We start from the raw sequence: 143,459 nt of genomic DNA on the forward strand, positions 1-143,459 counted from the left end.
CTAGAATCAACATGTGAAACCCCGGACAAGCTGCCCCTGTAAAAAAAAAATACCTGCCTCTGTACCCCGCCCCTAAATGCAAACTATTTTGCTTTGAGAAACCGATAATTTCTTCTTTCCTGGATCTCATTTTTGTTTCTTCCTCTTAAGGCGGCCCCCACTCGAAATGGAACCCCCGAATTATCCTCCCCTTATCCTGCTTTCTCGCTTCTTCAAAACCTTTCATAGCTTTTTCACACACACCCCTCCCCCCAATGCTTTCTTTCCATTTTTAATTCTGTTCCGGGGAAAAAAAGAGGGGGAAAAGCCCCAATGTTTAGTTGTGGCTTGAATGGAAGCCAAGAAGCCCAAAGATTCCACCCCCTCCCCTTTTCCTGGATTCACTTTCGTTTTCCTGCGGTCGCGAGTAGGGAATCGAAAGTCCCTCCCCCACGCCTCTTCCATAAAAGGAGGGGAAGGAGGCGCCGCTTCTCCGTTCGCTACTCGCTTGTTCCAAGCGCTGGTAAGTTCTTGCGGCAGCTCCAAGTGGGAGCAAACTGAACCAGGGCTGCTTTAACGAGTGAGGAAGGGTCTCCCAGCGTTCTTTCTGCCTTGGCTAAACCCGAGGAGATTCTGCGTGAGGGGACAGGTGCAAGGAGGGGAGGGGGTTTGTGGTGGTGGGAAGCAGAGCTGTGAACACGTCATCCCTTCCCTGGGGCTTCCCCCTACCTGGGAAGATGGGAGAGGGCGGGGGCTCTTGAATGCCGGCGTTTGGGTCAGAAACCAGCTGGCCAGGGCTGGTTTAACGGGTGAGGAAGGGTCTCCTAGCGCTCTTTCTGCTTTAGCTAAGCCCAAGGAGTCTGTTGGGGGACACGTGCAAGGCGGGGGGGGGGGGTTGCGGTAGTGGGAAAGGGGGCTGCAAACACCTTCCCTGGGGCTTCTCCCCACCCCCGGTGCCCCACCAACACCTGGGAAGATGAGGGTTGGAGGGGCTCTTTTAAAAAAATTATTTTTTCCATTTATATTCACAAATATACATTCTTGTAGACACTATTAACATTTATCCATTGACTTTTAATATTGAAAGAAATGTCCTTCTGGGTTCAGCTCCAAGTGGGGAAGAAGACACTGGAGACATGGAGGCTGCTTGGAAAGATGGTTTATTGTTGGACAGGGCCACATGGCTTGAGCCCTGACCAGAAAAGGTGATCACATGTTTCAATGTTGATGGAGAAGAAGAGAAGGGCTGAGGAAGGAGTTTGCTAGGCTTTTATACCCTGTTCAGTCCCACCTCTCTGTTTCCTGTTCCTGTGTAAGAAATGTATTCTGACTGGTTGTCAGACTCCCCTGGTGCCATGCAGGGGGCTACTCTAGGCTGCGATGAGTTCTCAGTTGCCTTGTGGTCAGTTGAGTAATATCCCTTCCCCCTACAGCTGCAGTGAGGAGAAGTCTTTATTATGTAAAGTGGGCTGGCCTGGCCATCTTAATGGCCCATTAGCTGGGGATGGGCAGAAAGCTGTAGGCAACTATTCTGTCTTTTGAAACATGTTTCTTTTCACATCCAGAGAAATATTCTGCCTTTTCAATATTTCCTAGGATATTTCATTTTTCTGGGAGAGGGCTGGATGATAACTTCCCACAGATCACAACCTTCTTAAAAATATAAAAACCATAGTTGCCTTTTGTCTCTCTGCAGGTTTTTTCTCCGCATCAGCCCGGAAGGAAGACCAAGAGTTACCCATGGGTGAGTTTGTTCTTTTGGGTGCCTCCCACGTGCTAGCAAGGCAGTTTCCTTCCACTCCGTCCTGAAAGCAGATGCTTTTCCCTCAGGCCTTCCCCTCTCCCCCCCCCCCCGCCCCTTAATTTTCCCTTTTCCCAATTGGTTTAGTTTGGAAATAGTATTTCTCATTGTTTTTATTACCCTGAAATGAACCAACCTAGGTAAATCACTCTACAGCAGGGGTGTCAAACTCTCTCATTGAGGGCAGCATCAGGATTTTGTTGGACTTCAGAGGGTGGGGGTGGGGCCATGGCTGCTTTGGCCAGTGACATCACTCATGTCAGGGCACCTCTGGTGGTCAAATGCTAAGGCAGGACTTCCCTGAGACCCTCCCTCCCTCATTATAATCTCCCTCCCTAACTCCCCCACTTCCTTCCTTCCTTTTCTTTTTTCTTCCCTCTCCATTCTCCTTTCTTCCTTCCCCTCTTTCCTTATTTTTCCTTCCTTGCTCTCTTCCTTTCTTTTTCTTTGTCGTTCCTCTTTCTCCTTTCCTGTCCCTTCTTCCATGCTCAAATGCAAAAGAGGAAACATTTCTCCTTTGGTTTTGTTTTTAGGTTTTTTTAGAGTTCTCTGCCAGTGAAAACGAAGCCCGGGGGGGGCCATATGCCCCTGCCCCGAGCTCCGTTTTTGTTGGCAGAGGGCTACGGGAGGCCCTTGCAGCCATAAAATGGGTCCCCCCCTTTTAACTGGCAGAGGCACCTCCTTAGATCCTAAACTGTATTAAATGAAGCTAGAGTTAATAACAAAACTGGCAGGTAGGAAACTGCTGTGTAGAATTTAACTGTGTTCCTGATTATTTGTGCCTGAATGCTTTTCATTTAGCTTTTAGCACTTTGTGCACCAGATTTGAGGAGTGGGCTCCAACCACCTTCCATTTGTTGTCGTGTGATCTCTCTAAGTATCATGACACACTCTGGGAAATATGGCTTGGCAGCTTTCCAGCAGTCTCTTAAGGGTCACAGGAGGGTGCTATCACCCAAGGGTAGATGACCAGTGTTTTGGACCCATTTATGATGGAGGTTGGAAAACGTGGTTGGATGAATATAGTCAAGAAACTAGAATTCAGCAAGCGGTTGTCCAATTTTGTCTTGATTGCGATTGCACTACTTTTGTTTGGGTTGTGTTTTTATTTTATTTTAATTCCTGTGCACTATAATCTTCATTTTGTTAACCTAAGTCTCTTTATCCCCAGAGTCTATACTTGGTGCTGCAATTGGCCTGGGTAAGTTCCTAGTTTCTTCCTCCACCAGTATGTAAGTGCAGTTCCTTGTGGGGAACTGGAGGGTTTGAGATTTCTCTCTTGGTCCTTGCCTTTTACCGGGGGGGGGGGGGGGGGGGGGGGGGGGGGCTGAGGGCTGAGGGCTGGAAGAGAGAAGTCAATTAGCTGATGTTCTCTAGTAGTTTGGACTCTATCCCCCAAAAGCCTTGAACAGTGGACGGGGATTCTGGGCTTCCTATTCAAAAGGAAAAGCTCCTAGACTGGCAACAGGAAAAGAGTTAACCTTGCTGGTCATGAATCCTGGGATTATAGTATTTGTATAGTTAGTCCTTGACTTACAACTGCTTAGGGTTATGTCAGCCTTGGGATGAAAGTTTTACAGCCTATAAAACATTTCCAGCTATGGTAGAATGTTGCTTCTACTCCCCCAATATGGTCAGAAGAACAGAGTTGGAAGGACCTTGGAGGTCTTCTAGTCCAACCCCCTACACAAGCAGGGGACCCTATACTAGTGATGGTGAACCTTTTCGGCACTGAGGCCCCAAACTGGAACATGTGTGCATGTGTGCACGCCGGAGCGCTGGAAACCTGAAGTCCAACTGGCTGGTGCACGCATGCTTGGTTTTTGGCCGTTTTCTAGCTGTTTTACAGGCCTCCAAAACCAACCCCAAAGCAGCCCGGAAAAAGCCCCCCAAACAGCCTGGAAAACAGCTGCTTGGGTGCTGTTTCAGGCCATGAAGACCAGCTGGCCAGCGTGTATGAAGAGCCACTGGCAATGGCATGTGTCCACACAGAGGACACCATTCCAGACAAATGGCTGTCCACTCTGTTCTTAAAAACCTCCAGTTTGGCAATAGGCTGGCCTTCATAACCGGTTACAGTGTCCTGCAGTCACGGGGACTGATTTGCAATGTTTTTTTCTCAGGTTCAGAAGAGGGGGGTTGTTTAATGACCGGCCCATTGGTTTAACAACCATGTTATTTGCTTAACGGCCTCAAAAAAAATGTAAACTTCCCCTGGAGTCTGATCACATGGGTGCCTTGCCTTATGTCTGGATTTCTAGTCCTAATGGTTATAATTCAAGGACTACCTGTACCTGGAGGAAACCAGGATGGGGAATCTAAATTATTCTCAAGGAGGGGGACTCACTGCGGGATTAGGGAGCGCAATTCAACTTTGTGCCATCTTCTGGAGGAACACCAAAAGCCCTATGTTGGCATTGCTGGAAGTGCATGGCTCTTTTCCATCCTCGGTAGGAGAGGGGTTAGCTCAAGTACTCCAATTCCCATGCTGGCTGGCGTGTATGAAGAGCCACTGGCAATGGCGTGTGCCCACAGAGAGGATTCTTTGTGCCACCTCTGCTCCGCATGCCATAGGTTTGCCATCAAAGCAGCGAGGCCTGGCGATGTCATCCAGTGGTGTCAGAGGGCAACCAATGGTTTCTTGTGCCGAATTGATCACTCTCTGTAGGGCCTTCCTGTCCGCAGCAGTTAAACCAGATATCATTCTGTGATATCTGAAAGTTTGAGAACTCTTCCTGCCCACACAGGGACCTCACTCATTTCCATTTGCTTTCTTGCTCTACAGGGGTGGCAGCGGTGGGCGTCCCGGCCATAGTTGGCGCTGCGGGTTTCACTGGCGCAGGAATTACAATTGGTTCACTTGGCGCCAAAATGATGTCTGCTTCTGCCATTGCAAACGGAGGCGGAGTGATTACTGGGGGTGTGGTTGCCACCCTGCAGTCCATTGGTAAGTGTTCTGCCCTGGCCCTGCACAAGGATTGGTTTGGTCAATGAGGACTGGCACCTTATTGTTTGTCTTCCTCTGTCTAGGGGCTGCCGGGATGCCGACTGCTGTGTCAGCAGCAGCAGCAGCCACAGGAGCAGTGCTGGGAGCCATAACAGGCATTTTCGGTTGAGGGGGCCAGAGAACACCCCCCCCACCCCTTCTCCATAATATTAGCTGTCAAAGGCCTCCAAAAAGAAACCTTGTTGAAGGGGAAACGGCTGTATCTTCAGAAGACTCCTTGAATTATTTACGTTTAGCTCGCTTTCTCATGGACTTGTGCCTTTTATTGTAATAAAAATACCTTGTAATTTTTGTGTGCTTCAGTTTATATGAAATGTAACGGGACGTCCATCTCGGTGGGTTTCCATTAATAGAATTCGCAATCGCCGCCTCTTTTCTGGTCCCTAAGAGGCAAACCCCCAAGGCTCTTTTCTGAACTTCAAAGCAGTACAGATGTGCAAGGCAAAAAGTAAACTTTTTTCCTATCTCATGGGATCCATTGATGGGGTTTTCTCCCTTGTTGCTGCTGGACAAAAGCAAAATAAAACTCTGTTCTAAACTGTCCCAGTCCATCTGGGAGGCTCACCTTTTTGGGGAAGGGGTAAATCAGAGGCTGTTCTTCCTTAGAAATGCTATATTCTGTTTAATTCTTTGTAATCTTAAGGATTAGGAAACTGGACTGGAAATAGCTAACAAAAACCCGTCAGATATCATTCTGGGGAAAGATGCGATCACATGACTGGGAATATTAAAATAGCCATAAACACAAGGACTGGTTACAAGTATTTTTTTCCATGCTGCAACGTCAAAGGAATGGATATAAATTGAGGATCACTTGAGCTCCCAATAATTCAGTTCCCTTTACTGCTCTATTGCACCTTTACATAATGGTAAAGGTTCCCCTGGCACATATGTGCGTTCTCGACTCTAGGGGGCGGGGCTCACCTCTGTTTTAAAGCTGAAGAGACAGCGCCGTCTGAAGAGTTCTCTGGTCATGTGGCTGGCATGACCAAACTCGGAAGGCACCCAAAAAGCTGTTCCCTTCCCACCAAAGGTGGTGCCTATTTTTCTACTTGCATTTTTACCTGCTTTCAAACTGCTAGGTTGGCAGAAGCTGGGACAAGTAACAAGACCTCACTCCATTACGCAGCGCTAGGGATTCGAACTGCCGACCTTTCTGATTGACAAGCTCAGCATCTTAGCCACTGCACCCCTTTTACATAATGGAGAGTTTAGCAAAAAAAATGAACCCCGTTTTCCTGCTTCAGTAATGGGGGCTAATCCAGCATCTCTGCTTCTGCTTGACTGGCGGCTTCAGTTTTGCGAAAGAGCACCCTTTCACCCCAGGAAGTATGGGGTTCATTTCCCAAACCCCAAGACTGCTGTGCAGAACCCTCCTGCTTTTCTTCATACAAAGCTCTCGGAGAGACCCCATCTTTCCCTACTCCAAACAAGAATTCCTCCGGGATGTTTGGAAGGGTAGAACACCATCCTATAGGACAGTGATGGCGAACCTATGACACGCGTGTCAGTGCTGACACGCGTAGCCATTTCGGGTGACACGCACATGCTCCCCAAACTTGTTTCAGTGGCAGCTCTCAGCCTGGGCGGCAGCGTCACGCAGGCTGTGGAAGGAGGAGGAGGAGGAGGAGGAGGAGGAGGGAACCAACCAAAGAGAGGCTTTTACCGGGTCTGCGCCCCACAGCCAGGATCGTCCTTGCGCCTCAAGCCGCGTTTCTTCCTGCAAAGCCCTTCGGGCAACCCGAGAGTTCCGCTTGACGCCAGAAGGGCTTTGCAGGAAGAAACGCGGCTTGAGGCGCCAGGACGGTCCTGGCTGTGGGGCGCAGACTCGGTAAAAGCTCTCTTTGGTTCCCTCCTCCTCCCCCTCCTTCCACAGCCTGCGTGACGCTGCCGCCCAGGCTGAGAGCTGCCGCTGCCGCTGCTGCACAACTGAGGGAGGGAGAGGGAAAGCAGAGGTAGCCTCAAATTCCACCGTTGGGACAGGGGAAAGGGCTTGTCCCTCAAGAGTGGGGGGGATAGAGGTGGGAAGAAGGGGCCCGGCCTGTCCCCAGCGCCCCCCACAGACGGATTACGGATCGAACGCTTCTCTCTCTGCAGCCTTTTTCTGCAAGTCCCAGCTACTCAGCGGGGCGTCATCATTTCCGGGGGGTTGCAGTTTTCCAGCTCAGATATCAGGATCCGCCGGGATTAAGTGGGAGAAAATGCCGCTGGCCAAGCGGAACAAACACATCCAAAGGTTAATCTTATTTTACAAAAACACAACTTCCAAAAGTCGATCGTGGCCTCCGTCAAGAAGCTCTTCCCCCACCCCCCACCCATTCTGGGGTCTTGGTGTCCCTCGGCTAAGATCCACCCCGGAAAGCAGAACGGGGGCAGCCCTCCTGTAATTCTGGCTGGGTTAAAGAGCAGGGATTGAGGAGCCATATCACACCTTCATTCAAAGGGTGGGGAGGGGGAGGCCCGATAAAGTCCCTCCCTTGGGGTGTCTGAAGTCAAAGCTGAAGCAGCCGAAGGAAAAAGGATAAGCATCCGTCGCTGCCCAATGGCGCTTGGGGTAACCCCGCTGGGCAGAGCCAGTCGAGGCTCATCCTGCAAATGAGGGTTTCCTTTGGGGAGGGCCAGGTGGTTTCAAGCACCCCAAACAGCCAATCTCTCTCTCTCCGTCCCCCTTCCTTTGCTCCTGGGGCTGCAGAACTTTCCATGGGCTCAACAGTAATTGAGTAAAATTCTAAGCCACTGCAGTAGCTGCTTTTTGGTTTTATTTTTTTTAATATTTATCAGTCTCTCTTTTAGTTGAAGAGTTGAAGTCCACAAGGCTTAAAGCTGTCAGGTTTGAAGACCCCTGGGTTTTTTTTCCTAAAGGGTTAGGGGTGCAAGGTTCTTGTAACTTGACAGCTTTAAGACTTGCACGCTTCAATGCCAGAGTTTCTGAGCCAACATTTTGGTTGCTAAGCAGGACCGTTGGTAAGTGATACTGATAATAATATCAAGGGCAACATACGAAATCGACTGATGAACAAAGAAGTTACTAAGCAGCTATGTTAAATAATTTGTTTTTGGTTTATTAAATACAATTATATTGCAATTATATATTTTTGTAGTTTAAACTATAAATTGCGCAAAATTATGTTTTTGTCGAAGTGACACACAACGCGAGTTATGCTCGATTTTTTGCCGATTTTTGACACACCACGCCAAAAAGGTTGCCCATCACTGCTATAGGAGATGGTCTAAGTAATTCCCTTCCTGTTGGATTCTGAAAGCAAACAAAGGAGTTTCCTAAAGGGAAAGATAAAGAATGCATGTAGTACTCGATCACAACCGAGCCTAAAATTTCTGTCACTATGTGACAGTTAAGTGCCCCATTTTACCACCTTTCTTGCCACAATTGTAAGTAAATTGGTTGTTAAACTATTAACTTCTCTGCTGACTTTCCTGGGTCACAAAAGGTGATTGTGTGTCCTGGGGACACTGCTCATCAAACGTGAACCAGTTGCCAAGTATCTGAATTTTGTTTGTGTGACTTTGGGGATGCGGCAACAGACATGTGAAAAACGGTCATAAGTCACTTTTTCCAGTGCGGTTGTAACTTTGGTCATTAAATAAATGGCCTTATGTCGACCTGACACTGCTAGAGACAGTCACAATTATGATGGCTTCCCCTGATGTGTGCTTAGGAGACCTCTGCGCACATTTCTGTGCAATTGACACCAATTAGGTGTTTGCTTTTTGCACACACCACACACGAAACGGCCTAGAACAAGGTTGTCCTCCTGTCTCAACTTTTCATTTATTATTTTTTAGTGTTGGGGACTTTCTTTTGGCAAATGCCAGAAAGCCACGTTTGCTGATGAAACGGTTGCCTTGAGCCGCAAGGTGGGCAGGATATAAAGGTAATAAATAAAATATACACGTGCATATTTTAAAAACACCTAAAAAAATCGATGCAATTCAAATTGGGAAATTTATTGGAAAAGTCACAGCTCTGCCACATCTCTTCATCCATTCGAGCTTGTAATTATTTGCCTTAATATATAAAATGTGGGCTATCTGTTTAAAAATGAAGGACGTGGAGAGTGAAGGGAAGTTAAAGATTACAGAAATATGACAGGAGGTCCAGTACTTCGAAAAGACTGATTTGCTTCTACAGTTTTCTGCATTTTCCAAAATACACCAGTGGTTTCGTCACAGGAGGCAGGAGACGGAACGATCAAGTACACAACAGCAAAAAGAGAAGACTACTTTCTGATTTTATTGTTAACCTTTGTTACTGTTAAAAAGAATACCCCAAACACACACGCGCACACACACACACATACATACACAAAAGGCTTTGTTCAATGCTGGAGAGACCAACAGGGTTGTTTCTTTTGCTTTTTTTTTTTTTTAAAGAACTCTTTAGAAATTTGGTGAATGGACAAAACCGCTAATAAAAATGTACACTTTTTTTCCTGGATTTTTTTTTCTTTTAAAAAATAGTTTCAATTTTCAAAGTGATCTTTTGGAGACGGAGGGGGGGAAAAACATCTTCGGCTTGAGGAAGGTGGTGAAAAAATGGACTTGGCTAAGCCTACGCACCCCGCCTTTTGATAAAGGGGATTTTTTTTCCTACCCAGAGGAAGGGAGCGGGGAAGAGGCAAAGCCAAGCCACCCAAATTCTCTTTCACATTTGGAATCTGATTTCTATGCCTTTTTTTTTTTTAAATGAAAAGTGACGGTACACAAATCATGCTGAGGATTAACAATACCTTGTTTAAATCAACCAGTGAGTGGGATAATGCAAAGAACAAAACATCTGGAAGGCCCCCGGCATTCCAACTCGACTGGATTTTGTAAAAGTAATTTATAAATGCGTGAATAGTGACTGCCTAGGCCAGTTAAAGAAGAAGGAAAAAACCCAGGGAGGTGGGATACAATTTCTCAGGGACCACTTTTGCATATCTTGCTCTTAAGAAAGCAGTCAAGTGGTTTTGGAGGGCTGAAGACCAAATCCTATTTGTCTGCATGGGGCGGCTGAGTATGTGTGCGCGAGTTCATTCAGAAATGAGTCGTTTCCTCATAAAACCATGGCTGAGGTGGCCTGGCTAAACTTGATTTGCTCCTGCAGCCAGCGTTTTTCAAAAGTCAGAAAACATGATGGCAGCCCACCAAGTTTCCCCTTCTTTGCCTCAGCTTCTGGCCAAGTCTTTTTGAACAACCCAACATTTTTTTCCTAAAAAGCCCCCCCACCCCCTTTGAAAATTATAAAAGGGGAGAGGGCAAGGAAGGGACCTGGCGTGTATGTTACAGATGGCATTCCCATAGGCGTCCGTCTCACTACGTTCTGCTTGGTGTCCTATAGCAAGTGTTAGGCAATTCCCACCCACCCCATGCATGGGTGGGTGGCAGCTACACTGCAAAATCACCCTGGGGTGTGCGTCTAAATCTAGCTTCCTTTGCTTTCATGGTTAGGAGGGAAGGATGTACACCACTGCTTTCCTTTTTCAAGAAAACACATCCATAATTGTTTTTTTTATTCCACTAACAAGCACCACTTGGGAGGCAGGGAGAGGGGAAGAGACAGGTCTCCAGTTCATCTTTTCTTCGAGCATTTTCACGAGCATTTGCAGCCACTGAAAGTTCTCCAGTGTTCCTGCGTCGTCTGCCGTTTTCCATCCTTCGAGTCTCATTTTGCAACCTTTTGCAGCTTCCGCTGTGCCTTCGGAGGGTTTGTTTTGTGTTTGTGTGTGTCTATGTGTGTGTGTGTGTGTGTGTGTGTGTGAGACATGAGTGATTTTTCTGAAGGCCAGGTGCAATCTCAGTTCGGTGCTTTTTTGCAAGATACCATGGAAAGGGAAGGAAACAAAACCAAAACAAACAAACAAACAAAAGAGGGAACCTCCCCTTCGCCCAAGTTTAGTCCGAAAGCTCCGGATCCGAGTCCTCCGGTTTAACTTTGGCAAGTTCTTCGTGCACTTCCCTTACCATGAGGATGCGCGTTAGCATGATGTCCAAAGTCCCAGGATCTATTGGCATAGTGGAATACCACATTGGGCTATTGGGAACGCATGAACGTTCTGGCTGGAGGTAAAAGACGTCACTCCTCTGCTTCACGCTTTCAGAACTGGGTGGGGAAAGAAAAGGGCCAGGATTGGAGGAGAGGTTGGGAACTCTCCTTTGAGGAAAAACAAGCCCAAAGATGTAGCATCACTCACCACTTTGACAAGTAGAATTCATAGAGCCGAACTGGGCACCTCAAAGGATTGTCCGTGTTCTCAACCATCTCTACGGTTTCTTCGCCGTCATGACGTTTCCTTTTGCCCACTATTTTATCTACAGGTGGAAAAGGAAGATCAGAGACGGAAAATGGGGCGCAAAGGCCAAATAACCCCCCAACCCAACAGCAGCAAGACAACCAGCGGAAAACTCTGATTTTCTAGCCCAGCGTTCTTTGTGGAATGCTACACAAAGAGCTGCAAATGAAATGGCAATGCTGGACCTGGATGGCTCTAAAGTACTAAGCAGGGCCTAACCCGGTTAGTGCTTGAATGGGTGACTGGGAAGAAATCCCAAGATTGGAGGCTAATCAACCACACTCCCTGAGAAGATGCAAGCAGGATAGGTTTACCCACCTGGTTCTCCGTCCTGCTTTTGGAAAGGTGGGAAGAAGCGTAAGTAAGTCAGCTTTGTGTTATATTTCAGAGTCCGGGTGCGTCGCATGACGTGGGCAAAGGACAACTTCATGTGCTCGGTGACATTCTTGAGCTGGAAGTATTTGGTGTTAAAAAAAAGCAGCGTGTTCAACAGCACAATGGGGGAATAGGCACCCAGCTGCTTACACTCCCATAAGTGCTCCTCTTCGATCCTTGAAAACATGTAACCTGCAGGTTTGAGCAAGAAAGAAAATAACAACAAGAAAAGTCACTTCAGCTGGATCAAATCAAAGGCGCACATCTGGAATTAAGCCCCCATCCTCTTTCAAAGCTATTTGCTCCCTTTTCAAAAGGGGCCACCACCAACAGCCTTTACTAACCAAACAAATTTGCCAAGCTTACCGTTTGGAAGTATTGTAGGCTCCCAGATTTTCAACAGTTTTGTAAGTTCAATCATAAATCTGGAGTAGGGCTCAGTAAAAATGTTATCTATTCTACCGTTCTCAAATAAGTACTGCAAAGGAGAAGAAAAAAAAAAGAAAGAAAAAATGACTATGTAGAAATGTAGAGACTGAGCCTCTGGCCTAGCAACAGATTCAGTTCTGTCATCCCATCTTAATACAACCGGCTTCGATACTTTGTGAAGGGCTTGGAAAGTAGCCAGAAAATACAGGTCCTCATAGGATCAAGATGCTCCCACTAGCCCTATTTTCAAGCAGGACCTCAAGTATTCCTTCAGGTACAATGTTCAATTGATAAGCCAGGTCCATATGAGAATACATAGGGGATTTCTTGGTGTATGCCACCTATTTTAAAATCAAGTCATCCTCAAACTGAGATTTTGAAATTTGACTATCGACCTCTTTGGCAAGGGATATCATTCAAACTGACTTTCTTAGGTAGGGAGGGGGTAAGAGAACAAGCCATTTTCTGAGTTCTTGGACATCTGATTTAAGTAAATCGGTAACAATAACTCTAAATGTGGAATATAGACACCTCACCTCCACAAAATAAAAGTTGTTCCTCCTTTAATCATCTTTGGGAAAGTGATAGAAACAATGGCATTTCATAGATGTGATGTAGACTTATATCTATATTTTCTTTCCTACCCAATCAGCAGTGAATAAATGAATCTTGATTCCCCACTGATCTTGTTTGTTGGAAGGTTGCAAAAACCAGGGATACTGAAACCATCATAAATATGAATCAGTTGCTAAGCATCTGAATTTTGATCATGTGACTGTGGGGATGGTGTAATGGTCACAAGTCAGTTTTTTCCATGCCCTGTTAACTCTGAACAGTGACTTAATGAATGGTTGTACGCTGAGAACTACCTGTAAATGCCTATTCCTCAAACTTTGAACTATTACAGCTCCTTTTCCCAAGAAAGCCAGATCAAGGGGAGTTTTTCTTTGAAAGTAGATTGAATCGCCTTAAAGGGCTCCATCCCACCGCTTGAGTACTCCTGCCCCACAGTAACCGTGCCCATGTTTTAAGGTAAAGATAAAACTGTGCAAACCTTTCCTTGACTAAAGGGCAGCCTTGATTTTTTCTGGCATACCAAAAATAGTGGGAAGGACCAGGATAAAAGTCTGATTTAATTGGATTTGACTTACATTTAAGGTTAATTACCATATTTTTCAGAGTATAAGACACACCAAGATTTGAAGAGGCAAATTTAAAAAAAAAGGTTTTGCACTCTGCAGAACTCCCCAAAATTGCCCATTTTTTTGTGAAAACAGGCGCGTTTTTTGTCAAAAAATGGGCATGCTTAAGTCTTTAGGAGGCTTGTAGAGTGCTCCTGGGGGCTATGCAAAACTGAGCAAAAAAACGGTCCGTTTCCCCCTCATTTTTGCCCTCCCCAGCCCCCAGGAACACCCTGGAAGGTTCCTAAAGGCTGTGTACGGCCATTTTTGCAAAGGGGGGGGGGGTGTCGGGAGGCCAACATGTAAACAGGGAGCAAACCCCACACTTAATCCCAACAGTGATATTACAAAGTCAGGTCATGAAAACATCTGCAAGAAAGCAACCAAGCTCGGAGAACACCAAGGACTCCACAGCTCGATTCTGAACAACAAATGTTCTTTTCTACATTCAGAATTAGGGACCAGCAATATGGAGGGGAGAGCTGTTTTTGCATACAAAAGCTAGGACCTAAAAACAGAGTGATAACAAGGGAGGTTCATAAAAGCCCAGTCTAATTAATAAGCCCATCTGCCATTTCTATATACTTCTTTCTGCTACTCCTGCAAGGTCAAACATGCAACTCCAGAAAATGGATGTAAAGAAGAAAAATAACCTGCTGAATTCCAAGGCACAGGTATAAGATGCTGTCGGGGTCATACTTTTCGCCATTTGGTCGCCGCACCTCCTGGATGAACTGGCACAAGCCGAAACTCAACTCCGAAAAGGAACACGAGAGGATGTCCTCTTTGAGCTTCACAGATCGAACTGTAGGAGGGAGAAGGACCATCAGAAGGAGATGGTTCTCAGCTCAGCCCTTTAAGGTGATTTCTAGAGTTAATTATCAAAAGCGGCAGGAGAGTCCACAGAGACGGGGCCCATCAGAAAAAGGAATCAGCATGGCAGCCACAATCACACAATCAAAGCCACACCTCAAAAAAAAAGGGGGGGGCAGGGCTTTGGTCAGATGATTGTGGCTGCCACCTTGACTTTCTTTCAACAGCATCCCCGAATAAGAGAGAAGTCAAGGAACATATAATTTGTATAAAGGAACCCAAAGAACCGCAAGTAGAACAACGAACCTAAGCCAAAAACTGTCTTAGATGGGCTTTCCTGCTGCAGAATTAAGAATCAGGGTCTTAAAACCCGTTTCTAAGGTAAAGTTTCCCCTCACACATATGTGCTAGTCGTTCCCACCTCTAGGGGGCGGTGCTCATCTCTGTTTCAAAGTCAATGAGCCAACGCTGTCCGAAAAGGTCATGGTGGCCGGCATGACTAAAGGTCTTCGTGGTCATGTTGCCGGCATGACTAAACGCCCGAGGCACAAGGAACCCTGTTACCTTCCCACCAAAGGTGGTCCCTATTTTTCTACTTGCAATTTTTATGTGCTTTCGAACTGATAGGTTGGCAGAAGCTGGATCAAGTAACAGGAGCTCCTGTGAGCTCTGTTACACGGAGCTAAGGATTTGAACCAATCTTTCTGATCAACAAGCTCAGCGTCTTAGCCAATGAGCCCTATGAACCCGCTTCTAGTATTCCTAAATGATACATTTCAAAGTATTATGATCCAATTTTCCTCCAGATACTAGCCTACTACTTGGTTATTTTAACATGATTCTGTCCAAAGGCTGAGCTTTTTTATTTCCACCACTGAACCCAAACCTAAAACGAAGATAACTAAACAAAACAAAAAGGCATTACCTCCAAATTTCACGTCTCCTTGATCTTCCTGCGTGTTCTTCCACTGGACCCAGTTCTTCCAGGCATTCACCCCATACATGTATTTGAGACTCATCCCGGAAACAGAACAGCCTGGATAGGAACTCTGAACCAGGATTCGAGGCTCCACAGCAACAATGGACTTCTTTCTGCCCTGAAGGAAGGAAAGTAAAAAAAAATGGTTTGTGCATTATAAAGAGTTGCGCTTTGTTTGACTATTAGAGGTAGTCCTCAACTTACAACCACAGTAGGGATCGAAAAAATTGTCATTAAGGGTTGCAGTTGTTAAGCAAATCAGTGGTTAAGCAATACATCACATGACAGTAGCTTGCAACCTTCTCGGCTGCCTTCCCCATTGACGTTTGCTCATCGGAAGCTGGCTGGGAAGGTCGCAAATGGTGGTGACTGCAGGATGCTGCAATTATTATAAATCACTGTTGCTGACAATAGGCTGAAATCCATCTAAGACAGGGGTCTCCAACCTTGGCAACTTTAAAACTTGTGGACTTCAGCTCCCAGAGTTCCTCAGCCACCAAAGTTGATCCTCTAGCAAAGCTGGCTGAGGAACTCTGGGAGTTGACGTCCACAAATCTTAAAGTTGCCAAGGTTGGAGACCCCTGATCTAAGACATGCCAGCCTCACTGCAGCGCTTTCTCGGGGAAAATGAAAGAAAACCTCCCCTGTGGATATCCTATGTCACTGGAGACTGCTGAAGCTGGAAGATAGGAGGACTCCAATTCCCAGAATTCTAAATTCATGAATGAACCCAGAATTTCTGGGAGTTGAAGTCCACACGTCTTCAAATGACCAAGAATAAGAAACGTTGGCTTAGACGGAAAAATAGGACTTGGTTCATCAGCACCCTGACCTGCCCATTGACCCATTTGCAAATCATCTTTTGACCTTCTGGTTTTAGCCATAAACCAGGAATCCAACCATGTTTCTTACCCGTCTTTTTGGTTGTGGGAAACCATCTCTATGTCTCCGCCTTGCTCGTGCCCGTGAATGGAGACCTAGCCCTTTGCTGATTGGGTCAAAGGAATCTAATTTTGAAACAAAGGCACAGATTTAGTGGCAAAGCAGTAGCAGTTAGGCAGATCTTCAATAATGAGGCAAATCAAAAATTACCTTATTTTTCGGAGTATAAGATGCACCAAGATTTTGAAGAGGTACATTTTTTAAAAAAGAGTTTGCACTCTGCAGGCGTCCCAACCCCTCTGCACTCCTCATTTTTATTGTGAAAAATGTGGCATGCAGAGAGTTTGAGAGGCTGCAAAGTGCTCCCGGGGGCTCGAGGGGGGGGGGGCAGCAAAAAAACAGCCCTGATTTTTGCCAGAAAAAGGGCATACATAGCCTTTAGGCGGCTTGTAGAGTGCTTCTGGGGGCTGGAGGGGGGAGGCAAAAACGAGCAAAAAACGCCCAGTTTTTTGCTTGGTTTTGCTCTCCCCAGCCCCCAGGAGCACTTTGCAGGTCTCCAAAACTCTCTGCACATCCATTTTTGTGAAGAGGGCAAGGTTTCGGGAGGCCAAAAATGCTGTATTCAGTGTATAAGATACACCCAGATTTTCACCCTCTTTTTTGGCAGAAAAAGGTGCATCTTATACTCTGAAAAATACAGTACTCTGCGAGTGGTGCAGATATTTAAAGGTTGCGGCCTAGGAGGGGATGCACCACACCTTCATATGCATGGAGCATTTTCTTCAAAAGTTGACCTACCTGATGGGAAGTCAGCCTCCAGGTCCTGCTCCAATTCGCCTTTGGGGAACTGTTTTGGTTCGGGCTCAGGCTCAGGCACCGCATTGGAGCGTAATGCATAGTGATTCAGCTCTTCCTCCCAGCTATGGGGAGTTGACACTGCTTCCGATTCCAGGTCCCCGCTGTATGTGCTGCCCTGGTCTGAAATTGCAAAGGAAGGAAGGTGAATGCAGAAAGGAGTTGGGAAAGGCTATGAAGCAGGCCCAACAAAAGCCCAGTAGAAAACAGGGCCTTAAAAAAAACCATGTGTTTGCTATGGACCAGGAATGTCCAAGCCTTGGCAACTTTTAACAGATTAACAGAGTTGGGAGGGACCTTATAGCTCATCTAGTCCAACACCCACCCCGCCCAAGAAGATCCTACATCATTTCTGACAAATGGCAGTCCAGTCTCTTCTTGAAAGACTCAGGTGATGAAGCTCTGAGAACTTCCGAAGGCAACTTCTGTTCCATTGGTTGATTGTTCTATCAGAAAGTTCCTTCTTATTTCTAGGTTGAATCTCTCCTTGGTCTGTTTACATACATTATTCCTTTTCTGACTTTCAAGTGCTTTGGAAAAGAGCTTGACCCCCTCCCCCCCTCTCTGTGGCAGCCTCTCAAATATTGGGACACTGCTATTATCTCTCCCCTGGTCCTTCTCTTCACTAGACTAGCCATGCCCAGTTCCTGCAACCGTTCTTCATACGTTTTAGCCTCCAGTCCCATAACCATCCTGGTTGCTCTTCTCTGCACTTTTTCTAGAATCTCAACTTCTTTTTTATAGTATGGTGACCAAAACTGGATGCAGTACTCTAGGTGTGGTCTTACTAGGGCTTTATAGAGTGGTATTAGTGCCTCACTTGATCTTGACTCTACCCCTCTGTTAATGCAATTTAGGATTGCATTGGCTTTTTTGACTGGTGCTGCACTGCTGGCTCATATTTAGCTGGTTGTCCATTAAGACTCCAAGATCCCTCTCACAGTCACTGCTATTAAGCTTGGTTTCACCCAGTTTATACATGTACTTTTGGTTTTTCTTACCCAAGTGTAGGACTTTTCTCTACATTGAAATTCATTTTATTAGATAGGGCCCAGGGCATCTTGAGCCTATTGGATCTTGAGCCTATCTTCTAGTGTCTAGAATAGTGATAGTATCTTCTATCTTCTTGTGGACTTCAACTCCCAAAATTTCCCAAATAGCAAAGCTGGCTGGGGAACTCTGGGAGTTGAAGTCCACAGGTCTTAAAGTCACCACGGTTGGACATCTCTACTGATGATCAAGGTTATTACTCTACACAACTTTCAAAGTGTGTATGCAGATGTTTGTATGCATGTGTGTGTTCTAATCTAGATAACTATTTTGCTAAGAAAAGTTTCTTCTCATGTTCAATTGAAATTTGCCTTTTCATTGATCTGACTTATGGGCTCACCTTTTTCAAATATTTTGGGGTCCAGAAACAGCTCATGCTCAGATGTTTGAGAGCCTAAAATAAGATGGAAAGACCAAGATAAACCAATACAGCTAAAACAAATTAATACTCAGCGAAATTCCAAAACCTAGTTAATGCTATATGAAACAGATTTATTCTAAAGGGACTCACAATGTGTCTAAGTCACTATGCGGGGAAGAGCCCAAAGCACAGATTACAGTAGAGAGCAGTTCCCCGAGGATGAAACGCCATCACGAGTCCAAAAGGCCAGAAGCCTAAATCTTGAATCCTGGTGACCGACCCAGATTGACTCCTGCAATATTATCCTGGGACACATATATTTGCATTCCTTTGTTCTCTAAAATCCACCTACCTCCTTGAGAGTGTTCCTTATCTTTATCTTCGGCAACCATTTCTGCCATCTGGAGAAGATCGGCCTCAAAAGGACTAGCCGAGTTCTTTTTGACGTCTGGAATGGCTTCTCTTGTTTTCTCAGTGCTCTCTGGGGCAGGGGGCACAAACATAGGAACCGGGACCTGGAGAGAAATGCCAGCAACTTATTTCTCAGAAGCTGTGAAGAATCATTTGTAATGAAGAGACAGCTTCCCTTCTTCAGCCTGACCATCCTGAAGAGAGAGTCCATCCCTTAAGAAAAGCCAAGCGTTTCCATAATAGTTAAGGCTGTAATGTAAGTGCAACCCATCCTATGAGTCATTGGCATCAGCCTTACCAAACATCTTAGGCTTCTCAAGATATGGAGAATGGGGGAGGGGCTACAATTCGCCAGAAGATCAATTGCAAATTCCCAGAAGATCATCTAGTCCAAGGGTGATCCATGTGTCAGGCTCAAACCCAGAGATGAGACAGTGAGATTCAATCAAGTCCGTTCTTTTATTTGCTTATACCTTATGGACAGAATCTTGCCAAACTAAAGGTATTAAATGGCTCCTGAGAGATTCTAGGGTGTTGTTATCCTCAATCTCTTCCCACCTCCCTCATCAAGATCGGGACTGTGCAATCTCTTGATCCAGTTCTTTCATGGAAGTATCTACAATGGTCAAATCTCTCCTCTTTACCCCCTCCTCCCACTACAGACAGACATTTCATCATGCCATGTGAGAGGGATAAGGGCCACAAACGTCTAATCACAGAAAGACATCTAATCATGAGACATCAACTGAAGGGATGGGGCTGTTTCAATCTACAGGGGCTGGAGAGTGAGGGGTGAGTCACTTGACTGCAGGACACTACAAATGACCACAAATGAAGCCATACTGCAAAGTGGTCATGTCAAGACACTGCACCTTGGCCAGGAAGCCCACTAGTGCAATCCTTCACTAGCACATCTTGGAAACCTGGCTGGAAGAAAGAGGCACTCCACACATCACTCACCGGAACTGGCATTCCCAGAGGGACTGGTGTGTACTGGGAGAAGAGATGAAGTGGGATTGGCACAAACACTGGTACAGGAACAGGCACCATAATGATTTTGGGTGGAGCTTCCTTTTCTTCTTCTTTCCATTGCCATGTTAAAAAGAAAAGGTGTGATTCTCGGAGAAAAACAGCTGTCCATTCATCTCTCTTAGCATGTTACATTATTGTTTGGCTGTCCCCAACTCACCATCCTGTTTGGTATACCTATTTGTTCATTGGCCTTTTACCCTCCCAGCCCACCCCCCCAATATTGCCATTCTTTGAAGATAAATCCCTGGCCAGCAAATAAATCAGATGACTCACTCTTAGGCCAATGTAGGTTTATTGTCTTTATCTATGGCAGTAGTTCCCAACGCCCCACAGGGGAGCAATTTGATTTTTAATGGGGTCAATTTGAACCTTGTTTAAACCAAGTTAATGGCTTTTAGGCTTCCTTCGCATGAGTAGAGTTCACTTTTTGAGGAAAGTAAGAATTATACATTGGGGGGGGGGGTATCAGGATTTTAGAAATACTTAGGTGGGGCATGGCCAAAAAAAGATTGGGAACTACTGTTCTATGGCAACAGGACTCAGTCACTGCTGGGTTTCCTTTCTTAAAATCAGAACAACTTTAGTATTCTTAGGGCAGGAGTGTGCAAACTTGGGAACTTTTTAAGACTTATGGACTTCAACTCCCAGAGCTGGCTGGGGAATTCTGGGAGTTGAAGTCCACAAGTCTTAAAGTTCCCAAGTTTGGACACCCCTGTCTTAGGGACATTGTGCAATGTGGCTGTATTCCCCACCCAGGAATTTCTAAAACTATTTACAATGGAGTTTTTACATCCCAGCCTCCTGTTTGCTGTTGAACCTAAACAAGAATTGTGCTCAATTGCACATTCTGCCAATATTATTTTAGTACAGTGTTTCTCAACTTCAGCAATGCATGGACTTTAACTCCCAAGATTCCCTCTGCCAGCATGCTTTAGGTTACCCCAATGCGCTGAAAGGTGATGTGCATTGCTGCTGAACCTTCCCCCCACCCCCCACCCCTTGCAAGCCTAAGCAGCAATCAATCCTTGTTTGTTACTTACCGGTTTGGCATTCCTTATGCTGCGTATGAGGCTTGCAAGAAGTGGCCTTGGTCTGGGTTATAGGCTTGCACAGCAAGGCTTTGTTCTTGAGGAGCCGGGGTGGCTGTGAGGGCGGGAGCTTCAAAGCATCTGTCTGGGTACTTGCCTAGTTTCAAGTCAGAAAACAAGATTTTGTTTGTTACACATCCTTAAAAGGGGGATATCTAGACAAGAGGAAGCACGGCCAGTAAGCCTCAGTTACTAGTTTGCTCTGCCTCCTCCTCTTCCCCTCCGTTCTGGGTCATGTCCATTCATGTCCATTCTAAAGATGCTTCCTGATAGAATTATGCCTATGATTTTGTCTCTTGCTTTACTTTTGGTAAAACACTTTAGTGTTTAAGATTGCATATTTCCCTGGGTATGAGGCAGGGGTGAAATACTACCGGTTCGCGCAAACTGGTAGGGACAATTATCGTTGGTTCTGCGAACTGATAGTAAAAAAAAAAAAAGCTTTTGAGGATCACGCGGCTCAGCTGTGAGCTGCGTGATCGTTGGAAGCTTCCCCCCCCCCCCCGCTTTTTAAAGCATTTTTTTCCTGCCTATTTGCCCGAACCAGCAGGAAAAAACTGCTTTAAAAAGTGGAAAAAAGAGGTTCCATGACAATCATCTGTGCTGTGTGATCATGGGAACCTTTTTCTCCACTTTTTAAAGCATTTTACTACTGTTTAAAAAATGCTTTAAAAATTAAAATAGTTGGCCACGCCCACCCAGTCACATGACTTCCCCTCCCCAACCACCACCACCAAGCCACATCTACTAAGCCATGCCCAGAGAACCAGTGGCAATTTTTTTTACGTTTCAGCACTGATATGAGGGCCAGGATATGAGGTTTCACTATTAATGGGATTCCCTGTTTATATGGTGTAAGCTAGATTAAACTTGGGTACTATTAAGTCTTTAGTATGTTATGAAGTGATTGTGATTTTATGCTCTTCCTGCTGTTGTTTAATCCTATTTTCACTGCTTAGTCTGAGAGGTGGGCAGCTATATAATTTGAAATCTTAAACCAACATGCAAAGTCACTTTCCAGGGAAGCTTGAGAATCGAAACTAGCAAAGGAGTTTTTCCTTCCAGGTTATGACAAGTATCTACAAAGTACCGTATTTTTCGGAGTATAAGACGCACCAAGATTTTGAAGAGGTAAATTCAAAAAAAAGTTTTTGACTTCTGCAGACCTCCCAAACCCTCAGCACACCTCTTTTTTTGTGAAAAAACGGGGCATGCAGAGAGTTTGAGAGGCCTGCAAAGGGCTCCTGGGGGCTGGGGGGCAAAAAATGGCCTGTTTTTCACTCGTTTTTGCCCTCCCCAGCCCCCAGGAGCACTTTACAGGCCTCCCAAACCCTCTGCATGTCCATTTTTGTGAGGGGGTGGGTGGGTTTGGGAAGCCAAAATGCTGTATTCAGTGTATAAGACGCACCCAGTTTTTCACCCTCTTTTTATATACATTAATATGGTAGCTTAATTTTGTGAATGCAAAAAGCACTAGTCATTATAACATCACTATGTATATAACACAAGTACAGGCAATCACAAGCCCAACATTTTTTTTCTGTTAGCAATATTGGTCAGGGATGAGTTGAAATCGAAGACATTTGAGGGACACTCATCCCATGAATTAAACTATGCTGAAGTTGCCATAAGGAAAAGAAGGAGGGAGGGAGGGAGGGAGGCAGGGAAGGAGGACGGGCGCAAGAAGGGAGGGAGGGGAGGAAGGGGGGAGGAAGAAAGGAAGGATTTTAAAAGTACTTATCAAAAATTAAAAGAAAATGAGGGAAAAATCAATGTACAACACAGTGATGAAGTCAGAACATAAGTAGAAGTTGGGAGGTATTATTTTCAGGAAAACTTACATCACCAATTATTTTTGCTGTTACAGTAGGAACTGCACCTGTTTGGAGGAAACAAAAACAGGAAAAAATGTCTTCCTTCCTTTTTAACATTGAAAGTAATTCTGGGCTTCAGTTCACAAAAGCACACTTATATGCTTATTTGCTCATTCAAACATTCTCATTGCACCGCAGCATTTCTCAACCATGGGAACTTTAACCTTCCACTCCCAGAAGTCCAGACAGCTTAAAGTTTCCATGGTTGAGAGACACAACTCCACACTGGCGCAATAACATGTCAACGTGCATCCGTGCAAGCAACGGAACACAAGGTGTGGTTTAACAGGTAGAGGAGAAAGGATACATCCACTGCCTACCTTGCAAGACGTTATTGGAATTGGCTGTAGGCTGAGCAGCTGGCGTGCTGGCAAGAGACACCACGTTTGCAATCACAGGGGTGGAGTCCTTCCTGAGAGATAAAGGGGGCCCTGCTGAAGATGTTGGTGTCATAGAGACATTTGCTGGGTGGAAAAGGAAAGAAAGTTAGAACTGTTGGAAGAAATGTCCTTCTGGGTTCAGTTCCAAGTGGGGGAAAAAACATTGGAAACATTGTGGCTGTTTGGAAAGGTGGTTTAATGGTGGACAGGATCACATGCCTTGGAGCTCCTGGGTGCAAAAAGGCAGAGATGCTGCGAGTCCCTGGGCTTTGAACTTCCTGGGGCACAGGAAGAGTAGCCTGATTGGTTGTTGTCAGAGGTCATAGCTTTGTAGGTTGCTTGTGTGCTAGGTTTGAAACTGGTGGGTGGTGCAATGAAATGATAGATCTTTGTTATGTAGAATAGACTGGCTCAGGCCTTAATGGCCCAGTGACAAAGGTGGGTGGCGACTATTAAGAGTGAGTCCGTTTCCTGCCTAAAAACATGTTTCTCCATTTCTCATCCAGGGAAATATAATATTTTGCCTTTTTAATATTTCCTAGGATATTCCATTTTTCTAGGAGAGGGGTGGGTGCTAACTTCCTACAGAACATAGTTAATGACAGCAAGATTCTAGTTTTTAAATACAGACATTTAAAAAAGGCATACCTACATCCAACATACAGATGAAATGTGTTTAGGGCATTCTATCTGAGTGTGTGCAGAGGCAAGGGGAAGATAGATCTGTGGCATTCTTTCAAATTAGTGATGTCTGTCTTTGTGTGAATTGCATCTGAGATCCAATCCGTTGAGCATACAGCTGAGAGATGTGGTGCTACTGCAACAGGCAGATGTGGCTACCATCCTCTCAGCTGAATCCCTATAGGCTTGAGCATCACACATCATCAAGGTCCGTCTTAATTTTTATATTTTATTAAGATTTTTGAGTCAATACCACACCTAGAGTACATGGTAACATTAGGGAAGTTTGCTGGTCAATGAATCAAAATCAAGTGCAAAATGTGATACAGTATAATTGCAATGGATGCTATTCAAAATATGCTGTCTATTCTGTAGGGTGGTGTTTCTCAGACACGACAATTTAAAACACATGGACTTCAATTCCCACAATTCCCCCGAGTATGGCCTAGACAACAGCATGGGTGTCAAACTTAAGGCCTGGGGCCCAAATCGGGAGTGATTAGATCTGGTCCGTGGGGCCGCCCTGGAAACAGCAAAGGTCTGGTGGTCCACAGTGCCTCTGCCAGCGAAAACAGAGCTCGGGATGGCCATGTGCTGCCTTCCCAAGCTCTGTTTTCACTGGCAGAGAGTTGCAGGAGGTTGTCGCAGCTGAAAACGGACCTCGGTAGCCCGTTTTTGCTGGCAGTGTGCTCGGGGCTCCCAATATAATGTTGAGCTGGCCATGCCCACCCTGATCATGCCCCCTCCCTGAGGTCAAACACAACCCTGATGCAGCCCTCAATGAAATAGAGTTTGACATCCCTAGAGTATGATTGAGTAAAAGGAGGAACAGACAAAGAACTCCACCCCTCCCCCATTCCTTTGAAACATACCATCAGACCATTATACCCTTTGGAATATCTATACCTCATCATAGTTACTATCAAGAAAACATACCAAATCTGTTCCAATATGAAATAATGTATATCATTGGAAGCTTCAGTAATCACAGGGTATGCTCATAGATATCTAATACCCTGCCTCCATGTGGACCAGATTCATTATAACGGAATAACATAGTTGGAAAGGACCTTGGAGGTCTTCTAGTCCAACCTCCTGCTCAAGCAGAAGACCCTATACCATTTAGGACAAATGGTTGTCCAATCTCTTCTTAAAAACCTCCAGTATTGGAGCCTGCTCTACAGAAGCTGTTCTAATGCCAGCCCACACCTTTCTTTTACCTGCATTATTTGGAGGGGGTGGTGGAGGCGGAGGAGGCGGTGGTGGTGGAGGATCTGATGCACACTGCTGGTTGCAAAACATCAAAATGCAAAGCAAGTTGCAAAAATGTTTGATTTCACCCCGCCACTTCAGGGACTCGCTGAGTTTTCCCTGCCTTTTGCACCCATCACATTTGGACATCTACAGAGAAAGGGGAAGAGGTAAAAGACAACTTTTAATAAATTTGATTCCATTGTATGGTTTTCTGTTTTAAACAATTTTGTTTAAAAAGATACATTCTAAGGCTTAACGACAATGCTTAAGGATGCCGTCCTTTCTATCCTAATTAATTCACTGGTGATAAAAGATACTCTGTCGTGCTGAAGCACTGTTTTTTCCAAGAGGAAGGATCGATAGAAGATAGATTTGAAGAGTGCCAGGATAACTTACTTGATAAAACAAAACTGTGAACTTTGACATGCAATCTTCCGAGCAGAATTCCTCCACTTTGCCTCCAAAGTGATTCTGCACCAGTTTTGGAGAGGTTTGCAAACAGTAGCTGCACATTTTACAGTGATTTCCCCAACGTTTGGCTAAGTCATGCTTGTAAAGCAACTTGCAGCCTAAAAAAAGAGCCAAGAATAACAAATGACAATGACTTAGAATTCTCCAACCATCTTCCCCCAATGTGTAACAATTTCAGAAGCAAACATTTTTACAATTCAAAAGTTAAAGCTTTTTATTTTACACACGAGCATATACGGAAGAAACGATGATTAAAATGGCCATTTCCCCCACTGCCTATCTGGGGAGCTGAATGCCAATGAAGCCCATGCTTTCTTACCTTCACTACAGAATGTTTTATCAATGCCTGAAAATCGCACTGTTTCTTTAACGATCTTGTCAATTTTGCAGTATTCACACATTGACATGACACAGTTTATCTTTTTGTATTCGTCACAACAGGTCTTGCCGCAAAACTGGAACATTTTGCCCTGCAATCAAGCAAAAAATAAAATAAAAATGAAACCCAATTCAGTAAAGAACATGCCATCGGGTGCTTCTCTCAAAGAAATGCAAGTTCACCCATTACCATTTAAAAGACGAAAAAAAAAAAAAAACCAAAAAAAAAAAAAACCCCACACCAAGAACCTGCCAAAATCTGTCATTAATCAAGACTACCGGCTGCCATTTGCAGAGCTGCCAGTTTGTAGTCTGCTCGGGAATGAAAATGCACAGCTGTCATTAAAAATCCATAGCCAAGGCCTTAAGAGCTGTACGGGAGTAGTTAAAAAAGCAGGTGAGCAATGCCTGCTAAATATCAGAAGATAGAATAGTGGTAAAAGAAGATTTCCAGGAGCTGGGGGGGGGGGGGGGAGTGTCACTTGCCACTTTTATGAGCTGCAAAAACCTCCAGGAAATGGAATGGGACAACTCACTGCGCCTATGTTGCCGGAGCCAACTTGTTGCAAGACAATTCTATGTGGGATAACTCAATGCGATGTTATCCCTCACTGTGTCTTCTATTGGCAAAAGTGGAAATAATGTTGAAGAGACAGTGGAGGATAGCATTTATTGGATTAGGTATGGAGATTCTCAGTCATCCAGGTCCTGGTTATCCCAAAGGCGATATTTCAAGATGCAACTGGACTTTTTGGTTTTTCTTTGAAGATGTTTCACTTCTCATCCAAGAAGCTTCTTCAGCTCTCACTGGATGGTGACTGAATCCTTCCATTATCCTACCATTATCCAAGTTTCTTGGATGAGAAGTGAAATGTCTTCAAAGAAAAAACAGTCCAGTTGCCTCCTGAAAAAGCACCTTTGGGACGACAGGATTAGGTTAATTCCATTTGGAATTGTCTCACGATGAGTTGGCTGTAGCAATATGGCCACGGTGAGTTGGTGACGGCAAACTGTCCTATATCCCACCCCACCAAGGAATTAATTACCTTACGGGTAAGAGGTTTGCAGAATAATTTCTTAATATAGTTATTTAGCATAAGGACTTAGCAAAAGGAGACATTATGCAATCTGCATTATTCACACAAGTCTCAAGCTTCACTTTTTGCTGGTGCAAACAATTTTATGGTTTATGGGGGGGTGTGGGGGGGGAACTAAGCATGGAATACACACGACCTTGCCTGTCACTAGGCTTCTTGTCCACAATTACAGCCCTCATGTGTCCGACGTCAAGGCATCTGTGAAAAACAACAATGGCAGGTGCCAATTACCCTGTAGTCGAGCACTTCGGGCTTCGTTGCAAAGAGACGATTACAGTGTTGACACCTGAGCTTGGCGACGGTGCGGGAGACTTGCTGGGACTGGGCAGCCAGCCTCTGGAGGCCGGCAGCGGCTGAGCTGCTGACCGAGCTGGGAGAGACTGTTGAGGTAGTATTGCCCGCCGCAGAAACCGTCGCTCCTGAGGGAATGCTGACAATCACTTGGCCCTGCGACAAGGGCACCACGGAGGAATTCATTCCCGAGGGCTTATTGAACAAATTCTGGGAGGGAGAGAGAGAGGAGCCAATGTAGATTTGCACAATGAAGCCCTATCCTTGTCCAATTCACCTCCAGTATTACCCAACTAAGACTAAACAGCCTAACCATAAGCCATCAAAACTGGGGCTACTGTATCTAGCTGCAAACATCTATAGGACTACTAGATGGCAGCAAAGACATTCAGAAAATTTACCTCATTGCTGCCATCTAGTGGCTGCTTTGTAGGCCCCATACGGTAACCTTCTGACAGACTTCTATGGAGCAATCTTGTACATTATATGGCATTCTTACTGCAGGTCTACAAAGAGAAGATGGCTGGACTTGCTATCTTGCAGAGGGAGGCCAGATCCAAACCCACCTGTTTGTGGCAGTGGAAGGGACAGAGAGTCCATGCTGCAACAGCTTAAAGAGAGAGATTTTTTTTTTGCTAGTTTTCTGTTTACCAGAACAGCTTGGCCTCTTCCAAACATTCCAAAGACCATCAGCCCTCTAACAGAAAGGCTTCTGATATACAAATTTAACAAAACTGCCTAAAAATTGTAACAAGGGCAGTTCCAGCAGCTTCCTAGAGAATTAAAGCCAGGTGTGCTTTCTTTACATTGAAGAGTATATAGCCATGATGGCGAACCTATGGCATATGTGCCAAAGGTGGCATGCAGAGCTCTCTCTGTGGGCACGCACACTGATTCATCTGCATTCAGAGTGGTGCAATCAAAAGTTAGGAGACAGACAGAGGCTTAAGATGTACCTGAAAAGCCACCACACAGCTGTAGCTGCAAAAATTACGTATGCTTCCATCTGACATTGCAAGATGATACTGAGGGATGGCAGAGGTTTTGCAGCTATTACACTGGACCTGGACACCTGGCAGGAAAAATGAATTAAGTAACATGTGCCACGAAAAGAGAGTGAATTTAATACATGCTTCCCCTGTTGCTTTCTGAACATACATGGAATTATGGGGAAAGTAAGTGAATTACCTGACGATGTGACCACTTTGACTCTGTGTGCCGACAAGCAATTCACGGAACAAAAGAGCTCTGTTTTCCCCACGTTATTTGTGCTTTCAATCATCTCCGCAGAAGATCTCAGAGATTTGCACATTGCGCAGGGGGTAATTTTTGCAGACTTCTGGAAAAAAAGGAATTGTATATAAAACAAGGAGAAAAGGCTCATTTAACTTGAAACATACACTCTCTCAATTTGGCAGACCATAGAAAGTTACTCCCGGTTGTTTATATCATGTGAAAGGCAGGAACTATGTATCTTGATAGAGAGCTCAGTCTTAATCGAAAAATGATAGATGGAAAGTCCGCGACTTACAACTATTCATTTAGTGACCGTTTGAAGTTACGACGACACTGAAATAGTGACCTATGGCCATTTTTCATATTTGCGACCATTGCGACCCTATGGGCCACAGGATCAAAATTCAGAAGCTTGGCAATTGGCATCTATTTAAGAGGGTTGTAGTGTCCCGGGGTCATGTGATCAGCTTTTGAGACCTTCTGACAATCAAAGTTAATTAGGGAAGCCAGATTCATTTTTACTAACTTAGCAACTGCAGTGATTCACTTAACAACTATGGCCAGAAAGGGTGTAAAATGGAGCAAAACTGACTGAATAGTCATCTTGTTAACAGCAGAAATGTTGGGTTCAATTGTGATTATATGTCGAGGGCTACTTGTACACAATTTCTTCTTGATTCAATACATTCCCCAGAAGCCCAGGTATTTTTCCCCCTGAAAATTGTAAAGTGGGGAATACCAGGAATGCTGTTTGGGGGGGGGCTTGATTTCCCTTTTCCAATCATTCTCATCAGGTGTTTTTCAGGTGTCCTCCCCCTCTCTGTGTGTGTATGTATATTCATATTCAGAATCTCTATACCAATGAGATTCCTGACAAATTGGGGTCCTCATATGGAAAGCATTCAAAGACACTGTGGAAAATATTGAGAGGTTTCCACTCCCCCTAAAATTGGTAAGATTTTGAAAAGATTTGAAAAATACTGGAAATGGGTGGCTGCTGCTTGCTGTCTGTTATCTCAACTTTTTACTTTGCAGGGGTTTGTCTGATATGGAAGAAGACCTCTCAAGCCAATACAGGTAGTCTTCGATTTACAGACATTCCTTTAAGAACTGCTCGAAGTTATAATGGCAACGGAAGGAAATGACCTGTGATTGGTCATCGTACTTACAACTGTTGTAGCATTCCCATGGACACATGATCAAAATTTGGGCCCTTAGCAACCAACATGTATTTATGATGGCTGCAGTTTTGCAGAGTAATGTGACCTCCATTTGCAACCTTCCCAGCCAGCTTCCGATAAGCAATGTCAATGGGAGAAGCCGGATTCGCTTAATGACTGCATGATTCATTTAAGAACTACAGTGATTTGCTTAAGAAAGTTGGCAAAAAATGTCATGAAATCATGCGTGACTCACTTAACAATCGACTTGCTTAGTCATGGAAATTCTGGTGCCAACTGTGGTCATAAGTCAAGGACTATATCTGATATGCACCCCTGAAGGGCAGTGCCTCCTCCCACATGCAGCTTCAAGAGACCTTCTTACACTGAAGTGCCCTCCCCAGTCCTTAGAGCCTTCCCTAGACCTTAGTAAACTTCATACACGAAGTCCTATTTGCAGAGATAAGTGCTCTACAAAAGTTAAAAGGTGGGAGAAAACCCAGACCTGCTTGTAGGCAGTGACGCATGTTGAGCTGCAAAACTTTTTGGACTGCCCCTCTATCTGAAGCATGTGACACTGTCCCGAAGCACTGTAGCAGTAGCCCCCACAGTTTTCACAGCAGTTCATGGTCAGGTTGTTTGCGGAACGAAACTTGGAGAAGCAGGCATCGCTGCAAAGCTTGTGTACAACATTCTGGTAATTCACTTCATGCCGAATCTGTAGGTAGGAAAAGCAAGACAGTCACTGCCAGAAGAATGACCTCAGACTTTTCCTTCTATCAAAGGAACTTCTCTCTCTCTCTCTCCCCCACCCCTCACACACACCAAACATTATCTAATTTTGTTTTGAAATCTCCTTTTCTTTTTTCCCCACTTTACAGGGCTAATCCTGTAAGGAAGGCAGGAAGAAAACATTCTGGCATTGTTTCTAGCCTAATCTTTATCGCCCTACTTACAGAAACTGCCTCTCCAGTTAACCCTTGTTACACTGTAACAGCTAAGGCAAAGTGCCCATCGACCTGAGTGACGTTGAGTTGGCCACGCCCACCAACTTGCATGACCACCAAGCCCCACTTACTCAGCTTGTCATCAGGGCAGAGAACCTGTTGTTAAATTATTTGAATCCCCATCACTGATTAAAGCCCCATTTATGATATGCAAAGACATGTCAATGAGCTTATTTGATCCTCCAGTTTGTAGTGCTTTCCATCTAATTTGGTTTAGTCCAAACAGAAAAACCTTCTCAGACTTCCTGGGAAGTGGCACTTCCCAGGAAGTCTGACTAACAACTTTAGCAAGCCCAATACAACAGCATTTCCCAATAATAGCAATTATTAGATTTGTAGACTTGCTAGTGGGAAGAATTCTGGGTGTTGGAACTCTACATAATCAGGAGGGCTGCCAGATTGGGAAACTGTAGAATTGGGAAACAGCTTTTGATTGGGAAAAGAACTGTAGCCATGCTGGAGAAAAGTTAAGTGCAATACATCTATCAGGCACCAGATTGGGGAAATTTAGTTTAAACTAGCAAAATACTACAACAGCGGCAGCTATTCTGATGCCCAAATGAGACTGCTTCTTGCAGACAGGTCATCCTTCTTGAACAACCATTTGTTCAGCAGCCAGTGTAACTTGTGACACACTTATAGGAGAGGAACTTAAAATAGATCTTCGCAATTGTGGCCCTCCCAGCATCCCTGCAGTCATGATTCAGGCTCTTAGAAACTGACTCGCAATCGTTGGGAAAGCTGATTTGGGAGGGGGGGGGTCACAAATGGTGAATATATGACTATGGGATGCTGCGACTAAATGTGATTCAACTAACAACGGCAACTAGGACTGCCACAATGCTGCCATAAGTCAATGCAGTCACACATTTTATGACTGCACCGCCCAGCAGTGGACTAAACTGCTGGTTTTAATTAATTTAATTTTGATTGCTGGTAATTAACAATTACTATAGTTAAGTGAGGAGCACATCTACTTATAATCTTTTACTGCTGCTGCCGGAGCTCAGTCTAGAATTACCATTACATTTATATATATTTTTTGTCATCTGACATTAGAAATGTTGAGCATAAGCATATTCCAGACACCATTTAAGAGTTTTAAATTGACTTTATCTTTAGCCAGTGTATAATACCGATTTTATGTTGGGCTGGTCTTGGGGATAGCCAGATTGGAATTTCTATGCAGCTACATAAAACCCCCTGGGTGATTTAAGACCAGTCTAACTCTCAGCCTAACCAAAAGGTTGTGACGGGGTTTAAATGGGAGGGAAAGGGAACACTGCCTTGTCCTTTGCATGAAGGATACACACAAAGTTAAAAAATAAAATAAGGGCATCGAACTAAAAAGCTGAACAAACGGGAAGGCTGCTCTTTAATGTTTATGGGACAGATTAGAACATAATCGACACTTCCCATCTATTGTGTTATCACACAATAGTATAGAACAGAGATCTCCAACCTTGGCAACTTTAACACTTGTGGACTTCAACTTCCAGAGTTCCTCACCCAACTTTGCAAGTGTTAAAGTTGCCAAGGTTGGAGACCCCTGGTATAGAACGCATGAGTATAGAACAGGACCCAGTGAAAAGTACCTAAAAATTGAAAAAAGGTGGAGAGTCAATTCAATCCCATTTGCACTTCATCATGGAAAAATGCAATATTAGGAGCGGGACTTCTGATTGGATGCCTCCTTGAATTATAACAGCATGCAAAATGTTTCAAACTCAAAATGCTTCAAGCCCAAAACCCCACGATTCGAGTTCAAAGCAGCTAATTCTTACTGGAAGCAATCCTGATACTTTTTGACCATTCTGTAGCTGCTCTAAAATTCATCACGTAAGGCCAAAACAGCCATCTCAAGCGTAAAAGTTTCAAGCTTGAAGCTTTTTGGATTCAAAATAATTTACACAGCTCCGTTGTAATGTTTATAGTAACTCCACTGAAAATGAAATCCCTCTTGCTGATTACAATGTTCAAAGTACAACTAAATCTGAATCTAATTCAAATGAATTGCATACACTGAAGTTAATTATGCCCGCTTTTGTGCTATAGGTGCTTATTCCCAAATATACCCAAGGCTAAATGTTTAATATAGAAATATGTTGCTAAGAACAGACATAATGTTTAAAAATAATTATTGGGGGCTTATGAATGTGTTAACAAACTCTGACAGGCCATGTAAATAAATGCTTTATTGCCAAATTGGATTTTTTGTCATTAACAGCAAACTGTCTGCTTCTTACTGAATGAGTGGATCATTTCAGTTGTCAGAGAGACAGTTGGGGGAAGATTAATTGGGGTGTCTAAATGAGGTGCAATTAAGACTCCCTTGAGAACTGGTTAGTTTCTTTTTTAAAGATAATTCATCTTACACAGATTTTTTTTCAACAAAAATTCTTCAAATCTATGGGATGAACATCAGATTAAAAGAACCTATTTAAATATTGATTTTCATTACTTCTGATAATTTTCTGTTATAAACACAGAACAATTTGGAACGAACTATTCTTGTCTAAACATGGTTTGTGCCCATCAGCTGAAACTGGGTAAAGGTTTCCTCTCATGTGTTGCATCTGAGACGAAAAACTGCCCTAATCCAAGGAGCACCCTTGACTGTGTATTTTATTTTTGGAGGGAGTTGTTACCTTATTTATAATAATATGATGCCCCATCATTGGATCGGTCAGCCTACTGATTTTGAGTACTTTACCTGGTTGAGTCTGGATTAAGAATCACTTTTTTTTACTGAATCCAGACAGTGGTTCAACTAATTCAATACTTCTATTTTTCTCTTTGTTCGAGGCAGATTAAAAGAGTAAGAACTGAATATAATTTGCATATTGGTGAGTACGAACTTTAAAATAATAGCAATAGATTTATATATTGCTCCATAGTGATTTACAGAGCTGTAGATGGATCCTTGTTATCTTTTGGCTTTTGTTTCGTTCAGGCGCACATGCAATACGCTTTTACCATTTGTACCTCAAAAATTCACTCATAAAGTTCAATAGATTTAATGGCTTCATGAAAACAACCTGAGGAGCTTTGTTGCTGAATATGCGCTGAACGTGATGGCTCTAACCCCCAAAGGCAGCCAACTCAGAATATAGCAATCCCAAACATTCAGAACAAGGGAAGACTAGCAAAGATGGTTACCACTGCATTCTTCTGGCACATGCTGCATTTGGTGGAGATACTGTTTGTATGGATGGTGACCACAGGCTTCCTTTTCAACTCATACACGGAAAGACAGGACTGGCTACAGAAATCCTTGCTGGAATTTGTATTGTCAAACTGAGCTGTAATCACATCTTTTGGATGCAGGATGTCCCTAAACAGTTAAAGAGAAAGAAGGAGAGTTAACTTTTTCAGACCCAGAAATAACAATCCACACAGGACAAAAGCAGTGGCTGTATCTGTAATGTCTCTGGCACTCTCCCAACTCCAGTGAATTGGATCTGCAACTTGCAGGTTTCTCAAACAGCATGGAAGTTGTAATCCTAACACGATTGAGGATGCCAAGCAATGGAATCGCTGGCTTGGCAATTCACTTTAATTCAGCAGATACGGTACCATTGGTGCCAAGAATGCCGCTTGCTCAATGCCACCCACCAGCTGAATTGGAATCCTGCCAGGTCCCCTAATTCCCTGGAGGAGGCCATGCAGAGACATTTGAGATAGTATGCGTATTTCTAGGATTTTGCAGAGATGCACCCTTAATGCTTTTTAAACTGAGAAAATAATATGGGAAAAGTATCAAAGACAGATAACACAAATATTATTACCGTATTTTTCAGAGTATAGGACGCACTGGAGTATAAGACGCACCCAGGTTTTGAAGAGGCAATTTTTTTTTAAAAGTAGGTAGGTAGATAGAGGGATAGAGAGAGAGAGAGAGAGAGAGAGAAAGAGAGAAAAATACAGTAGGTAGGGAGAAAGAGAAGAGTAGTTAGGTAGGTAGGTAAAGGGATAGAGAGAGAAATACAGTAGATAGGTAGGTAGGTAGAGGGATAGAGAGAGAGAAAAGAGAGAGTAGGTAGGTAGGTATATAGGTAGATAGAGGGGGGGGAGAGAAATACAATAGGTAGGTAGGGAGAGTAGGTAGGTAGGTAGATGTTTCCAGGTGTATTTATCCATGTGCTGGAGAAGGAAATAGCTGACAACCTGTAGCACCTAAAACTTTGTTTTTGCTGGCACAGCACTTGATCAATGTAATTCTCATCAATCCCTCTAACTAAACAGCTTTCTGAAAGGGAAAAAAAGTTTTTGCACTTTGCAAACCTCCCCCAAACGGCCCGTTTTTCACGAAAACAGGCCCATTTTTTTTTTTAAAAAAAGGCATGAATAGCCTTGGGGGGGTACAGAGTGCTCCTGGGAGGTGGGGCCCCCCAAAAGAAGCAAAAGAATTGCATGTATAGCCTTATGGCGGCTTATAGAGTGCTGCTGGAGGCTGGGGGGGAGGGGCAAAAATGGCCCGTTTTTTGCTCATTTCTGCCCTCCCCAGCCCTAGGAGCTCTCTGAAAGCCTCCATAAGGCTATGCACGGCCATTTTGGTGAAGGGGCGGGGCTTCAGGAGGCAAGGCAAAAAAATGCTGTATTCGGTGTGTAAGACGCACCCAGATTTTCAGCCTCTTTTTAGAGGAAAAAAGGTGTGTCTTATACTCCGAAAAATACGGTATATGACGCTGAAATACCAATATTTAATTATATCCCCAGGATAACAGAATCCAGCCACCATTCTACACTAGGCTGAGAAAGTTTATCAAAATGAGACCATCAATTGTTGCTTTAATTAATCAAATTGTATTTACCCAGAAACTCCTGGATTTATTACACAATCTAAAGAGAATGGGCATAGGAGTGGGACACAACAAGGTCAACATACAAATGAAGAACAAAAGTATACAAAATTAAATGGTATCATAAAACAGGAAGTAGCAAATACAACACCTTTCCATAAAGCTAAACAAACTAAACCAGGGGTCAAATGCATCTTGGAGTAAAACTGCTTTGGTCTGCTTACAAAATACTAGGGAAGGGCTTTCCATAAAACAAGATCCACCACTAAGACCACCTATGGCCTGGTCTCCACCCCATGAACCATGCAATAGACACTGGGAGAGTGGACTTAATTCTGGCAAAGCACTGCCTCATTTATCCAACATTGTCTTATATATCCCAGAGGTGTAAAGGATTTTAACAAGCTCTGCTTTATTATAAGAAAATTAAAGCACTACAAAATGTAACTGCCACCCCTTTGGGTTAAAGCCCTGTGGAAGGCAGGCCATGAGGCTTTAACTCTGACTATGCTGTAAGTCCAGAGGAAGAGAGTAAAATGTATAAGGAATCTAAAGGTTGGATTCCAGCTGATCTTACGCTTGTACTGATATTCTCCCCTGCTGTTTTTACCAAGACCTTTAGGACCAGGTGGGCATTGAGTGAGTCCCTTATCTGCCCTTACTTTGAGCAGCTGGAACAGGTTTTCTTGGTGAAAGGTTGCGGTCGGGCAGCTGGTACAGTGTATCCCGTGAGGCACAGTGTGGAACAGAAGAGCTGAGTCGAGCCCTTTCTTTGATACGCCGTCTGCCCCTTCTGCAGGATCTTCTTGCATCCCGAACAGGAAACCCGAACGGCCGTACTTGGGACCGAAGGAAGTAGCTTGTTCATGCCAGAGGATGGCGTGTTAGGTGGGAAACCTGAGGTCAGCTGCGGAGCTTGCCAAAAAGAGAACACACACACGCAATGCTACTGAGGTTGTCTTCTCATCTGTGGAATCCCATTTTAAGATTTACTTTACCCTGCCGGCAAATGCATTCCCCACCCTCTTCAATCCTGACAGATGAAAAAGAAAAATTCAACAACCCTATTTAATACATCTTACATAATTTCTCCAGGCCAACTTTTCTTGATCAAAACAATTCAACCTATTTCACAAAGCTGTGGGGAGAAGATAAAGGGAGGCATCCACAGATGCAGCCTTGAACTCCTGCAGGCCAGGCAGGATATAAACTAAGTGAGTAAGCACACACCAATACACCTCTAGAAGATGCCAGGTTGTGGAGAGCTAGTCTTGTCTATGTAAAACATGTGAAATTGTTTCTCCAAACAACTGATGGACACAAAATGTCTGTTAATTCCCACCCAGCCCAAATCTTGATCCTTACCGAGAGGGCTGCCACTGACAGAAAACACAGCACTGATTTTCAGTTCCCCTTCCTGAGTTTTTGGCTGCTGGCCATAATCCTGAAACAAAATGGCCACAGATGAAATTCCAGCTGCTGTAACCAGAAGCACCCAAGCCCCTATCTAGAATACACATCACTTAACCCCAGTGCAATCAGCGACATATGAGGGTCCCGTTGTAAATATCCCAATCTGTGAAATGCCTTTTCCTGTCTTTAATGCATTTAAAATTCCTATGTTGCATAGGAGTGGCTGATTATTTTGGGGTCTTCTATGCACCATTTAACCATTGCCTATTTACAAGGGCCTATAATTATTGAGCGAATTGCAAAACTCTCAATGCACCCTCAAAACAACACGTGCCCGAAACCAGAGATGGATCTTACCTCAGTACTGTCTGGTTCATCCTTAATTTTATTGAGTAGCCCCGGCTGAGGTGCCATAGCTTTATCGTAGTCATTATCCAAAGGCTCTTCTTTGATTCTAATATTGGACGCATAGGAGTTCCCGTGCTCTTGGCCAACAGAGTCCTTATTAGCAAACAGGTAGTTAGATTCCTAGAATGTAGATGTGGGAAATATGCTTTAGCGTTCGCATCAGGGCTATGCAGTGCCTCAAGCTTTATTCAGAAAAAGTGCTTTGACATAAACAGGGTGAGGGGTCCTTGGTGCTCTCTGAGCTTGCTTGTTTTCTTGCAGATGTTTCATTAGCCAAACTAGGTAACATTATCAGATGTTATGATGTTAACGATGTTACCTAGTTTGAGTAATGAAAGGTTCTGCCAGTGGGCCTGGGAAACCCAGAGCGGGATGGAGACCATTAAATGACTCATGTGATCTGCTGTCACCTGGGCGGAGGGTGATTTTATTATATCATACTATATTAATCTGATTCTTTTTATTAGTTTTATTGTTTTAAATGTGGTTTTATATTCTGTAAGCCACCTTGAGTCGCCATGGGCAAATAGGCGGCAATATAAATACAATAAATAAATAAGTCAATAAATGAAATAAATAAATAAAATAACAACAGAGAGCACCAAGGACCCCTCAATTCAACTCTGAGCTACAAATATTCTCCTCTATTAGCATATACAGTGTACATGAAGGCAGACCATATTTGCCTGCCTATCTTCAGAGCTGCCGCTCCTTTACTTAGTATCACCCAGCTCTTCTTTGCAACTACCAAGTGAAGGCATGAAAAGATGCAGCATCTTTAGAAGAACTGCAGGCAGGCTACTGTTGGTTCCATTTTCTATCCCAGCAATATATTCACTCTTCTCCTGGCCTTTCAGTTGCATCCTATTCTTTTGTAATTTCAGAGCGAAGCACCCTATGGTTACCGTCTAATCACCCCACTCTTCTGGGACATTAGAACAGTTTGAACAATCACTAGCTGAAGGTACAACAGCACAACCAAATTCTTACAATAATCCTAGTCTCCAGAATGTGTTTTATGGCACAAAATGCTATTTTTATTAAACATATATGCCATCCATCTTAATCTGCAAAATGACTCCTAATAAAAGGAAAAACTTCACAAGAGCTGCTACTTACCCTGAAGTTAGTTTCTGGTGTTTGCGGTGCTAAATGTGTCCGCAACGTTTCATCTACTTGATTCACAACTGAGGAATACAGAAAGTGCAATTAGTAACATTTTTAAAAAAAATCCTTGATTGACTGTGGAAACCCAAACCATTTATATCAACATCTTCCAAATAGTGAGTGAGTGAGTGAGTGAGTGAGTGAGTGAGTGTGTGTGTGTGTGTGTGTGTGTGTGTGACTAAATCGAGTACATTTCACATACTTCAATGCGTTGGGGGAAAAGACAACTTATTCAACAGTGCTTCAGTTTCTTAAACTTGTGGAACTAAGAAACTTCCAATGTTTAAAATAAAATTGAATCAAGTGGGTCAAGAAAAGGCATACTGATCCAGATGGCAGCAAGGAAACCACAGAAGTCTGAACAGCAGACCACAAGTTGGAAATATGGGCTAGACTTTTGCTGCACAATCCAGGCAGCCCTAGACAACTAGTAATGTGGCCCCACAAGATAATAAAAACATAAAAAATAGAAGAAGCTTGTTACTTATATACATTAACTACATTACATATTTTATATGCGGACCCAGACAATTCCTCTTCACTCAATGTGGCCCAAGCAAGCCAAAACATTGAACAACCATCATTTACAGAGAAAATCCTTGTAGGTGTCTCACTGATCTGGTTCTCATAATGTGCTAGGCTAACTAGGATTTGTTGCAAACGAGACCCCACAATGGCTGAAGTCCATGCTAGCTGAAAAAGAATCCATGTTATCTTGAGTGTGAAGTATGAGTCAGTTCCTGAAAAAAACAGGAGCGCTGAACTTTCCTAGGAAAACGGAGTGAATATTATTACCTGATTTATCAAGCAAACTGCTTTTCAATCTGGAATCCAGCTCTTTCGGCATTTTTTCCAAACGTTTGTCACGTTCTTGGAAAGATCCTTCTCTGGTTTTCTCCTTTGTCAAAAAAGTGTCTTTGCTATCATCTCTTGCGATGCTAAAGTCTTTCCTCAGGGATTTAAAGACAGAGGGTCCCTTGTCAAAAGGGGGAGAGAGATCCTTCTGGATCATGTTTTGCATTTGGGTATCTTTTTCATTGTCCACCACATGATCCCGGGCCCTCCTCCCATCTCCCCGGCTATCTTCAGAGCGAAGGGCAGAAGAGAGACCATCCTTTGGAGCAAAAGTCTGCTCTTCTTCGTTGTCACTCCCAACCACAGGGATTCCTGCAAGGTCTCCTGAGTTCAGGAAATAATCACTGTCATCCAGCAAAGAGTTTGTGGATCCTGTCCGGCTCTGCATTCTGTAAGGGATGCTGTCAAAAGCAGGACTGAGGTTGTGGACTGTCTTCTCAGACATCTCAGAATCTATAATGTTTGTACCTAAAGAGGGGAAGACAACAGGATGTCTTTTTAAAAAAAAGTACTCTAAATTTAGAGTCAGCTATAACATATAGCTGAACTTACTCATAATTTTTTTAACGTGACTTGTTTGACATAAACATATTACCAATTAAGACTATGATATTTTTGAGAGGAAGTTATTGATAATGTGCACTTTTTAAATTATGGGTACAACTTTTATTAAATTCTTTCCAGTCATCAGTCCCACATTTTCAATTAGACTTTTCTCACACTTTGTGAAAAATAACTATGGTAATAGTAAAAAACATTTTTGTGTCTTTTCCAAATCTGCAACATTCCTTTTGAGCCAGTATGACACAAAATGAAAATACCATATTAAAAAATAGCTTCACTACAGATTTAAAGTATGTCAGAAGCTATCGCTCTCTCACTATTAATTCCTGTGGGCTATATTCCCCCAGGCAAAAGAAACTTTGTGCCCATTGGCCTAATCCAGCTGACCAAGCAGGAGAGGTTTTGATCAAGATCTCATTCTCATCTTTACCAGCATATGTAGCATTTACAGGTGCCTGGACTTTTGGATTATCTTAACAGAAACATTTGTAATTCATACATGCATACACACAAACAAAATGGGGTGAAGGAAATATTTCATGAGCAAATGATTGCACTCACGTTCTTTTTCTGTGTTACTAAACACTGTATCCGTTTTGTCTTCAAACTGCAGAGGTGGGAAAAAAATTGCATTGTGATTCCGGCTGCTAACTGTCTAAGGAGATTCTCAGTCATCCAGGTCATGGTTGTCCCAAATATGCTTTTTTCAAGAGGCAAGTAGACTTTTAGGTTTTCCCAAGAAGCTTCTTGGATGCAAAACGTCTTCAAAGAAAAACCAGAAAGTCCAGTTGCCTCTTGAAAAAAGCAGCTGTGGGTGATTCTGGTTGGTTTAATTAAGAACAGAACATTTTCTCCTTCTTTATTATCCAATTCTCAGTACAAATACTAGAGTTTGGGGTTATCTGGTGAATAATCCTGCTATATAAATAAAAGAAGCAGACGTATTTTCTAAAGTTTTGCATATAAAATATGGAACCACCTGCTATGTAAGCACTAAGGCTACTTTAAGCTCCAACAGATGTGTCTTAAGATGCTACTCTACATCAACTACTCTTGCTTGTAACTTACCATCTAGGCATGCAATTTTCTTTGATTTTTCCAGCCCAAAGCAAAATGGAATATAATGAAATAGACTCATCTTGTGCTTATATTGCTTTAAGATGCATTTCAAATGAGGAATTGCTCACCATATGGGTTTGTGGTTTTTTAAAAATCATTTGTCACTGTAGGCAAGCCATTCTTTGGATTTCAGTCACACTGAGCATTGAAAATTAAATCATGTTTTGTGGTGAAATACCACAGCATGAACAACAGTGAAACTGAGCGATGTTCAATTTTTTCTTTCTAGTACAATTCATAACAAGATAGTGAAATGAAGAAATCTACAGAAGACTTGCTGAAAAGGGTGGATTAAGCACAGAAAACAACAGTGCTCAAACCAGCCTCCTCTCAAATCTATGCAGCTGTGGGAAAGATAAAATTAGAACCAAGTATTCCGTGAATAAATCTGAAATCCCCCGCCAAGCCCTGTTTTCTGCAAACTAAGGATGCAATCAATATAAAATTCCCTGAATTGTCAACTTTTTACTCTTTTAATTGTGTGACATTCAAAGTACCCAAGTTGAATTGAACAACAAACTGGATTCAAAACTATTTGGGACTGTGTGTAAATCAAAGCTGAAGGATCCTTGGTACTCTACAAGCTTGGTTGTTTTCTGCAAATTTCATTACTCAAACATCATCAATACACAAGCTCAGAGAGCACCCATGACCCCACATTTCAACTCTGAGCTATAAATATTCTCCTTTTTTTAACAAATCAGAGACTTTGGCATTCTGTAAATGTGATTTTGACTGAAATCAAATTATTAAATTCTGCTTGTGATTTTCTAATTCTGTTCTTAGTTTTTTCAAAATAGTGCATTTCATTCAACTGCTCTTAAGGAAACCTGTTGTAAAGTATCTACATTCCTGAGACCACCTGAATTTATTTGTTGGCCTAATTTTCTCAATTATGACCCACAATATTTATTATCTTCCATGAGAATGGAGGGGAAGAAATGGTATACTCTATTGTATCTACATAGACATGGTGCATAACACTTTTTCTAAATGTTCTCATTAAACAAGAGAAAAATCTTATGTAAATCAATCTTATCCTGCCTTCTGGAGTAATTCTCTTTATCCTCATATTATTTTACAGTTTAGTATATTTTAAATTCAACCCATCAGAGACTTGTGGATAATTTTTCATACCTGAAGACATTCCACAGATTGAAGCACCCTATGCTGCCACTTGGAACAGGCCTTGCTTCTCCACCTGTTAATGTATATAAAGATTATTGTTTTAGGAAGAAGTTTGAGATCTGTCTCTGAACACAAAACATTTTTGTTCAAATAAAACATCATAACCCTTGATTGCCATTTCTTATAATTATAAGTTGATATGAAGAAATGATTCTAGATACCATATATTAATCTCCTGTAAGATAAGCAGTAGTAGCAGTTTGATCAGCTTGTTTGTAAGTGCAATAGCCACACCATTCAGCTTTGGATATTCCATTTTCTTCATAATGTCAGCCTCTGCTTTGCTGCTGCTTCGGCTGCCATGAAACGGGGAGGGAGGGCATGGTATTTGGGAGGGGTTACTAATTGTGCTGGAGGAAGATTCTGGAGCTCAGCTGCCTGTCGGACTACGCATGTGTAGGAGGTTCCCGCCAGGACTAACGGCACCGACATTCCATCTTAGTGATGCCTTTTGAAGTTATCTCACACCTGACACTTGGGAGAATTATGATTGGACTGTAACTGTGATGCCAAGGGGTGGGGAATGGGTTATTCTATATATCAATCGCTTTCCGCCTAAATAATCAGTCTTCGCTTCGCTATGCCTTTAATCATTTATAATTAGTAAAAGTACACTTGATTTCTACCTACGGAGTCTCGTGGTCTTCTTTCCTAATTACCTAATGGGGAGGTACTGACACATACATTCTAGAAGTAGAAGCAATTAAAAACCAGACATGCCACCATCATTGCCTGTTGTCAACCCAGTAAGAGCAGCAAGTGACACAAGTCGGTACAACCTGTCCATTCTCTCTGGCCACCCCTGCCCTCGGGAGCAGCATTCCTCATGGCTATCTATATAGCCATATTCCTGCTAGCTTTTAGGAAACCTCTGAAGATCTGGCTCTTTCAGCAGATCCCAAAGCAGCATAATTTGGGGTCTGGTATCTGAGTTTGATTGAAGCTTATATTAGTATTTATGGTTTCCCCAATGTGAGTTGTTAACAGTTGCTATGATTAACCTCCTTTTGTTTTGGTTTTAAGGACATATTTACTACATGATTATATATTGTCTAGAGCTGTCACAGAAACAGAGGTGGTTGATAAACCAATAAAATAAATACCGGTACATCATATATGACATACTTTGCCAGGTCTCTATTTCTTAATTTCAAGATGCATAGATACTCTATTACAAATATCCTTCCATCTTCTCAGTGATTGCATGACCTCTGTAGATGCCATACACCAAACAAACAAATAAATATCCTTCTAAAAATCTTTAACTGGAACACAACACTCAAAATCTTTCCATAAAGATTTTTCCTATAACGGACAAGAGATGATCTTTTCTGATATTTACTCTCCCACGCTTCTGGCATGCAAGATCAAGGTCTACAGATGGCAGTAGAGAACAGTAAGTTAAGAGACAGACAAGCAAAATTTAGAACTTTGAAGCATAGGATTAAAAAAACATAGGTGTAAAAAAAAAAAACAGTACTAAAGAACTGACTTTATATTCAGTGAAAAATCTGCACTCAGGAGGAATCCAGTTAATCTATCAGAAGAGAAAAGGAGAATCTTGAGAGCTGCTTTCAAAAGATCTTGGCAACTGCCAAAAACAACTTTGATGTCTTCCTGATAGATTTTGTAAGAACATGAATGGTTGGGTTATTGCTGCATCTTCTTTTAGTTCCATTCAGTTCCCTTCCAAGAGCTTCTGGATTCTCCCCTACCTCTGGTTCTAGACCAGGGATGAAAATAATTTAAGTTTGGACCCCAGCAGACTACCTACAGTAGTCACCAATACAGGTGGGCTGGAAGGACTTTTTTCTTCTCCTTAACTTTGAGCAAGATCTTTTAGGGACTTCCCCCAAAATATGACACCCTCAAAGGTTGAAGGCGTCATCTAGCATCTGCACTCTTTTTAAGTTTTGAAACACAGGTATTTCCGCTAGTAACCTGCAGCCATGGCTAAGAGCTTCAGTCAGTTCCAGGTAGTATTAATTTGGTCTGGGCAATTGTTTAACTATTTGGGAGACTGCCAGTAGTGCTTTAGGAATCATTTGTAGAAACTGTTTGGACCAGGCAGTAGCACATCAGTTTATAGATTTGTAATGGAAAATCATTTCTTTTGGCTGTAAGCTTATCCAGAATTGGTTTTTTAAAAAAAAGATTTGATTGTATTTATTAAACAGATTTATACAGCTGCCCAACTCACAGACACTGATTCTGTGCTGGATAGCTTACAACATTAAAATCCACAACATAAAACCGCACTTTCAGAGCAGCAACAAACACTCCCACCAACTTCCTTGTCCTATCTATATCAGACTTCTCCCTAACTTTATGTCCTGCAGATATGCAGGATTATGACTCCCATCATTCAATCAAGACAACTATGGCTCCCCAGGAGCAATCAATTAACACAACTGAAAGGCACAAGATTAGGAAAGAGTGGCCAACATAACACTTTTTTTAGATGAAACAGGTTTTTTTTTTAAAGGCAAGCTGGAAAACCTGTTGTTTTCCCTGAGTTGTCCTTTTTGGTGTTCTATAAAAGTGGATTTTTAGCCCATACTTAATTGTTTCATTTTAGAACAGGTTTTATCCATTTAGACAGTTTTATTTTAATTAGCATATTTTAGAAGGGTTATGTTTTGATGAGAAAGCAAATAGTAAAGACCCTTTTCTATTTTTGAGAGGGATTTTAGCTTCTCTTGTTTTTGCTTCAACAAGATTTCTTATACAGCTTTGATTCCAGAATGTTAAAAGAATAAAACTAAAGTCTAGTAAAATCATTTAGATTTGATTCTAAGATGTCCTAAAAATTATATATTCTATTATTACTGCTTTAGAAATATAAAATTTGAATTCCAGTACAATATGTTTGCAAAATGTAACAATGCATGCAATTGAAAATGGAAATAATTTGCTTGTAAAATAAATACATTTGTTATTGTTTGGCCACATAGTTTACATGAGAAAGGATACTATAACATCTTAACAACTTGGTGCTGAAAATACAAAGTTCACAGTATCTCAGCTGAACTCAAATTGCTCTAGTCTAGTAACACATGAAATTCACAGATGTTGTTACTATGTATAACAAACCAAAACCAATGAGTGTGCTCATGTTCCCAACTTATACGTTTGTTGTGCATGTTAACTGCCAAAAAGAATGACCCCCAACAACATTTGAAAGAAATGAACAAATCTTTTCAGACTATGCGAATCTGGATAATTTTAGGGTCTTTTAAACATAAAAGTAGTTATTTCTAAATATTTAAAAAAATAAACTGTTTATTGTTACAGTAAAAGAAAAGCATTCCATAGGAGTTTTTCAATAAAACTTGTGGTTTTCACTTACACATGCATTTATATCCAAATGGAACACTGACCTAAGTGAAAGCTATATACTTCTATAGGAAATTTTATGCTTACACACTTCCAAAAGATGGGACTGGTTAAAAAAAAAGTTTGGTTTAGATTGCAACAATCAAACCAAGGTTAGGTTAGTACATTACATGGAGCATTTCATTTCTTGAAATAAAGCAAAAATAAAGCTGGCATTAAAATATTACTATATTTTGTGCAAGAGCAGACAAACCTGTTCCCTAGTAGGAATCAGCTCCAAAATTTAAGAGACCAGGATTGTCACCAAGTCAAAGTGCCAGCTGCAAATGCAAAATCAACTCACCATTCAGGTGATTCCAAAATCTTGTTCTTTAATAAAGTTTACTTCTGAGTTCCTGAATAAGTTATAGCAATTCAATTCCAACTTCTCAAACTTTTCCATCCCCCTCCTTCAAGTGACATAAATTACTTCTGAGTGAAATGTAATAAAAAAAAGTTTGATTCTTTCTCACTTCATCCACGGTTCTGGCAGTCAACAGGAGTCCTTTGGCCTGTTTTCAATATTAATCCAAGTTTTACAGAACTGCTTTTTTGTACCTCATTAAAGGAAAATGTAATTCTTGTGCTAAAAGTTCAATTTATATATCTAGAGGACAACCAGTTAGGAATGGTTGCTCCAGGCCAAATTCTCCTTTGCTTCTCACTATATCAAAATCTTTTCGCCCACCTTTGGTTTCCTGTTATACTTTTTGTGTTAAGAAATGCTTTTGGGCCCCAAATTGTGCAAAACAGATTGTCACACACACGCACACACACATATACATACACACGCGCACACACACAAACACACACACAAAAGCTGGATACGACACTATGTGATCGGGCTTGATAAATTGACACTTAAAGCTTGATCTGATTTGTAATATCTTTTCATTGTATTTAGCTGTAGCTGCCTGATTAACGTTGGGGTTATTGGATGCGTACCGCTTTACAGCCCCTCTAGTGACTTTGGGATGACTTTGACGATACTTTTTTCCAGCTTCCCTTAATTGTCTTCTCCTAATCGCATCTGTAAATCTTTTCCTGCGTTTTTTCCCTCTCTTCCCTTTAACTGGTGTTACAGTAGAAGGAACAGATTCGTCTGAACTGAGGAAGTCAGGGTAAGAAGTGAGTTGGGGCTGGGACTCAATGCAGGAGAAATTCAGTTCACAATCCATTGGCTCAGGGGTGGCCTGTGATTGAAACTCATGAGGGAATCTCTCTCTTGCCACCTTGAGTCCGGAAGCAGTTCCATAGGTGGAAGGCATAGACATTTTGGTGAGGTACCGACATTTAATACTGTAAGGAGCCCCAGACCGCTCCTGAGTGAAGGAGTGGAACGTCTGCCAGTTTGAACTGAGGTAACGGAATGTGAGGCAACTGGCAGTTGGAACAGATTTGTTTTCAGGTGGGGAGGGGGAATAGAATGTCTAACTCCTTAGCATCAGAAGGTGTTAATTATTGTATAAGAAATACTAATGATCTGATGGCCATAGAAAAATCCTTTCTTAGCGAGCGCCTAAAAGCCAAGAGGAACATACGTGCCAAATTTCACGTTTGTAGACTTTAAAGTTCTGGAGATTTCATGATGAGTGAGTAGTACTTGGCTTTTATATATATTTGTATTTGTGTGTGTGTGTGTGTGTGTGTGTGTGTGTGTGTGTATACATACATACATATATATATATATACACACACATACATATGTATAGATATATACATACATACATATGTATATCACAGAACTGAGTACACCCCCTCACTGTACTAACTTTTGTTGCCAGCTGTTTACACATTAATGACTGTGTGTGGGCGTTATTTTGAGGGGACAGCATATTTACACAGTTATACAAGCTGTATACTCACTACTTTACAAGTGTCATTTATTCAGGTCACATGAAAAGATGTACTTAAATATTTACAAAATATGAGGGGTGTACTCACTTTTGTGATATACTCTGTGTGTGTACACACACACATACACACACTGTTGAATTAAGTGAAATCTTACAGATCCATGAACAAAATAAAAAAAATTGTTTTAAATTTATTTTAAATATACCATATGCCAACACCAACACCAAAATCATTCAGGAGATCCTGGATCATATCTTCCAACTTATTTGCAGCCATGGGGTTGGGCGGAGTTGAAAGCAGAACTAATCCTTTCTGCACAAGAAAGGAATTGCATGTTAAATGGTCTGATAACTTTACAAATAACCTTTTTAAAGGCACAATTGTTATCTTGCCCTTTTTGCAAGGCAAAGCCTAAACTACTCTCCCATTTAATTCTCACACTTCTTTTAAACAAACTGTCCTAGTAACATCAGGCAAACATAAATTGGAATAAAGGTGTCCTGTAATTTAGTATATATCATCATCCGTTTGCTGCAAGGCAAACTTCTTTTGAATATTTCTGAATTATATTTCTGGAGAAAAGTATTACTATATTTTTATATGCTCTCAAAATTTTTAATAGAGCCATGACAGTTTAATAAAAAAGTTGAATATTATAATTATGAATTCTCTACGTTACATGTTTTCCTTTGGTCCTATAGTTGTAATAGCAGAAAAGCTAAATTAAAGAAAATACATAAATAGGAGGCAACTGATTGGAAAAGAATGAATGCAATAAATGAAGTTATCTTAACAGACTTAATTTTCATTTCAAGATCACTGATGTGTAAATATTAGATGGGTAAATATACATGTTTATGTAAATGAATTTTACTTGGAAATGGGAAATGTAATTTTTACATCAATACTTCATGAAAAGAAGAATGGACTTTAAAAGACATGAGGTGGCAAGAATACAGAATGAAGTTACATTAGCAATAATTTGGACCTTATTTTTCATTATACAGAATGCATAGTGCAAGGTCCATAAAAGGAATTGCATCTGATCTACAATAACTAATGTACTGTAGCCCAAAACACTATTTCAAAAGAAATACCCCATAAAAGATACATTAGGAAAGATAATATAAGTGAACAGTTACCCTAACATTGATATTACTGATATTAGAAGTGCTGTGAAATGTAAAGAGTTACTGAAGTAAACATGGGTGACCATGTAAATTGTTTAAATAAATAATAAATAAACATGCAACTATGAACACTCAAAATGTGCTTCTCCATCTGCAATATGGAATTAAAAATTCTGGTCTACTCTACAGGGTTGTGAAGATTATGAAGTCATTATGTTTCAGAAGAGCAACGTATAAAAATAGAAATACTGGAAGCCTTCTTGTATTAAATGAATCAACTGATGCAACTAAGTACTGTTAAAACTGACCAGCAATTTCAGGGAAGATAACATTCCTAGTAACTGGCCCTAAATGTCTTTATCAGACAGTGATTACATTTAATCACCTTTTCCCAATATTGTAACTTTTTATTACCCCAATTCCATGAGGAAATAACCAAAACCTTGACCCCATTAGGATAGGACAACATTGAAATGTAGAACAAATATTCCAAAAGCTTTTAGACACTACATATTTAATTCAAATCTCTTAATTTTTGTAACACAAAAATAGAAGTGGTGTATCTGAACAAATTGAGATGGACAAGACTGACACACAGCAACAATTTTTTTTGGGGGGGGGGAGGTCTATGACCCAATAATGTTTTACTCCATTATAGCAAGTTCTGAGAACTTAGTATTTCTTCTGAAACTGAAGAACCATAACAACACATTTTTCAACTTGCATGTAGCATGCTTTTAAAACAAACTTCTTTTTTAAAAAAATGTGCAGAATAACCAAATCATTTATTTAACAGCATCAAAATTTCAGATATTCCTAAACCCTGACAAAATAATGTCTAGGCAGTAGCTCCCAGCCCTGGGACACACTGATGAGGGGGAGGGGGATAATGTTAATCACTTTAGTCAATATCACAGTCCCCTCCCCCTCCCCTAGGCTTGAGAAACTCCCTTTATCATTCATAGAAACCATGGTCATTCCACAGGCAAGTGCCTTTTCGGGGAACCTTTGTAGGGTAGCAATTCCTACCTTCATAGCATCTAAAGAGAGAGGAGAAAGAAGTGCAGTGGGTAACAAAGAGCCAGCCTGCTGCATATACCTGCTGCAGGAAAAGCAGCATTTCCAACAGGAAGTGAACCTCTAGAGGTCAGGACAGCCATAGAGCGCAACTAAGAAGGGAGCTTGCTTGAGCTGTGAACTCAGGAAGGTTCTGCTGGAAGTGTAGAGCCCCCTAGCATTAGCAGCTGTTGCAGCGGCCCGTGTCTAGCGCCAGCCGATCAACCACCAAAACTACAAGGGGAGGGTTGTTGCATGCTCATCCTCTTCCCTGTCTCAATACAACCTGCCCTCTTTATTCAAGAACATTCCCAGCAAGGCCAGCTCAGCTAAAAATGAGTGGATTATAACTCCCCACTTAAAGGAGCTGTTCAAGGCAAGTGAACAGAGAAAATTCATGTTTTCTCAAGCAAGGCAGTCAGATGGAAATGTTGAGTTGTTCAAATTGTTCAAGAATAGGATGAACCAAGTGATTAGGGTAAGAGTTTTAGGGAAAACTACATATTTTGTAGGTAATAATAACAATATCAGTATCTTGGATCAACAGTATTTTTTTATTAATTCTACTTCGCTTTCCTTAATGGCAGCTTGACAATCAGTAGTTAAGGTTTGTCAAGATATGAAGAAAAATGTCACAATATTCAGCAGCTATTTTAAAACAACACAGAGAAGTAATACGGGGAAAATTAAACCCACCACAGAATTCCTCAAGGGCATGCATGATTCTGCTATTTACACTGTAATAAATGGAAGATACACACAAACATACACAGATACATGTTTGAAGCTGCTTTTCTTTTTCTTATTTTGTGTGTGTGTGTGTGTGTAAATGTGTTTTTATTTTCCATTTTCATTTTCGTATAGTCACATATATACTGTGCACAACCGGGGCCATATAACATTAAACAATAAACACAGCCATTGAAGCTGCTTTTCAAAAGGGACAAATTCGAGCTAGTGCAAATATGTCAGCAAAATATTCCAGCAACATTAGATCACTAACACAAAAGAGCAGCTATGTAATTTGGACCAATACCTTTTAATTCAGCTTTGTATAGAAATGGTTATTTTTTAAAGCACCCCACTGAATTTATCTTTATGTGTGAAAAAATGTAATTATTTTACATTTGTGTTCCTCCTGAAGGAGGAGGAAGATTACTAAAATCTTGGCACCCTCCACATGCTGGAAGTTCAATATTAGCCATATGTAATAATTATACCTAGCTTTTCTGTTCTATTCCAGCAATAACTTGTTTTCCTCAAACACTATCAGCAGTTTTGCTCAAGAGAGGAATGTAATCAATGTCTGGGATATGCAGTGATTCCTTGTAGTAGGAACATTGCTTTGCTGTTGCTTTATCACTCTTTGTTCCACTTCCTCCAACTATGCTCATGGAAGTTCTAAGTACTAAGCACAAAAATACTTCAGTAATACAAAATTGGTTTTTCTAGATAAAACCATGGGTTGATCTGTAAGTCTGGAGGTACTGATAGCTATGCTATCCATGGAATCAGTCAGCATTATTTCTCAGCCATACCTGGAGAATCCAAGATTTAATCTGGGACATTTGTTTGTTTGATTTTTCTTATCTTCCCTTTATGAGTTGATAAGTAACTCATGGTGGCAACATACCTAATACTCCTTCCTCTTCTTATTTTTCTCCACAACAACCCTGTGAAGTAGATTGGGCTGAGAGAAAATAATTGGCATCCAGCAGGCATTTATATCTAAGGCAGGACTAGAACTCACATTCTCCTGGTTTCTAGACTAATACCTTAACCAGTACTCCAAACCAGCTCTCTATATGGAAAAGCCCCTCCATAGCAAAAGAACTGCATGGGGAAAGAGTAGGAGCATATGGATATCTCAATGTAATCCCCCCACCTGAAAAGAAACCACTTATTCCATAAAAATTTAGAACAGCAAACCCTTGGGTCATATTACAAATGGGTTTTGGAAATCCCCTCAATCAAAGACACCAAAGAATAGAGGAGAAAAAATAGAGATTGAAAATCCCCTTGAAGTTGATCCAGTTTTTAAAACGTGGACAGAAGATTTGAGTAGCAATTTCACTTATTCAATATTCCCAATCTTTTTGAAAAGAAAACATCCCACACACAGAGACAAAAAAACCCCTCCAAGAAAAGCATCCAATTAGGGTTGGGGGACGGTGAGGGGTGCCTTTCTCTGTCGCAAACACATTCATAGCCATGGTTTCTAATTTTTGTCCAAGTCTGTTTGCTAACAACATTGCCAAAATTACTATAACAGAGTTGCAATTGAAGTTTATTTCAGATTGTCAAATTTATGAACTCTATTGACACAGTTGATTTTTGTGGATGACCCCAAAGTTTTAAAAGAGCTAAAAGCAGAAGGGGGCAAAGAAAGAGAAAACAAGCCTTTTGTTGTATGGATCTGGGGGGGTGGAATGAACTCATTCTTGCTATAAAAACTCTTTCTCTCTTGAAACTGCCATTTGACTCATGGAATATCTGTGTATTCCCCCTATACAGGAAAAGATCATGCCAGAAAGAGGAAAATCTCATCAGAAAAACATCCACAACTATCAAGAATGAATTGCTTTCCTTTAAAAAAACAAATCCAATCCTCCCATTCCAATCCTCCCTCTCCCCCCTTCTCTCTCACACTCCCTAATTCTGTTACACATTGATCATACTTTTCCTTGATAACTAAAATTCCATGGGTTACCATAATCATTAAAAATGTAAAAGCCTCATTAATCTGAGAACATTATTTTAAAAAAATCAAGAAACCCACACAAACAGAATCATTGATAGTCAAGGCAGGAATGTCAAATACATTATGGTTGGTTGCACAGTCAGCGAGATTATTATTGTTAGCAATGATGTATGTAATGCAGCACATATTTCAGATCCCAGCAGACCAAAACAGTCTCAGATCCCACACGAAATTCCTGACACAGATCTCCTGTATCACACATTCTGGCTCTCTAGAACCAATAGCCTGAAACAATTACAGGCTTTTGGGAATGACTACAACATTGCGCACTGCATGTGCTTAGTATGTTCCCAAATTCAGCTCTCCTGCCAGACACATCACGGAACCTGTAGTGTATTCTTCTGTGTTTGGATCACAATAAGCATCATTTTTCAATGAACAGTTTCTACATCCCCTCTTGCAAACACTTAGGTTTTTGGAAAATCAAGTGACAAGTTTGCCTATGCAAACTAGGCCTATGCAGGTAACTCACCTGTGTCCTCTCAGGGATTACTAAACTATTCTATTAAGAGCCTGGGTGATAGAACTGTCCAGCATAGGAAAAGGGGTGCTTTGGAGAATTGATTGTATTCTGCAATGTTCATTTAAATAATGTTATCTTTGATTATCTGGTAAGTGTCTAAAATAAAGGAAAGGTCATTTCTGAACCAAGCTCAAATCCTGATGAATGCATGGGTGATCTATGCTGTTGTATTATTGGCATAATATAGAAATGATTTCTTATTGCTTTCTTGTGGGATATTTTTAAATTTTCCAGTCTAGTCTACAGCCCTGGGATTTCCAAAATCTCCCCAGATCATAAAGAGGCTGCCATTTGCTATGAATTAAAGAAATAGAAAATAATGATTATGCATGAATTCAAAATATATTTGGGTGGGTTTCAGAATATAATCTATTCACCTCATGATTGGGCACATCTGCTGGGTGAATTTGGTAAATGACCACATGAAAGCCATGCTATTATGCTTTTATAGATAAAACTTTGGGAATTACTGAGATATATCCAAACATGTGATGCACAGAATTAAAATATGTTTTAAATAAAAACATACAAGCATTTGATGGTAAAAATATTAACAGTGGTTTTTGGTAAACAATAGTTAAAATAATTATTTCGCTTTTCCAATATGAATAATACACTTAACTATGCTTTCATCTTTCTTCCCTCTCACTTCTACATTATGCTAGCAATAGCAATAGCAGTTAGACTTATATATCGCTTCATAGAGCTTTCAGCCCTCTCTAAGCGGTTTACAGAGTCAGCATATTGCCCCCACAATCTGGGTCCTCATTTTACCCACCTCGGAAGGATGGAAGGCTGAGTCAACCTTGAGCCGGTGAGATTTGAACCGCCAAACTGCAGCTAGCAGTCAGCTGAAGTGGCCTGCAGTACTGCACTCTAACCACTGCGCCACCTCGGCTCCATCCGATTCCATCGGCTTATAAATTTAAAGGCATGAATTACCTGTAGCCTACTAGCTGAAAAGTAGAATACAAATAAAGATATAAAAATAAGAAAATTAGCAAAGAGCTACAAAAACAATTACCTTAAGCCAGCAAAGGAGTGCACACTAATTGTATCCAAACTTTTCTTTTGATAAGCTGTATTGTCATATTTTAAAGGAAAGTGAAACGACATATTTTTCAAAAATGAAAAATATCTCCAATCAATTAGTATAACATTATCAAACTGGGAAGTGTAATGACTATATTGCTAGTCAACTTTGAAATTAAAACTTATAAATGTACAATCACATGTAAATTAGTACAGATCTTCAGGCACACTACAGTAATGTTTCCACTATCCTAATATTTCCCTTAAAGTCTCAGTAAGATAAATGTGCTTTATTTACTGAGTTATTCCATCTTTAAAAAATATAAATATCCCCCCAAAAAACTATTGGGCTATGCTTTAAAGGTTTTGCAATACGAAGTTTAAGATAAGGTAATAAAATATCCTTGGTAGTTGAATAGTGTAATCCTCAGTCTGTAATCCTATTTAGACATTATGTAAATAAGCCCAAATGAAATAACTGGAACTAAATTCAAAGTAGAATGGTATAGAACACGTTCACTCACAAGTTCAATTCCTTTTCACTATTAAAAAATTGTATCATATATCGATACAATGTAAAAATAGCACGATTGCTACTATTTTAGCTTGGTTTTACTAAACACAAATTAAAATTGCTTTAATTTGAAGCAATTTTACACATATATTTTTTCAGACAATATACACTATACAATGAAGTTAAGATTTCTGAAATAAAAGCAGAAAACTAATGCTATAACTTGTACGGTTATGAAAATATAGGTAAGTCTTCATGTACTGTAGAAATACAATTATACAGTCTTTAAGAGTTTGGCATAACCTATTTTGCTTCCAGGCCATGGGGAGCAACTAAGAACTACTTTTTTCTAAATGTAATACTAATAGTAAAACATTCTTCCCGATTGGCACCTTCCAGATGTGTTGAGACTGAACATTACCCAGTTATTAGATGCTAATAATTAGAGTGCAATAATATATCTGGAAAGCAACAAGCTACAGAAAATTGCATTACATTAGTCTAGCAAAAAGAATGGAACACTTTACAGTATTATGCTTTCATATTTTGTATTTGAGTTCAGTCCTAATCTAGATTTGAAGCAGCTGAAGTTGTTTTGAACATATGGCACATCAACTCTCTTCGCCAATCAAGTTGGTGCAAATAACCAATTCCAAATAATTTGCTATGAACAAGCCCTCTCGGCTATGCCATATTTTTGCAAATTATATGAACTCAATCTCTTAATAATTGATGCTTCTCGGTTTTGGCCAGGAACCACAATTAATTAGAAACTCTGATTTGATTCTTAATATTCAATAAAAGTTGCCTGCTTTTTCCAAGGCAAGGTAGTATAAAAATTAAATTACATTAAAAAAAACAAAGCCTCATATGAATTCAGAAGCTTGGAAAATTTAATTTCAACATTACTATGCAAGACTGACAAGCATAAAACTTACCAACACAATCATAATCATATTGAATATTCTTTTCTGTAAAATGTTTAGAATGCAACAGTTTTATGCAATTCTCATTAATTTCCCCAGCAATTCCTCTAAGATAAATAATTAATATAATGGTTTTACATTCAAGAAGCAAAAAAAAAAAGCATTCAAAGCAGGCATGGTAAAGGTATTTCAAACTGAATCACTATCAATAACCAATTTAAGAAGTTGAAATTTGATTTATTAGCAAAGCTGAGGGTAATCATGGAAAATTTAAATAACATGATATTCTGCCTTTGGCAAAATAACAATAACAGCTACATGAATAACTAGGAAAGTAAGATTTTTACAGTTCTGATTTATTACTCTACTTTTTTAGAGATTTCTTTCTCTTTTTTACTGGGTTTTTTAGTCTTAATTTGCAAAAAAAACCCTATCATTTTTCAAAATTATAGTTCATGTACTTCAGAGACAAAGTGAAAGACGGGAAAAATGAGAAAACAAAGACGTGAAATTGCAAAATTGTTAATCCAAATTAATCCAGACATGTAAAGAACCACCTGCTCTGTAACCAGTGTCTGAATTTGGCATTAAAAATCTTGGCTCCTTATAGACACTTTCTCCAAAGATTTTCTCCAGATTCCCTCATTATGTTAGGTGAAACATATTGGTATACTGGGTTGCGGTCACTATAAAATATTGATGCTATTAGAGCCTGGCCCTTTTTTGTGATCCTCACCTACTCAATCAGGTGTCTATTTTCACTAAGTATTATTGGTTTGATTCTTTTTAAGCTGATTTATAGATTAAATAATATCTATCTAATGAACTTCTTTGGCAATTAGTGGTAATAATATATAATAATATCTTTCATGTCCAAAGAATACATTTTAAAAGATAGTGTTACATGATTAAGCTTTGTACTCTGGCATGACTAAAGTTTGCCTTTTTCATGGGTAAAATTATGATTTGTCCAAACAAGCTCATGTAAATTGTTTTTATGTTGGCTTACTTAATAAAAGCTGTTGTCATTCAAATAATATGTACTTTATTAAACTTTATAATACTGAACATGTTGCTTAATAGTTATTTAACATTATTATGTTGGATTTTTTTTTCATCCTAGAGTTTTTCCTACAACACTTTCTTTTTTTAGTTTTGGAACAGTTGAATATCGATCCATTGGTCAGGGCAGGAATTGATGGACCCGCTTATTGCCCATCGCCCAAGCCAGACATTATGCACTGAGAGAAAGGGACTTGCTTAAAATCATGCAGCTGGTTTTCATGCCTAAAACAGGACTAGAACTCCCAATCTCCTGTCTATGGAGATTCTCAGTCATCTAGGTCATGGCTGACTCAAAGGTGCTTTTTCAAGAGGCAACTAGACTTTCTGGTTTTTCTTCGAAGACTTTTTGCTTCTCATCCAAGAGCTGAAGCAGCTTCTTGGATGAGAAGCGAAACCTCTTCAAAGAAAAAACAGAAAGCCCAGTTGCCTCTTGAAAAAGCACCTTTGGGTCACAGTCTCCTGGTTTCTAGCCAGTGCCCTTTAAAAAAAGTGCTATAATAGATTCTCATTCATTTAGGGAAACTTTGATTCAAAACTTTCCAGAAATCACATTTCACTGATAGAAAGACAGTTTGATGGGTAATGTCTATATTATTATAGTGGAATAGTAATTCTCAGCACTTTAAAGTTTTATTTTTCAATGAAGATTATTTCCTTATTTCTCTAGAAAAGCTACAGCAAGGAATGAAATATGTAAAACTTCATTTATAACAGAAAAAATAAACTATGAAATGAACAAATTCATTTGACACTAGTGTAAAAGTTCTAAGCATGTATCATTTTAGGATAATTTAGAATCACAATGAGACATTTACTCGCCCAGCTACTCAAATCTAAGTTTGGCTACATTACTCAGGGCTAAAATAAAATCTGTAATAAGTACAAGAAATTTTATCTTTATTAGCTACTTGAATTAAAATGCAGTTACATTATTATCTCGACAGCTAATCAAATGAAATATATTTTTCCTTGACAAGAATAAACTATTAAATGCATGTGGTATCTGGCATCTAATAAAAGTCTATTTTTACAAATTCTGCATTAATTATAAGAGATGTCATCCAACTTGTTAGTGACAGAAAATATTGGCATAGATTTCAAGTTGCCTTTCCATTCATATAAAAGAGACAATTGTCTGTAATTCTTCATCTAATTAATACTATTTGCAGCCTCTTTACATATTTCACGAATCCCCCAATTATCAGGAGTTAATTTTTTAGGGAGAAAAACCAAAGCCCCTTTCCATGAACTTAAAATGGTTATATCTTTTAAAAGATCCAAGCCAAAGCAAATGTTATTGATAGGAAATATCAATTAAAACTTGTGCTAAAATTGTAAGCAGCTCACACACATAGCCAGAATTTTCACCTTCATCCCAAACACAAGCACATCAGCAGGCATACCTTCTATTTGATACAGCAAACTCCATCTCTTCCATGCTATGACATCACAAAACATAGGTGGGACTGCAGCAAAATTCTAGTGGAAAAGGCATGTAGTTTGACCAGCAGGAGAGAAAGTTTAAAATAGATTGCTCAATTACATACTAGTTTCCTTCTCTGTAACTGAAGAACTTCATTTGCCAAAAGAATCAAAATTTCATTGCCAATAGCAGGATTTTGATATTCATTGTAATTTTATCCATTTTTTTAAAAGATAAGATTTGTGGTTTAATTTCTTTTTTCTAACTAGGGACTATAATCTGAGCACACTGATAAAACCTTTTTACATAGTTTACCCTGCATATTAATCTTAGACTGATTAAAGAATGTCACAATGAAGTGCAAGTGCACATATGTGTGACAATAATTCCAACATGCTAATTTAAAAAGGAAATGATCAGACAGTTTAGACTACAAGTCGGAAACATTACTCATTATTACATTCCAGTAATATGAAATAGAGCCAACACCAAGATTACATGAAATTCCCATAGAAATACATCCCATTAATGTCACGCTCACCAAGCTGAATCCACCTGTCCATTTAGCCGAAAAAACCTGATGTTATCCAGTATTTGGCAAGTCACAAATTCAAAGAGGTTTACTAGGCTGAATATCACAAAGGCCTCTTTTGAAGGCTCCAGTCAAGGGCCAAAAAGGAGAAATAATGAAAATCAATACAAGTCATCACTTTACTCTTTTAAGAAATACTGTAATCTAGCAGTATCCTCCCAAGAGGGTTGCAGAGGTAGATACCCAAGACTTTTAGCATGTCTTTTAACTGTTTAACTTACCAATGCCTTTTGGCTCCACCATTACCAAGATGTTAACTCACAAGGATAAATCTGAATGCAAATAACCCTTTAACACCCCCCCCCCCATTTTCTTGGTACCAAGCACCCTTTTTGCCCATACACATAACCTCTAATCTGTCTTCCTTTTACCCATGCTTCCCCCCACATTATCCAACTTTTCCACTCTCAGCCTTCTGTTACCTTTCAGCTGCTCAACTCTTAAGGGCCTTCTCCCTGGGACAGGTGCATCCCGCATCACCATGTCCTCCTTTTCAACATCTTCAATGCCTTCTCCCAACCTGCTCGATCTGCTGCCCCAAAGAAAAACTAGTCCATGAAACTCCTCTCTGGCTTTGCTCCAACAAAGCTTCCCCCATCCCCCAGGATCCCTGATCCCCTTTACTCCCTTTCCCTGGCACCTAAGGGGGCAGGACCCCAAAATGCATGAAGGCCACCCTCCAAAGACCCTCTGGCAATGACCCTTCCCACAATTCCTTTCTTGAGCTCTGCAAGGCTCTCATTGCCTGGGTCAACACTGCTGGACCCCCACGGCATCCCCAGCTCCACCCCCACCCGCACCAAGTCTTGAGGCATCCCCTCCAGCCTCATCCATCCCCCCACCTCTCAGGGACCCTCCCCACATGTCTTAGCTCCACAACCTCCCTGGACTCCATTGGAACCTCAACCAGGCTCCCTCCTCCCAGATCACCTCCTGGGCCCGCCCCCAGCCCCGCCCACTCACTCTGGCGCGCGGTCCTGGCCCCTCCTCCTTGGCCGCCGCCATTTTGGGGGGGCTCCGCCAATGGGGAGGGGGAGGGGGAGGTTGTCCTCTTCCTCGCTCCCAGGCCGGAGGGGAATGGGCGCGGGTGCCGCCCCCCTCAGAGGGCGCTCCGGGAAAGTTCACCAAGCCGCCTTCGGCAGGCGCGCCAGGCGGCGGGAGGGCTGGGGCACAGCGCCTCCCTCAGGAGCTCGAGGCGTCCAAGCTCTCCACGGGAAAAAAAAAAAGAAGAGAGAAGAGAAGGAAAGCAACCAAGCCCAAAACTGAGGCGACGGTCGGCTGGACCCTCCAGGCCGCGCGACCCTCTTAAAGCTGCAGAGACCTGCCCAAGCCGTGAGGGGCGGGGAGAAGGCTAGTGCGCAGGCGCCCGGCGCAGGCGCACGCCCCCTCAGCCATAGCCCTGCCCTTTTCTTTCGGGCCCTCCTGGTCTCCTCCCTTTCGCGCCGGCGCAGACGAGGCCCGTCCTGTGGAGGTTGGAGCACGTTAGGACTGGCCTTAGAATGGCGCCCTCTTAAAGGGCCACGCACCCCTTTCTGGAAGAAAGAGCCAAGCCAGAAAGTGGGTCATGAGGAATACTCATGAGCCAAGAGGAGGTTGAAATTAAGAAGCTCAAAGGAGGGGGGGGGTTGACTAAGAGATGGATTTTGGGATTAGGAGCCATTGGAAAGGGCAAGACTACCCCATCACTCTAGAGCATCCCTGGTGCAGGATGGTCCTTTGCGCAGGCGCTGAATGGCTGCCATAGCATCTTTGGCCATAGCTGTTTTCCTTCTAGCCTTTTCTTTATGTTGGCGAAACATTTATAAGCCACCCCCCACCCCCCCGCAAAAGAGTGCCACTTCCAGCACAAATGCCATTGTACACTGAAGATGGCATTTAATTTCATTGTACAAGGCACAATGACAATAGAGTAAACTAAACTAAATGACCTTGCTCATTGGGAAAGAATCCAGATTCCAATTAAATATCTTAAAGCAAATAAATAGATAGGGATGCATAGAAAGGTCTCGTTAAAGAATTCAACAAGGTGGCTGTTGTGAGTTGCAAAGTTGTGTCCAACCCATTGCGACCCCATGGACAACGTTCCTCCAGGCCTTCCTGTCCACTATCATCCTCTGGAATTCATTTAAGCTCACACTGACTGCTTCGGTGACTCCATCCAGCCACCTCATTCTCTGTCGTCCCCATCTTTTGCCCTCCGTCTTTCCCAGCATGAGGCTCTTCTCCAGTGAGTCTGTCCTTCTCATTAGGTGGCCAAAGTATTTGAGTTTCCTCTTCAGGATCTGGCTTTCTAAAGAGCAGTCAGAGTTGATCTCCTTTAGGACTGACTGGTTTGATTGCCTGGCAGGCCAAGGGACTTACAGGAGTCTTCTTCAGCGCCATACTTCAAAGGCTTCCATTCTTCGGTGCTCAGCCTTCCTTATGGTCCAACTTTCACAGCCATACATTGCAATTGGGAAAACCATGGCCTTGACTTTTGTTGGCAGGGTGATGTTTCTGCTTTTTAATTTGCTCTCTAGTTTTGCCATAGTTTTCCTCTCCAGGAGCTAAATTGAGGATTTATTGCTAAATGATGCATAACCTACTAGAGGTTATGAAAAGTTAAATGTGCCACTAGCTGCTTTTAGAAGGCCAACAAGATCCTCATTTAAATTTTGGGTAAGCTTTGGTCATAGTGAGCTTCCCTTTTTGGGTGAGCGAATATCCAGTTCTTTTTTTAAAAATAGGTGCTCCTGGGGCCCAAAAAGGGTCCAGTGTCTGCAAAAAGCTGCCCACAGTTAACCATCTCCATATCTGCACACTTCCTGTGTCATCTGTCATCTGACAGTGTTTATTTTAGTGCCTATATCAAACTACATGTTTTGGGGCTCTGGCGCTTATTTCTGACTATATATATAAAGATATGTATTCATAAATATACATGAAATTTGGAAACACAAAACAGTCCATCTTCCTTAGAGTGACTCTAGGCAACCTCTGTTTCATAAAAGTTCCATGGGGTTGCTTTGTGAGCCTGTTGCTCACATGAATGAAGATTGTGGCTCCTTATGATTGTAAAATGTTAATTATGAGTAAAATGGGGCAGCATTCTGCTTAAAAGTTGCTAAATCTTTGTTTCTGATGTGAGTAATCAAATGAGTCTTGAAAACTGTTCCTAGACACCCACTTTATGACAAAGGCATTATTCTTTTCATAAAAATTTGGTTGATGGTTTTTTAAGTCAAGTTCTTCAATGAGTATAATAAATTATATCTAGATTTGTCAATTTAGTGGGAAAATGGAATAGAGCTGAATTAATCACATTTACTTTAAGGTTTTAAATTTACACTGGAATGCTTTTCACATGACTAACGTATTGTAGACAAATAACGTATTGTAGAAAGTTTCTACTGTAATATTTGATTTCTAATTACTGAAATCTGGCTACAGTCTTTAAATGCCCACTTCACTGATATTAAAGATTTCATAAATAGTAATTCTATCTGCTACTGTCTCCTTCCTGTTAACATATTTTTTATTTTATTGGCTGAGTTCATACATTGCATTATAATAGAGCTTGATAATAGTGTCATAATGTTGTTTGATTTACCTTAGCACAATGTATCAAGTCATTCAATATGATCTGTAAACTTTGGTTTATGCCACAAATTTTATGGGCAGGTTAGGTTCACATACTATGATAAATCATAAAGTGATTTGTTTGACTTAGCAGAGTGAGTAATCTCTGATAGTGTTTTACAAATTATAGTTATGGTATAATCTATTGTGCTAATCCAGGAAAATGATTTATTCAACAAACTATAACTAACCCGTCTATGGCTTAATGTGACTCTACTCATAGTGTATTCACAACATAGTGTCTATACTTTATAATTTTATTTTTGTAATATTATATTATGAATTAAAACAATGTTGATTAAAAATCTATGCAAGAGATAATTTATATTCAAATATTTGAACCTAAGATGACAGTGTACTTAATCATCCCAGTATCCCTAAAGAATATTGCTGTAAACTAATGCATTTCTTTTAAGAAAAAAAATTAATTCATGATTTTTAGGATGTTCTTTAAAAAAAGAGTGGACAGATTAACAGAGGGAAACTCCCACATTATTAGCTCTAAAACTAACAGGGACATGTATACAGTATAATACAATACAATACAATACAATACAATACAATACAATACAATACAATACAATAGCAGAGTTGGAAGGGACCTTGGAGGTCTTCTAGTCCAACCCCCTGCCTAGTCAGGAAACCCTATACCGTTTCAGACAAATGGCTATCCAACATCTTCTTAAAGACTTCCAGTGTTGGGGCAGTCAAAACCTCTGGAGGCAAGCTTTTCCATTGATTAATTGGTCTAACTGTCAGGAAATTTCTCCTCAGTTCTAAGTTGCTTCTCTCCTTGATTAGTTTCCACCCATTGCTTCTTGTTCTACCCTCAGGTGCCTTGGAAAATAGTTTGACTCCCTCTTCTTTGTGGCAACCTCTGAGATATTGGAAGACTGCTATCATGTCTCCCCTAGTCCTTCTTTCTATTAAACTAGACATACCCACTTCCTGCAACTGTTCTTCATATGTTTTAGTCTCCAGTCCCCTAATCATCTTTGTTGCTCTTCTCTGCACTCTTTCTAGAGTCTCCACATTTTTTCTACATCATGTCGACCAAAACTGAATGCAGGATTCCAAGTGTGGCCTTACCAAGGCCTTATAAATTGGTATTAACACTTCATGTGATCTTGATTCTATCCCTCTGTTTATGCAGCCTAGAACTGTGTTGGCTTTTTTGGCACCTGCTGCACGCTGCTGGCTCATATTTAAATGGTTGTCCACTAGGACTCCAAGATCCCTTTCACAATTTCTACTGTTGAGCAAGGTACCACTTATACTGTACCTATGTATTTCGTTTTTGTTGCCTAAATGTAGAACCTTACTCTTTTCACCATTGTATGTTCAGAGGCACTCAATGGTTTTGAATGCTATTGGATAGGAACTGTTCTCTTGATAGATACTGTAGATGTGACTTCCCTTGGCAGATAAAAAGCGCTGAAGAAGCATCTTGGATGTTTGTTCAGCGAAACGTCTTCAAAGAAAAATAAGAAAGTCCATTTATCTCTTGAAAAAGCATGTTTGGCCATCCTCTTGATAGTTTCACTGATGGTGTGAGGGTGATATCTGGGTGATTCCTATTAAAAGCAAAAAGTTTTTTTATATGGATTTTTGCTCAATTGAACAGGATTCTTTCTTCTTGTGAATTTATAGCTCGCATCAGCTTTTCCAAATATAATACCTCTTGAAATTTGATAATGAAACTCCCAGAATTCCCCACCAACAAATTCAGTGTTTTGGAAATCCAGGGAAATGTTAATCTGGAAGTCTTGGCATAAATGCAGAGTGAAAAGAATGACAATAATAGTTTCTAGTTATTACACCTATATCTGTTTATCTGTCTACATCAGTATTCCTCGGGAATTTTACAATGTGTGGACTTCGGTGGCTGGCTGGGGAATTCTAGAAGTTATGCACATATTTTAAACTTCCCAAGGTTGAGAAACACTAGTCCATACTACCTTTATATATCACTGCATTAAGATCCTTTCTGACAGCTAGCCTTAAATAATCTTTAGAGTGGGGTTGCAGTTCTCACATCTGATCTGCAGTTGGCTTAGTTGATGTATCATGCTGAGCCATAATGGGATTTATCTGGTTTCAGGTTTGTGTGATGTAGAAATCCAGTAATTCTAGCTTAATCAAAAAATAAACCATGGTTAAACCAGGGCATAAGTGAATATGAGAATTTGGCCCATGGCTAATGCAATGATTGGTATCATTCTTAAGCTAATGATAAACTAAATAAAGCAGATGAATGATAGTATAAAGGGAAATTCTGTCTGTCAGCTTAGCTAATAAAAACTGGCAAGATTTTTGAAATTATGGAGATAAGCATTATATATGTAAATATTGTACTCAACTAGGAAGACCTAAAACCTAAAAGACATTGATCTTGGAAAGCTAAGATGGTTTAGATCTCATTAGTTTTTAGATGACTGATTAAATATTAGAAGAATTTAATCAAAATTTACTGGATCATGTCATATCTTAAACTATACACTATTATTTTTAACCCAGATAATTACTGTTAATATCTGAAAAACACAATGTCTAGGAGGAACATGATTTTCTAACCCAGAACCAAACCAGCCACATTATGTCTTAGCCTAAACCCATTCAGTTGTTTCAGTTATGAATAATTATGATTTCTTATCTGAATTTATAAAATGGAAATTAAAAATGAGTTGCTTAGGGAACAAAATAAATTATTTGAAATGAACATTACTTTAAATTCTGTTCTCATATGCCAGTAGCTGATCACACCCAATTTCTCTTTAGTTGACTTCTGTCAACTAGAATAAGTAATCAAATTTAAATCCAGCTTTATCTTATAAAACATTTAAATTTAATGGGTGTGATGATTTCTTGCCTCTTTTCACTGTCCAAGAGATCTGTGTGTCTTAATTGCACAAAATAAGTTTATTTAAGAAAATTGATAAAACCATTTAGAATAGAGATGAACAACTATGGCAACTTTACAATCTGTGGAGTTCAGCTCCGAGACTTCCTGAGCCAGTTGTAAAGTCGTTGTAGTTGCTCATCCCTTTTAAGGAAGATACTTTGAGCCCCAATGTCATGATGCTGCTGTGGCCAAAACTGAATTGGGACATGTAACTTCTCTTATTGGTTAAAATTATTTAACCACCATCACCTCGGCTTAACCCCTCTGATTTTAAATGATGACTTAATTTCAACTTGAGCTACGGCACTGCATGAGAAACTGAAGTGCTATGGGTTCCCACTTAATGCCATTCTAATGATGAGTTATGAATGTGCACAAACCACCCTTAAATAGCACACCAAAGATTTGGGAGCCCAGTCAGACCTGGTTGCCATACCCAGGAATTCATCTTTTTCTAAGATGGCTAGAATAAGGGCTTCTAAATGCAGAAGAGCCCCAACCAGATTTAATGCCCCCCAACAGCTGTTCCGGCAAGAAAATGATGGATATCCACTTTGAACAAAAAAATAATAATGCACCTGTGGTGAAGGAATTCCTGAAACACAGGAAATTAAACTTCATCTATTAAAATTTCCAGATCACCTGGATTACCAGATTACCACAACACTGTCAATAATTTACCAAGAATGTATTATTATTTTCTTCCTTCTTAGTATCTATCTCTCCCCACTTATGAATATAACCATGTTGCTTGTATCTTTCAATTTATATTGTTTTTATTTGTTTCCTAGCATGATTTGTTAGCTTATTAGTAACCTTGACTATCACTAAGTATTGTATCTTTTTATTCTTGATGAATGTATTTTTATTCTCCTTATGTACACTGACATCATATGCCCCAAGGACAAATTCCTTGTGTGTCCAATCTCACTTGGCCAATAAAGAATTCTATTCTATTAATTTTATGTACAGTGCCAGGATCCCATCAATGTGATCTTATTTTTTTTTTAAAATGTGGCTAAGATTTGCTCCAATTGTGGGATACTTCACACCTTTATCCTACTAGTTTTACAACTGCACTACTGGGTTTTACTGTGGTTTTTACTTCTTGACTCACTTGGTTTCCTTTTGTTTTTGAGCTGTTCTAGCGCTCTAATAAAGCACCTTGTCTTGTCTCTTGAAAGTACAGTATATGGAGTTATTTCTCATGATGGCAAAAATAAAAATGTTTGGCTGTTTCCTCTTCCCTGCAAAACTCTTGTCCCTCAGTTAACCCTCCTGCCTTCTTAGTAAGACCCCCATTTGCAAATTTGATGTGACCCCTTGCCCCATAAGAATTGTCTTCAAGCTATCTAAATTGATTTAAGGAATAAGCGGGCACACTGTGGGAATAGCAACCGCATTTTTCCTTCCGTTTTGGGAGGACATGGATTGCAAACTCCACAAACTGGTTTCATACAAAGTTTAGTTGCCCCAATACAGATGTTACCTGCAAGGATTTTCCCCCCTCCTTAAATGTCAAATGGAGTTGTCATTGCTGTGTATAAAATGAATGCCACGAAGGTTGAGCGAGTGGAAGGAAGAAATCATCCATTCTAGCAAAATTTATTTATTTATTAGTTTGTCAAACATGTACAAGATAGAACACTGATGGCGAACCTTTTTGGCACCGGGGCCCAAACTGGAATGTGTGGGCATGTGCGTGATTGCATGCGCCAGAGCACCGGAAACCCAAAGACCAGCTGGCTGGTGCACACATGCCTGTTTTTTGGTTATTTTGGAGACCATTTTCATGCCATTTTGGGAGTCATTTCGGGTCTGGTTTTGGACCATTTTCAGGACAGATTTTGGGCTATTTTTGGCCTGAAAACAACCTGGAAAACAGCCCAAAAACAGCCCGAACAATGATCTGTTTTTTGGGCCATTTTCAGCCCATTTTCTGGTGCTCCAATACCCGTGAAAAGCAGCTGGCAATGGTGTGTGTACCTACAGAGAGGACTCTGCGTGCCACCTCTGGCATGCGTGCCATAGGTTCGCCATCCCGGAGATAGCAGGTATAAGTATGAACATGGACATGAACAAAGGAAATGAATACAAATAAATGAGGACAGTAGGATAGGGAGGGAAGGCACTCTGGTGCACTTATGCACGCGCTCTTTACGGACCTCTTAGGAAAGGGGTGAGGTCCAGGGTAGACAATTGAAGGTTGAAGCTATGGGGGTTTGAGGATGTAACAAGGAAGTCAGGTAGAGCATTCCAGACATTGACCCCTCTGTGGCTGAAGTCACATTTTCTGCAATTGCGTTTGGAGCGATTTACCTTGAGTTTGTCCATGTATTATTATAAGATGAATAAAAATATATATTTAAAAAACAACAACAGGAAAAGTTGCATCCTTTGTAGAGGCCACTTGGCTTGTGTCTCTTTGTTGGTTCAATACGGCAGATTTGAGTAGAAGGATTGCAATCGCCTGGCTGGAAAAGGGAATCTCTGGGGAGGGGGCTGAATGAGGAAAGAGCAGAATACAGGCCCTTCAGTTGCAGAGGGGAGGTTTGCTTTCCTTCCGCCTTCCCATCATGGGAATAGTCCCTGACAAGAGAAGTCACATCAGCTCTAGAGACAAAAACCTCACAGGGAGCTGGCCTTGTCATTCGCATGGATTCTTCCCATCTCTGAGACCTAGATTATAAATAGATGGGCGCATATATTTTTTCTTTCTTTCTCTCTCTCTCTCTCTCTCTCTCAAACACAGGCGCCTTATTGTTCAACTGAGTCATGTCCTTGTGCTGCCTCCTAGCCAGAGAAAAATGTGGCCTAAAATCCTTCACGGGGCAATGCTTTTACGAGAGCAGCTGAAGGTTGCAAGGTTGAAGGCTGCAAAGAGTTGCAAGATGGTTGAAAAGTTGAAGCAGGAAAGAGAGGGATAAGAAAAAGACAAAAGAAGGTAGCTGAGATTTGAATCCTCTCTTACAGCCTATTGCATTTTTAGAGGGAGGAAAGGAGAGGAAGGGATCCAGGCATTAAAAATTGGATCTCATCAAATGTAAAAGTGGTTCTGGGTTAGGGTTCGCCCTAGAATTCTTCTAAAACACGACAAAGAGAAAGCGCATACAATATATTTTTATTTGGATATGCAGGTAGTCCTTGACTTATCACCACAATTGCACCCAAAATTTCTGTTGCTAACTGAGGCATTCCTTAAGTGAATTTTCCCCCATTTTACGACCTTGCTTGCCACAATTGTTAAGAGAATCATTGCCCTTGTTAAGTTAGTCACACGGTTGTTAAGTGAATCCAGCTTCCCCATTGACTTTGCCTGTCGGAAGGTCGTAAAAGGGGATCGCATGACCCTGGGACACTCCAACCGCCATGAGTCAGTTGCCAAACACCCAAATTTTGATCACGTGACCATGGGATACTGTAACAGTCCTAAGTGTGAAAAATGGTCATAAATCACTTTTTCCCCTGTTTCAGTAACTTCAAATGGTCCCTTAATGAACTATTGAAAGTCAAGGACTATTCAGTACTATACATTCTTTTCAGCTTTTGCAAGTTCTACGAGTCCACAGGGAGGTGGAAACCAAAAGGATCAGTTAAATCAGATTCTTCCCCATCTAGGCAGCCCCTGTTTTTGTGTACTTCCCAGAATTCTCTGTGGGCCCTGCTACCTGGAATTTGAATTTCCACATTTGGAAGGTGCAGATATATCCACATGGGATGGCCAAGGAAGAATAGAATAGAATAGAAAATACGGAATGGAATGGAATAGAATGAAATTAGGAAAGAATGAAATAGAATAGAATGAAATTAGGAAAGAATGGAATGGAATGGAATGGAATGGAATAGAATAGAATAGAATAGAATAGAATAGAATAGAATTCTTTATTGGCCAAGTATGATTGGGCACACAATTTGTCTTTGGTACATATGCTCTCAGTGTACACAAGGAGAATAAAATACATTCATCAAGAATAAAAGATACAACACTTAGTGATAGTCAAGGTTACTAATAAGCTATCAAATCATACTAATAAATAAATAAAAATATAAATTGAAAGCTAGAAGCAACACAGTTATAGTCATAATTGGGGAGAGATAGATACTAGGAAGTAAATGAAGAAAGGATACATTTGTCTCAAATCATAAGGTGCAACACTTAATGATAGTCCTAGGAGACAAATAAGCAATCAAATCATACTAGGAAACAATCAATATAAATAGTAAGGATACAAGCAACAACGTTACAGTCATATGTCATATGTGGGAGGAGATGGGTGATAGGAACGATGAGAAGATTAATAGTAATAATAAGATAACAACCTCAGAGCTTCAACTCCATCATCACAGCTACCATCTTGACTTTTTTGACAATCCAGTCAGAAGGTGCTTGGTTTTGGAAAGATGGCCCTAAGTGCAATTAACAACTCTTGAAACGACTCTAGCTGAAGCCATATTTTCTTCGCTTCGTTTCTTAGTTGCCCTACTTAGGGGGGGGGGAGTGGGACTTATGGAATGTAGAATGTTTTCCTCCAATGTGCCAGACATAACAACGATAAGGCTCCTGAGAACCAAGGCCAACTCAGCCTGCTCTAGCAACTGCAGGAGGGAGTGCTGAGAAGTTCAGCACCTGCTTGGTTGGCTAACGTGATGTGTGACACAAGGGGGTAGGGGGTGGGCAAGATCTCATATTTAATTATGCCAAAAAAGTGGGAATGATTCAGTTTCGTTTTTATCTCTGGTACCGTGCCAATATGATGTACCCAGTAAACTGGATTTTTGAGAAAGCCAAGGCCTCAGAGTCTTGAATTGGTTGGAACTATGACAGTAACAGCACAATGATGGAGTTGTGGGACCTTTGGTGATCACCACCCCATCTTAACAGTTCTGTTTTTGAGAGCACAATGAAGAAATAGCAGCCTGTATCTGCCTCCTCTCCTTCTGGAAGAAATTACACAGAAGTTGCCATATTATGTCTGGTGCAAAAAAACCTAACAACAACAACAACACACACATGCACACAAACCCTGCCATCTTCGCCCAGATTTTTAAAAAATGGTTGGCATAAGCGTTTGTGGATGCCAGTGAATTCTTTTATTTATTTATTTATTTAGTTTGTCATTCATATACAAGATAACAGGAATAAGAATAAACATGAATAAGAACACAAGAAATGGGTACAAATAAATGGGGACAATAGAAAAGGGACAGTGGGCATGCTGGTGCACTTATGCACACCCATACTGACCTCTTAGGAATCGGTGAGATCAACAGTGGACAGTTTAAGGTTAAAGTTATGGGGTTTGAGAATGTGACAATACTTTCATCAGAGAGAAATGTTTCATTACTATCCATATATCTGTTGTCACATCAATAACCATGGTATATATGTAATTATCTCCATCTTTACAAGCAACCTCTCACGTTTCTCAGACTTCTGTTTTTATGATTCCCCTATTCTGCATCAAGATTGCTTCAGTTTCTGGACAATGTTGTGTGTATCTGATCAAGTGGACTTAGTCTGTTCTTTGGTGTCCAAAGTAATGAGACCTTTGGAAGGCACGCAAATAGTCATTGCCCATGGGACAACTTCCCGGCTGGTTCTACAAACTCTGGAGCCAACTAAGGAGGAGGAGGAAGAGGAAGAAAGAGGAGGACGACATAATACAAAGCCCAGATGTTGAACTAATATTAAGTTCAAAGGTGGTATTCAGCAGGTTCTGACCAGTTCTGGAGAACCGGTAGCAGAAATTTTGAGTAGTTCAGAAAAACAGTAAATACCACCTCTGACTGGCCCTGCCCCCATCTATTCTCTGCCTCCCAAGTCCCAGCTGATTGAGAGGAAATGGGGATTTTGCAGTAACCATCCCCTGTCACACCCACCAAGCCATGCCCACCAAGTCATGCCACCCCCCAAGCCACACCCACAGAACTGGTAGTAAAAAATGTTGAACCCCACCACTGGTTCACTTCTTATGCAAACTTCCTTCTTTGTAAAATGAGTACATCTTTTCTCCATCTCCACCCCGGTTTCCATTTGGACATTGGGAAGGATCTACCAATGGATGGGACAAAGAAGGATGGGAGTTTTAAAAGGAAGAAATTCCTTTCCTTTTCAGCTCAGCCTTATGTATTCTAGGAACAGGAAGCCCAGAAGCTGCATAATTACCCCTATGCAAATGAAGCCAGATCTTCATGCAGAAAGGCAATGCATAGCTTGATCCATTCACTCTCAGCCAATCCAGCATCTTTCTAAAGTACTGGTAGAAAATTTCATTCAAACACAGGGCCTCTTCAAACAGTTCCCAAGAACTTCATTCTGGAGTAAACGGCAATCTGTCTCCTTCTCATTATTTCTGAGATTAAATTCTGTCCCAACTTTTGATTCTGATCCAAAAAGTCTGTAGGCAGCCAGAATTGAATGCATGTAAATCTTTGTAGAGTTACTTTTGTTGCTAAATCAACAACAAGCTGACTGTTCGTTCAGCAGTGAAATGAAAGAAGGGGCCAGGGACTAAATGAGCATCTGTTTTTCCTACTCTTAAATAGTAAGTGAAAGGAATTCCTCATTTTAAAAAAAACAACAGCTTTGAACTCCCAAAATTTTTCAGCATTTTTCTCAATTTTTTCTGTGTGTGCGTGCTCGTGCATGTGTGTGTGTGTGTGTAAAACCCACAGCTTCTGTAGTTCATGCTGTTGGAAGAAATGGCCATCTGGGTTCAGTTCCAAGTGGGGAAAAAGACACTGGAAACATGAAGGCTACTTGGAAAGATGGTTTAATTGTGGACAGGATCACATGGCTTGAGCTCCTGAACAGAAAAGTGGGATCACATGCTTCCAGATGTTGGGTGAAGAAGAAAAAAGAGAGCAAGATGCTGAAAGTTCCTGGTTTTATGCCCTCTCTGGGCTTTGATCTTGATCTTGTATTCTGACTCCCATGGAGCCATGCCGGGGCAACTCTATAGGCTGTCTTGAGTCCAGGTTTGGTTGAACATTGCTTCTTCCCAGGTGCCTTGTGGTAAAATGGGTAAAGGGCTAATACTATCATGCCTTAATCCCATCACCCTGGAGCTGAAGAGAGGGGAGATCTTTATTATGTAGAATAGACTGGCTCAGGCCTTTTAATGGCCCATCGACAAAGGTGAGGGCTATTTAGAATGAGTGCTTCCTGCCTAAAAACATGTTTCTCCATTTCTGATCCAGGGAAATATAATATTCGGCCTTTTCAATATTTCCCAGGATATTTCATCTTTCTAGGAGAGGGTTTTTTTTTAAAAAACTTCCTACAATGCCTTACAGATTTTCAGCAGTCGGCTTTTGAGGCAGAAACTCCATAAAAACAGGAGGATTGGTGTAAAATCTTCTGCAATCAAGCTCTGCTCCTCCTGGCTTCATAAATACACCCCTGTTCACTTGGCAACAGTATGGAAGCTGTTTGCCCTTGCCTCTTTCTGAGAGGTTTCCTGCAATTGCATGATCTAGTCTGCAGCCTTGAGATTATCTGGTCATCTCCTGGACAACCTACTAATTGGACCTGACCTTGGACAAATGTTTATGCTTTGCCAAAGTGGAAAAATATGAGCCCAGGCCCTCCTCGACTTACGACTGCAATTGAGCCCAACATTTCTGTTCTTAAGGGAGACATTTGTTAACCCTAACAAAACCATGGTTACACATTTGATCCTAGTTTTTTTCCTTAGCCAGATGCAAAGCAAAAGCAAGTGTGTTCCCCTATCACAGGGGTGTCCAAACCTGGGAACTTTAAGAATTGTGGACTTCAACTCCCAGAATTCCCCAGCCATTCCCAGAATTTTGGGAGTTGAAGTCTACAAGCCTTAAAGTTCCCAAGTTTGCACACCCCTGCTCTATCATTTAATCTCTGTGATATAATGTTGCAATTCAGTTATCTTCTGAAATGAAGGCAGAATGCATTTGGGAATTAGGCAGCTGGATCATCTCGGAGAACAGAAATCCACTTTACAAAAATCCCCAAATATAATATCTGATGGGTTGAGAGATTGGGACAAGTATAATTTTGTCCTTCTGGGTCTATGTACACCCCAGAGTTAAGAGCACCTGTGTTACTCGTTTGTCAATGTTCCAACTGACAAACCCAACCAAAGCAAGCGCCTTCGACATCGTCAGAAGTCTGAAATCAAAACGTTATTGAGTACATGATTTCAGCATTGATGAAGGCAAAACTAGCTCTAACTAATTCCCGCACACCCACATAGTTGCAATATGGATTTCCCCCTCCCCCTATTAGTGCAGGTCACATTGTCCAATTAAGAGTCATTATTTTGTTATGAGAAAGAGTCTCTGGTCTTGGCAAACACCTGCTGATGTGTCCTTGGGTCTCACTGCTCTTCTTCTTGAAGTCTGGAGCCTCCATTCCATCTCATCCTTCCCTCTCCCCCCTAATTATTTGGCAATTTGAAAAGTGATAATGGTTTCAACAACATAAGCGTGCTTCAATCTTAACATCACCTTCATGAGGTGGAAGAACTTGAACCTGAGACATGGTGAGGCAGAAGAGTGAGGTGTACCGTCTGTGCTTGACCATCAGTCTTCCACAGGAAGGAAGCAGAGATTCCAATGCATATCAATGTTCAAGACTTTTTCCCTTGGCAGTTGCCATGGACACCTGTGGCTGGTTCATATTTATTATGAGAGTTGCTTCTCAGACTGGTGGAAATGTCAGTTATCAAGACAATGAGCAGACTGCTTCCCCCCATCCAGGGGTGAAATTCAGCAGGTTCTGACAGGTTCTGGAGAACCGGTAGTGGAAATTTTGAGTAGTTCAGAGAACCGGCAAATACCACCCCTGGCTGGCCCCAGAGTGGGGAGAGAATGGGGATTTTGCAGTATCCTTCCCCTGCCACACCCACCAAGCCACGCCCACAGAACCAGTAGTAAAAAAAATGAATTTCACCACTGCCCCCCCTTTTTTTTTTACTAAAGAGGCAACCTTCCAGCCCTCTGCATAAGAAGAAAATGGACAAGAATTTGCTACCCTAAATTGCCTATCCTGTATGAAATCAGGCTACTTTCTAGAATTCTTGCCCGATAAATATTATTAATCAGGGTCCTGACAGTCTTCTTTCTGGGATTAACTGCTTCCAGTCCAGGCTGCAAGGAAGGCAGTCTCCTGGCATGGATGACAGTAAACTCCAATATGATTTGCTTGTGTTGATTTGTTTGTGTCTCAATATATTAGTGGAGCCAAACTATTGTTGATTACAAACTGTAGGGCAGAGTTTTTAAGCAAAGAGGGTAAGCAACACCGAGGAGAAAGTCCATGCAAGAGGGATTGTAAAATTAGCCCTGAGGTTGTGGTTGATTTAGCAGTAGATAATATGCTCATACTTAGTCATCCCACTCACGAGCTTAGCTGCTTCATACTGCACCATCTGTTTTTTCCAAGTCAAGGACAACTGTAGGAGGGTTGCCTCGTCTAGAGGAGAATATCACGGATGCATCAACTGAAGCTAGTAAGGCAGTCTCTACTGATAGAGAAGAGTCCAGTGGCATCACCAAGAATAGAATATAATTATTTATTGGCCAAGTGTGATTGCACACACAAGGAATGTGTCTTTGGTGCATATGATCTCAGTGTACATAAGGAGAATAAATATACATTCATCAAGAATAAAAAGATACAACACTTAGTGATAGTCAAGGATACTAATAAGCTATCAAATCGTACTAGAAAACAAATGAAATAATATAAATTGAAAGATACAAGCAACATGGTTATAGTCATAAATGGAGAGAAATAAATACTAGGAAGGAAGTGAAGAATAATAGTAATACATTCTTGATAAATTATTGACAGTGCTGTGGGAATTAGTTGTTAAGCAGAGTGATGGCATTCAGGGAAAAACTATCCTTGTGACGTTGTTCTGGTGTGCAGTGCCCTATAGCATTTTTTGAGGGTAGAAGTAGAAACAATTTACACATCCAGGATGCTAGGGGTCTGTAAATATTTTCACAGCCCTCTCTTTGACTCCTGCAGTGTACAGGTCCTCAATGGAAGGCAGATTGGTAGCCATTGTTTTTTCTGCAGTTCTAATTATCCGTTGAAGTCTGTGTCTGTCTTGTTTGGTTGCAGAGCCAAACCGGACAGTTAGGGAGGTGCAGATGACAGACTCAATAATTCCTCTGTGGAACTGAATCAGCAGCTCTTTAGGCAGTTTGAGCTTCCTGAGTTGGCGCAGAAAGAACATTCTTTGTTGTGCTTTTTTGATGATGTTTTTGATATTAGGTGTCCATTTTAAGTCTTAAGATATGATAGTTATCAAACAGTTCCATAGGCTGTGTTCCCATGGCACCCTATACATCTTTCATCTATCCACGCTGTAATTTAGCATATGGACCCAGACAGCATAGATATTGGGCAGGAGTCTGATGACATGACATGCATTGTGGCCTAATTATGCTCATGACATGAATCTTGTCATGATGTGTCTGATGTCCACTTTCCCTTTGCTTTCTTCAGGGTTTCATGTGCTATCCAAGTGTAAGTATTTGGGTTAATTCCATCAGATTAAGCATGGGTAAGAGACAACCATTATCTAAAATAACCTTTCTATATCATTTGTCTTTTTGGTTGGGATGAAGGAATGACCAGCGTTCCAACATTTGACTCCTAATTATATTTTGGCTCAGACGTTGGCTTAATTCTCTGGCTTGAGATCCCTGAAGAGATAGCCAGAAATCCTTCCCCTTCCCTGCTGCTCTTCCACAAGTCATCTCAAGTCCATCCTTCATGTTTCACCTCTCAAGGGCTTGGTTGCCATCTCAACATTTACAGAGGACTGTGGAAAGCTGTCTAAAGGTAAAGGTTCCCCACGCACATATGTGCCAGTCGTTCCTGAGTCTAGGGGAAGGTGCTCATCTCCATTTCAAAGCTGAAGCACTAGCTCTGTCTGAAGACGTCTCCGTGGTCATGTGGTCGGCATGACTAAACGCTGAAGGTGCACGGTTACCTTCCCACCAAAGAAATGGTTCCTATTTTTCTACTTGCATATTTAAATGCTTACGAACTGCTAGGTTGGCAGAAGCTGGGACAGGTAAAGGGAGCTCACTCCATTACATGGCATTAGGGATTCGAACTGCTGAACTGCCGATCTTTCTGATCGACAAGCTCAGTGTCTTAACCACTGAGCCACTGCCTCCCTACGGAAAGCTTCCTAGGACTCCTTTAGTGCAAGACGGCAGCTTGGTGGGGCTAGGCAGACCTAGACCACAGAAGTGATATCATCTTCTGCAATGTGATGATAGACATCATGCAGAAGAGACATCATGGGCCCATTTTAAAAGCAAACAAATAAAACGAGCATCTCAGGCACCCAGTGTATCTCTTTGGTTTTTTTCTCTCTCTCCTGGTTTCTGATTTCTGTTTGTCTAGACAAAGGCTTAAAAAGCCTTTTGCAGGTCAGCTGGACCTGTGGGAACCAGCTAAGGGGACTGGTGAAAGGATGCTCGATGCAGATACAAGAAACTGTTCCAAATTGGGGCCTCCGCAAAGCCTACAGTATTTCATCATCACTTCCTGCGGTTGTGCTTTGAGACACCTAGTGGTTGAAAAGCTTATGGCTGCTGGGAAAGGCAACTTTGAAAGGGACGTCCATTTTGTGGAAGCACAGCCTTCAGGCTTATCTTCCAATCATCCGAGGGCACATAGCACTCTTCCCAGAAATTAGTGCTGCAAACAGGCATTTCTTTCCAGCTTAGCCAGGCCAAAGATCCCCACAGATGTTTATGATCACCCCATCTACCTTTCAGGGGTCCTCCTTGTTCAGCCTGGAGTTGTCTTCAAAATCATAAGCAGTCATGGTCCCACAGTGGAAGTTATTTCAGGTTTTTTTCCTTATAGATTTCCAGTTTTACAAAATTGTAAAATAAAGTTTCTGCGTGTGAAATTTAGTTTTATTTAGTTAATAAATGAACCAGACTCTTTTCGGCATTGTTTCAGTCCTGGGAATCTGTGAATTCAATTAATTTGCACCTTCTCTCAAGAAAGCTCAGAAACGATCTATTTTTATTTAGTGTCTTTTTTCCTTCTTCTTAAGTTCATGGAGTTGACCACCTTGGATGGTCTTCGAGCAGTGGTGGGATTCAATTTTTTTACTACCGGTTCTGTAGGCGTGGCTTGGTGGGCGTGGCAGGGAAGGATACTGTAAAATATCCACTCCCTCCCCACTCCAGTGGAAGTTTACTGCAAAATCCCCATTTCCTTCCCATCAGCTGGGACTCGGGAGGCAGAGACTCGATGGGCCAATCAGAGATGGTATTTACTGGTTCTCCGAACTACTCAAAATTCCCACTACTGGTTCTTCAGAACTGGTCAGAACCTGCGGAATACCACAACTTGGAGAGTATACAGTCGCTTACGAAAGCAAAGATACAAATAAATATAGAACTGCTTTCGGAAGTTCCTTCTTTATCATGGGCAATCACCATAATTAACTAATTTTAGGGTAAACAACATTCACTGTAGTATAAACACAAATGCAAATCTGCAAGTAATTTAAGTTTATCTGATCTGTGATGCAAACATCTGGATCAACTCTAGGAGGCAGCAAAGAATTACACACTGTTTGCTTCCATCTAATGCAATCTGGAGTTTTGCAGCGTGAGCGTCACATACCTAGATAATTGAACGGATGCTATTGGACTTAGAATGTGTGTTCATTCTGTGCCAAGATTTGTTTCAGTCAAATATTCCACAAAAGCTAAGAAAAATAAACCCTAAATAGACTGCATTCAAAATGCGACCCAGGCACGCCTTCCTTCTTGCTGCAGATCTGGACCATCTCATGTTAGCTGGTTGGAATATTTGTTGGGAGTTATGAAAAATACGGTCCAATCCATAAGACTTCTATGGATACATAATGTTGGACCTATTTTGCATGGGTTTATTTTATTGCTTAGTTCTCCCCTATGGGTGTTTAATTACTCAATCAAGAATGTGGTGATTTTTGTAATGACGAGGAGTATAGAATCTTCTGTTGTACTGCGAGAATCATTGATGTGTGTATTTTTGCATTGTCAGCAATGTCTGGCAGTGGTTTTACTGCATTGCAGGCCAGAGTCTATACCATTCTCATGAGGGGATATCAATCTTAGCCTTTTGTGTACAAAGCTTGTATTCTACCACAGTCCTCCAGTTCAGATTTTGATGGAACGATTTGCTCTGGAGCTAAAAAGTGGAATCGTAAGATTCTTCCTCATGTTTGTGTCAGTGTGCATTGCTCCTGACCTTGAAATGCCAGAAAAGTAGGTCAACAGACATCGCACAAGCTTGTGATTGGTGCTGACATTACAGTTCGAATACAGGACAATTTAAGGGGCAGGGTTTTGTAGATTCTTCTTGGCTACGTTTCCTCTTTCAACCAATTTTGTGGGCCAGGAGAAAAAGCAACCAACAACTACTTCCTTAGAGTGAGGTCAGGTGGGCTTGAGTACCTGGCAGGGTACCATTCAAACTGTTGGAGTGACTTGCACAATACTTCTCTTTAATAGTGACCTACCACTTAAGCTATTTCTGAATGCTGACATAGTAATTTCCCCCCCAAAAATGCTAGATTCACTCTAAGACAAGGTTGTCCAAACTTGGGAACTTTAAGACTTGTGGACTTCAACTCCCAGAATTCCTCTAAGATAGAGTCTTAGCACAATGGATTGTCTGCAAAGAGAATCAGGCAGTGTACCTCCTGATTTTCTTTATACCCCTCTGCTATGTACACGCCTTAACTCTGGCAAAAACAGAGGAACAGGGAAAACTTGAGTCATTTGGGATCTAGTTCCAGGGGTGAAATGCTACTGGCTCCTGCCGGTTCACCCAAACCAGTAGTAAAAAAAAGGCTTTAAAAAGTAAAACAAAACGTTCTGACATCCACAGCTAATTGTCCCACAGCTGATCGTTGGAACTTTTTAAAAAACCTTTTAAAAGCATTTTTTTTACTACCAGTTCAGGCAAAATGCTAAAAAAAAGTTTTAAAAAAGGTTTCGACGATCAGCTGTGACAACCAGCTGTGCCTCACGATTGATCGTCGGAACTTTTTATTAATATCTTTAAATAATAATTACAGTCAAATGAAAATGGATATATGATGATGGTGATATGTATGAATATTTGAGTTAAAATGCTCGAGTTAACATGAGTTATGTTTGTTGACTGTGGAGGAGATGCACAAAAGTTTATTTGTGACCGACTGACACATTTTCTATAGCATGTAAAGAAAGATGTACTTGTTTTAAATTAAAAATTAAAAAAATAATAATAAAAAAAGGAACTTTTGTGTGTATGTGAAGTCCAGCTGCTTTAGCATTGTGGGTGAGTCAGTTATATAGCTTTTATGTTATTTTTTTGGGAAAGAGTGACAGTTGGTTTTCTGAGCTCTCCGTGACTCTGTGAGGCTCCTGCCTGTTGCCCGCCCAGTCACATGACCACCAAGCCACACCCACAGAACCAGTAGGGAAAATTTTTGAATTTCACTGCTGCCTAGTTCCCATATAATTCAATAAGGGAAGGACAGCTGGCAGTAACTGGCATGGTCAACAGCTCCTAGGAGGAGCTCATGGAGTACACAACACTAAATAGTATTGAGTATACTATTTCCTCAAATAGTATTGAGGAAATAGCAACTTTTTCCTCTTGTAGAAAGTGGTCATTGTCACCAGAACTGCAAAGTCCTTCCTACTCCCTGAGATTGTTTGTTTTCGTATAGACTTTTGATTACCTGCCTAGGTAACATCATCACTGCTATAAGGGATTTGCTCTGTTTATATACATGTGGCTTGCCTTGATCAGGGTGTTGTTTACTTGATTGTTGATGTAGTGTTAATTGGTATTAATTTCTACTCACATGGGGGTTGATTGCTGGTGGAGGAGAAATTATGGATTTTTTTGTTTCCCTTTTAGCTTTTGGATTATCTCTTTTGAATGGTATATAGTAGTTGTTTATCTCTATGTGCCTGTTGATGGCTGATTTGTCTAATGACAGCCAGCACTCACAACACATATAGTAGTGGACAAAATTGTGGAAACCTCTTGGGAAAAGTGCATTTTTGAGGTTTGATAGCTAATAATACCACTTTTTTGTGGGGGGGAGTTTCAAGATAATCGTATTCCACTGCTGGAATGGCCTGGGAATAGCCCAGACTTTAACCCAATTGTAAATCTATGGAGCTGACTAAAGAAATTTGTTAGTCAGAAGTGACCCAGCAATAAAACCCAGTTAATAGAAGCAATCATTCGATCTTGGTTTCACATTATAACAGCTGCAGAACTCGGTCCACTCCATGGGAAGACATTGTAAGACTGTAATTCATGCTAAAGGTTACCCAACTAAGTATTAATTGACATGGTGATAATTTTTTTATATCTCATTTTTTATGGTGATATTTTTTCTATATCTCATTTTACTTTTCTTCTTTATAACTGCTATTCTAATTGCACATCCTTCATAAAAGTTATTGCATTATATTCTTTATTAAATTATCTTCCCATTGATATATAATTTTATGGTACCCCCAAAAAGTGGTGTTATTAGCTAGTTTTAGAAAATACACTTTTCCAGAAAAGTTTGCACAGTTTTCGCCACTACTATAACTGGCAGAATCCAGTTCTTTTTAATGACTGAGACCAGAACTAAACTAGAAACTCAGATTCAAGTTTCCCTTGGCCCAGAATGGTTGGGACAGTTACCAGCTTTCAAAGCAACCTGATTCATGGGGCTGCTTCTGTGGGGACCCTATGAGGGGAGATCCCATCAGTCCCATTTTAAAGAAAGGTATTGCTGGTAGTGGGCTAAATGCTGTAAAGGAAAATAAATAACAAATCCAGCCAATTTAAACTAGGAATACAAGATTATATATAATTAAAGAAATTATGTGTTTGAAGACTATTCCAAATAGGTGATGAGAATTGCTGCAGTGTGCTTTTCACTTTGTATCTGAAAGTATGTGTGGATCTTTGAAATAAATATTTCAAAGTGCATTAAACTGAGACAAACAGAAAACTGATGGTACAAAAACGCAGAATATGAAGAAAAGAAAAACTGGAGGGAAAACCTCTGCAGGATCCTAAAAATACAAACATTATGATTATTCATTCTCAAATCCCTCATGAGGAATTTGAAAGGAATGCCCTGTTAATGTAGATGTATTCAGGATTCTTACCTTCAAGTCACATTATGGCCAGATTCAGAGCACAAGAAAAAATCGTATTTTCTAAAACTAAAGGCACAAATTGTGTAAGATATGAGATGGCTCCCCCCCCCCTTTTAGTGTGTTTGAAGAACACTGCTATTGTGCTTTGTATAACAGGGGTCTCATGTTCAAATGTTTATTGCAGGAGGTCCAAGTGTTCTATGATACACATAAAAGCAGTAAGAGCTTCAGTTGCCTCACTATATGACTGTCACCTTGATTTTTTTTTTTTTGTATCCAGCTGGGGAATTCTGAGAATTGGAGTTCACAGTTCACATGTCTTAAATATGTCAAGTTTGAGAAATACTGCCATTGACTAAGACAGAGAAGCCTTTTTGTAAACTATATTAAAGTAGTGGTGAAATTCAAATTTTTTTAATATCGGTTCTGTAGGCATGGCTCAGTGGGCATGGTAGGAAAAGGATACTGCAAAATCTCCATTTCCTCCCAAATCCAGGGGAAGGATACTACAAAATCCCCATTTCCTCCCCACTGTGGGGCCAGCCAGAGGTGGTATTTGCTGGTTCTCCGTAATACTCAAAATTTCCGCTACCGGTTCTCCAGAACCTGTCAGAACCTGCTGAATTTCACCCCTGTATTAAAGATTCTAGTGGATGGAAAATAAAGAGTATGGCAGAATGCTATCAAACACATTAAATACATAATCAGATCTATTTTCAGCATTTTGTATTTGGCCTTTTTCATTGTACTCAGAACATCAATATTTACTTGGTTGCTGTTGAATACAGCAATAAGCATAACCTCCTCAAATTTGATCATTTGAAACTTGGCAAGATGCATCATTTTGGAAGAGACAAGAGTGGCTACACACATTTCTAATCCTGCCAAGAAATAAACATAAAATTGGCAGTTCTCCTTAAAGGAAAAAAAAACGTTTTGTCTTCAATTTGGCATGTGACAACTTCTAAAAAAAAGGCTGTGTTTACTGCAAATCTGGGTTAATTTGAAATTATAGTTTAAGAGAGCAGCAGCTACAACAGAAACCAGCAATTTGGCGTCTCCAGATGGGGACGTAAAGAGGTTTGAATCGGATTTAATGACAGGAGCCCAGGATCCATCCATCATGAAGTTTATTGCCCTAAAGTTCCAGTCTCAAACCCAGACATCAAAAAAGGTAAAATATTGCATTGCGACGCCACAATGCAAGCTCCACCCTTCCCTACGTTACTCACGTCGTCACAACACTGCACACAAGTATATATAAAAGGCAGCCCTTGTGTTAGTGGTATTCAAACCGCTTGTAGTTTGCAAGGAGGTAGCAGCACCGGTGAGCTCTCGAGCTAATTCTATTTCCCCACTCCTGCTTTTAGTTTCTTTTGCTCAATACTTTATTCTTTTCCCTGTTGTTTAAATAATGTGGTCGAGCAGGAACAGGGAGGAAAACAGAAGAGATAAATCTAAATTTATTTATGAATGACTCTCATAGTAAGGGAATGCATCCCTATAGTAAAATATAGTGGAGGCTCGAGAGAAAAGATGGTCGAGAGAGGAAAACGGCCATTCAGGCAGCCCAGACCACGTGCCCTCTCTCTGTCCGCTGCAAGACAATGCGCACCGTTTAGAGCCCCACCCATTCACCACCCGGCCCCGCCTATTGGGAACCAAACGATCCAATCAGTGGAAGCGTAAGTGGAAAGGACTTCGAGTAGCTCTTTTTCTGTATTACGGCTCGCGAATGGACGAATGACGGAGTCCCGGGGGTTGAAGCCGGCCGCCTTTTATCCCCCCCCACCTTTTTCCCATCCTGCTTTGTTCGCGATCGGTTCGGAAAGCTGTCAATCTGGCTGGGGAAGTTTTCTATTGGCTCACTCAAGGAAAAAAAAAAGCAAGCCGGAAAGGCGGGGACTGCGCCTGTTCGCCGAGGCTATAAAAGGGTGAGACAAAGGCGGCCGCGAGGCTGTTTTTTTCAATCTCTGGGTCTGGCGCCATCTTGTCTTTGGTCGGATTCTGAGGAGAAACAGTGTCGTGTCGCCGTCAGGCCCCACCTCAACCGCCACCATATTTGCCATGTCGAGAGATCGTTTTCGGAGCCGCGGCGGCGGCTTCCACCGGCGCGGCGGCGGCGGAGGCCGGGGCGGCCTCCCGGGCAACCATGACTTCCGTTCGCCGCCGCCAGCCATCGGGGGCGGCATGGGGCAATCGCGCGGCGGCCACCACCATATCGGCGGCAGCGGCCCTGCGAAGCCGGAGCCTCCTAAGCCGCCGAGCTCGACCTCCACCCCACCTTCCTCCGCGGCCTCTGTTTCCTCCAGCCCGGCAGCCTCGTCGCCTTCCTTGGGGCCGAACCAGAACCAGATCGGCGCGCCGCCCGCCACCTCATCCTCCGCCTCTTCCATCGCCACACCGAGTTCGGTCTCCGCGCCCGCCGCTCCCTCAGGGCTCCAGAGCGGCGGGCGAGGCGGGGAAACGCAACCGCCGCAGCAGCAGAGTAACGCGCCGCCGAACCAAAGCTCTGGGCAGGGCGGCTCCAAGAAAGGACCCGGCCCGTCTCCCGGAGGAGGGGGAGGACCCATCGGTGGCCTGAAAGGAGGCCCCGGAGGGCCCCAGCCAGGAGGCGGCCCCAAGAGTGGCGGCGGGCCTGGGCAGCAACACCGCGGCGGCGAAAGGCGCGGAGGGCAGAGCCAGCACCAGCACTCGTCTCAGCACCAGCACCCGCCTCCGTCGCAGCAGCAGGGCGCCGGGGACGAGAAGATTTCCGACACTGAGGTAAGCGGAACCGCTGGCGGCCCCTCCCGGCTCTTCCTTAGCACAAGATGGCGCCGGATTGTCCACTCTGCCCGCGCGCCTCCCCCCCCCAGACGGCGCTCTCGGCCGCCATTTTTCGGCGCCGGAATGCGCGTGCGCGAGGGCTGGAGGCGCCTCCCCGGCTGCGCTCTGCAATGGGGCGTGGCGGCGGCGACCGAGGTGCTCTGGTTTTCAAGGGGGGGAAATGGTTTCCTTCGTAAAGAGCTGCGAGCCTTGATCTTCCCGGAACAGAGTCGGCTTGCTATGTGCAAGTCCCGATTTTTGCTATGGGATAGAAATTAAGAGGGGTAACCCCCCCTTTCCCCCCAAGAGCGATAAATCGCTAATAGATGGTCCGCACTAGTGGAGTTGCCGCTGAGTGGCGGGTCATTAATCACATGTCCACCAGGGTCCCGTATCCACCTTTCCCTGTAACAGCTTGTACACGTTGAAACATTTGAGCGAGCCGGTGATGGTAAAGGTGCATAAATCCGTAATGCCTCTGGCTCAATCCGTAGCCCTGCACCTGATTAAAGTGCATTGAAGTGATTAATGGCCGTATCCTTGATCACGCAGATCACACACACATCGTGTGTTCGTACGTGTCCGCCTTCACTGCAGGGAACAGGACCTTCTCCATGATCTTGGGGCCAGTTACAGACCTAGGAAGTTGGCAATGGCAAAGTGGAACAACTTGACTTCTAAAGTTGTGAACACAGAGTATAATAAGATGTTGGATATCCATTTGTTTGAAGTGGTGTAGGGTTTCCTGCCTAAGCAGGGGTTTGGAATAGAAGACCTTCAAGGTACCTTCCAACTCTATTAAATCATTTCCGAAATAATATGCAGAGAACTATAGTGGAAGTGATTCCCTAGGGCAGATGTTGAATGCCTGGTCCAAGGCAGAACTAGGATGGTTTCCAAGTTTCTAGCGTGGTGTCTGAGCCTCTACAGCACACTAGTTCTCTTGTGTGTGTCCAGACGTATACTGATATAATATAGAGAGGTTTCCTGTGATTATGGTGCTTAGAAAGCAGAAGTTTGAGCTTTTGGCTTCCCGTAAGTACCAAAGCTGGCTGGATGACTGCATTTCTCACTTTCCCAACTCACTTCACAGGATGATGGTTGTGGGGGGAAAGGGGAAAAAGGTGTATGTTTATATAAAAAAATGTGTAGTGTGCCACAGTAGAGATGAGCAAGAAACTTCCAAATTTGCTCATGCCTCCTTTAATCCCATTTTGAAGTCTATTAGGCACACTGGCTGAAAAGTGGTGATCTAGTTACTCTCAATCTAAGGCTAGCAACATTGTAGTGCAGTATTAATAATACAGTATTATTAAAGTAATCCTTGCTCTTTAATTTTATTGTGGTTTGATATGTGCATTCTGAAAAAGTAGTTGTACCATAGGTTTGCCCATTTATCTGGTAACCTGATTTAGTAACTAAACCATAAATAGGTTTACATAAAGCAATATGTATAAAGCATGGTTGGCAGATGCCACTATTCTTAAATCAAGGAGCCATATGCTTTGCATTAATGGTTTATGTGAAGTAAATTAAGCCTGATGGTTTTTTCTTCAGGGCCATTGTTGGCTATTTTGTTTTATGGCAGGGTAGTATGAGTATTAGCAGTGGCACTTGTGATGCTTTGAAACATTTATTTTCATTTCCTAGTTTGAATTGTTTCCTACACAAATGAATGATATGATAGATTGCCTGTTTCATGTGGCACTTTTTGACATGATGATTTATGTATATATAGTTTCATATTTTTGAATACTGAAAAAGTGGGCCTCATAGTATCATAGACAAATATGATAGTGATGAGTTGTATTGGAATAGTGTACTTTTAATAGAGATATTAAAATAAATAATAAATGAAATTTAGTGCTGTGTGAATAGCTTGGGAGAAAATGTAATAGTGATGCCTATAGAAGACAGTTCAGATAACTGATATCCAATATTTTGACTTGCCTGAGCTGCATTGAATGAAGAATTGTCTTAGGCTATGTATAAAATATATAATATAGTTAATGTAAAATCACATAATTATGATCTTGTGGAATCACATTACTAACTGTCCTGGGCTATAATTATGATCAGTATTTTAATAGGGTGCAGATTTAATGTTCCATTAATATTTGAATTTGTGATTTCTTACTAGTGTAGATTTTATTAGACAAAATTTAATGGGGAACCTGGAAAAGGCATACTGTGAAGTACTTATAAAATGCAGTGATAGTGCCTTAGGTTTAAGAATAAGTGTGAAGGGTGCAGGGCAGGCATTACATTTCTTTTCATGGCTGGATAAAGGGTAACTATTCAATTTTGACATCATGTTCTCTACAATTTTGTGAAAGAAGCTTACATTTAAATGCAATAGAAAAAATAGTTGTTATTGTATGTAAAGATATTGTCTGGTGCATCATATACACCTGCAACCAGTGCTTAAGAGCATTCTCCAATTCTTTAAAATACTGCAGGGACAGTGATGGTTGTGGATTGGTATGTGATAGATCCATCAAGTCTTATCTAAATGGAAAGTTATCAGAATGCTCAGTACTCACTTCACATAGTGACATGTAAATGAAAGTAACTATGAAAAAGTTAATAGCATACAAAAGTGGCTATTTCCAGGCTGATCTACTGTGTTGGCTTGGATATGGAGTAAGCTGTGAGTGCAGTCAAAGTCTGTGCTTGCATGATACTATATGTGCAAGAGGGAAATAGATAAAATGTGAGTGCCTTTTAAATACAAACATTAACTTTGTCTTTAATTTTGTTAGGGTTTTAAAGCAAATCTGTCACTTTTGAGACGCCCTGGAGAGAAAAAATATACTCAGCGCTGCCGGCTGTTTGTTGGGAATTTGCCTGCTGATATCACCGAAGATGAGTTTAAGAGATTATTCGCCAAATATGGTGAACCAGGGGAAGTCTTTATTAACAAGGGAAAAGGTTTTGGCTTTATTAAACTGGTAAGCATGAATGTTCCAGTTCTTTTTAAAAAGACGTTTAATACTAAGATCCTTACATTGTTGAACATTCTTCTAAATTAAGTTTTATTAACCTATTCACAGGAATCTAGAGCTTTGGCTGAAATTGCAAAGGCAGAACTTGATGATATTCCTATGAGAGGAAGGCAGCTTCGTGTGCGTTTTGCCACCCATGCTGCTGCTCTTTCTGTGCGTAATCTCTCCCCATATGTGTCAAATGAATTGTTGGAAGATGCTTTCTCTCAGTTTGGTCCAATTGAAAGAGCTATTGTGATAGTAGATGATCGTGGCAGATCCTCAGGAAAGGGCATTGTGGAATTTGCATCTAAGCCTGCAGCGCGAAAGGCATTTGAACGTTGTACTGAAGGTGTCTTTCTTCTGACAACGTAAGTAGGCCTCTTTTTTATGTAGTTTAGTTACTGAAGACTGGGCTGAAAATTTAAATAAAAGCTTTAAGCTTAATGGCCAGTATTTAAACAAAACTCAATACTTTGTCTCTGATTTTCAGCACTCCTAGGCCAGTTATTGTAGAGCCCCTTGAACAGTTGGATGATGAAGATGGTCTTCCAGAAAAGCTGGCTCAGAAAAATCCAATGTATCAAAAGTAAGCAGATGTTACTTAAACTGTATTTCATAATTTAGAATATATGTTCCCTGTTAATCTTACAGTTTATCTAGAGGAGTTCCTGTTTTCAATAATGTAAATTAGAAATTTTCTGGAAAAGTTTATATTACTTTGAATTAAGATACTTTATGTATATTTTACTTTCAGTTTCATTAAGTAAGTAATTTCAATTTTTTCTTACAGCCAGAGTGATTCACCTAAAATACTTAAGTAAATTGGAATTGTTTCATTTGATGAATTTATGTAGCTTAAATATGTCTAAAACATTCAGTTTTATTTTGAAGTAATTTAAATTTAGTGTTCTTATGCCTTCTAGGTTTTTAAGCAAATAACATTTAAAGAGTTATGTGTATTAACATACTACTTAAGGGATCTTTACTTAAATAATTGTAATTTGAGTTTATCTAGAACAATATCACACTTAGTAAATTAAAGGCAACTGGAATAAACATATGGACTGATGAGAAGCAATAGTACTATCAGAATTTGTGGTCAAATCTTATGTTTTACAGGCTTTAAAAAATGACAAATTGAAAAGGCACAGTAGTCCACTTGAGGTGAAAAATTGAAAATTAGGGCATTGTTAGCAGGAGATGGTGCACAAACCTGACAGTTCCAGCCAGGGCTCATATTGTATTAATCCTATTAACTATTTTGATGGAATGGTGCCTTTCAAAAGTTCACTGAAAAAGTCAAAGACTCTGTAACTGTCTTAAAACTACAGATTCTTCTGTACTTGATTTTCTGAGTGGCAGTACATAAGCAATTTGTAGATGATGAAAAGTGTTTTATGTAGTATGATAAAACATACTAATATGTTTGTTTTGTCAGCATCATTGTTAGCTATTTTGAAAACCATAAATGTCCATTTCATTTTCAATTGGATTTTTAGGGAGAGAGAAACTCCACCACGATTTGCGCAACCTGGAAGTTTTGAGTATGAATATTCTCAACGGTGGAAATCCTTGGATGAAATGGAGAAACAGCAGAGAGATCAAGTAGAGAAAAATATGAAAGATGCCAAGGACAAACTGGAAAGCGAGATGGAGGATGCTTATCATGAGCATCAGGCAAACCTTTTACGCCAAGGTATAGGGCACAGACCTCTGGCTGAGATTTTGCTAGCTTTCTCCCATTTTTTTCTCAAGTTTTCTTTCTCTTATAGTCTTACACTGCTGTTTCAGAAGAAGGTTGAGCTGAAAATATTTGTCTTCCATCAACTGCCTAAATAGTAATCTGTCTCCTAAGTGTTGTATGTATGAATCATTCAGTAAAATAATCTGGAGACAAACTTTTTTGTATACAAATTTGCTTGTTAGGCTTTTTGCATTTAATAAATGATTTCAGAGATGCCCATCAAAATTAGATTATCTTTAATTGATAGAAACTCATCTGTTATTAAACAATGGTTGTTTAAATGATCATACTTACAGATCTCATGAGACGTCAAGAGGAACTGAGACGCATGGAAGAACTTCACAATCAAGAGATGCAGAAACGAAAAGAAATTCAATTGAGGTAATTTGAATCTGTTGTTATTAATCCTGTATTTAACTCCACATTTTGTATGTAGCTGTGGACAATCAAAAATTGTTTAGAACCAAGTGAAGGAGCTAGTGGAGGATTAATGCCGTGTTTAGTTCAGCCTTGTCTCCTCCCAATAGATTTGTTTATTGTAATCCATGAAGGCTTATTTACAGTAACTATTTTGAAATGTTCTTTGCTTGAATAAGGTATGCTTTTGTGGTCAAGTGAATTGATACACTATTCAAGTCTTCTAAAAGTACAAATTATAAAAGAGCAATTTATTTAAAGGCAAGAAGAAGAGCGACGTAGGCGGGAAGAAGAGATGATGATCCGTCAACGTGAGATGGAAGAACAAATGAGAAGACAGAGAGAAGAAAGCTACACTCGAATGGGTTATATGGATCCTGTAAGTCAGGGCTGGAAGAATCCCAGTAATTTAGTTGCCCAGATGATCCCTAGGAATAAATTTTAATACTTACTTAAAAGACTTCCCAATTTTGATGATGTAAATCTGGAACTTGGAGGATTGGTACCTGCTGTCTTAGAGCTGGTCATCCTGCTGGCTTTTGTTACAGGATTAGAAATCATTGTTTCCCAGGTGTGTATTACAGAGCTTTTAAGGGATTTACTTCTTAAAAATATCTGTTTGTCTTTTCAGAGAGAAAGAGACATGAGAATGGGCGGTACCAGTGCAATGAACATGGGAGGTAAAAATGCTTTCCAATTAAACTCACCTGCATAAGTCATTGTGATCTATTTGATGCATAATCATTTGATTATTTTTTTAAATAGATCCCTATGGTACAACTGCTCAGAAATTCCCACCATTAGCAGGTGGCACTGGCCTTGGTTATGAGACCAATCCCGGAGTTGGACAAACATCTATGAGTGGCACTATGATGGGAAGCGATATGGTAACGTATCCTGTGGCAGCTTGACTTTAGTTCTAGAGTTTTTTTTAATTTTTGCATTAATTCTATAACCTACACTTTTAGATAGGCTTCCCTTTTCCAGCAGTTTGTTAATAGCAAGAAGCTTGTTGAGCAATGTAAAACTAAGTCTAGACTTTGCCAGTATGGTTACAGGTCTGCTCAGATATTTCCGCAATGGATATTAGCAGACTTTCCTGTGATCAGTTGGGTTGGGAGTTGTCTGGCTAAACTTGCAAGGGGCCTTTAGTTCTGTAATCTAATAATCTGCCTGGAAGGGGAGGGGGGAGCACACATTTTTGTTGAGTTACCTTAACGAGCAAAAGTGGTCTTATGTCACTTTCTGAACTTGAGTTAAGTGTGGTGCATAGAAATGTGTATAAAATAAAGAGATGAAAATAACTAAAATATAATTACACTATACTTTTACTACTTGTTAATGTAATGGGTTCATCACAGAGAGAGAATATTTAAATTACCTCTTTTATTGTACACATTGGCTTTTGACACACAATATGTGGTGATGAGAAAAGAAGCAATTCTTGAGGTAGGCCACTCATTAGCAAACTTTCTTGAGCAAGTTGCTTGTTGACTCTTAAATAATACATGATTTGGTTATGATGCTATTTTAAGTTTCCTGACTATAGACGGAGCTGCTGGATCAAACTAAAGATCCATCCTATTCCCAAAGTGGTTAACCGGATGCTTCGGGGGATGTCTGTGAAAGCAGTAGCTTCCTCCCCTGTTGTCACCAATATTCAGGGACATAGTATCTGCAGACAGTACACTTGTTCTCCAAGCACTTTGAACTTTACTTCCTGTTCCTGTACTTGTAGGCTTCAGAGAAATTCTTGATTTCACATTTACATGAAGCCTCGGAGTAGTATGGTAGTACAACTGGTAAATAGAATTACTGGAAAATCTAAGTCTAATCCTTCTTGTCTGGTACACATTCACCTTAAGAGTTTAATCTAACACACAAAATAGTGTTGGGGGAAGGGGTGGAGGCTATTCTAGTACTGAAGGTTTTGCTACATGAGATGAGCTACTTGTAGCTCATGTGTCACTTAACATAGAAACCAATACCATTTATTTAACCCCAAGTTCTTAAGATGCCCTGTCGCTGTTTTGACCGTGTAGCTCAAAGGAGTCTGCTATTAATCAGACTTCTGTTGAAATAGGTTGTCTGGTAAAACCTGGATGTGTGTTTTCAAAATTAACAATGCAGTGTATCAAACGTTTAAGTATCTCATTCACTTGTAATTGGTGGCATTAGAAAAAAAGCCTGAAATTTCAGTGAAGCACTGTGCTGTCTTTCTAAAGTATGTAAATTTAGAAACTTAGTAGGAAATTGTCTCCTTTACTGAATTTGTTCATTCATGACACTCGTCCTTTGTCAGTCTAATAACTGTAAGCCAGTTGTTAGAGGAAATTTGATGGAGTTTTACTTATATGCTAGAAATCCAGACTCTCAGTGACTCCATGATTGGATACTTATGCAAATCAGTGAAGGGCTCATGCATATGTTTTCTCATCTGTGATGATTGTGGCAGGAGCATTCTGGAATCTAGACTTGTTTGTGGGGTTACTGGGGAGCAAATTGAGTGTGAGCCTTTCACAAAGAACATCTGCATGCGTATCTAGTTAAAGGATTCATACAGCTAGTCTGAGGAATTATACTGAGTGAATTGGCTCTGTTGTTAAGCTTGAGTGCATTGGAAAGCTTTTTTGGGGGTAAAATAGTTCCTATGCTGCCCTGAAAGCACCAATAATACCAACATCAACATCTTTGATTCATTACACCCTCCCTTGTGCCTGGTAAATCAAGAAATGAAGAAAGATCAGGTAAATTGAAAAGTGAACTGGTCTGCTTTATTTTAGCTTAGTTGAGCTTTAGTGGATTCAGGGGAGACCAGCTGGAATGTATTCAGATACTGCAAAATAATAATGGACTCTTTGCTAATCTTTACTCTGAAATCATAGGACCTCTACCGCAGTGGAACTATTTAAAGAAGCTTAACTGTGCAAACATTTAGTGGTTGTCTTGTCTTGGCAATTTAACCAGGTGTATACTATTTCTTGCACTTTCGGTCAGTGGCTTTTGAAAACCATTTAAATAAATAGACATGGTTCAAGTAACTTCAAGAATGTGGTCTTATACCTTAAATAGGCATCTGCTTTTTATATAAGATGGCTGATGCTTTAGGAAGCTGCTGGGCTTCTTTGTACCTTGTTCACTGACGGTGTAGATTAGCAATTGTAGCAAATAACCAGAATTTCTTTCAAAGAGAATTCTTGGTTCAAACCCATACTAATGCTTGAATTTTTAGCACTTCAGGGAATATCTGTTTGCTGAAACAGACATTTCAGAATGGATCAAGTTGGGAACATACCACAAGACATGTATTAAGTTAAACTAATGATTAAATTACCCTTTTTTCCTTTCTATGTTCCCGGTACCTGTGGATCGACTCAATGGTGATTGTATCGACGAACGTTGACTGCGGAACCTTCTAATATAAATTCTAAACACACATGGACATCAACTACACATAATGAACTCTTAATTGTTCTCATAGCGCCCTGAGCGATTTGGACAGGGAGGTGCGGGGCCTGTAGGTGGCCAGGGCCCTAGAGGAATGGGGCCTGGAACTCCTGCAGCTTATGGGAGAGGGAGAGAAGAATATGAAGGCCCAAACAAAAAACCCCGATTTTAGATGTGACTTGTAGATTTTTCATTCCAGTTTGTTTTATTTGTCTTGTTTAGACACTACTTTTTTTTTTGATTCTTGCATTTTAGTAAGAAAGCTACGTTTTTATGGATGTTAGAAACTTAAAATGACTTAGAATTTGTAAGTGGTCTGGGCAAAAACAAGTCTAATTATGTAATGCAGTGTTCAAAACTTAGCTTTTTTGATGTATAACGTCCCTACCTTGATGGCAATGTACCGTGTGCCATATGAAATCCCAAGTGTAAACTTTTTTTACTGTGCTTAAAATAAATAGTCTATACGTAGCAAGATTCTTTTATCATACATTTCTGAGCATAGAGGGCAAACACTTTCAAAAGGCAATGCATTTCTTGAAATCTGGAGTGTTGCACAATATATGTGGCTGGGATGATTCCAGGCCATCAAGTCTAAAATACCTGTGCAATTTTAAAATCTACTTGAACTTCAATATTTAATATCACAATGAAGTCTTACCCTTAGAAAAAGCTGACAATTCTGCAAAACTTTGACTATAATTATTTAAGACTACATATTTGAAATTTTAACTTCCTTACAATGAGGGCGCAAACTGGGTTTTGGTGAAATAGATCTTTAATTTAATAAATGATGTAGTTCAGTTTTGAACAAGGAGGTGGGAAGGGAAGGAAATGGGTAAGGGCACATAATCCAATAGTACTGGCTGTTGTCTCCAAAGGGCGCTTCCATGCCAGCTGTTATAAATCATAGCATGACTTTATGTTATTTAGCATCTCATTCTTTTAATAAGACTCAAAATATGAGATCTAGTTGATCTATTTCACTTCTAATTCTTTTTCCTAGTTAAGCCTTTTAAGTGCCCACTGGACATTTTCTTAACAGAATCCTTGATGATTGAATATATCTATTGAAATTGCAATCCAAATATTGAAAGGAATCATTTTTTCCCTTGATTTTCACCAGCATAATCTTGATCCAAAAGGTTTGAGCATTGGGGGACATTTGTGTATTATATTTAATATCAAAATTTCACTTAAATGCAGAAATGAAATATCCTTTGAAGTTTCAGGATTAAAATAGTAAATCTGTTAGATTAAAGCCTGACATACAGAAATCTAAGCATCATTAAAAATTGAAAGATCTTTTTTCTTGGACAACATAGTATCAACTTGTGCTGTTGACTTGGTAGGGTTGAATCATTTTATATTTATTAAAATGCTGTAAGACGTTAAGCTGTCTTGGACTCTATACCCCTCGTACCTAAAATATTGGGTGGACAGTTTCCTGGTATGGAAAAGGTACAATGGCTTGATAAAATGAAGATGAACCAGATCAGAGAACGTTCTGTGATTAAGTTGGGTTTTTTTATTCAATAACTTTGGGTGCTTTAAATCTTTTTAAATAAGGGTGGGGAATTTTTTCTCCCCTCATGGGAAGCCATTTTATATCTCTTTCAAACAGTTACTCTGGGTAATGTTGCATTTACTCTACCTTTTCCCCCCAGAAGATTGTTGAGAGGGGGGCATAAAACCTTTGGCAAGTCAGTACTGATTACTTGCAGGCAACCTGTTTTGGCTGGTTTTTTTCCTTTCAACTGTTGACACTTTCTCTGTGCTACTACCTCCAGTAGCTTGGGATAACCAGAATGCCATATGTGATCCCCCATCCCTACTTTAAATGTCCTAAAGCTGAGGAAGAATCAGTTACCTGTAAGCCGCTTATAACTGCAGCGTATGAAACTTCACTGCCATCAGTTATTACGTATTTTCATTCTGCAAAATGGATTGACTCAAAAGCTTGTGCTGTGCAAGCTTTTTGAAAACCCAAGAAATGATAAACAGCTGACATTCAAGGTTGCTGGACTGCCTCTCATTTAGTGTTGTGGTTGAATTGAGCTATATTCTCAGAAGCTTCAAGAAGTTACCATCCAAGGGGAAAGAACACCCGCAGTTCTCTTGCATTGACTTCAGATGTAGAGAAACCCTTGGGATACAAATGTGGACGTTAACTGTATCCTGGGCTGCGTACAGCTCAGTTCTTCTTTTCTCAAGGAGGTGTTCATGGACACCCACTGTAGGAAACACCAAGACTGACAGTGGTGGGGAAATGGAATGGAAACTAATTTTCAGTTTATTTTTCAGATTACATGCCATTTTTCCTTAGGATGCTGGCACATATCCTAAACCATGTTCTTTTGTAGTACTGTAATCTTGGAAGAGTGAAGGAAGCTGATGGTCCCATTTCCTTCCTAAGGTTCATCTCTTGTTTACATTTTGTCTAAGCTAGGCTGATATTAAAATGGGAAGGAAATGTTGAGGGGCCGATGTAGATTTTTAACACTTTATTGGACTACTGTTGCCAAACGTCCTTATATAAAATACGCACAGTAGTCTTGACATCAAAGGATAACAAACAGGCTGATCCCTCAGTAGCAAACCAATTGTTGGGGAGTTTTCATTGAATTGAATGTTTCATCTTTTTAGCTTTTCCTAAATGGATTTAAATATTTAGACTTAAGAGATGATGCCTTTTGAGCAGAAGCATAACTATTCTACTTCTGCATGCCATTAAGCTTTTAGGTCATGCATAAGTTACCCCAATTCAAGGGTCTACCCATGTTTAACAATCATAGCATGCTATAACCACATCCTTATTAGTTGTAATAAATGAATTTCTGTTTCTGTGCGTATTTTGTGGTATATTTGTTTTTAAAAAGTTCTTGGCATCTCCTTGGCAACCACTTGTGGCAGCATGCTTTTCTCTGGAGTTTGAGACTGCAATATGACACTGATTAAAAGTAGTGGCCTGCTATGTAACTGCACTTAGACAGCATTTCCGCAGTGCATAACTGTGAGGAACGTAGTACCACAAGTGGCAATGGACATTAGCACCTGGATGTAGTATTCCTGCTTACTCCAAGATTCTCATTGTCGCCTGCATACAGGTAGGTAAAAAGAACTATAATCTAACTTGGTGACTTTCTGTGTAATCTTGCTATGGGGGTATTCTGGCATCACACTACTGACAGTGGGATTTCAGTGCAGCACTTCTCATACTGTATGGTGCTTAGTTTTGAGGCTTAACTTGCAATCAGCATTAGGCAAGCTGACTAATGATGCTGACACTTGTGCCTCAGACCCGTGATTTCTTCGTGCATATGACTTGTTTCTTTCTTCACTGTGACAAAGACATTTTTAGAGAGTTTGATGGGAGGGGAAAGTGAGTTCAATCTATGCATAATTTTACTGCTCATGGTCTCCATTGTGTATAAGAATGATTGCTTTTAGTTCATACTAGCTATATATTAAAAGTTGTATGAAAACTCTTCATGGTCAGGCAGATAAATGCATTGATATTTTTCCCTTTTTAATAGTAGTGATTCTGTTAAGTTTGAGGTAGTATTGAAGTAGTATTTTGTAACTATAGTGTCAAGTTAATATAATATGGGTGGCCGGCTGTGGGAGGATGACTGTAATAACGTAAAAAAACAATAATTGAGAGCTCCCCTTACTCTAATCCATGCATCTTACCAAAAAGTATAGGTTACTTTGCTTACTACTTGATGGGAAAAAATAGGGTTTTATATCTAATGTAGTGGATGAATAAAAAATAGGATTTTATATATCTAATGTAAGTTGCTCTCCAGAACTATTGGCTTTGTTGTGCTAGCTAGGTCTATCTTATGTGTCTTGAAAGCAATTCATAACATTTGGCTCTTGATCAATTCATTAGATACAGCAATGCTCAACTTAAAACTGAAGTGCAGTTCTGTCAAATTTCATGTTTCAATATGCTTGAAGAAAAAAGACTGCTTCGTGAACAGGATTCAGCAGTGAATCTTTTAACAGCCAAGTAATGGATTGGAGTTCCTAGTCTTTTGTACCTGGGTGGTTTGCAAGAGAAGAGTGTTTTTTTAAAGTCCCTTGTCAGTATGAACAGTAGACATACTGAGAGAAGGTGTACTTTAAATCCTATGAACAGCATGTTCACTGTGGGACTCGTTATATTCTAAGTTGGATATTCCAAGTAGTGGTATAACGAACTCAGTAAATAAGTATGTTTGCTGTATAATTGGGCTGCAGATATATTCAACCATAGTAACTCTTCAGTTTCAACCAATATGCCAATGGATTAATTGAAGTGTGGGGATTATCTCTTGACATAAGTGAATTTTTAGTAAACAGGTGAATTGGACTCCAGTTTCTTATGTATATGATTAACTGCAGTTGTAAAGAAAAATACATTAAGTCTTTAAGGGCAGTAACTGATCAAAACATATGTTAAGTATGTAAGTGGCATGAGAAATAACAAAAAGTGCGTGCATTGTATTCCATGTTAAGCTTTTTTGTTCTGGTCTTTGATTTCCCCTTTGCAAAACTGACTTCAGAGCTCAGAAGTGTGATGCCAGAATACATTATGCGTACTCTGCTAGGTTCTCAGTTCCGGTTACTAGTGCTGTGTGAGGGCAGAAGCACTTTCCTAACATTATTGGGGGGGGGGAGGCTTTGTTACAGTATGGAAAAGCTTCTATTGGCTGAAGCTCTGCCCCCAAGACTAGGAAACACCTAAGCAGCCAGGGGGCTGAAACTGCAAGTAACTTCAAGCGGCTGATCAGGAAGGCCTGTGATAACTTCTAAAATTGGAGCCCAACGTGAAGAGATTGTGCTTTTTTAGGTTTGTTTGGACCATTGGTTGTTTTCCACCATCACAGCTAGCAAGGTTGGAATCAACAGGTCAGTTGCAGATCTGTCTTTATGCTACTTGCTGGGCTTAAGCAAATGCTGCAAGAGAGGGGGGCCTGGGGGAGGGGGAGGAGAAGAGGGAGGCATCTCCCATTTTGTTTGTTCCATTAGCAACTGTTTGTGGAAGCCCAATGGTGGTGTATTACCAATCCCCCCCCCTCAGAAAACTTTGACATTGAATATTGGCACAATGAAATGTGGGAAGGGATGGCTGCAGACAAATAGCTAGAGAGAAGAAATATTATTTGTATTCCTAATATAACCTTTTGTTTTGCAAAAGTAATAAATCAAGATGTGGTTTTGAAACTGGCACATTGGCTGGCTTGGCAGTGTTTCTGACATTACAAGGGCCATTAAGAATTAGTTGCAGGTGGAAAGGTTGACCTTTCACTTTATGCCCTTAATAAGAACATTTGAAAATGGCTAGGGACAGCCACAGGGCGGGAAATCTGTAGTAGTCTACAAGCAAATTCTTCTCTGTCTTGTAAAGATTCAGAAAGCTTTGGCTTGTCCTTCAATTACCGGAAAAGATTATTTGCTTTATGGGGTGGTAAGGGGGTGCATGGCAGCAATTCAGAGATGCAGTTAAATAGCTGAATGCAATGGCTTTGCACTTGCACCTAAGGGGCAGTGTACCTCTGGCTGCAACTGTCCTTCTAATTAGGCAGCATCTGTTCCAAGGGGCAGTTCAGGGTTAAGTCTTAAGAGTAGTTGCAATTGCTCACTATCCTATGTTTCAGTCTTTGGAATAAAATATTCATTTCCTTCTTGTGCCCCTTGCTACCCAATTACTATTAGTAGCTTTTGTAAAATTCCCCTCAATTTTACAAGTTCACAAGTTGCACAAGTTGCACTTAATATTTAAACTTAATTTTGTTTTCAGAAATATTTCAGTCTATTTTCCCCTACTAACTTTAATTCTTATCCTTTAGGTGAAGATAATATCAGCTGGATGAAATTAGAACACTCCCATATAAGGTAAGGCTTTCACTTCATTGAATTAAGGGTTATAAGCCCTCCCAAGTAAAATAAAAGTAAGGCTAGTGACTTACTTACCACATGAAAATAAGGTCATGGGAAATATATTAATACATAAGGTCAAAGGTTGCTACAGAGAAAAATGACCAGGAAAACATGCTTGAAGCTTATATATATTCTTTACTTTTCCTCTTCTCCCAGTCATTTCTAGTTTTCCATTTTAAGTAAAAAAATATTGTTGGCTTATGCTATGCTACATTTTTAAATTTTTCCTCTAAATTTATATTTTTTGTCAAAACACAAAAATAGTCTATGAAGGCTCCTGGATTGGAGCTGAAAGGCAAAAGCAGTGTGCTCCGTTCCATATTTGGGTACACCAGGTTGCCCTGATAGATTGCTGTCACCAGAGAAGAAAACACTTTTCCTCTCCAAACGTATTAAACCTTGGATTATATTAAATTCAAAATAACTTTTGACATACTCCATGTTGCAATGAAAACAATTTTATTTTGCAGTTGACCAATAACCAGTATATGCCCACACAACTGAATGTTGTAGAAAGGAGAAGTCTGCAATACGTAGGTAAGGAAACAGGGTGCTAGGTTCTTGTAGAGCATTTGAAGGGTTTATTCATTCAATTTGTATGGCCACCCATCTCACCAAATGGCTCTAGGTAGCAGTTTAAAAGTAGAAACAGATTGTTGATAGAACTAGGGGTGATGAGGATCTTTTTTTGTGGATGCAGTGAAATAGAATAAAGCAGAAACTGAATTGCTATCTGTCAAGCATTGGTGCAGGGGATAGGCTCTGGCATCACAACTTCTCTTTCAGTTCTCTCATTCTCTAGCCAAGCTTCCCATGAAATGAATCACTTGTTGCAGGGGTTCCCCCTCCCCCTTAATATCAGTTAAAACATCTTAATGGCAGGCATATCAGAGCAGTTTTCAGTAGGTGTACTAAGGAGCCTCTCTTATGTTGTTCTGCTAGAAGAAAAAAAATGGATAAGGTTATTCATATAAAATTGTGACAGGTGGCCAGTCTTTTTTTTGCTTGGTTCACAATTAACCACACCAGAGTTATGACCAAACAAATCCAGGTTTAGTCTGATCTTGGTTTTTATCTTAAGTTTTTTGGGGGGAAAATTAGCAGGTTTTCCAATGGTTAAGAGTATTGAAGCTGCATGTAACTCTGTCAAATCTTAATTTGCATTTAATATGCTAAACCCAATTTAAATGATACATAGATATCCTGGAGAGCCAATTTGATGTACTAGCCTAGAAACATTTTTTTAGCATGAAAGCTGATTGAGTGACTTCAGGTCAATCACTTTCAATCTACCACACCTGATAGTTTGTGGAAAATAAGGGTAGGTATGTATGTATGTATGTATGTATGTATGTATGTATTGAGTTGGCCAAAAATGAAATGGAAATAAAAATAAAGATGCAAGATACAGCAATAGTATAATTCAGCCATAAAAATCTTGATTTCTTGCTTGTCAGTGAAATAATCCTATTTTTTTTCTCTACAGGAGAAGGATACATTTGATTGAAAAAAGGAGTCCAAGAATACAGCAGCACTTTCTTGAAATCTTCAATAAACTATTCAGAAACACAATAATTGGTGTTGATTCTTGGAAGAGCTCAATTTACAATTGGTGCTCATTTGAAATATCAGAAGGAAGGTGGAAGCAGCCTGATGCGCTCAATACGTCCAACTTCATTTCCTAAAAACTGTTCCTTTCTAAGTTATACTCTAGTAGGTTATTCTGGAATCACGCTGAAAAGCTGCATTTATTTTTTTCTAGTGTTCAGTCCCTAGTGGCTTTTGTTGTTTTGCAGTATTTTGTAACCCTCAAGTTCACTTTTGAAATCTCTTCCTTCCTGTTTCTAGCATTCAGCTGTGTCCTTTTTCAATATTCTGTAATTCATCTCATTTGAGGACTAGAACCAATTTCAAATAGCTTCTTTGGTGGTAGAACAGCAATATAGAAATAGACCATTTGAGTTGCACTGATTTAGGTAGTGAACCAGATTGGATCCAAATTTGCTGGAAGGTTTCAAAACATCCTGAATTCAATTACTAGTTTACATTCATACAGCTTTGTTTGAAAACTGTTAAGATACATGCTTGATGCAGTCAGAAATCTCTGGCTTGATTAATTAGGAAAAGAAAGCTTAGTTTCTCTGCCAAATGACCAGGATTCAATTTCACAAGTCTTTCCTTTAAAAAAAAAATACCATGAAATTTCTTTACTTGGATCAGGGATAGACCAACTGGCTCATTCTTGTCTTGATGGTGAATAAGTTTGATTCCTTGCCTTGAAACCTTCCTGCTGCCAGTTTCTTCCAAACTTCACATAATATTTCTTTGTAATTTGGTTTAGGGGTTGTGGCACAAGACTAGAAACCAGGAGAGCGGGAGTTCTAGTGCTGATAAAGCTGGTTGGGTGACTTCAGACAAGCCAGTCATTCAGCTTAACCCATCTCGGTGTTATTGGGGAAAATAGGAGTGTTGGGTATGTTCGCTACCTTGAAATAAATAAAAAAAAGGGATATGAAGAAATTAAGTAGGTGTATGCTTGTTGACAAAGCCGGACAACAAGGTTAACCCCCTATTCAGTTACTGATAAATATTGCATGCAGGTCAAGCTTGAATTTTTTATGTGTAGGCTTAGATGTTGAAAGCTAAGAGGAGGCAGCTGGAGAAATTCACAAAAGGGGGCAAACAGTATTGCTCTTCATCCAATTGCAATGAAGACGGAGTATGGTACTCGTCTGGCTTTGGGGGGCACTAGGAGAACCTCCATTAATCCAAATCTACCTGCATGCTTCTCACATTATTACCAGCCATGCTTTTCAGATTTATTGGAAAAGCACAGTAGATTTCCTCAGGTAAGTTTGCTTTTGTTGGTATCCTTAGTCTTTTTACAATAGGTGAATAAGTTCTACAAGTGGCAGGCAAAGCCTGGAGAAATTGCATCCTGGTTTGCAAAATGCTGGCTGTTTTATAGTTTAGAAGGTACATTACAAGGTAACTAATATAAAAGAAAATACAGGAAATGAGAACAACAAAAAACAGTAAAGCAAAAAAATGTTACAAAGAAACTTACTGCAAGTTCAAACAGTTTGAGTAATTTGTCACCACTTAAATGTTTTTATCCACAACACAATCTTTAAAGCCTTATTCCATCTTGGTTCACAAAAGTCCAGTTAAGTTTATTGAGACACCCATTTTAAATTTGATCAACTTTATATTTTTAATGCTCCTTCAAATATTGTCCTAGAACATTTCTCTCTCCCTCCTTCCACTTTATCATTTCTTAAAATTCTAGAAACTTACTTAACTCTTGTAAATCCAATATAGGAAAGTTATCCAGATCACTGAATTCTAATATGCAATGGAGGTGGTATAGTGCAGTCTAGCAGCTGTTGAAAACAACTCTCATATATTAAGAATAGAATGCTGATATTTGGCAGAAAATCAGCCAAGGACAAAAAGTCAAAATTTGCAATGCTTTTCATCCTATAACAACTCACTTTCCAGATTTTCAGCATTGTGACTACCACTTGATACTAAAGAATAATTCACCTGATTGCTAGCATTTCCATTCTTTTTTTAAAGTGTACTTTATTTGGCAATCAACACTTTGAAAAATTAGGTATTTGTCTTCCAAGGATATTCCCACGGTTTCATATTGTAATGGGAAACATGGTTTTAGGAACTGAGTGAATTTGGATGGGAACTTTCAGAAAAGAGTACTCAAATCCTGAGTAAGGAGAGTAAAGAAAATCAGAATATGGGTAGTCCTCAATTGTTCCTTTAGCAACTTAAATTACAATAGCACTGGAAGAAAAAAATACTAGTCCTTACATTTGGGGATGTCAAAGCCTCCTCATGGACATGTAATCAAAATTTGGGCACTTGGCAAACCCAACGTGGCTGTAGGACAAGTGCAGGGTCCTGGGGTCAAATGATGGCCATTTGTGACATTTCTGACAGTCAATGGAAAAAGCCAGATTCACTTAACTGCATGACTAACTTGATGCCCTTATTTGTTGAACAAGCATAGTGCAAAAAGTAAAACTACCTTGCTTATTAGCACAGGAAATTCTGGTCCCAATTGTAAATCGAGCACCATCTGTAATCTCATCTTGATTTTAGTTTGTAGCAGATAATGCAGAGAAAATCACAGACAAGCTTTCAAAATTCCATGATTCTACTCTTAACAATCCATACCCATTTCTCAACCTGGGCTGTGTTGATGGGCAAAGATACATCAACTGCCCCGTTTAAATTACTCATCAATTTAATCATGTAACCTTTAGCTTCTGAATAATCTTTCCAGCTACAACTTACATTTATGCCCTAATTACACACACTTTGCAAATCTCTTAAGTATGCCAACTGGGTTTTGGGACTGCCTTTTTAAAGTGGTGCTAGTGTCAAACTTTTCATCTTGTTTTCATTAAATGTTAAATTAGCAGTTATTTGGATTTGCTAATCAATGTTAGCACGTTTCTCTTCAGGAAAATGTTGGAGGGAGACAGTAAACATGAGGCTTAGCTTTTTTTTAATTCCATACTTTTTAATTGACTATCAATGATCTATAGCTATGCACTGAATTACTACACCAGAGATATTAGCAGGCCTTCTAAGGGTCCTCATAGTTTTATTTTTAATACATTTTCAAAATAGAACAGGTACCCGAATTCCAAGGACCAGGATAAGAATAAACTACCTTCTCTCAAGATTCCTGGGGCAGGAGTTCAAACAAGAAGAGACTGGAATTGCCCCCCTTCCAACATGAACCTGGACAACAGCTTGAAGAAAAAGTGTACCTACTTTCATTTTTCTAAACCCATCCGCCTTACTCCAAAGCCAACTCCTCGTAAAGCCAGCTGTGATGTCCTACAGCACGGCCATAGACAATTGGCTCACCCCACAGCACACGATTTCCTTGTCACTGGGTTGAACTATAGGCTACTGTGGCAGAGAGACCTACCCTTGCTACCACAGATGAGGCCAAAGCTGGAGCTCCATGTTTACCTTCCCACTGAGAAAGATGGTGAAGATGTTTGGGAAGAGATGGAGCACAGACTGAGTGGTTTAAGCCTGCAAAATTCCACTTTGAAGCAAATCTGAAGTTGTTAAAAACATGCTTTGTAACCCAAAGCCAAATGAACTGCCTGATGTTAATACTGGTCTCTACAAGACACGTAGCTATAGAAGATAATATTTGGCTTGAGGTTGAACTGTGGGCACTTTGTTGATCTCTAAGTTTGGTGGTTTTCTTGAGAAGTTTTATTTCTCAAGTAGGCAACTTTGAAGACCCCACATATATATCTGATTATTTCATGAAAACAATGTTAAGCAGTGGGGAGAAAAAGGGTTAAAAAGATACAAGCAAGCTGCAGCTAAGAAAGCAGTATTTAATTTGCATTATTTACTGTTCCTTATGCCTCTCCATCTTTGCAAATCATCCTTGCTTCACGTTTCATACACTCCTTTTCATTTCCTGCATAGGAACAAAAACTGCACGAAAAAAATGTTCTTGCTTTGCTTCCATTTTTCTTTTCTACAGTGTTTAAATGTGGCTTTTAATTGCTTTTGGTAATTACAATTTGTTTAATGGCTATGACTGCTGAAGTTTTATGCAACATAATTTCCCCTCTGCATAATATCTGCCTGCTGAGTTTTCTCAATTTGAAGACCCCTAGCCCCCCTATTCCTCTAGAAGTTCTTTTCCAATAGAAATTTGTAACTCCGTTGAACAGTGGAGTTGGAGCTCTCTTGAGCTTGGTGGTTTTCTTGTAGACATTTCATTACCTACCCAGCTGGCATCATCAGTGCCAGCTGAATAATGAAATGTTTGCAAGAAAACAAGTTCAGAGAGGCTGACAGATAATGAAGAAACATGCTTCATTTTCTTCATGTCTGATGGAACTACTGTTATAATTTCCCTTCCCCCCCTCCTGTTTTTCTCTTCACACCACTCTTAACCTTGAGTTTCATGGCATTCTATGTATTTTGCTTTTTCTTCACCTCTTAAATGGGTGTGTTGGTTTTCTGACGTTCCCGAAGAGATTTATTTATTGTAATTGATCACTGGGTGCTTTGCAATTAAAAGCCCCAGTAAAGATCTACCAAAGAAAACAACCAAACCACCCCAATGTAACACCAAACCGAATCTTAAAGAGGTTTTTCCACCTTTGACCTAATTAAAGGCAACCTTGTTCTCCATCTTCTATCCCTGGAACGTTAAGCAAACATTTTTTGGGGTCACTTCTAGAAACCTCCTGTCGACTTCCTTTTTCCATTAGCTTTTCCAGCCAGGGATCCTCTTTATACCTGCAAATTTAATTCTTCAGCATGAACTCCCCCCCCCCCCCAACATCCAACCACAGATCAGACTTGTCCCATCCCTGGGGCCCTGATAGCATAGTTTAAACCTGCTTCTTGCCATACTGGTGGGAGAGGGGATAGTGATTTTTATAAATACCCATTTAAATTTGAAGAAAATAAGACAAGTGGCAGATTAAGGCTTACTGGTGCCCTAATCACTGACAAATCTTGGTGCCCCCCCCCTCGGTTGTACACACTACAAATTGTCAGTTTTTTCCCCCCTCCACTTTGTGGTGCCCCCTTTGGGTCTGGTGCCCTAAGTACGTGCTTAGTCTGCTTAAGGGTTAATACACCACTGGGTATGGACCCTCCTAGAGAACGCTTCATATAACGCAGACAATCATGAAGATGCTCCGTTGAAAACTCCGTTCCCTGGCTTCCCTTCACACGCGATTCCCACCTGCCCAAGACCGCAGCAACCGAAGCGGGCAAATCGCAACAGCTCCGATCTCTTTTCGGAGCCTGGCCGTCATCCTGCAGCTCTCTGCACATGCGCGGGGCCCGGGAGTCCTTTCTTCTGTCCCATTAAGTCGCCCAGGGTTGCCCCTTTTAGCTTAAGCAAGCGAAGTCTGACTAGGTGGCTCAGTGGCCAAGACACTGAGCTTGTCGATCAGAAATTTCGGCGATTCGAGTCCCTAGTGCTAGTCTCCTGCGTGAGCAGGGGGTTGGACTAGATGACCTCCAGGGCACCTTCCAACTCTGTTACTGTTACTAGCTCAGCATCGGGCGGGCCGAGCGCATTTAAGCACAGGTGGTTAGCTGCCCAAAGGCAAGCGGGAGGCGCCTGCTTGCTTCGTCCGGGGCGGCTTTCTCAGCCTCCTTTCTCCGCCCCCCCCCCCCCCCGGTTCCACCTCCTCCGGCTGGCGGCCAACGGGAGGGAAAGGCGGGAGAAAGAGCGAAGGCGACGATGGCGCTGCTCTTCTCCGCCCTCCGCGTGGTGTTGGGCCTTTTTTTCGCCGTCAGCGGGGCGGTCAAGCTCACCGACCTGATCGCCGGAGATGCCCACCGGCAGATGGTGAGCGGGGCGCCTCCGAGGCGGGAGGGGAAGCCAGTCTGGGCCGTCTCTGGGCGAGGCAAGCCGCAAGTCAAGCCGCAAGTCGGGCTGCAACCGTCCGGCCGCCCGCGCCTCCTTGCCCACCCCAGCCTCCCGTTCATCCTGGATCCAGCCACCTAAGCAGATCCCTCGCCGAGCGGCTCTTGCAGGAGATCCTCTAAGGAAAGGCTTGGCTCGCAAACTGTCTTCAGGAGCTGCGCCCTTACTTAACACGGCGGGGCTCGTCCTCGCTTGCGGGGACCCGCCTTTTCGGGCCTAAATCTTGGTAACTGGCTGGACAGGCGGCAGAGCTTGAGCCTTCCCGGGCCAGTTGTGTCGCGCGCTTGCAAAGAAAAAGGCGCTCAGCTTCCTTGGGGAGGCAGCGCTCACCGCCTCCTGCCCGCAAAGGACTTGTTTGCTCCCTTTTCAAGGCAGGGATTCCTCCCCCCCCCTCTCTCACACACACACTCACTCTTCCTCTCTCTCTCTCTCTCTCTCTCTCTCTCTCTCTCTCTCTCACACACACACACACCACTCACGCTCAACTTCCTTTCTCTCTCACACACAAACACACTCACAATCACTCTCACTCTTCCTTTCTCTCTCTCCCTCACACACCCATACACCCACCCCATTCACACTCTCTTCTTGGGTCTTAAGACCTTTGTCCAGTGTATCTCAATTAGGGGTGGGGATGTTTTAAAGCTGGTTACAGGCTGATCATATTTAATGGGTTTTGTTCTGTGTGTGTCTCTCCTCCTCCCTCCCCTCCCCCCTTCTGGCCATCTAGTTTATTGCAGCCTTGCTGCCCTCAGTTTAGGGAATTAGTTGGAGAGAGGGAAGAGAGTCTGAGCCCACAGGACTGCCCTCTGTGTAAACAGCCTGGGTTTGTACTCGGTATTTCCAAATCTGGGAGTTTCTCTGGCCTTTGGCCAGCTTTTCATTTGTAGAAGCATTTTGGCATCTAAGGCTGATGTTTGAATTTTTGTTGCTGGGGGTGGGAGAGAACAGAGAACTGCCTGGATCCAATCTGGATCATTCACTGGAACCAGAGGTTTACTCTTCCAAGCTTTCAGACTTGTGCTGGAGAGCCCATCCTTCTCTCTATTTGAATGTGTGTATTGAGACAGAGGGCTGTCTGTCCCCCCCCCCCCCCCCAAATTGGTGAAAATTACTTTGTAAACTTTAAAAAAGAAAAGAAAAATGGGCTGGAAGGGAGAACACTTTAAGTTAAGAGTTAAGATGAGCCACAAGATTTTAGGGAAACAAGATTTTTAAACTCGCTTGCAGATCTGTTGGGATTGTTGACCATTAAGAAATAATTAAGACCTTAATCAGGATGCAAAACAGAAGGTAGAAAAGATACAGTTGAAGGAACTTGCAGGGAGTTCTTGGCTTACAACCACATAGGGGACTGGAACTTCCATCGCTAATCAGTTCGGTCATTAAGCGAGTCATCATCTGACTGCACAGGACTTTACGCCCTCTTTTGTCTCAGTTGTTAAGCGAATCACACCATTGTTAAACAAATCAACTTCCCCCATTGACTTTGCTTATTAGAAACTAGCTGGGAAGGTCTCAAATGGTGATTGCTTGAGCTTCTGATGTGCATGTTTTTGTAAACTTTGTAAATAATATTTTGTAAATGCTAATTGCCAAGGGCCAGAATTTCACACATGTGGCCATCAGAATACTGGGACAGTCGAAAGTGCAAGGATCATGTCACTTTTTTCAGTTCTGTTGTAACTTTGAACAGTTGGTAAAAAAATGGTCACAAGTTTATTTAATTTGCTCAATTTCTGTGGTCGTTCATCTTGGTTGATGATTTTGGGCAGCTTACAATACACACACACACACACACACACACACACACACACACACTTAAAGTCACAATCCCTGGTATGCCCCAATTATGGGAGGAAGCTAACTGCTTCCATTCTCTGTCAATCGGCTCGTCACAAGAGTCCATCACGACAGAAACCCAGTATTTTTACTGTTGCCTTTGTTATATTTGTGTTTAATAATAAGCACAAATAATAAGCACAAATAATACACACACAGACACATACACATATATATAAAATTAAAAATATAGAAATGAGGCAGACCCAGAGGAACATGACGTTACAACATCAACATTACAACAGCGTCAAATAATAAGGCTGCCACCAGTGGGGAGAACTTTGTATCTCCCTCGACACCCGAAGTAGTAAAAGAGGAAGTAAAAGAAAAAAATCCTAAGAATGCCTTCAGACAATAAAAACAGTAAAGCCCATAAAAACACTAAAAGCATTCAAATTAAATATATACAATACATAGGAGCAGGATACATGACCAGTTAGCAATGTAGCCAGGAAATGGAGTCCTTGACATATTCAGTGTGTCAAGGTTCTGGAACAAAGCACTTGCACTTAGACTTATATACCACTTCATAGTGCTTTTACAGCCTCTCTCTAAGCAGTTTACAGAGTCAGCCTATTGACCCCAACAATCTGGGTCCTCATTTTATCCACCTCGGAAGGTGGAGTCAACCTTGAGCCTGGTGAGATTCGATCTGCCAAACTGCTGGCAGGCAGTGATCAGCAGAAGTAGCTTGCAGTATTGCACTCTAATCAATGCGCCACCGTGGCTCTTCATAGCCAAAGTTGATAGGGCCTCCTGAAAGGCTGAGAGCAGGGGTGAAACTCAAGGCCTGCGGGTTGGATCCAGCCCGCGGGGTGCTTAGATCTGGCCTGCGGGGTTGCCCTGGAAAGAGCAAAGGACCGGCCCACAGTGCCTCTGCCAGTGAAAAGAACGGGTGCAGGTGGATCCATTTATGGCTGTGTTCTGACCTAGGCTTCCTGAGAAAGCATAAATCACAATCTTAGTACCTAAAACTCTCTTTTATTTATATGGCTGTGTATGATGGTCATTAACAGTCCACAAGGCTTCACAAACAGTCTGTGAAGGTTTTGACAGATGTCTGCTCGAGTTGCCACAGCCTTTCAGGGGAATGTTGATAAACACCCACCTTATCCCCCTGGGAATGCTGCCAGAGACCTAATTGCCAAACAGAGCTTTTCAAAGCTTGAACCAAGATGAACTAATTGCTTCCTGCAAAAGCTCATGTCCTGTTCACTCCTCTTTTATGTCTTATGGGAGGGGTAAAGCCACAGGTGGACGATGAATGGCCCCTCCCATAGGAAATAAAAGAGGAGTGAAAGGGGAGTGGAGTTTGCAGGAGACAATTAGTTAATTGGTTCCTGACTCTCAAGCCAGATAAGGTCTATGACTCTATATTCACCTTTTAAAGACTTTGCTAGATGTGAATGAGAGGAATTCACAGTAACTTAATAATACGTTTTTTTTTGTCAGGACAAGGAGTCTGCTTCGTGGTCTGGGGAAGTCTAGGTCAGAACATTATGGCCCTTTTATGACATGTGGACTTTAACTCCCAGAATTCCTGAGCCGGCTCAGGAATTCTGGGAGTTTGTTCTGTCCCCCTCCAAATTATACTGATGCCGGCTTGGCCATCTGCCACGACTAATGAAGTAGATAAGCACGGAATCCACTGACTTCTTCAAACTTAAACTGATGTTTCCTGCAAAATTCCCCTCCCGTCTCCACCTATAAGCTCCCTGGGAGGGGCCAATCAGTAGCCACCTGTGTCCTATTTCCTTCTGCCAGCCTGTTTCCACAGCTGCTGCCTTCTCCTATTAAAAAATAAAAATAAAAAAATAAAAAATAAACATTCTATCAACCCTCTGCAACATTCCCCCTGTTCTTCCTCACTGCTCCCTGGCTCAGACGCCATCTGGTGGCCAACTCTCTAGTCCCTGCTCTGACTCTGAACACTCCCCAGAGTCTTCCTCAGCCTCCAGGGTAGTCCCATAATGTTCATTGCTGTCAGATTCCATCAACAGCTCAGCCGGCCGCTGCTGGACCACAACAGAGTTGAAGTCCGCAAGTCATAAAAGGGCCACTGTTTCCCATCTCTGCCTTAGGTATAGGCTGAGGGCTATCTATATCTCACCAATGCGTGAATGTTTTCAATGTGGTTTCTTTTGCTTTGCCACCCATGTTTTGGATTATTTGTGTTTAGTGGCTGCTGGAAAAATTGGGCAACCCTCTTCTACTCCTTAGTCTTCCTTGCCTCTTAACGCTCCTTTTCCTTCCTATGGCAGAAAACCCACTTTGAAAAATTTGCAGATGCCTTCCCGTTGAAGGAGTTTGGCTACAAGCCAGAACCAGGATGGTACATGGAAATAGTGGGCTGGATAGAACTGATAGGAGGTTTCCTTTTAGCCTTCGGACCTCAACTGCTGCAGGAAATCAGCAATTTTGTGCTCACCGTGATCATGATAGGTAAGGATGGGTCCTGTTAATGAATTTCTGACCGGGATCTTCTCCTGAACCATTTCTAAGATTATTTATTTGATTAGGGTGGGTTGTATCAAGTTAGGGTGCGTTCTGACCTTGGCTTCCTTAACAAGCATGAAGCAGAGTCTGGGTCCCAGCAAAACCTCTTTTATTTACACGACTGTGAATTCCTTTCATTCACAATCAGCAAGGCTTTAGCAAACAGTCTTTCAGAGGAATGTTTATCCACACGCACCTTATCTCATTTGGAGTGCTGCCAGATAACTAGTTTCCAAACACAGGGCAAAGCAAAACTTGGCACAGAGTCTCTTATAATCACAAACAGAACTTTCCTCTTGAACCGACAGAAGGAACAAATTGTTTCCTGCAAAAGCCTACTCCCCTTTCACTCCTCTTTTGTTCCCTATGGGAGGAGTCAATCACCTCCAAGGTGTGGCTTTACTCCTGAGTCGACCCTGCTTTCTTAGCTGTTCTTGTTTTCTGGCAGCTCTGTGCATGCGCACACTGGAAACAGGCTCCAGCTGTTTCTCTGCCTTGCTGCTGTCTAGCTCCCTCTCTGCCTTCAACACAGAGGCCTCGTCTGAGCTTTCCTCAGCCCCCAGGACAGGCCCATGCTCCTCCCCAACCTCCTCACTGTCCGACTCTGCTGCCAGCTCCGTTGGCTGCCGGCGGGCCACAATAAGGTGGATCACTTACAGAGGGTATCAGATTCCTGCCCCTTGGAGGCTCTTGTCAATCAGTTGTTGATCCCCAACCTTTTACTGACACCCATTTGAGCCCCAGCCACTTATTTATTTATTTATAATATTTATTGGTTGCCCATCTCACCACAGGGTAACTCTGGATGGCTTAGAATCTTTTAGACCACACAAACACAAAAACACGCAAAAAGGTTTCCCTGTCACATGTGTTCCACTCTGGAGCATGGTGCTCATTCCTGTTTCTTGGTTGAGGGAGCTAGCGTTGTCTGAAGACAATTTTTGTGGTCTTGATCTTGATTGTATCTCTCTGTTAATACAATTTAGGATTACTGGCTTTTTTGGCTGCCGGTGCACACTGCTGGCTCATATTTAACTAGTTGTCCACTAAGACTCCAAGATCCCTCTCACAGGTGGCCAGCTATTCTCACTGGTGGCCAGCCATTGAACATTGAGTAACACTATCTCACCATTAGCCCCTTACCTTCAGGTTTAAGGACTGGTGTGGAGCTCTATGGAGACCTCAAAAGATTAACAGAACCCAATTGGCCTTCCATCATTTAAAGAAGTAAAGGTTTCCCTGTCTAGTTGTGTCTGACTCTAGGGTGGGAATTACCATATTTTTCAGAGTATAAGACACACTCACCCCCATAAAAAGAGGGTGAAAATTTGGGTGCGTCTTATACACCAAATGTGGTCCCGCCCACCCACCAACCCCCAACCTTTGGCCTCTGCCTTCCAGCAATTTGCCTCCTTGCAGCAAACTGTTTCAGTTTCAGTTTCAGCACAGCTTGATTAGCACAAGCAGCTGATTGTAGGTTGGAATGGCCCCCCGACCATCAGCTGTTTCAGGTTGCAGGGATTGCCATTGCCTATTGCTGCCTCTGTGTGCCCCATTTTTGGCCTCTGTGTGTCCCATTTTCCATCCATTCCGATCCCCACTGCCTGGAATGGGTGGAAAATATGGCGCGCACAGGTGGCCATAAGCTATGGCAATCCCTGCAGCCCGAAACAGCTGATTGTCGGGAGGCCGATCCAACTGACAATCAGCTGCTTGTGATAATCAGGCTGTGCTGAAATTGAAACTGAAACAAGCTGTTTGCTGCAAGGAGGCAAATTGCTGGGAGGCAGAGGCAGATTTTTTTTCTTGTTTTCCTCCCCAAAAGCTAGGTGTGTTTTATACTTCGGAGCATCTTATACTCTGAAAAATACGGTATTTGTACATTAACAAAATAAACACATAAAGAAAATGGGAACCAGTCCAGTTTGGGTTAGCCATTGGTAGTCTTGTATTGCAATTTGGTTTTAGAATTCTGCCTTTCTTTTCTTTGTGTGTGATACTGCAGGTGCCATCTACACCCTCCTGGTTTTGAAAGAGCCTTTTGCCATGTGCGTCCCAGCCACTGTCTCCTTGGGTCTTTTGCTCCTCCTCAACATCCGTGGAAGAGGGAAGTGTGTGAAGTCAAAGTCTGAATGAAATCTGGAGAGATGGGAAGGATTCAAAATGAAGCTTTTGGAAGGACAGACAACTGGTGTTTCCCAACCTGCTCCCCGACTAATCAGATCATGCGGACTTTACAGTGTATAATCCAGAAAGGGGGTTAAATCTTCACAGTCATGGCCTATTTTTTCTCCTTTCTTAACTGTCCATTTTGTCTGTTTTCCATCCCTCTTTAAACCTGATTGGAGAGCTTGTCTTCTCTGCAAAACCAGTCTCTCTCTCTCTCTCTTCGGTCAATGGCTACTTCTTGTGTTCAGGCAAGGAGATAACATGGAACAGAAGAAAATACCACATTTAGAAAAGGGCGAGAATGAGGGTTATGTGAGATTGTGGTTGGGCACTAAAGAATATTGTTGAGGGTAAAAGAGGCCTTGGAATTCTGCAGAATGATATAATCAAAGGACCAAGATAGATCTTGTACCAGTTATACATTGTAATGCTTCATTTCTGGATTTTATTAACTTTGCTATCAACCCATCTTGGCCTGATCTAAGATTAGGACTTACGTTTGTTGGTTGAGGAAGTATAGGTTAATCATGACCCCTCATCCTTTTCCCAAAAATTAAATTTAATTCCATTTACCCAATACTTTTTTTTAACCATTTGCATCAAGCAAAAGGTCCTTTTTATCATTCCAGTTTTGTTAATTGGTCATGAATTTGGGGAAATAAAAGTAAAGGGGATGAATAGATTTCTTCGAATAAGCATGAGATGATCTTGAGCCATTGCCATTTATAAGAAATAATCAATAGGTTCAAATTTTATGTCCATATTTGGGGGGGACTGAAGGTTGGTTGGGAGCTTTTGGCTTGTTTTTCTTAAAAAAAAAACTTTTAAAGACAAGTGGGAGTGGCTCAGTGCTTTGGATTCAAAGTGGAAAGATGCTCCAGAGCAGGGTTTCTCACCCTTGACAACTTTTAAGGTGTGTGGACTTCAATTCCCAGAATTCCCCAGCCACCAATGCTGGTGGGGGAATTCTGGGACTTGAAATCCACACTACTTAACTACCAATAAAGGGGAATATTTGTAGCTCAGGGTTGAAATGAGGGATCCTTGGTGCTCTCTGAGCTTATTAATAGTTAAATACAATGCATAAATACAATCTGCATACTTTGCAAACGAGACAATCAACAAGCCAAAAGGGAACACGAAGACCTCCCCACCAGAAATCAACACCCAGATGAACACAGATTAATTCCAAAATTAACATCAGACTAACAATGAAGTAAACAAATACAAGGAACTGCCAATAACTATAACACTTAGACTTATATACTTTCACAGTGCTTTTACAGCCCTCTCTAGGTGGTTTACAGAGTCAGCCTACTGCTCCCAACAATCTGGGTCTTCATTTTACTGACCTTGGATGGATGGAAGGCAGAATCAACCTTGAGCCAGTCAAGATTGAACTGCTAGCAGCAGTCAACAGAAGTAGCCTGCAGTACTGCATTCTAACCACTGCGCCACCATGGCTCATATGCCAAACAACTGCCAAACAAGCCAACAGCAAACAGCCCAACCCAAGAACTTCTAAGACAACCCCACCCACCCACCCAACACTGACAGGGCTAGCTATTAGAATATAAACTGACAGCAAACCACACTCTTTACTCCTAGCAGCACTGATGATGCTACCTAGTTTGGGTAATGAAACATCTGCAGAAAAACTGGCTCAGAGAACACCAAGAATCCCCCATGTCTTAAAACTTGCCAAGTTTGAGCAATACCGCTTCAGAGTGCAAGCACTCACAAAAAGTCGTCGTCTGCCACTCCTTAAAGCTGAGGTTTTACTTGGTTTCAGATGGGATCTCATAGCTTTTAATAGCATGATCACATGATCGCACCTGATCATTTTCCCCAAAAGAAACAAGCTTTTTAAAAGGAATGTTCTCGTGGTGTGTATGTGGGACAGTTGCTGCTGCCTCGTGTTGCTGATTTAAGGGCCATGGTGGCTCAGTGGCTAAGATGCTGAGCTTGTTGATCAGATGGTTTGCAGTTCGAATCCCTAGTGCCGTATAACAGAGTGAGCTCCTGTTACTTGTCCCAGCTTCTGCCAACCTAGCAGTTCGAAAGCATGTAAAAATGCAAAATAAAAAAATAGAAGCCACTTTTTGTGGGAAGATAACAGTGTTCCGTGCACCTTTGCTGTTGAGTCATGCCAGCCACATGACCACAGAGACATCTTCGGACAGCATTAGCTCCTCTGCTTTGAAACAGAGATGAGCACTGTCCCCTAGAGTGGAGAACGACTAGCACATATGTGTGAGGGAAACCTTTCCCTTTCCCTTGTCGCTGATACTGTTTTAAGGAAAGTTGAGTAAAGATATCTTTACTTGCCCTCCTGTTTTTTGAAATTCAAAAAGAACTTGGTGGTGGAGGGACTTCATCTTGAAAGAACATAAAATAATAGGCTTGGAAGAGACTTTGCTCAATCAAGTACAAATTAAGTTGTGAATAAAAGTTTTGACCATTCAGCCGTTCTGGAGTTACATACGAAAAACACTGTCAAATCTCTTTTCTAGCAAGGCAGAACTTTCTCCGAGGAACTTGGGATGTCTAGTCTTAACGAAGAGAAAGACCAGGGATGACATGATGGCAGTCTTCCAGTACTTGAAGGGCTGTCACACAGAAGAGCAGGTCAACCTATTCTCCAAAGCACCTGAGGGCAGGACAAGAAGTAACAGGTTGAAGATGATTAAAGAGAGATCCAACCTAGGACTAAGGAGAAATTTCCTGACTGAGAGAACAGTTCATCAGTTACCGCTGGAAGTTGTGGATGCTCCATCAGTGGAGATTTTAAAGAAGAGGCTGGACAGCCATTGTCCGAATGGTAGCACGTATGTGCAAGAGGAACCTTTACCTTTAGGGTAAAATATTGGAAAACATTCATCTCTTAGGAAGACATGAAAAGTACATTTCCTATGCCTCTGAAAATGATTCTGTTATTTCGTGAACCTTTTTTTAAATCAAATCAAAATGATGCCAAAAATAGAATTGCTGCTTTGAAATGGTGAGAAATGTATTTGTTCATTGCTCACAAGGATTCATTATTTCCATAACAATGCATATTGTTTTATTCACCTTGGTTATTTTGCCAGCCAAACGGTTACATTCAACCAAACGTTTTAAATTTTGTTACTGCAAACTCTTTTTTCTTTTAATGCTGTATTTACTGTTTGGCTCATGTATGTCTTAATTTTTTCTGATGCTAGTTTTGACCTCTCAATGATTTGTAGGAATTGTTGCAACACCTGCTTAACTTGATGCATTTTGATCTCATTTTTCATTATCACTGTTGTTTTTTTTAATTGAGGAAAATTGTGGTTTTAGAAAAATCTAACACAGTTGTTCCTGAGAATGAATAAAATTTGTAGTGGACTCTTGTCTAATCTTAACCCAAGGGATGCCCTCTGCTTGGAAAGCCTATGCTATAGTCCTCAGTGAGGTGCTTCTGCTGAGCCTCTTTCTCAGTCAGATCCAATTTGAACTGAGCTGTTTTGCCAACTCTTCTCGTGGCTGCTTAGTTCCAACAACTGCTTCCTATTGGGGCCCTGAGGAGGCGAGGAGGGGCTGGCAGGGGAGGGGTGAGTAGAGGCTGGCGAGGTGCCCCCTCAGCGTAAGTGAAATTGAGTTGGCCACACCCCACCCAGTCACATGACCACCTAGCCATGCCTATCTGGTTATTAGGCAGATCATGTTAATGGTACACATAATTTAAAATTATGAATTAAGTGGTCTCTGAGGTCCGAAAGGTTGGTGACCCCTCTTCTAGAAGACCTCCAAGGTTCTTTCCAGCTCTATTCGGATTGATTGATTGATTATTGATTGATTGATTGATGGCGCTTGTAGCTAGAGAGATACACAGGTGCCTTTGGCCACCTGGCCCTAGATGAGCAACCCCAACTTCACAGATTTTGACCGAGAATAATTGCTTTCTTAGGAATCCAGTGTTGGTCTGGTAGTCAAGACTGTCCCCATAGGAAGTTCCTTTCATATACCGTATTTTCACGACTATAAGCCGCACTGAAAATCCTAAAATTTGATCAAAAACCGGCAGTGCGGCTTATAACCCGGTGCGCTTTATGTGTGAAAAAAGATCGAAAATCTTTCCCTCCCGACGCTCAAACTTGAAGCTCGCAAGCATGCACACGTCCCTCGGGTCTCTCCCTTCAACCTCGCTACTTTCTGAGTTGGAGCAGAGAGCCACCCAGCTCCCAGCCCCTATAGACTGGGCTGTTCCGTCACCCCCGCCGCCGCAAGAAGGGACGGCAGACCGGCGCAGCCCTTCAGGATTTGCCGGCGCCGAGCACCCCATCCGCCCCGGCAGTCGCCCTGCCTAACTCCGCTCCGCGCCCCAGCCGGCTCTGCGCTGCCGGTCAAGGGCGCGCGGGTGGCCGGTGTGGCGCCGGTCTTCCCAGCACACCACGCCGGCCGGGCAAGAGCCGGGAGAGCAGCGGAGCCCGAAGCCTCCCGCGCCAGAAATGTCCCGCTAGCCGACGCCTGCCACGTGTGCCCACCCGCCCGCCTCGGGGACCGCAACCCAGGTGCCCTGCCCGCCCCCATCCCCCCCGCCTGGCTCACCGATGCGGATGACATGGGGCATGCCGCAGCAGGCGTGCAGCCAGAGGACTCCGAGCAGGGCGGCGGCGGCGGCAGCGGAGGCGCAGGAGCGGGCCAGTGGCGGGCGCGGGGCATGGCAGTAGGTCAGCATCCTGGGCGGGCGGGCAAGGCGCGGGAGGCGGAGAGGACAGAGCGACCTGACCGCAGCGCCCCAGGCCCCCGCGCTGGCGATCTCCCGGGGTGGCGTGGCTGCGCGGGGCCGCTCAGCGGAGGAAGGCGGCCGCCTGGCGGGAGAGGCTCGGCCGAAAGGTGCCGGGGCTGGAGCCGCAGAGCCAGGCATGCCTTCCACCCGGGAAGTCCTGCCCCTTCATCCCCGAAGGCCGGCGCGCGGTGAGGGGGGCCGGCATGGAGGCGAAAGTACTTTGCACATGCTCCACGGTCGCCGCGCTCTCCGTCCCAGCCTTCGCCGAAGCCGGCGGGCTGCCTCCCGAAGAAGCCGCCGGAGCGTCCCAAGCCAGAAAATGCCCCAACTCGGGCAGACGGAGTTCCAGTTGCAACCTGCGCACGTGATTCGATGAGGAACCAAGGGGAGCCGGGTCTCTGAGCACGGCTTATAACCCGGTGCGCTTTATATGTGAAAAAAGTTTTAAAAATTAACATTAACTGATACTGCTGCTTACAATCCGGTGCGGCTTATGGTCGTGAAAATACGGTACAACAGTAGAAGAATACCATTTATATCTTGGATGCACAGTTGATTTTTCATTGTAATAGTGTCCTCTTTGGCCAAAGGGACTATGACTAGATATCGTATCAAGAAGGTGGAGGAAGGGAAGCGACTGAAGGCCAGGTGCAAAGCAGTTGACATTTTGGACTTGATTGGCAAGACCGATATTCATGTCCACATTAAACCATGGGGGTTTACCTAATGATAGTGAAACACCCAATCATCCTTGAATGGATGTGGGGTTTGTTCTGACCTAGGCTTCCCCAAAAAGCATGAAGCAGATTCCTGGTCCTGACAAAACCCCTTTTATTAAATGAATGTGAATTCTTCTCATTCCCATTCAGCAAAGGCCTGGCAAACAGTCTTTCAAAGGTAAATTTATGACCACAGACCTTATCTATCTTGGAAAGCTGCCATGTAAATATTTTCCAAACGCAATGCTGTGCCAGGAAAGACTTGGCACAGAGTCTCTGAGATTCAGGACAGATCTGCCCACTCCTGAAATGAACTAACAAACGAAATAATTGTTTCCTGCAAAAGCCCACTCCCCTTTCGCTCCTTTTATTTCCTATGGGAGGGCTAATCGTCCACCTGTGGCCTTACTTCCCTTCGTCTGGAAGCTCTGTGCATGCGCACATTAAGAACAGGCTCCAGCTGTTCGTCTGCCTCACTGATGTCTGACTCTGAAGGCAGCTGAGAACTGTCAGATGGGCCTGGCCTCATCTCTGCCTCTGACGCAGAGCACTCGTCCGAGCCTTCCCCAGATTCCAGGACTGGCCCAGGTCGTCGTCCCCCACAACCACACTGTCTGAGTCCTGTTTCTTGAAATTCGAAAAGAACTTGGTGGTGGAGGGACTTCATTTTGAAAGAACATAAAATAATAGGCTTGGAAGGGACTTTCCTCAATCAAGTACAAATTAAGTTGTGAGCACTGCCCCCTAGAGTCGGGAAAGACTAGCACATGTGCGAGGGGAAACTTTACATTAATATAATTCCCTTTGGCATTCCTACAAAAATATTTTGCAAAGCGCCTCATCCTTACATTTAAAAATGATAATATATAAATATAGATACTCCTTGACATATGAACACAATCGGGACCGGGACTTTCATCGCTAAGTGATTCTGTCGTTAAGTGAGTTGCGCCTCATTTTACACCTTTTTTTGCTATGGTTGGTAAGTGAATCTTGGTTCCCCCACTGATTTTGCTTGTCAGAAGCCTCCTGGGAAGGCTAGAAATGGCGATCCTGTGCTCTTGGGAGCCATCATAACAGGGGTGGGTTTCAGGCGGTTTGCGGCGGTCCCCGCGAACCGGTTGGTCGGCGAACCTGGAAGTAAGTAACTTACGGGAACGCCGAAGTGTCCACCCGCCCGCCCGCATTTCTTACCCGGTTTTGACGAGTTCTGCGCTTCCACGCATGCGCAGGACGCATACAGCGCCTGCGCGATCCTCCAGGAGCAGCTGGAGCATCGCACAGACGCTAGTACGCATGCGTGCACTGCGCGCATGCACGAGGACGCCGCCGGCCCCGTTCCAACCGAACCGGTTGGAACGGGGCGAGAAACCCACCCCTGCATCATAAATATACTGACTGCCGATTGCCATGGGCGAATAGGCGGCAATATAAATTCAATTATAAATAAAATAAACAAATCAGTAAAATTGGATCACATGACCAATGTTGTGATGGTCGTAACTGCAAGGACTGTGAGTCACTTTTTTCCAGGTCTGATAATTCCGAACAGTTGTTAAATGAATGGTTGTAAGTAGACTAACTGTAACAGTAAGCATCTTAGGGACAAAATGCTGTGAAAATTTTTTTTCAGTTTCAGTTTTGTTACTGAAACAAAAACGTTAAAATGTTTTGTTACATATCAATATGTACATGAGCATAATATGATTGAAGATTTGTTTGTGATGCATTTGAGCAATATTATTATTGAAATGGTGAAAGGACGGGCTTGTCTTTGTTTGAGACCCTTCCACTCCGTTCACTCAATATGTTAAGCCATAAAAGTGTTTGCCTTGCGTTTGGTGAATTCCCCCCACTTGGGGTTTATGCAATAAATACGGATATGTAACCACATCTTATTTGCACACACTGTTCAGCTTCGTGGAACATGCACAAGCTCATTTAGCAAAAGGTAATCTCTCGTATTTGCATAACTTCTCTGGATCATCTCTTGTTACCCTGATTCATATAACAGGCCAGGGCTTTGCACAATTTGTTATCCACAACCATCTAATCCTATTGTTTTTTGGGGGCCTAATCTAGGATGTTGTGCAAACGAGAGCCAGGAGATGCGTTTTATTGGGGGAGGGAAAAAAAATAAGACTCAAGGGCTAATTTTCTGTCTCTTTTTCTGCACCGCTCCTCTGCCTCGGATGGTGAGTGACATGCAGAAAAAATTCTTAAAATGCCTGGCAGATTAATCCGAGCTGATCCCCCTTTCCCTCTTTTGTCCCACACCCTCCTTGCGTATTGCGGCATGCCCACGAAAGGCATTTTTTCATCGGCTTATGGCCCAGACTTCAAGGTTCCTTTGATGCTACGCCTCCATGAAGGCTCTTAAATCCGATCTCTCTTCCTTCTCTGTCTCCTTCCTGCCCCCTCCAGCAGCTGTTGCGCTTGGGAAGCTGAGCTTCCTGGGGCTGCTTTGAGGCTCCTTGGAGGCTTCTCTTTGTTGCCGAGCCCAACTGCTCTCCGACACCCATCTTTGAGTACCCCGCTCCTGCTTTGGCTTCCATTTCAGATTTGCTCAGTCCTGCTTTTCTTCCAAGGCGAAAGGTGAGAACGCCAAATAGGTTGTACACAGCTTGAGGGGTGTGTGTCCCCCCCAAAGTATTGCTGAGACAAGCGGGGAAAGGTTTTCCTTGAATATCGGTGTGGATTTTAATTTTAGATTTTATTTTTTTAATTGTATTTATTTTGTCAAGCCTGTCCCCTGCAATGTCTTCTTCCTGAAGGAAAAAAACATAGTCCAGTTGCCTTTTGAAAAAGCATCTCCCTGGGATTGTAGACTCTTATTTTGGGAACAGAGTTCTATGGCCTTCTGGGTGTGTGGGAGTATTCTTCTATAGCAGCCATTCATTCATTCATTCATTCATTCATTCATTCATTCATTCATTCATTCATTCATTCATTCATTCATTCATGTATTTATGTATGTATTTATGTATGTATTTATTTATGTATGTATTTATGTATGTATGTATATATTTATGTATGTATTTATGTATGTATTTATTTATTTTGTCAAGTATGTATGAGATAACAGGTATAAGTATAAACATGGACATGAACATAGGAAATGGGTACAAATAGATGGGGACAGTAGGACAGGGATGGTAGGCATGCTGGTGTGCTTATGCACATCCCTTTACAGACCTCTTAGAAATGGGGTGAAGTCAACAGTAGGTAGTCTAAGGTTAAAGTTATGGGGGTTTGGGGGTGAGGTAGAGCATTCCAGGCATTGACCCCTCTGTTGCTGAAGTCGTATTTTCTGCAATTGAGTTTGGAGCGGTTTACCTTGAGTTTGTATCGATTGCCCTGTGTATTATTGCGGTTGAAGCTGAAGGAGTCATTGAGAGGCAGGACTTTGCAGCAGACAATTTTGTGTACTACACTCAGGTCAGACCATAGGTGGCGTAGTTCTAGGTTGTCCAAGCCCAAAATTTCAAGCCTGGTGGCATAAAGGATTCTGTTGTGAGCAGAGGAATGGAGGATTCTTCTCATGAAATACCTCTGGACTCACTCAACTGTATTACTATCTGATATGCAGTGTGGGTTCCAGACGAACTGTATTTGAAAGTAGGTCTAGCAAAGGTTTTATATGCCCTAGTTTGCAATACAATATTACTGGAGAAGAAGGTAACCGTGGTTTGAACCTCAGGGAGATACAAGCAACCTCCCCGGGACATGACAGCAAAAGAAGTTGGGGCAAGTGGAAAAGGATGTTTGGGAGCCTCGGTGGCCGATCTTGGAGTGCAGGCAAAGCTGGATATTATGGGCATTTGTGGAGCTGTAATTCCAACATATTTGGAGGGCACTGTATTGGATTAGGGAAAGTTGATGTACCTATGATTCCTTGGTTCTGAATTAGGGAGGTCTTTGTCAACCTTCTAAAGTGGATTAGACTATGAAACCAAAATTATGCATGCTGGTACAGTAGTAATTTTATTATAGGTTTATAGGAACAGAATCTTGCAAGTCTGAATATGTTTCCCCCCCCTCCCTTTATCTTCACGAGAACTAGGGAAGGTTTTGTCTGAAATGCTTTCTCAGTTTACAGGGCTCAGATTTTATTTATCTGATAGTTGTCTTAGTTGTGGCTCTTCCTCTGGTTCGTCAGAGTTAACCTTATGTACATTATAGCCCTTGATCAAGTTATTCTGTGATTCCAACCCTTGCCTGCCTATCCATCCATCCATCCATCCATCCATCCATCCATCCATCCATCCATCCATCCATCCAAGATTGATCTCTCTCTCTTTCTCTCTCTCCATATCCATCCATCCTAGACTGATCTCTCTGTCTCTCTCTCTCTCATCCATCCATCCATCCATCCATCCATCCATCCATCCATCCATCCATCCATCCATCCATCCATCCATGTCCAGAGTTGTAAAGTAATATTTATAGTACATATCTATGAGTTTTCTGCTCAATATCTTAACTCTTCCTAACAATGCATCTTCTGGACAGAGAGCTCATGATGTTCTTTGTGGGATCTATTGGAGCAACTCTGCACAAACCCTACTGCTCCTACCACTACTGGGACCACTTTGGCTTTTAGTTTCCACGTCCTCTCTAGTTTCTCCTGCAGGGATGTCTACATGTATGTGTATATGTACGTATATATACATGTATATCTCCCTTTTTACAACCCTGTAATCCCTTAATTCAGGGTGGTGTGACTGGATGGAGTTGAACATTTATTAGCCGGGTGCCCTTCCTGATGCCATGTAGAGTTTGCAGCAGATATTTTTTGTTTGTGCCCTTGGAGAGAGAGAAAAACATCTGCCCTACCCACAATTGAACTGTCCAAGTGGGAGGTGAGCATCTTTACTACTGGGTCACCATGCCATTGCGTATACGTATATGTACAGTATGTGTATATTTCAGATAAGAACAGAAGAAGAGAACTCCACTAGTTTAGAGATGCATGTAAATGACACTATCAGAGAAAGATGGAATACAATAATACCATGTGCTAAAATTTTCAATGTTGCTTTCCCTTGTTTTCCCTGCAAGCTTCAAAATTTCCTTGGCTGCATTCATTAACCTGGTTACTGAACTAATTACTGGATTTCTACCAAAGTCTCCAGATGTCAGATTCATACCATGCATGCAAATTAAGCATAAATGTAAAGGTTCCCCTCGCACATATGTGCTAGATGTTCTTGACTCTAGGGGGCGGTGCTCATCTCCGTTTCAAACCCAAAGAGCCAGTGCTGTTCGAAGACATCTCCGTGGTCACGTGGCCGGCATGACTCAATGCCGAAGGTGCACAGAAGAGCTGTTACCTTCCCACGAAAGGTGGTCTCTATTTTTCTACTTGCATTTTTACATGCTTTCAAACTGCTAGGTTGGTAGAAGCTGGGACAAGTAACAGGAGCTCACTCCATTACTCAGCGCTAGGGATTTGAACTGCGTAACTGCTGACCTTTCTAATCAACAAGCTCAGAGTCTTAGTCACTGAGCCATCGTGTCCCTAAATTAAGTATAAGTTTACCCAATCTTTGCATGCTGGCTTAATATGATGATTAGGATCATAACTGACCTGGTTAAGTATGTCGTAGGAATACAAGTGTGTGTGTGTGTGTGTGTGTGTGTGTGTGTGTGTGTGTGTTTCTGAGCTTTCTTCCTTGCCTGGGAAAGCCCTGTGATTTTTTTTTGCTGGTCTCCCAAATTCTAACCAAGATCCAACTCTGGGCAAAATCAGCTCAATGATATAAGCTAGCCAAGCAGAATTAAACTCCTTCTCCAGAAATAACTACATTCAGGCAATACTTTGCAGAGCTAATGCTGATTATTCCCCTTTTGGGGCCCATTAAACTTTGCAAACTACCCTGGTGTGAGAGTCCAGAATGCTTTTTTAAGTGCTCGCTTTTCTGACTTCCAGTTCTGAGTCACTGCTTTGCCCTACTTTTTCACACTCCGTTCTGAGTGAAGGCTTTCCTATCAAGTCTTCTAAGGTGGAAGGAAGCAAAAAGTATTTGGATAATGAGGGAGAAGGCTGTTAGTGACATTCCTAGAAGCATCATCTTAGATTTCAACGAGGGCGAGAGTCATAGAGAAATGTGTCAATGGTTTTGAGGTTTGCTTGTCAGAAATATTCCCACTTTAAAAAAAAAATTCTTTCAAGTGTTCAAAGCATTGACAGTGGATGCTGTTGAAAATGCCCTCAATGATGTTTTTCTCCTGCATCCTTAATATCAAGATTTTATTTCCCCTGCCTGGCAAAGTGTCATTTGCAATGCAACAACTACATCAGTGGTAGACAGTGTGTTGTTTCTGCATGCAAAGATTGTCAGGCTATCTCACCTGACTTTCTAAAAAGAAATTCATTTCATTTCTCCTCTAAGAAGCTCATCAGTTCTGACTGGATAATGGGGTGGGGGATGGAACTAATAATCAAAACTAATCCTTCCATTCCCAACCCCGCACCACCACTATTCGCTCAGAAGCTTCTTGGATGAGAAGCAAAATGTCTTCTTTCTAAAGGAAAAAAGATAGTTCAGTTGCCTTTTGAAAAAGCATCTCCATGGGATTGTAGACTCTTATTTTGGGAGCAGAGCTCTGTGGCCTTCTGGGTGTGTGGGAGTATTCTTCTATAGCAGCCCTTCCTTCCTTCCTTCCTTCCTTCCTTCCTTCCTTCCTTCCTTCCTTCCTTCCTTCCTTCCTTCCTTCCTTCCTTCCTTCCTTCCTTCCTCCCTCAAACATGTATGAGATAATAGATATAAACATGGACATGAACACAGGAAATGAGTACAAATAGATGGGGACAATAGGACAGGGACTGTAGGCACACTGGTGTGCTTATGCACACCCCCTTAAAGACATCTTAGGAATGGGGTGAGGTCCACAATAGATAGTTTAAGGTTAAAGTTTTGAGGGTTTAAGGATGTAACAATGGAGGCCAGTAGTGCATTCCAGGTGTTGACCACTCTGTTGCTGAAATCATATTTTCTGCAATCGAGTTTGGAGCGGTTTACCTTGAGTTTGCATCTATTGTTTGCCTGTGTATTATTGAGGTTGAAGCTGAAGGAGTAATCAACAGGTACGACGTTGTAGCAGACAATTTTGTGTACTACGCTTAGGTCAGACTGAAGGCGGCGTAGTTCTAGGTCAGTGGTTCCCAAACTTTTTCAGTCCACCACCCACTTGGTGCTACAAACTGATCCTCAGTGCTCCCCCCCACCCAGTGGTGGAATTCAATTTTTTTACTACCAGTTCTGAGGGCATGGCTTGGTGGGCGTGGTTGGGGGGGGTGTCATGTGACTGGGCGGTTTGCACGATGGAAGGAAGATAGTAACAGTAAAATGCACATTTATTCAAAATCCAATTTTAAAACCTTTTTAGTTAATGTTAATTCAACAAAATTGTTGAACATGATCCAGTGATACCAGGTTTTCAAAGTCTAATAGTCATTTATCAAGAATCTTAGTAATTAGTAACTTAGTAAATTCAGTAAAATTTAGTAACTACTTCACTGTTCAGTAAATTCTTAATGTGATGGATGGGCTTGATTAAGTGATACCAGTTTCCCAATGTCTGGTTTTAAGTCACTTAGCAGGAATCTTAAATCACCACGTTCAGTAATCTGGAGTCGATTTCTTTGCTTGGAGAAAAGTTGGATGACCACACTGAAGCCACGTTCCACCAAATATGATGTTGGAAATGCAACAAGGAGCTTCCTTCACTACTGTCCATAGTGCAGGATAGCGATCAGAAATTTCTTTCTGTAACCAAAACTCTTGGTACGATTTCTTAAACTTTGGTTTCAGATCAATGTCATTTTGCAGCTCTATGAATTGTTCCTCCACTACCCCATCTTCCTCAGTATCTGAAAATGGATTTATCATCCAATCTGGAATTTCCATCAAAAAAAGATCCTGATATCACTCAGACATCTAAGTCTTAGAATGTCAGAGAAACAACTTTAGCTGGATAGTCACATCCCTGCAATAACATCATTGTAATTTTCAGTTTCATTAATTTCCACAATATTAACACTAGCTTTGCTGCTAACCCCTTCTAAACTATCTGCATAGTCTTTAGGATTTGGTGGTCTAAATATCAAAAACGGTTGACTCACATCACACATCTAGGCAAAACTGAAGTACAATCTATTAAAATCTCAATTTTAAGATTTGTATTACTGTTTTCATCCAGTCCCCATCCAGAAATGACAAGAAACTCTGGTGTCATTTTTTTAAGCAACCATAATTGCTCATACTTGTCTTCATATTATTGGCCAAGTTTCTTATTGGCTATGCTAACAAAGAGGTGCTCTGCTCATTGTTAACCCTGCTGCAAATTTTATGTGTGCACATATCCACACATACAAAGGCATACAATACAATCTTATCTCCTTCAGATTACCAATTATTTTGCATGACACAGACATTCTGCCTTTAAATGCTTAAGTGGTTTCAATGGCTAAACTTCTGCTCACCGAACCAACCAGCAATTCCGCAAGGAGAGAGGATGGGAATGGGGATATTTCAAAAACTAAACACATATCCTAAAAGGAAATCCACCTGCAACCAGCATTGAGTGGAGCTTTTATAAGCTTTAGAATAAATGAGCTGGAAGGGACCTTGGAGGTCTTCTGGTCCAGCCCCCTGCTCAAGCAGGAGAACCTATACCAGAGGTCTTCAAACTTGGCAACTTTAACACTTGTGGACTTCAACTCCCAGAATTCTCCAGACAGCTATGGACTTTAACTCCCAGCTATACTGGCTGGAGAATTGTGGGAGTTGAAGTCCACAAGTCTTAAAGTTGCCAAGTTTGGGGACTCCTGACCTATACTATAGTAGTATATACATATAGTATACTATACCTGTACCAAAGAAAGGTCCCATGAGTTTAACAATGCGAGCTCCCTCCTACTGGTAATCCAAATCTCCCTAAACAAAATCCAAACCACCAAAAGAGAGCGACCGCCCCTCTCTTGGGAGGAAGGTGGTGATTGGAGGGGAGGGTGGTGACGTTGCTTAAAGGGAAATCCGCAGCTATTTCCAGGTTTGTTTGGGTAATTTCGTCCTTCTGCCTGCACTGATGGGCTTTAAACAGTCCATCTTCTGCTCGGCAAGTTTCTCCTTTCCATCTGAGAATTAGCTAAGGGGAAGCTACCAACCTAGGGACAACGCCCTCTGTAGCCAACACAATACACAATCTTTTTTTCCTCACCCTCTTAGTGCCCCCTGCCACCCCCCTTGCCTCTTAGCGCCCCCCCCCCAAGTCATCCCACTTTAGGAACTACTGTTCTAGATTGTGCAAGGCCAAAATTTCAAGCCTGGTGGCATAAGGGATTCTGTTGTGAGCAGCGGAGTGGAAGACTCTTCTTGTGAAATACCTCTGGACTCGCTTGATTGTATTAATGTCCGATATACATACCCCCACCCCTTTAACATATATCAGTCTTGACTTTTTTTGACACCTCCTGCAGATGTGTCTGCTCCAGTTCCAGATGTTGCTGACCTACAACATCCAGCCTCTTTCTCCATTGGCCATATTCCCCACCTTTAGAATTTTTATTGCCATTTATGTTGTAGTAGAATTGCCCCTGATCTGATCACAACAACTGATTTTGCTTAAATTGGATTTCATACCTCGTAGCATTCAATTTTTCACTGCAATTGCTGTTATTCGTTGCTTTATGATTTCCAAGCTCTTTTCAATTTTTCTGCTGCTCAGCCAATATATTTTTTTTATTAGCTTGTCTTGATCTTTGCATTCTTCCCTGTTTGCCCTTTCATGTTCTTTAAATTACTTGCATCTGATCTTAATTTCTTTATCTTGGCCTCCAATTTGCTCTTGCACTCTGGGATTGAATACGATTTTGCTTTTGGGTTTCTAATTTCAGCACCACTGTTCCTCTATAACCAGCACTGTTGTACGAAAGGCAAACCCATCAGCCCGCTCAATGGATGTTATTTTAATTCTTGCAAGTGCCTCATTCACATCTTTCATTGTTTAGGTTGTCCTCAAATGATCGGTTGCAGGGTGACCATTCGACAGTTATGACTGACCTGAAAAAGGGGACTTACAACCTGAATTTGAAGGGGGGGGGAGTCTGATCCCCTCTGTGGTAAAGTGACTGAACTTTTGGCATCCGCAACATGGTTGAATTCACAACTATTTGCAGTGTCCTGCAATCACAGGAAACGAACTAACAGTACTTCTGTTTTTGATCACAATCGCTCCCATAGTGAACCATTGGCTCACTTAACATCAGCACCATTTGCTTAACAACCACAGATTAGCTTAACAATCGCTGAAAAAATGTTCATAAAATTGGCTTGGTCACCAATCCACATTACAACTGTTAGGACATACAACTCTGGTGAGAACAAAATTTTGATCACGTGACCATGAGGATGCTGCAACGGTCGCTAAGTGTGAAAAATGGTCGCAACGGTCGCTAAGTGTGAAAAATGGTCATCAGTCACTTTTTTCAATGCCATTGTAACTTTGGTCACTAAATGTTTTCCCCCTCCTCGAGACTCCTCACTTCTTCCTTCATTCCTCTTGCTTATCTACCTTCACCTTATCTGTCTTCTGCTCTTTCCCTCTCTTCCTTCCTTCCTCCCTCCTTCCATCCTCTTCTTTCCTCACTCACTCCCTTCCTCCTTTTTTCTCTTCCTTCCTCCTTCCATTCTTTATACGATATAAAATTCAATGAGGGTGAAACACACAAAATCTGGCAAAGCTGCCTTGCACCAACCTGGCCTGCCCATAGAATAGCAGCCACTTTGAGACACATAAACCTGGTTTGAACATATTGCATCACAAAGATTTGCAAAGATCACATTTGCAAAAAGGAACATTTCTTGTAGTAAATACATTTTATAAACAATTTAAAAGTAAAAATCCCCCCAAAATAATAAAAAAGGTATTCTATAAATAAAAGAAATCCTTAAAAACCATTGTTAAGTATTACACCAGCAATAATTTATACTGTCACCATTTCAAACTATCATCAGAAATACGAATCTGTTGCCAAACATCAACATTTTGATCGCGTAACCATGAGGATGCCACAACGGTCGCTAAGTGTGAAAATGGTCGCTAAGTGTGAAAAATGGTCATCAGTCACTTTTTTCAATGCCATTGTAATTTTGGTCACTAAACAGCCATGTTCCTGACTTAACAACCACCATGATTCACTTAACGTGGCAATAAAAGGTCGCAAAATGAGGCAAAAATCATTTAACAAACGTCTCCCTTAGCAACAGAAATTGGGGGATCAATCCTGGTCGTAAGTCGAGGATTACTGGTAGCCAATTGCAAAAGGCAACTTTACTTGGAACAGGTGAGATTGTGCCCGGATCCCTTTCATGCCAACATATCCATCTTCTGCTCTTTCCCTCTCTTCCTTCCTTTCTCCTTCCATCATCTCTTTCCTCACTCACTCCCTTCTTCCTTTTTTCTCTTCCTTCCTCCTTCCATTCTTTCAGCTTCATTTCTTTTGCCTATCTACCTTCTCTGTCTTTCTGCTCTTTCCATTTCTCCCTTCCTCTTTGCTTTTGTTCCTTTCTCCTTCCCTCCTTTCCTATTTCTTGCTTCTTCCTTCCTTCTGCCTATCTACCTTCACCTTCTCTGTCTTTCTGCTCTTTCCCTGTCTTCCCCTTTCCTCCCTCCTTCCCTTCTTTCCTTTCTAGTTCCATCCTTTCTTCTTTCCTCTCTCCCTCTTTTTTCCCTTCCTTCCCCCTTCCTCTTGCCTATCAACTTCATCCTCTTTGTCTTTCTGCTCTTTCCCTCTCTTCCCCTTTTCTTCCTACCTCCTTCCTTCTCCCTCCCTTCTTCTTTTTCTTCCTTTCTTCTTCCATCTTCCTCCTTCTCCTTCCATTCTTTCTCCTTCCATCCATCTTTTCTCCTTCCATCTTCTCCCCCCCTCCCTTCTTCTTTTCCTCCCCCCTCCCTCCTTCCTTCCTCTCCTTCCCTTTCTCACACACAGGAAGGGGAGGGGGGCTATCTAGTCGCTTTCACAGCATAATTTCTTTATCTAACTTTTAAAAAACAGTGTGCAAATCAAACGAGATTTTCGTAACCTGCGAAGCACCAAGTTATATTATGTTGTTACAAATTCGCAGCTACTCCATTCTTTCTGATAGGGAACTACATTTCCCAAGATGCCTCAGGTCCTCAAAGCGCTGAACGCAGTTTTGCAATTGACTCCAGCGAGGCCGCCGGCTGGGGTGGTTGTCAGGGCGATGCGGAGCGGACGCGCCGTTTGTTACTGCTTCCAGCAATCAAGACGGACAAGGGAAGCGACTGAAACGGACGCTGGCCGCAGGAGAGCGAGGCTGCTGCCAGCCGTTTCACCTTGCGCAGCGAATTTGACTGGGTCCCGGGGCTTCTGCCGGGCGGCAGAAGCCCGGGACCCAGTCAAATTCGCTGCGCAAGGTGAAACGGCCGGCAGCAGCCTCGCTCTCCTGCTGCGGCTTCTGTTTCAGTAGGGAAGAAAACTTCCTTTCGCTTCCCGAATTTGACTGGGTCCCGGGGCTTCTGCCAGGCGGCAGAAGCCCGGGAAGCGAAAGGAAGTTTTCTTCCCTACTGAAACAGAAGCCGCAGCAGGAGAGCGAGGCTGCTGCCGGCCGTTTCACCTCGCGCAGCGAATTTGCACTGGGTCCCGGGGCTTCTGCCGGGCGGCGGGACCCCCGCACAACGTTCTGTGCGGGCGGCAGCCGCTGCGCCCATGCTCTCGGAGGCGGCGATCCTATTCACGAAGAGGCAGCTCCTCGTGGGCGCAGTGCCTGCCGCCCGCACAGAGTGAATTTAATTGGGATCGCCTGCGGCCGCGAGGACCCCTGCACAAATGGATTCCTCACGGCCGCAGGCGATCCCAATTCACTCAGCCAGGGCGGGCAATTTCTGCACGAACGGACTACTCCTCGCGGCCGCAGGAGAGGGAGGAGGAGGGGGCAGCCGAGCCGCCCAACTCCTGCACGAACGGAGTATTCCTCGCGGCCGTAGGAGGACAGGGAGGAGGAGGGGGCAGCCGCCCGCACGCGGTTCAGGGGCTTCTGCCGGGCGGCGGGAGCCCCTGCACCGCGTGGAACTTCTCTGCCGCGGGCGGCTGCAGCTGCCCCCACCCTCTCCTCCTGCCGCGGCGAGCGGAAAATTCGATTAGAATTAGATTACTCACCAGTCAGCGCAGCTGCAACCTCTTTCGTCTTTTGTAGAAAGGAAATGGAAACTCGCGCAAGCGTGCTGAAAATTTCCCATCCCAGCCAGCTCACTGATTGGCTGGAGTCCAGGCCAATCCAATCAGTGAGCGGGAGGCTGGGCTGGCTTAAATTTGTAGGTAGTAGGTAAAAGGCTAAAAGCACGCTTTTTTTGGCGCTCGCAGCTCCCGCCCATCAGCTGCTAGCTTGCCGGGCTGGCTCATCTGGTAGGATAGAGAACAGAACGATGAGCCAGCCCAGCAAGCTAGCAGCTGATGGGTGGGAGCTGCGAGCGCCAAAAAAAGCGTGCCTTTTAAAAAGGCGGGCGGGACGCGGGAAAATGCATTGGAAGGCAGGTGTGTCCCGCCAAAAGCGGGACGTCTGGTCACCTTACCATAAGTCAAGGAATACTTGTGGGTGCCAGGTCCTTTGGGAGCATTACTTTCGAGTCCATTATAAGGTAAGGTTCCCCCATACATGCATGCTAGATGTTCCTGACTCTAGGGGGCGGTGTTCATCTCCGTTTCAAAGCCGAAGAGCCAGCGTTGTCTGAAGACCCTTTCTGTGGTCATGTGGCCGGCATGACTAAATGCCAAAGGCCCATGGAACGCTGTTACCTTCCCACCAAAGGTGGTCCCTATTTTTCTTTTCTTTTTTGAAATTTTTATTTTATTTTAATTGAACAAAAACACAAAAAAAGAATCATCTTTCATTACATCTTGTACAAAGTGTGTCGATTGGTTACAGATAACTTTCGTGCATTTCTTCCACAGTCATTACTTATAGTTCATATTAGATTACATACTTTAAGTCAAAAATCTTACTATCAATGTACCACAATTCTCATTTGAGTACAATTATTTGAACAAGCTTTTACCTCAAATCATTCATATTTAAAGACACAACCATGTAATGGCATTCATTAGCTATTTCAAAAAATCCTCCAATAACATTACACCTTTATAGCATCTTTTAAGTAAAAGTCAATTAATAAAGTTTCTAAGCCTTCCCCCCCCTTTGCATTTTTTACTGGCTTTCGAACTGCTAGGTTGGCAGAAGCTGGGACATGTAACGAGAGCTCACTCTAGGGATTCGAACTGCCAAACTGTCGACCTTTCTGATCGACAAGCTCAGCATCTTAGCCACTGAGCCACTGCGTCCCAGTTCCATGATAAGTATGCTGTAATTATAAGTTTACCACATGCTTTAGGGTTACAACGTAACTCTCTCCTTTTTGTAATCTATTCTGTTGGATCATCAAAACCATAATTTTGAAAAGAGTGAAGCCTGGAGACTAAAACATATGAAGAACAGTTGCAGGAACTGGGTATGTCTAATTTAATGAAAAGAAGGATTTGGGGTGGCATGATAACAGTGTCCCAATATTTGAGGGGCTGCCACAAAAAAAAGAGGAGGTCAACCTATTTTCCAAAGTACAAGAAGACAAGAAAAAAATGGATGGAAACTAATCAAGGAGAGAACCACCCTAGAACTAAGGAGAAACATCCCAACCAGTGGAACAGCTTTGCCTTCAGAAGTTGTGGGTGCTCCAGTACTGGAGGCTTTAAAGAAGAAACTGGATAGCCACTTGTCAGAAATGGTATAGGATCTCCTGCTTGAGCAGAGGGTTGGACTAGAACACCTTCAAGGTCTCTTCCAATACTTGTTATTCTGATAAATCATAGCTTCATTTTTTTTTTCGTGCAAAAAGGTTATAATGCTTCAGGTCAGTCATAAATGTAGCTGCTGTCTTTTCTCTAATCAAGAAAGCCAATTTAACTATCTCTGAAAGTCCCATCATCTTTACCAGAGGTGGTATTCAGCAGGTTTTGACCACTTCTGGAGAATCGGTAGTGGAAATTTTGAGTAGTTCAGAGAACCGGTAAGTACCACCTGTGACTGGCTCCACCCCCATCTATTCTCTGCCTCCTGAGTCCCAGCTGATTGGGAGGAAGTGGGGATTTTGCAGTAATCTTCCCCTGCCACACCCACCAAGCTACACCCACCAAGCCACACCCACCAAGCCATCCATACCTACCTACCTACCTACCTACCTACCTACCTACCTACCTACCTACCTACCTACGTATCTATCTTCTTAGACTTTCCTCTAATATGTACTTATCCTTAAAAACAATCTGCACTGCAAAATTCAGTAAAAAGGTAACATTTGAATGAAAAGCTTTTGCTCTGTGGAGTGGCTGCAGAATGAGAAATTAAATTTCACACACCCTGAATTTCTTCACCATCTCTAATCCTGATGACTTGGGACAGCAGTTTTCTTAATTCACGCCCACCAAGCCACGCCCACAGAACCCGTAATAAAACTTTTTGATTCCCACCACTGATCTTCACCAACCATTCCTCCATCATGGAAGGTCCTGAATCTTTCCATCTTTTTTTGTCTTTCCATCTTCTGCATGATTTGTGCACACTGCATTTCCGTAAGTGTGGTTTTCATACATGTTACTCGCCAAGAGAACTGTTGACTTTGGATGCCATCTCTCTGGTGGCTAGAGCCAGATTTTACTTTCTTTTATGAATCAACTAGCAACTGTTCCCCACCTGCCTGCTTTATTCCTGTAGTATATCCCCCAGCTGGTGCGAAAAATGACTCAGGTCATGACAAATAACCGCAGGCATTCATAAGTGCCGCCGCAGGGATAACTACATTTTGAGGGGGTTGTGTGATATCTCACATAGTTACTGGGGGAAGCACTTTCTTGAAACAAGAAGACATGAGCAAAAATGGACTACATTTGCTAGGTAAGAATTTAAAAAAAAATGTGAATGAATTCTGTCCTAAAAATGTTTTTGCATTGATACTTGTTTTCTTGTAGGAAATCTGTCAGCGCTGCCAGGTGTTTTCCTTACCAATGGCAGCACAAGTTGAGGCTGGATTGGATCTATCAGGATATTTCCACTTTTCTTTTTTTTTGACAGGCTGGGCTGAAGCTTAATGCAGCACAAGCAGCTTTAAAAGTTGGCAACCTTGGAAGAGGGTGTTCGCTTGGTATCAGCTAATGTAACATACCTACTTTAATTACATTTAAAGATGAAGATAAAGGATAATTATATTGTCCAAAGGGTTAGGGTTGCCTGAATGTAGTTATTTCTGGAGAAGGAGTTTAATTCTGCTTGGCTAGCTTATATCATTGAGCTGATTTTGCCCAGGGTTGGATTTTGGTTAGAATTTGGATGGGAAACCAGCAAAAACAAAACAAAAAACAAAACAAAAACCACGGCTTTCCAGGCAAGGAAGAAAGCTCTGAAACACACACATACACACACACACACACATACAAAGAGAGAGAGAGAGAGAGAGAGAGAGAGAGAGAGAGAGAGAGAGAGAGAGAGAGAGAGAGAGAGAGAGAGAGAGAATTGTATTCCTACAACTTACTTAGCCAGGTCAGTTATGATCATAATCGTCATATTAAGCCAGCATGCAAAGATTGGGTGAGCTTATGCTTAATTTAGGGACGCGATGGCTCTGTGGCTAAGACGCTGAGCTTGTTGATCAGATGATGGTTGGCAGTCCAGCAGTTCGAATCCCTAGCCCCACGTAACGGATTGAGCTCCCGTTATTTGTCTCAGATTCTGCCAACCTAGCAGTTCGAAAGCACGTTAAAAAATGCAAGTAGAAAAATAGGGACCACCTTTGGTAAGAAGGTAACAGCGTTCTGTGCGTCTTCAGCGTTTAGTCATGCCGGCCACATGACCATGGAGACATCTTCAGACAGCACTGGCTCCTCGGCTTTGTAACGGAGATGAGCACCACCCTCTAGAGTCGGGAATGACTAGCACATTTGTGCGAGAGGAACCTTTGCCTTTACCTGTAAAGGATAATTATATTTTCCCAAAATAAAGATAGAATACACCATTTAGTTTGAAGAAGGTGTATAAAAAGGTTGGTGTATGAGGATTTTTTTTTGGGAAAAATACAGGTAGTCCTCGACTTAAGACAGTTCATTTAGTGACTTTTCAAAGTTATGGCACTGAAAAAAGTGACATGACCATTTTTCACACCTACAACCATTCCAGCATCCCCAGGGTCAAGTGAACAAAATTTGGATGCTTGTCAACTGACCCATGTTTATGACGGTGGCCGTGCTTGAGGGTCACACGATTCCCCTTTGTGACCTTCTGATGAGCAGAGCCAATGGGGAAACCAAATTCACCTAACAAGCATGTGACTCACTTAACAACTGCAGTGATTCACTTAACAACTGTGGCAAGAAAGGTCGTAAAATGGGGCAAAACCCCACTTAACGAATGCCTCGCTCAGCAAACAGAAATTGTGGGCTCAATTATGTTCATAAGTCGAGGACTATCTGAATCTGATTGTTTCAAAGAGGGATAGTGCAAGTATGTTATGGTCATAAGGGACCATATGATCACCTTCCCTCCCAATTTCCATCAAGTATGTTTTCAAACTGATTTAAAGTACAGGGAGTCCTCGGCTTATGACTGTAATGGAGCCTGACCATTAGTCATAAATTGCGATAGTCATAAAGCGAGACGTCGCCTGATCGACTTGATTTCATGATCTTTTGTTTTGTTTTGTGGCGGTTGTTAAGCACACCCATTGTTTGCTGTGGGCGTTCTTGCTGAAAACCGGAAGCAAATGCTTCCAATTGTAATTAGAGAACTATCTGTACAGTACATTTTACTTTCTATTCCGTGGGTATAAAAAGAAAATAAATCAGCAAACATACCTACTGTATGTATGAGGCTTGGTGTCGGTTTAAACAATATGCAACAATATGCTACCAGGTTACTGAAGATGTCTCATATTTAGATCATCCTTGACTTACAACCATTTCTTTAGTGACGGTTTTTCACACCATTGCAGTATCCCTGTGGTCATGTGATCAAAATTCAGATGCTTGGCAACTGACTCATATTTACGACGGTCGCAGTGTGACCTTCTGACAAGCAAAGTCAATGGGGAAGCCAGATTTACCCAAACAACAATAACTGCAGTGATCACTTTAACAGCTGCAGTACGAAAGGTCGTAAAATGGGGCGAATCTCACTTAACAACTGTCTTACTTAGCAACTGAAATTTTGGGCTCAGTTGTGGTCATAAGTGGAAAACTGCCTGTATTTTATTATCAACTCATCAAATCCTTTGAGATTATCCCAGACCGAAGCAGCAGAACTCTTAGCTATGATATTAGTAATTCAGGCCTAGCAGCTTTGTTTGAATGCAGTTGAATTTGGCACCAGTGTGACCAGAAATGTTAATACCTTTTCGTCCAAAAACATTTGAGCATCGGGGTTGATCTGAAAAAAGTAAAGCTGTGCCATCCCGGCATTTGCAGGAAATCGTAGGAAGGGGAGAAAAAAAGTGTGTTGGGGATAGTCTATCTTATTCAGTATTAAATTTTGCAGAATGCACAGGTGCCAGGCACGATTACAAAGCTGGGAATAAGTAAGAAAGACGTCGTAAAATAAATCAATCTGGGATTTCTTAAAAAGCAAACAAACAAGCAAAGAAGTAATTGTTCCTGTTCTGCTATCTGCTGTGGGTGCATTAAGAAAGAGAATTTTCTAGAACCAATTTCAGTTTTAGGATTGGTTGACGCTGCCTGTGGTTGATAACACGTGAGCTGTTAAGATAGAAACAAGGCTATTAAAATGCTATCTGTCTGTCTGTCTGTCTGTCTGTCTGTCTGTCTGTCTATCTGTCTGTCTATCATCTATCTGTCTCTGTATCTATCTATCATCTCTGCCTGCCTGCCTGTATCTCTCCCTCCTGTCTCCCTTCTCTTCCGTCCCTACTGTATCTGTATATCATCATCTACTGCAGGGGCATGGGAGTGGCCAGTGCATGATGCATCCAGGCCGCAGGCCGCATGTTTGACACTTCTGATCTACTGTAACTATATCTATCATGTGTGTGTGTGTGTGTGTGTGTGTGTGTGTGTGTGTGTTGTGGTGGTATTGATGGAGAATGCATTTTTTGTATGGGTTCTAATACCTTCAGCTTCCACAGATTCTACTTGGTTGGTTTTACCTATTTTATTTTTTTTATATACCGTATATACTCGAGTATAGGCCGACCCGAATATAAGCCGAGGCACCTAATTTTACCACAAAAAACTGGAAAAGTTATTGACTCGAGTATAAGCCTAGGGTGGGAAATGCAGCAGCTACCGATAAATTTCAAAAATAAAAATAGATACCAATAATGCCATTGCCCATTGAATAACATATACAGCCTGCCTGTGCCCATTAAATATACAGTAGCCATTGTAAAAATTTGCTCTGCATAACAAATTATTATCACACAATACCGGTGTATTCAATGAAATACTTCACTCACCTCATGATGCTGATGTCCCGCTGTGATGATGATGTCCCACCTCCTATGACACACGGCACAGTGATTCCTATCATTGGATCACTGTACCAGAGGAGGTGGGACATCGCTATGTGGCTGCTTGCCATAACAAGGAGGAGGTGGGACATCGTTGCAGAGTGGCAGGAGGGGGAGGAAGGGGAATCGTAAGATAGCCCTGCATTACATTAGAACATGAGGAGGGGGGATGGTGCGGTGCACGCTGCGCGGCAAACTGACACAGAGGGAGGGGAAACTCAGGAGCGCTGGGCCATTCACGAGCGTCACCCAGCGGCATGGCCCCGCCCCTTTTTCTCCTCCATTTCGGGCAAATTTTTCACTGACTCGAGTATAAGCCGAGGCAGCTTTTTTCAGCTCAAAAAGTGGGCTGAAAAACTAGGCTTATACTTGAGTATATACAGTACATTGCGAGCATATGCACCAAAGACAAATTCCTTGTGTATCCAATCACACTTGGCCAAGAATTCTATTCTATTCTATTCTATTCTATTCTATTCTGTTCTGTTCTGTTCTGTTCTACTCTACTCTACTCTACTCTACTCTACTCTACTCTACTCTAGTCCCTATTCTATTCTATTCTACTCTACTCTACTCCACATTCTACTCTACTCTACTCCACATTCTACTCTACTCTACTCTACTCCACATTCTACTCTACTCTACTCTACTCTACTCTACTCTACTCTACTCTACTCTACTCTACTCTACTCTACTCTACTCTACTCCACTCCACTCCACTCCACTCCACTCTACTCTACTCCACATTCTACTCTACTCTACTCTACTCTACTCTACTCTACTCTACTCTACTCTACTCTACTCTACTCTACTCTACTCCACATTCTATTCTATTCTATTCTATTCTATTCTATTCTATTCTATTCTATTCCATTCTATTCTATAGATGTTTTCTCCCAGGGCGTTTCTGCTGCTCTGCCAAGGCTTCCAGGGCTGATGATGAAGGGGATGGGGCAGCAACAGCTGCAAGCAGGGGGGTAGTTCAAGCTGTGCTCTCCCTTGGCAGAAGACGTGGAGCTGAACAGCTGAACTGTCTTGTGGCGCTGGGGAGCCATTCTGTCCACAGCCCTCTGTTCCCCCCTCCAAAAAGCTAAGCCCCAGCAGCTGCTGACTGGAGCCGGGAGCCACATCTCCAAGACAGGCAATGGGGAGGGGGGAGGGAATGTCTACTGCTTGAACCACCCCCCCTGCTTGCAGCTGTGCTCCAAACTTCTACATCAAGAGATGCCTTGCAGCAAAACTGGGTTCAGGGAGCTGTCTCTGGAAGGGAGCTGGATAAAGCTTCCCTGGCTTGTGAGTGGGGTTTCCCTTTCTTTGTGACATGACATTTTCTTGCTGTCAGCAGGAAATGAGTGAGGAGTGGAGCAGGGGTGGGTTCTGGCTTCTTCTACTGCTGGTTTGCTCAGGGACATGCTTCGGGCGCGTGCCTGCTTGATGCACACTATACACGCATGCACAGTAGGAAGAATGCTGTGCATGCACAGAAGAAAAAAACCCAACATGGTGGCATCTATGGCAGGGGCGTGGCTGGCCGAGTTACTACCTACTTGGCCAAACCGGTCTGAACTGGTAGGAACCCACCTCTGGAGTGGACTGAATGCAGATGGGTCCATCCTCTGCAAATCTTCTCCATTGTGCCCTCCTGCTGCATTAATTTTTACTCTCTCTTGTTTGTTTGATGATCCAACCATTCAAAACATCCCATTTTGTATCAGTGGCTTGATTTGATCCACTGTATCTTGGGATAACCATCCTCTTCCTCAATTCAACCAGAAGTGGTTGTCACCCAACCCTCCACTCCAGAGATGGTATTCAGCAGTTTCTGACAGGTTCTGGAGAACCAGTAGTGGAAATTTTGAGTTGTTCGGAGAACAAGCAAATGCTACCTCTGGCTGGCCACAATCCATATATTCTCTGCCTCCCGAGTCCCAGCTGATTGGGTGGGATGGGGATTTTGCAGTAACTTTCCCTGGAGTGGGGAGGGAATGGAGATTTTACAGTATCCTTCCCCTGTCATGCCCACCAAACCATGCCACACCCACCAAGCCACACCTACAGAACTGGTAGTAAATTTTTTTGAATTCCAACACTGCTCCACTCATCTGCCTGCTCACCTCCAAACCTGTTCTCCCTCCAAGCGCCTAGTCCATCTGAACTCTCTCTCTCTCTCTCTCTCTCTCTCTCTCTCTCTCTCTCTCTCTCTCTCTCTCTCTCTCTCTCTCTCTCTCTCTGTTTTGTGTTTGTGTCTTTTCTAGTTGACAAGCCTGACTGGACTTGATGTACTGCATCTCTCTCCCACCTCTGTCCCCAGTGGAAGAGAAGAGAAGATAAACGCAGGTGCACTCAGAACAAAAATAATTTGGGGTTCAGTTAAGCTAGGTGGGGACAATTTATGAACTTCCGAAAATTTTACAAACCATCCAGACTTTGAAATTATAGATTACGGAGTAATAGAGTTGGAAGGGACCTTGTAGGTCATCTAGTCCAAATGGCAAAATAGCTTGAATTTTAACAAGTAATCTACTCTATCCACCCACTTCTAAGAACTTCCATCTTGATGAGTTGATGAACTCCATCTTTCCCACCTTCTCTGTCTTCTCTTTAAGTTGTTTCATTGTGGCTGGATCTTCTTTCTGTCAAGTTCAAACCATGATTTTGCAGCCATTCCTGCTTTTCAGCTTGCAATGGAATTGGGGGGGGGGGGGGGGAGAGGGAGAGCCACTTTTGGAATGCCAGTTTCAGGTGGCAACAAGAAATCATACTGTGGGAACCAAGGTAATCTAACCAGATGTTTGGCAAAGATCTGGACAGTTTCCATAACAATACTTGGACATCTAATTGGACAACGTAGCCTGGGCTAATTGCGGGGGAGGGAGTTTCTATTCTTTGATTGTGTGAAAAATGCAGGAATTAAATAGAGTTGGTTTTGTTTTCAATCGGTGCTGATATGATGCACCATATTTTTCAGAGTATAAGACCCACCTTTTTCCTTCAAAAAAGAGGCTGAAAATCTGGGTGCGTCTTATATGCTAAATACAGCTTTTTTGCCTCTTGAAACCCCACCCCCTTCACCAAAATGGCCCTACAGAGCCTTTAGGAGCTTTCAGAGTGCTCCTGGGGGCTGGGAGGGCAGAAATGAATGAAAAATGGGCCATTTTTTGCTCAATTTTGCCCCCAGCCTCCAGGAGCACTCTATAAGCCTCCTAAAGGCTATGCATGCCCTTTTTTTGACAAAGGGGACAGTTTTTGTGAAAAACAGGCCGTTTTTTGCTTGTTTTTGCCCACCCCACACCCAGGAGCACTCTATAAGTCTCCTAAAGGCTATTCATGCCCTTTTTTTGAAGAAAAAAAAATGAGACCGTTTTCGCGACCGTTTTTGGGAGCTCTGCAGAGTGCAAAAACTTTTTTTTAAAAAAATTGCTTCTTCAAAATCTTGGTGCGTCTTATACTCCGGTGTGTCTTATATTCCAAAAATATGGTACTCTATAAAGTTTTGCACTCAGTGATTGGAATGTCTCGACAGTGCTTGCTTGCTCGGGTTCATCCGTTGGAACCTTGACACTTTCCCTTCCTGTTTTCTAGGGTTGTTGGGATGAACAACTCCACTGTTGTGGGACTGGCGGATGTCCAGTGTCAGCTCAATGATCCCCTGCAGTTTGTCGTAGTGCCAGCCACTTATTGCCTGGTGTTATGTGTGGGATTGCCCGGCAATGTGGCAGCCTTGCTTGTTTTCCTTCAGAATGGACGAGTCAGGAAAGCCATTCGCATCTACCTCCTCAACCTCACCTTGGCCGATATCTTCTTCAACCTCACCCTGCCCTTCTGGATCACCTACTACCTAGCTAAAGGACACTGGAGTCTGCCAGAAGTCTTCTGCCGCTTGGCTGGTGCCGTCTACTATCTGTCCACCTACAGTGCCATGGCCTTCATGACCTTGATCAGCCTGAACCGATACTGTACGGTGGCAAAGGTAGAACTGGTCCTGAACCGGCCCCAGGGGGCACTGATCAGCTGTGTGATGGCCTGGATTTTGTGCCTACTTTGTGCCGTTCCTTCATTGACTAAGCAGCAAACCCACCAGGGAGAGTCCACCAGCTTAAAATGCTTTGAACAGCACTCGGGCCAGAGGACCTATGCCTATGCTATGGTGGTCATCTTCACTCTGTCTTTCTTGGTTGTGTTGGGGACCTACTTGTCTATCATGAGGACACTGTCCGCTGCAGCTGGCACATGTCAAGGTGGCCACCGGCGCAGAGCACGTGCCATGGTGCTGGGCATGCTCTTAGTGTTTGTGGTCTGTGTGGCACCTTATCACCTCTCCTTGGTTCCTTGGGTCTCTGGCCATATGTCGGGTTTGGCCTGTAGCCCTCCATCATTCTTGGATAACCTTCACATGTTGAGTGTGGCTCTCCTGAGCCTGAACAGTTGCATTGACCCTCTGATCTATTGCTTCTCCATCAAACGCTTCAGGGCTGACTTATGGACAATGGTGCAAAAGACCGCCAGCTGCCATCCCGTCTCTTCATCTCTGCCTCCACCTCTGCCAACACCGTCAGAAAATCGAGTTCCACCCAACCTCAGGTCTTCTTCTTTAACCTCTTTATAATTGGGAGGATGTTGTGGCCTGCCCGCGGCCTGCAGAGCTGGCAGCAGATTCAGACAGTGAGGAGGTTGGGGAGGAAAATGGACCAGTCCTGGAGTCTGGGAAAGGCTCAGACAAGGGCTTTGCATCAGAGGAAGAGAGGGGGCCTAGGCCAACTGGTAGTTATTTGCTGCTTTCGGAGCCTCCGGAGCCTCCAGAGTCTGACATCAGTGAGGCAGAAGAACAGTTCCCAGTGTGCCCATGCACAGAGCTGCCAGAAGGCAAGAAAATTAAGAAAACAGGGTCGACTTGGGAGTAAGGCTTGGAGATGATTGGCCCCTCCCATAAGACATAAAAGAGGAGTGAACGGGGCTTGAGCTTTTGCAGGAAGCAATTAGTTCATCTGGTCGGTTCAAGCTTTGAAAACTTCTGTTTGATTCTGTGCTAAGTTTGGCCTTGCTCTGCATTTGGAAATTAGGTCTCTGGCAACATTCCCAGGGAGATAAGGTGGGTGTTTATCAACATTCCCCTGAAAGACTGTAGCAACTCGAGCAGACATCTGTCAGAACCTTCATGGACTGTTTGTGAAGCCTTGCGAAGTGGGAATGACCATAATTTTCCAGCCGTATAAATAAAAGAGGGTTTTTGGGACTAAGATTGTGATTTATGCTTTCTCAGGAAGCCTAGGTCAGAACAGAGAAGGCCACATCCATCCAACCAGATGACATTACCTCAGGATTTATTTTGTACCTTCTGGACTCAGGGCTTTTAATTGGCAGATGCCTACCAGAAGAAAGGCTTCTCCTTTAACTCACCAAGTTTTCTTGGCAACCTTTTTGGGACCAGCTTGCCAGTAACGTCTTCCTATAGCTCAGGTGTCCCCAAACTTGGCAATTTTAAGACTTGTGGACTTCAGTTCCCAGAATTGAAGTCCACAAGTCTTAAAGTTGCCAAGTTTGAAGACCTATGCAAGTAGTCACTCTTCAGCTATAGTACAGCTGAAGAGTGACTAGCCCAAAGTCATCCATCTGCCTTCTGTGCCTAAGGCAAGATTAGTACTCACTGTCGCCCTGTCAATTAACCATTAAACCAAACTGGCTTCCAGCTCAATCTCATTCTCTGGTTCAAATGTAGAGACATTCTAGAACAATAATAAAAAGCAGAGCCCAAGGATTTGTGAGACTTGTGGATGCAAACCCTGAAAGCAATATATCATTTGGATGAAGCATTTAAGAGTGAAAAAGTTACGCATTTGGGATGAGAAATGTTCTCTCTGGATATCGATGGGAAGTGCTGTCAGTGCTGAGGCCAAGTTAACAAAGAAGGTTATGTGTAAGTTGAATTTATGGATCTGCAAGTGAAAAAGGCAAAGGATCCTTGCGGATTTTACTCTGCTAGTTGTTGTAGACCAAGGGTCGGCAACCTTAAACACTCAAAGAGCCACAAAGATCCTAACTGGAAGACCGCCTCCCCCCGTTCAGTTCTGGAGCTGACCAAAAGCCCTATCAATTGTGGAGCCAACCGGCGACAGGGAGCCGCTGCAGAGGGATGAAAGAGCCACATGTGGCTCCAGAGCTGCATGTTGCTGACCCCTGTTGTAGACTATAAGGGATGGTGCTCATCTCCATTTCAATCAAGGCCATTGAGTCAGTCCTATCCAAGACCATTTCTGTGTTCATGTGGCCAGCATGATGTC

The 143,459-nt window shown here is 42.0% G+C and overlaps 5 protein-coding genes across 11 annotated transcripts; 4 read left to right on the top strand and 1 right to left on the bottom strand.

The window, feature by feature from the left end:
* Window positions 1–443: 443 nt before the first annotated feature.
* On the top strand, window positions 444–5,078 carry LOC106548714 (interferon alpha-inducible protein 27-like protein 2A). The gene is made up of 5 exons (XM_014066148.2): window positions 444–502; window positions 1,676–1,723; window positions 2,952–2,981; window positions 4,566–4,727; window positions 4,811–5,078. Exons 2-5 carry the CDS (start codon window positions 1,720–1,722, stop codon window positions 4,894–4,896), a joined length of 282 nt encoding a protein of 93 aa, XP_013921623.2. The 5' UTR covers window positions 444–502; window positions 1,676–1,719; the 3' UTR covers window positions 4,897–5,078.
* A 3,654-nt stretch (window positions 5,079–8,732) lies between these two features.
* Window positions 8,733–59,240, bottom strand: ZMYM4 (zinc finger MYM-type containing 4). Of its 5 annotated transcripts, none has more exons than XM_087728084.1 (31): window positions 58,085–58,867; window positions 57,524–57,599; window positions 41,831–41,894; window positions 40,136–40,181; window positions 38,951–39,478; window positions 38,108–38,175; window positions 36,938–37,108; window positions 36,533–36,611; window positions 35,830–36,082; window positions 33,525–33,699; window positions 29,864–30,076; window positions 28,151–28,301; window positions 27,919–28,034; window positions 26,903–27,172; window positions 25,516–25,666; window positions 25,122–25,294; window positions 24,692–24,872; window positions 22,731–22,874; window positions 22,378–22,415; window positions 20,489–20,633; window positions 19,377–19,495; window positions 18,358–18,520; window positions 17,985–18,038; window positions 16,538–16,717; window positions 15,770–15,864; window positions 14,804–14,975; window positions 13,719–13,870; window positions 11,822–11,933; window positions 11,399–11,647; window positions 10,982–11,099; window positions 8,733–10,890 (listed from the first exon to the last, which is right to left on the bottom strand). In XM_087728084.1, the coding sequence occupies exons 2-31, from the start codon at window positions 57,556–57,558 to the stop codon at window positions 10,683–10,685; spliced, it is 4,623 nt and encodes a 1,540-aa protein (XP_087584210.1). In that variant the 5' UTR covers window positions 57,559–57,599; window positions 58,085–58,867; the 3' UTR covers window positions 8,733–10,682. The 5 variants fall into 5 exon arrangements, with proteins under 5 accessions (XP_087584210.1, XP_087584211.1, XP_087584208.1 ...); XM_087728085.1 differs by having other exon boundaries at window positions 19,377–19,498; window positions 28,151–28,298; window positions 58,085–58,866; XM_087728082.1 differs by having other exon boundaries at window positions 19,377–19,498; window positions 58,085–58,866.
* Window positions 59,241–82,783: 23,543 nt separating this feature from the next.
* Window positions 82,784–99,737, top strand: SFPQ (splicing factor proline and glutamine rich). Of its 3 annotated transcripts, XR_001313549.2 has the most exons (12): window positions 82,784–83,597; window positions 86,402–86,590; window positions 86,693–86,994; window positions 87,117–87,212; window positions 88,126–88,322; window positions 88,667–88,751; window positions 89,049–89,166; window positions 89,419–89,467; window positions 89,553–89,674; window positions 98,072–98,117; window positions 98,633–98,699; window positions 99,649–99,737. XR_001313549.2 is itself a non-coding variant. In XM_087727164.1 (11 exons), the coding sequence occupies exons 1-10, from the start codon at window positions 82,899–82,901 to the stop codon at window positions 98,093–98,095; spliced, it is 1,881 nt and encodes a 626-aa protein (XP_087583290.1). In that variant the 5' UTR covers window positions 82,784–82,898; the 3' UTR covers window positions 98,096–98,117; window positions 99,649–99,737. The 3 variants fall into 3 exon arrangements, 2 of the variants coding, with proteins under 2 accessions (XP_087583290.1, XP_087583289.1); XM_087727164.1 differs by lacking the exon at window positions 98,633–98,699; XM_087727163.1 differs by lacking the exons at window positions 98,072–98,117; window positions 98,633–98,699; window positions 99,649–99,737 and adding an exon at window positions 92,269–92,705.
* Window positions 99,738–105,384: 5,647 nt separating this feature from the next.
* TMEM35B (transmembrane protein 35B) lies at window positions 105,385–115,491 on the top strand. The gene is made up of 3 exons (XM_087728337.1): window positions 105,385–105,537; window positions 109,719–109,899; window positions 111,959–115,491. Exons 1-3 carry the CDS (start codon window positions 105,430–105,432, stop codon window positions 112,087–112,089), a joined length of 420 nt encoding a protein of 139 aa, XP_087584463.1. The 5' UTR covers window positions 105,385–105,429; the 3' UTR covers window positions 112,090–115,491.
* Window positions 115,492–140,773: 25,282 nt separating this feature from the next.
* On the top strand, window positions 140,774–141,787 carry LOC106548658 (platelet-activating factor receptor-like). The gene has a single exon (XM_014066085.2). It carries the CDS (start codon window positions 140,774–140,776, stop codon window positions 141,785–141,787), a length of 1,014 nt encoding a protein of 337 aa, XP_013921560.2.
* Window positions 141,788–143,459: the final 1,672 nt, after the last annotated feature.

Source organism: Thamnophis sirtalis, unplaced genomic scaffold, assembly GCF_051295495.1.
Source record: "Thamnophis sirtalis isolate CommonGarterSnake01/CBP01778 unplaced genomic scaffold, rThaSir2_p1.2 scaffold_13, whole genome shotgun sequence".
Lineage (NCBI taxonomy): Eukaryota > Metazoa > Chordata > Lepidosauria > Squamata > Natricidae > Thamnophis > Thamnophis sirtalis.

What these genes read in the sequence shown, in the direction of transcription:
- LOC106548714 (XM_014066148.2), top strand. An exon ending in TGGTGCTGCAATTGGCCTGG is followed by an intron (nt 2,982 to 4,565) that starts GTAAGTTCCTAG and finishes CTTGCTCTACAG; the next exon opens with GGGTGGCAGCGGTGGGCGTC. An exon ending in TGCCACCCTGCAGTCCATTG is followed by an intron (nt 4,728 to 4,810) that starts GTAAGTGTTCTG and finishes TCCTCTGTCTAG; the next exon opens with GGGCTGCCGGGATGCCGACT.
- ZMYM4 (XM_087728082.1), bottom strand. Translation starts at nt 57,558, where the DNA reads ATGGAAGAGATGGAGTTTGCTGTATCAAATAGAAG. An exon ending in GCATAAGGAATGCCAAACCG is followed by an intron (nt 19,499 to 20,488) that starts GTAAGTAACAAA and finishes GGCAATGGAAAG; the next exon opens with AAGAAGAAAAGGAAGCTCCA. An exon ending in AAAGCAGGACGGAGAACCAG is followed by an intron (nt 11,100 to 11,398) that starts GTGGGTAAACCT and finishes TTCCACCTGTAG; the next exon opens with ATAAAATAGTGGGCAAAAGG.
- SFPQ (XM_087727163.1), top strand. Translation starts at nt 82,899, where the DNA reads ATGTCGAGAGATCGTTTTCGGAGCCGCGGCGGCGGCTTCCACCGGCGC. An exon ending in GTTTTGGCTTTATTAAACTG is followed by an intron (nt 86,591 to 86,692) that starts GTAAGCATGAAT and finishes ACCTATTCACAG; the next exon opens with GAATCTAGAGCTTTGGCTGA. An exon ending in AAAAATCCAATGTATCAAAA is followed by an intron (nt 87,213 to 88,125) that starts GTAAGCAGATGT and finishes TTGGATTTTTAG; the next exon opens with GGAGAGAGAAACTCCACCAC.
- TMEM35B (XM_087728337.1), top strand. Translation starts at nt 105,430, where the DNA reads ATGGCGCTGCTCTTCTCCGCCCTCCGCGTGGTGTTGGGCCTTTTTTTC. An exon ending in GAGATGCCCACCGGCAGATG is followed by an intron (nt 105,538 to 109,718) that starts GTGAGCGGGGCG and finishes TTCCTATGGCAG; the next exon opens with AAAACCCACTTTGAAAAATT. An exon ending in GCTCACCGTGATCATGATAG is followed by an intron (nt 109,900 to 111,958) that starts GTAAGGATGGGT and finishes GTGATACTGCAG; the next exon opens with GTGCCATCTACACCCTCCTG.
- LOC106548658 (XM_014066085.2), top strand. Translation starts at nt 140,774, where the DNA reads ATGAACAACTCCACTGTTGTGGGACTGGCGGATGTCCAGTGTCAGCTC.